The 144,179-nt window shown below is 44.2% G+C and overlaps 3 protein-coding genes and 1 non-coding gene across 54 annotated transcripts; 3 read left to right on the forward strand and 1 right to left on the reverse strand.

The window, feature by feature from the left end:
- The first annotated feature begins 40,077 nt into the window (after positions 1-40,077).
- LOC127312715 (uncharacterized) lies at positions 40,078-41,005 on the forward strand. The gene has a single exon (XM_051343257.2). The coding sequence runs from the start codon at positions 40,138-40,140 to the stop codon at positions 40,753-40,755; it is 618 nt and encodes a 205-aa protein (XP_051199217.1). The 5' UTR covers positions 40,078-40,137; the 3' UTR covers positions 40,756-41,005.
- Positions 41,006-47,863: 6,858 nt separating this feature from the next.
- TRNAL-CAG (transfer RNA leucine (anticodon CAG)) lies at positions 47,864-47,944 on the forward strand. The gene has a single exon. It is a non-coding gene; the product is annotated as a tRNA-Leu (tRNA).
- A 1,052-nt stretch (positions 47,945-48,996) lies between these two features.
- LOC127312718 (ABC transporter G family member 36) lies at positions 48,997-66,828 on the forward strand. 3 transcript variants are annotated; one of them, XM_051343258.2, is made up of 22 exons: positions 48,997-49,283; positions 54,191-54,311; positions 54,416-54,504; positions 54,608-54,692; positions 54,948-55,107; positions 55,195-55,271; positions 55,374-55,427; positions 55,489-55,579; positions 55,693-55,994; positions 56,084-56,365; positions 56,540-56,856; positions 57,326-57,486; positions 57,583-57,843; positions 58,137-58,414; positions 58,505-58,834; positions 58,905-59,195; positions 59,631-59,714; positions 65,179-65,312; positions 65,505-65,732; positions 65,824-65,995; positions 66,118-66,372; positions 66,479-66,828. In XM_051343258.2, the coding sequence occupies exons 1-22, from the start codon at positions 48,997-48,999 to the stop codon at positions 66,743-66,745; spliced, it is 4,326 nt and encodes a 1,441-aa protein (XP_051199218.1). In that variant the 3' UTR covers positions 66,746-66,828. The 3 variants fall into 3 exon arrangements, with proteins under 3 accessions (XP_051199218.1, XP_051199220.1, XP_051199221.1); XM_051343261.2 differs by lacking the exon at positions 48,997-49,283 and adding an exon at positions 53,205-53,412; XM_051343260.2 differs by lacking the exon at positions 48,997-49,283 and having other exon boundaries at positions 53,128-54,311; positions 54,451-54,504.
- Positions 66,829-67,663: 835 nt separating this feature from the next.
- LOC127312719 (stromal processing peptidase, chloroplastic) lies at positions 67,664-88,031 on the reverse strand. 49 transcript variants are annotated; one of them, XR_011749906.1, is made up of 36 exons: positions 87,775-88,031; positions 87,494-87,692; positions 86,557-86,786; positions 85,692-85,890; positions 85,394-85,441; positions 85,047-85,154; positions 84,721-84,909; positions 84,325-84,621; positions 83,683-83,784; positions 83,076-83,210; positions 81,362-81,586; positions 81,036-81,239; positions 80,724-80,894; positions 80,442-80,591; positions 79,841-79,978; positions 79,500-79,727; positions 79,261-79,413; positions 78,918-79,041; positions 78,598-78,715; positions 76,653-76,773; positions 76,484-76,564; positions 76,058-76,159; positions 74,924-75,074; positions 74,621-74,740; positions 74,460-74,515; positions 73,806-73,970; positions 73,139-73,696; positions 72,662-72,738; positions 72,420-72,491; positions 72,111-72,195; positions 71,633-71,735; positions 71,297-71,393; positions 68,718-69,821; positions 68,482-68,532; positions 68,201-68,393; positions 67,664-67,985 (listed from the first exon to the last, which is right to left on the reverse strand). XR_011749906.1 is itself a non-coding variant. In XM_051343264.2 (25 exons), exons 1-24 carry the CDS (start codon positions 87,981-87,983, stop codon positions 74,655-74,657), a joined length of 3,768 nt encoding a protein of 1,255 aa, XP_051199224.1. In that variant the 5' UTR covers positions 87,984-88,031; the 3' UTR covers positions 74,078-74,515; positions 74,621-74,654. The 49 variants fall into 49 exon arrangements, 1 of the variants encoding a protein (XP_051199224.1); XR_011749905.1 differs by having other exon boundaries at positions 68,201-68,410; XR_007858516.2 differs by having other exon boundaries at positions 68,714-69,821.
- Between the last annotated feature and the right edge of the window lie 56,148 nt (positions 88,032-144,179).

Here is a 144,179-nt window from a genome sequence, read left to right on the forward strand (position 1 = left end):
GGAGTGTCCACTAGTGAAAGTATGATCCCTAGGCCTTGTTCCTAAATACTGCTATCGCTGCTTGTTTCTTGTTTTCTTTGCTTGTTTACTTCCTGCAATATTACTACCATCAATCGCACGCCAAGCACTTTTCTGGCGCCGTACTACTGCTCATATTCATTCATACCACTTGTATTTCACTATCTCTTCGCCGAACTAGTGCACCTATTAGGTGTGTTGGGGACACAAGAGACTTCTTGCTTTGTGGTTGCAGGGTTGCTTGAGAGGGATATCTTTGACCTCTTCCTCCCTGAGTTCGATAAACCTTGGGTGATCCACTTAAGGGAAACTTGCTGCTGTTCTACAAACCTCTGCTCTTGGAGGCCCAACACTGTCTACAAGAATAGAAGCACCCGTAGACATCAGTACTCCTGGCATGTCAGCTGGACACCATGCGAAGATTTTCTAGTGCTCACGGAGGAACTCGATGAGCGCGCTTTCCTATGCGAGGTCCATGTTTGTTGCGATGGACGTCGTTTTCTTCGGATCTGTCGGGTGGATCTGCACTTCCTTAGAATCTTTTGCACTGTTGAAGGTTGATTCTTTGTTGGGCCTCCCTACATCTGGCAGCACATCATAATCAGTCATGAGCCTTGACGCCGTGTTGCCTGCATCCCGAAAGTTTCTGATAGTCGATGAAAATCTTTGTCACATTTATCGGCCAGCGCAAAGCTTCCTTTGACTGTGATTGGTCCCTTGGGCCCAGGCAACCTCCAAAGCAGGTATGTGTAATGTGGTACCGCCATAAACCTGGCATATGCTGGTCGTCCCAACAAAGCATGATACTGCGACGATAAATCTACAACTTCGAATTCCAACCTTTCTATCCTGTAATTTTCTCGGGTCCCAAACTGAACGTCGAGATTGATCCTCCCCAGTGGGTAACTTGGCTTCTCTGGTGTGATGCCGTGGAAATGTGTGTCGGTTGGTTTCAAATTTGCTAGGAAGATGTTCATCTTCCTTAGCGTATATGCGTACATAAGGTTTAAACTGCTGCCGCCATCTATAAACACTCGAGATACGTCAAATCCTGCAATTACTGCTGGTAAGATAAGTGTTGATTGCCCTGGTCGAGGAACTTGCTGCGGGTGATCCGCTATTGTGAAGCCAATGTCTTGCCCTGACCAATTTAGGTACTCAACCATTGGTGGAGGCATCTTCTCTGCCATAAACACTTGCCGCGAGATTACCTTCTGAGCCCTATTAGATGGCCTAGCTTTTTGAATCATCGAGACCGCACCATTATTGTTCGGATCGACATATGGAGGTGGTTGGGGTGCTGCCGCTATTCTGAGCTGATGTCGATTTTTGTTCGTGATCGCGGGAGGAGGTGGTAAGTGGATCTCACTCCTGGGCCCCTGGGGTTTCTATTTGCTACTTGAGCATTGGCCATTCCTGCAACTCGCAACATTGCCTGAAAATTGCGACAGTCCTTCTGCAGATGTCCTGACTGCCTTTTCCCGTTGCTATCGAGATAAAAATGCATCTGACACGGCCCGTTCATCATATCTCCGGGAGTTACGAAAGATCTCTGAAATCTTGACCCGCTATTTTGCATGTTATCTCTATTGTCACCTTGTTGTGCATTACTTCTTTGGTAATCATCTCTATTGTTTCCTCCATTGTTTCCCCGAAAACCAGCCGATATTTGGCCAGGTGCATCGTAACTCGAGAATTGTCGAGGAAATCGGCGTCTATTTTGAAAATTTCGACTGCGGTCCTCCTCTGGGGACCTATGTCGTTTGTTATGTACCGCATCTTCACCATCTGCCCATCTGTTTGCTATTTCCATTAATGCTGATACTGTCCTTGGATTTGTCCTTCCTAACTCCTCCACGAAATCTCCTCGCCGAACTCCTACTACGAACGCATCTATCGCTCTCTCGTCAGATATATTTTCTGCCGAGTTTTTGATGATGTTCCACCTTCGGATGTACTTCCTCATTGACTCATCATGCTTTTGTCGACATGACCTCAACTCCTCTAGTGTCGCAGGTTTCTTGCAGGTTGATCGGAAATTTTTGATAAACACATCCTCAAAACTCTCCCAGCTGTCGATGGACCCTGGGGGAAGCTTCTTTATCCACGATCTGGCGGCTCCGCTCAGATGTATTTGAATGCTCTGCATGGCTGTTGCTCTGGTTCCGCCTATCAATTTTACTGTCTCGAGGTAATCGACTAGCCAATCCTCGGGATCCTGCAGGCCATCGAATTTCTTGAAACTACCGGGTAGCTTGAATCCTGATGGAACTCGAGTTTTTCGGACCCGTCGTGTGAAACACGGGAGTCCACACATATCTTCTTCAGCAAGTTCTGGTGAATGCCGACGTTCCCTTCTTTCTTGTCGCGCTCTATCCACTCTGGCCTGAGTTGTTGTGTCTCTGGCTCCACTTGCTCTCGGTGGATCTTGCACTGCTGCTGTAGGTCTCGGACTATTTTGTCTTGCAGTTCCTTCGGGAGGTGTGGCTGCGAACGCTGCTCCCATGGCTCCACATCCTGCCATGGCCATGTTATACAACGCTTCTCTTGGATCTCCGGGAGGTGGTCTGGACGTTAAGATGAAAGCTTGTGTCGCCATGTATCCTGCTTCCGGTGTTTTTGGGATAATATTCCCCCTCGTGTCAATTGACATAAAGGACATGTCGAGGTTTTGGATTAGAGTCTCTCTTTCTGCTTCAGGTATATTTTGCAGCCGGGATCTTGCTCTCCTACGAGCTTCTCTGTGGCTATCTCCCGAAGTGCCTGATTGTCGACTTAAATCTGCTCTTCTCCTGCTTGATACAGAAGCGGCCTCCTTTCTTCTATTCAAAGCAGCTGTCTGTTTTTCCAATTCTCTTCCAGCTCGGGCGAGCCTGTATTGGTAAGCTTGCAATTCTTCGACCGTAGCGGTTGTCTCCATTGGTTCAGAACCATCCATAGTTCTTGCTGCTCTATCCCATGCTGCTTGTGGAAGTTGAATTCTAACACGTGGTGTAGGCCCGACATATTTAGTGCCCAAGCCTCGCCTTAGGTCAGAGGGATCGACATATGGATTTCCCAATTCGTCGAAAGCCTCTGATGTCTCTTCCTGATTGTGACTTGTTTCTCCGATGGCGTAGATCTGATGATATTTTAAGTTCTGAACTTCGCTTGGTTTGGTGACACCATCATAGAGATTGGTGAAGACCTTTCCAATAGAGATGGATTTGTCGATGAAGTCGAAGCTGTCGGTGTCGCTCGAATCATCGCTTATATAGGAGTCCGCAAATGACTCGAAGGACATGTCGCTGAAGATCTTGGCGAGTTTTTCGCTTGCCTTGGTGCCGATGAAGCGTGGCGACGAAATCTCCTCGTCGCCTAACTCAATGGATGATGCTGAGCTTGAGAAGTCAGGATCAACCGCCGATAATCCCGACGAGATCGGAACTTCGAGACGATATGCTCCCTCTTTCTCGACGCGGAAGTGGAACTTTCCAAACGTCATCTCCATGGGCTCCTCCAGATACGCATATGCATCCAAACGGGAGGGCGGGTGAGGTACAAAATCGACTAGACCAGTTTCGATCTGTTTACCTCTGTCCATGATGTTGCTTGCCACCGATGAAGTCGACGATGTTGAACGTGCCATCGAGATCAGCTCCTTGTCGCCTCTAGATCCCACAGACGGCGCTAATTGACAAGGTATTAACTTGTCAATGCCTACAAGTAGTAGACTAGGGTTTCGTTGGATGTAGAGGGCAAGTAGATCTCGAAGGTTTCAGCCGAAAAGTACTCGACGATGTAAAAACTAGGGTTTGTGAGACAATGATTCGATCCCTTCTTTGTCCCTCGACTCCCCCTTATATAGGAGGTGGAGCCGAGGGATTCGTGATACACAAGTTTACAGAGTCCGGGAGAGTTTCTAACCCGTCCCGCAAGATTACAAACGATGACTCCTATTACAACTCTAACCTTCCTTAATAGTATCTTGGGCTTCCGAATCTTCTTATTCTTCGGGTCGTGGGCCTTCAGTAAACCCTGGGTACCATCTTCGGCAGGCCCATTGGGGATGCCTATGTCACCCGTAGTCCATGGAGGAACTACTCACGGAGCATGATGGAGGCGGTGGCGTCGATGGAGATGGCTTCCGGGGGCACTTCCCCGTCCCGGCGGCGTGCCGGAACAGAGATTCTGTCCCCCGAAACGGAGTTTCGCGATGGCGGCGGCGCCCCTGGAGTCTTTCTGGAGTTTCGTCAATTGGTCTCGATGTTTTAGATCAGGATGGCTTAAATAGGCGAAGAGTCGGAGTCGGAGGGGCCACGGGGCCTCCTCACACTAGGGGGGCGCGCCCCCCCTTGGGCCGCGCCGCCACCACGTGTGGGGCCCCCAGGGCTCCCCTCTGGTCCCACTCTGACTTTCTGGAAGGTTCCGGGAAAAATAAGATGTTGGGTCTTCGTTTCGTCGAATTCCGAGAATATTGCCCGAACAGCCTTTCTGGAACCAAAAACAACAGAAAACAGCAACTGGCCCTTCGGCATCTCGTTAATAGGTTAGTTCCGGAAAATGCATAAAAACATTATAAAGTGCAAGCAAAACATGTAAGTATTGTCATAAAACAAGCATGGAACATCAGAAATTATAGGTACGTTGGAGACGTATCAGCATCCCCAAGCTTAGTTCCTACTCGCCCTCGAGTAGGTAAACGATAAAAAAGAATAATTTATGTAGTGACATGCTACTTACAAAACCTTGATCATACTATTATAAAGCATATGAGATGAATGCAGTGACCCAAGGCAATGATCTATAGTTGCTAACAAATAGATAACATATAGCAAAACTTTTCATGAATAGTACTTTCAAGACAAGCATCAAAAGTCTTGCATAAGAGTTAACTCATAAAGCAATACATTCAAAGTAAAGGCATTGAAGCAACACAGAGAAAGATGTAAGTTTCAGCAGTTGCTTTCAACTTTCAACATGCATATCTCATGGATAATTGTCAACACAAAGTAATATGATGAATGCAAATAAGCAAGTATGTAAGAATCAATGCACAGTTGACACAAGTGTTTGCTTCTAAGATGGAAGGAAGTAGGTAAACTGACTCAACATAAAAGTAAAAGATAGGCCCTTCGCAGAGGGAAGCAGGGATTAAATCATGTGCTAGATCTTTTTAAGTTTTGAAATCATATAGAGAGTATAAAAGTAAAGTTTTGAGAGGTGTTTGTTGTTGTCAACGAATGGTAATGGGTACTCTAACTACCTCATCAACCAGACTCTCAAGAGCGGCTCCCATGAAGGACGTTATCTCTACCAGCAAGGTAGATCATCCCTCTTCTCTTTTGTTTACACATGTATTTTAGTTTCATTATTTATGGATGACACTCCTCCCAACATTTTGCTTACACAAGCCATGGCTAACCGAATCCTTGGGTGCCTTCCAACATTCACATACCATGAAGGAGTGTCTATTTGCAAAATTAAGTTGCTTACTGATAGATCAGGGCAAAGCATGTGAAGAGAATTATTAATGCAAGTTAATTAATCGGGGCTGGGAACCCTTTTGCCAGCTCTTTTTGCAAAGTTATTGGATAAGCGGATGAAGCCACTAGTCCATTGGTGAAAGTTTGTCCGAAGTAAATGACAAGATCGAAAGATAAAACACCACATACTTCCTCATGAGCTATAAAACATTGACACAAATAAGAGATAATAGCTTTTGAATTGTTTAAAGGTAGCACATGAAGTATTTACTTGGAATGGCAGAAAATACCACATAGTAGGTAGATATGGTGGACACAAATGGCATAGGTTTTGGCTCAAGGTTTTGGATGCACGAGAAGCATTTCCTCTCAGTACAAGGCTTTGGCTAGCAAGGTTGTTTGAAGCAAACACAAGTATGAACCGGTACAACAAAACTTACATAAGAACATATTGCAAGCATTATAAAACTCTACACTGTCTTCCTTGTTGCTCAAACACTTTTACCAGAAAATATCTAGACCTTAGAGAGACCAATCATGCAAACCAATTTCAACAAGCTCTACGGTAGTTCTCCACTAATAGGTTTAAACTACATGATGCAAGAGCTTAATCATGATTTACTTGAGAGCTCAAAACAATTGCCAATTATCAAATTATCCAAGACAATATGAAGCATTTTCTGTTTCCAACTAAATAACAATAAGTGCAATAGCTTCCAACTTTTGTCATTGAACATTAAAAGTAAGAGCGAAGAACACAAGTGTTCATATGAAAAAGCGAAGCGTGTCTCTCTCCCAAACAAGGATTGCTAAGATCCGAATTTATTCAATCATAAACAAAAATAAAAACAAACAGACGCTCCAAGCAAAGCACATAAGATGTGACCGAATAAAAATATAGTTTCAATAGAAGAAACCTGATAAGTTGATGAAGAAGGGGATGCCTTGGGCATCCCCAAGCTTAGACGCTTGAGTCTTCTTGAAATATGCAGGGATGAACCACGGGGGCATCCCCAAGCTTATACTTTTCACTCTTCTTGATCATATATCATCCTCCTCTCTTGACCCTTGAAAACTTCCTTCACACCAAACTTCTCATAAACTTCATTAGAGGGGTTAGTACTCAAAAAACTTTAATCCACTTTGGTCCTGTAGTGACACATTGCAAGAACTCAATAAAACATTAGCTACAGCTCTCCACGTCTAGAAAGCCTTACTTAAAGTCCACAAGAGACAATGCAAAAAACAGAGACAGAATCTGTCAAAACAGAACAGCCAGTAAACACGAATTTTTACGAGGTACTTCCGTTGCTCAAATCAGAAAACTCAAAACTAATGAAAGTTGCGTACATATCTGTGAAACACGCACGTAAATTGGCAGATTTTTCTGAGTTACCTACAGAGAGCTCTGCCCAAATTCGTGACAGATAGAAATCTGTTTCTGCGCAGAAATCCAAATCTAGCATCAACCTTCTATTAGAGACTTCACTTGGCACAACATTGCAATAAAATAAAGATAAGAAGAGATTACTACAGTAGTAACAACTTCCAAGACACAACAAAACAGTAGCAAAATAAAGACATGGGTTATCTCCCAAGAAGTGCTTTCTTTATAGCCATTAAGATGGGCTCAACAATTTTAATGATGCTCACATAAGGATGAGAGTTGAAGCAAAAGAGAGCATCAAAAAGCAAGTATGAAACAAATTTAAGTCTCACCCACTTCCTATGCATAGGAATCTTGTACACAAATAAATTCATGAAGAACAAAGTGACAAGCATAGCAAGATAAAACAAGAGCAACTTCAAAATTTTCAGCATATAGAGAGGTGTTTTAGTACCATGCAAATTTCTACAACCATATTTTCCTCTCTCATAATAATTTTCAGTAGCTTCATGGATAAACTCAACAATATAACTATCACATAAAGCATGCTTTTCATGATCTACAAACACATAATTTTTATCAAGCTCAAAAATAATAGGATCAGAACTTTCAAACCCACTTTTATCAGTAATATAACAAGATGATTGATCAATCTCAAAAGATATGGGACTCCTAGATAAAGTCAAGACTTCTCCAATCCCATTTTCATTAGTAGTACAATTAATATTATCAAGTAACATAGGACCATCATCTAGAGATTTATCATAAACATTTGCTAAGCAAAACTCTTTAGTACCATGCATCTCAACATCAGGCACAAACAAAGCATTATCATAAAATTTATCAAAGTAGCATGGATTATCATAGATAACAGTAGCATAATTATTCTCACAAGTTTTACTCATAGGGAATATTTCAAGAGAATCCACAGGAACATAACATTCATCCTTCTTTGGTAAGCATGGAGGACAATCAAATAGTGTAAGAGATAAAGAGTTACTCTCATTAGAAGGTTGGCATGGGTAGCTAATCCATTCTTCCTCCTTTTGTTCATCACTCTCCTCTTCTTTTTCATCCAATGAGCTTTCAGGTTCATCAATTTCCTCCTCTTTTTCATCCAATAAGCTTTCAGGTTCATCAATTTCTTCTTCCACAGGTTCCTGCAAATTGTGAGTGCATTCTTGTGCATTAATGAGTCTCTCTTTATAATCAATGATATAAGGATTATCACTATAACTTTCTATGCAAAAATTAAGGATAGAAGAGACATAATCTTTAAGGTCCTTACAAACAACACAAGTTTCATAATTTTTAGACATGAAGGATTCTATCTCAGAGGCTCCCATAAATAAGACAAATTGTTCTACCTCTTCGAACCCAAAATGAATATAGTTATTCCAATTATAGTTCTTAATTAAAACTTCCTCACTAAAGCCACATTGTAATTTAAGATGTTTAGTATCTTGTTTAGAGCAACAGTTTATATCATGGCGTTTAAGCAAGATTTTAGCAATTGCATTCAATTTTTCTATCACAGCACTCATAACTTTTCCCGTTCTTGATTCTCTATAATTATTATATAATTCTATAAGCTCCAAATAGGTTGTAGGTTCTCCCATAATAGTAATTTTTAATTTTTAGGTTTTTCAAATTTTTATGGATTTTCGGGTATATAGGGAAAATAAAACAAGACAAAAAGAAACTAGACAAAAGTAAACTAGGCAAAATAATACTAGACAGAAATAAACTAAGCACAAATAAACTAGAGAAAAGTAAACTAAGCAAAACAAAATAAAGTAAAACAGAGAGAGAGGTAGAGTGTACTCCCCAGGTGAACTTATGAGTAGAGCTATGCCTCCCCGGCAACGGCGCCAGAAAATAGTCTTGATAACCCAAAAGTATAGGGGATCGCAACAGTCTTCGAGGGAAGTAAAACCCAAATTTATTGATTCGACACAAGGGGAGGTAAAGAATACTTATAAGCCTTAACAACTGAGTTGTCAATTCAGCTGCACCTGGAAAAGCACTAGTAACAGGGGTGATGTGAAAGTAGTAGCAATATGGGAGCAATAGTAAGAGTAACACAGCAGCAGTAGCAGTAATATGAGAGCAATGGCACCAGAAAATAGTTGATACTACTTCCAATGACATGTAGGAACGAGTATATGATGATGAAAGATGGACCGGGGTTCCCAGCTATCTACACTAGTGGTAACTCTCCAATAACAAGTGACAAGTGTTGGGTGAACAAATTACAGTTGGGCAATTGATAGGATTGAAAATAGCATTAAGACAGAACATCAAGATTATTAATCATGTAGGCATGTTTTCCATATATAGTCATACGTGCTCGCAATGAGAAACTTGCATAACATCTTTTGTCCTACCAGCCGGTGGCAGCCGGGCCTCTAGGGAATCTACTGGAAATTAAGGTACTCCTTTTAATAGAGCACCGGAGCAAAGCATTAACACTCCGTGAAAACATGTGATCCTCATACCTAAGCCTTCCCCTCCAGTTATCCCAGTTGCTGTCACTCTGGGGCCTCGGGTTCCGGACATAGACATGTGCAAACAACTTGTAGATACAATCTAAGCAATAAGTATAGAGCTTAAATCTAAGATCATGCCACTCGGTGACATAGGCACACCCAATGGGCCTGCCGAAAGTGGTACCCGGGGTTTAATGAAGGCCCACGACCCGAAGAATAAGAAGATTCGGAAGCCCAAGATATTGTTAAGGAAAGTTAGAGTTGTAATAGAAGTTATCATTTGTAATCTTGCGGGACGGGTCAGAAACCCTCCCGGAATATGTAAACTTGTATATTACGAAACCCTCGACTCCACCTCCTATATAAGGGGGGGTCGAGGGACAAAGAAAGGGATCGAATCTACTGTCAACACAACCCTAGTTTTTACATTGTCGAGCACTTTTCGGCTGAAACCTTCGAGATCTACTTGCCCTCTACATCCAACGAAACCCTAGTCTACAATCCGTAGGCATTGATAAGTTAATCCCTTGTCAATTGGCGCCGTCTGTGGGATTTAGAGGTTGCAAGGAGCTGATCTCGATGGCACGTCCAGAATCGTCAACTTCGTCGGTAGCAAGCAATGCGATGGATCGAGGTAAACGGGAACAAACTGATCTAGTCGATTTTATTCCTCACCCGCCCTCCCGTTTGGATGCATGTGCGTATCTGGAGGAGCCCATCGTCATGACGTTCGGAGAATTCTGATTTAGCGTCAACAAGGAAGGATCTTATCCTCTCGAAGTTCCGATCTCGTCGGAATTTCCAGCGATCGATTCTGATTTTTCATCGAGCGATGAAGAATTTTCGTCGCCACGCTTCATCAACACCAAGGCAGGCGGAAAGTTCACCAAGATCTTCAGCGACACATCTTTCGGGTCGTCTGCGGACTCCTTTATAAGCAGCGACTCTGACAGTGTCGACAGCTTCAACTTCATCGACAAATCTCCTGCCATCGGAAAGGTCTTCACCAAACTCTACGATGGTGTCACCAATCCTGACAAAAATCAACACCCAAAATATCATCAAGTCTATGCAATCGAGGAGGCAAGCCGAGCAACACCAGAAACGTCAGAGGCTTTCGACGATTTGGGAAACCCATACGTCGATCCCGCTGATCTTAGAAGAGGCCTAGGCACTAAATATGTCGGGCCTTCGCCTCGCGAAAGAGTCCAACTCCCACAAGCAGCATGGGATAGAGCCGCAAGAGCTATGGACGGTATAGAACCAATGACTACAACCGCTACTGTCGAAGAGTTACAGGCCTATCAATATAGACTTGCTCGTGTGAGTAGGGAACTGGAAAAACAAACAGCTTCCTTGAACAGGAGAAAGGAAGCAGCTTCCGCGTCAATTAGGCGAAGAGCAGAACTAAGCCGACAATCAGGAACTTCGGGAGATAGTTGATACGTCTCTTACGTATCGATAATTTCTTATGTCCATGCCACATTATTGATGATATCTACATGTTTTATGCATACTTTATGTCATTATTATGCGTTTTCCGGAACTAACCTATTGACGAGATGCCGAAGTGCCAGTTCCTGTTTTCTGCTGTTTTTGGTTCCAGAAATCCTAGTAAGGAAATATTCTCGGAATTGGACGAAATCAACGCCCAGGGTCCTATTTTTCCATGAAGCTTCCAGAAGTCCGAAGGGGAAACGAAGTGGGGCCACGAGGTGAGGACACAGTAGGGCGGCGCGGCCCAAGCCCTGGCCACGCCGGCCTAGTGTGTGGCCCCACCAGGACTCCACCGACCTTGCCCTTCCGCCTACTTAAGGTCTTCGTCGCGAAAACTCTACCACGTTCGACGAAACCAGAGAAAACCTTCCAGAGCCGCCGCCATCGCGAAGCCAAGATCTGGGGGACAGGAGTCTCTGTTCCGGCACGCCGCCGGGACGGGGAAGTGCCCCCGGAAGGCTTCTCCATCAACACCACCGCCATCTTCATCAACGCTGCTGTCTCCCATGAGGAGGGAGTAGTTCTCCATCGAGGCTCGGGGCTGTACCGGTAGCTATGTGGTTCATCTCTCTCCTATGTACTTCAATACAATAATCTCATGAGCTGCCTTACATGATTGAGATTCATATGATGATGCTTGTAATCTAGATGTCATTATGCTAGCCAAGTGGATTTTACTTATGTGATCTCCGGAGACTCCTTGTCCCACGTGTGTAAAGGTGACAGTGTGTGCACCGTGTGGGTCTCTTAGGCTATATTTCACAGAATACTTATTCACTGTTATGAATGGCATAGTGAAGTGCTTATTTATATCCCTTTATGATTGCAATGTGTTTTGTATCACAATTTATCTGCGTGCTACTCTAGTAATGTTATTAAAGTAGTTTATTCCTCCTGCACGGTGTAATGGTGACAGTGTGTGCATCGTGTAGTACTTGGCATAGGCTATGATTGTGATCTCTTGTAGATTATGAAGTTAACTATTGCTATAATAGTATTGATGTGATCTATTCCTCCTTTCGTAGTGTGAAGGTGACAGTGTGCATGCTATGTTAGTACTTGGTTTGGTTATGTTGATCTGTTATGCACTCTAAGGTTATTTAAACATGAACATTGAATATTGTGGAGCTTGTTAACTCCGGCATTGAGGGTTCGTGTAATCCTACAGCTTAGTGGTGTTCATCATCCAACAAGAGGGTGTAGAGTCTAGCATCTATCTATTTATTCTGTTATGTGATCAATGTTGAGAGTGTCCACTAGTGAAAGTATGATCCCTAGGCCTTGTTCCTAAATACTGCTATCGCTGTTTGTTTACTGTTTTACTGCATCTTTACTTCCTGCAATATTACTACCATCAACTGCACGCCAGCAGGCACTTTTCTGGCGCCGTTACTACTACTCATATTCATTCATACCACTTGTATTTCACTATCTCTTCGCCGAACTAGTGCACCTATACATCTGACAAGTGTATTAGGTGTGTTGGGGACACAAGAGACTTCTTGCTTTGTGGTTGCAGGGTTGCATGAGAGGGATATCTTTGACCTCTTCCTCCCTGAGTTCGATAAACCTTGGGTGATCCACTTAAGGGAAACTTGCTGCTGTTCTACAAACCTCTGCTCTTGGAGGCCCAACACTGTCTACAAGAATAGAAGCACCCGTAGACATCAAGCACTTTTTAAAGCGCTCGTTCTTCTGAGGAGGAAAGGTAAAAGGCACTCATACTCCGGTCCCAGGTAAAGTACTTTTCTGTTGCCGTTGTGTGTGTGCTCGAAGCTATTTCCTTTAGATCCTGCAATTGCATCTTTTTGTTTCTTGTTTACACTAGTTAGGCATAATGGACAACAATGAGCTTCTTATTCTATTTCCTGATTTAAGACATGGATAGTTTGATGCGAAAATTAAAAAACCTATGGAACATATTAGTATGAACGCTTTGAACACCATTGTTGCTAATGATATGGAAAATTCTAAGCTTGGGGAAGCTGGCTTTGATGAGCATGATATTTTTAGTCCCCCAAGCATTGAGGAGAAAATTTACTTTGATGATACTTTGCCTCCTATTTATGATGATTATAATGATATTGGTCTTTTAGTACACTTTGTTATGGAGGATAAATTTGATTATGATTACAATATGCCTCCTATATTTGATGATGAGAATAATAATGATAGCTACTTTGTTGAATTTGCTCCCACTATTACTAATAAAATTGATTATGCTTATGTTGGGAGTAGTAATAATTTTATGCATGAGACTCATGATAAGAATGTTTTATGTGATAGTTATATTGTTGAGTTTGCTCATGTTGCTACTGAAAGTTATTATGAGAGAGGAAAATATGGTTGTAGAAATTTTCATGTTACTAAAACACCTCTCTATGTGCTGAAATTTTTGAAGCTACACTTGTTCTATCTTCCTATGCTTGTTACTTTTTTCTTCATGAACTTGTTTATTTACAAAACTCCTATGCATAGGAAGCATGTTAGACTTAAATTTGTTTTGAATTTGCTACTTGATGCTCTCTTTTGCTTCAACTACTATTTCTTGGGAGTGCATCATTGAAATTACTGAGCCCATCTTAATGGCTATAATGAAAGCACTTCTTGGGAGATAACCCATGTGTTTATTTTGCTACAGTACTTTTGTTTTATATTTGTGTCTTGGAAGTTGTTACTACTGTAGCAACCTCTCCTTATCTTATTTTATTGCATTGTTGTGCCAAGTAAAGTCTTTGATAGCAAGGTTCATACTAGATTTGGATTCTTTGCTAGCGAACAGATTTACTGTCATCGCAGATAATCTGGGCAGAATTCTCTGTAGGTACCTCAGAAAAATCTGCTAATTTACGTGCGTGATCCTCAGATATGTACGCAACTTTAATTCAATTTGAGAATTTTCATCTGAGCAAGTCCGGTGCCACTTTAAAATTAGTCTTTACGGACTGTTCTGTTTTGACAGATTCTGCCTTTTATTTCGCATTGCCTCTTTTGCTATGTTGGATGGATTTCTTTGTTCCATTAACTTCCAGTAGCTTTGGGCAATGTCCAGAAGTGTTGAGAATGATTGTGTCACCTCTGAACATGTGAATTTTTGATTATGCACTAACCCTCTAATGAGTTTGTTTCGAGTTTGGTGTGGAGGAAGTTTTCAAGGGTCAAGAGAGGAGGATGATATACTATGATCAAGAAGAGTGAAAAGTCTAAGCTTGGGGATGCCCCCGTGGTTCATCCCTGCATATTTTAAGAAGACCCAAGCGTCTAAGCTTGGGGATGCCCAAGGCATCCCCTTCTTCATCGACAACATTATCAGGTTCCTCTAGTGAAACTATATTTTTATTCCGTCACATCTTATGTGCTTTACTTGGAGCGTCTGTTTGTTTTTGTTTTGTGTTTGAATAAGATCTGATCCATCGTGCTTGTGTGGGAGAGAGACACGCTCCGCTGGTTCATATGAACACATGTGTTCTTAGCTTTTAATATTCATGGCAAAGGTTGAATCTTCTTCGTTAAATTGTTATATGGTTGGAATCGGGAAATGCTACATGTAGTAATTGATAAAATGTCTTGGATAATTTGACACTTGGCAATTGTTGTGCTCATGTTTAAGCTCTTGCATCATATACTTTGCACCTATTAATGAAGAAATACATAGAGCTTGCTAAAATTTTGGTTTGCATAATTGGTCTCTCTAAGGTCTAGATAATTTCTAGTATTGAGTTTGAACAACAAGGAAGACGGTGTAGAGTCTTATAATGTTTACAATATGTCTTTTATGTGAGTTTTGCTGCACCGGTTCATCCTTGTGTTTGTTTCAAATAACCTTGCTAGCCTAAGCCTTGTATCGAGAGGGAATACTTCTCATGCATCCAAAATCCTTGAGCCAACCACTATGCCATTTATGTCCACCATAGCTACCTACTACATGGTATTTCTCCGCCATTCCAAAGTAAATTGCTTGAGTGCTACCTTTAAATTTCCATCATTCGCCTTTGCAATATATAGCTCATGGGACAAAATAGCCTTAAAAACTATTGTGGTATTGAATATGTACGTATGCACTTTATCTCTTATTAAGTTGCTTGTTGTGCGATAACCATGCTCCTGGGGACGCCATCAACTCTTAGTTGAATATCATGTGAATTGCTATGCATGTCCGTCTTGTCTGAAGTAAGGGCGGTTTTCACAATCAAATGGTTTGAGTATGCATACTGTTAGAGAAGAACATTGGGCCGCTAACTAAAGCCATGAATCATGGTGGAAGTTTCAGTTTGGACATAAAACCTCAATCTCTTATGAGAATATTATCTGTTGTTGAATGCTTAAGCATTAAAAGAGGAGTCCATTATCTGTTGTCTATGTTGTCCCGGTATGGGTGTCTAAGTTGAAGAATGATCAAAAGCGAGAAATCCAATGCGAACTTTCTCCTTAGATCCTTGTACAGGCGGCATAGAGGTACCCCTTTGTGACACTTGGTTGAAACATATGTTATGCAATGATAATCCGTGTTAATCCGAGCTAATTAGGACAAGGTGCGGGCACTATTAGTATACTATGCATGAGGCTTGCAACTTGTAAGATATAATTTACATGATACATATGCTTTATTACTACCGTTGACAAAATTGTTTCTTGTTTTCAAAACCAAAGCTCTAGCACAAATATAGCAATCAATGCTTCCCTCTGCGAAGGGCCTTTCTTTTACTTTTATGTTGAGTCAGTTCACCTATTTCTCTCCACCTCAAGAAGCAAACACTTGTGTGAACTATGCATTGATTCCTACATACTTGCATATTGCACTTGTTATATTACTTTGCATTGACAACTATCCATGAGATATACATGTTATAAGTTGAAAGCAACCGCTGAAACTTAATCTTCCTTTGTGTTGCTTCAATACCTTTACTTTGATTTATTGCTTTATGAGTTAACTCTTATGCAAGACTTATTGATGCTTGTCTTGAAAGTACTATTCATGAAAAGTCTTTGCTTTATGATTCATTTGTTTACTCATGTCATTACCATTGTTTTGATCGCTGCATTCATTACATATGCTTACAATAGTATGATCAAGATTATGATAGCATGTCACTCCAGAAATTATCTTTGTTATTGTTTACCTGCTCGGGACGAGCAGAAACTAAGCTTGGGGATGCTGATACGTCTCCGACGTATCGATAATTTCTTATGTTCCATGCCACATCATTGATGATATCTACATGTTTTATGCATACTTTATGTCATTATTATGCGTTTTCCAGAACTAACCTATTGACGAGATGCCGAAGTGCCAGTTCCTGTTTTCTGCTGTTTTTGGTTCCAGAAATCCTATTAAGGAAATATTCTCGGAATTGGACGAAATCAACGCCCAGGGTCCTATTTTTCCACGAAGCTTCCAGAAGTCCGAAGGGGAAACGAAGTGGGGCCACGAGGTGGGGACACAGTAGGGCGGCGCGGCCCAAGCCCTGGCCGCGCCGGCCTAGTGTGTGGCCCCACCAGGACTCCACCGACCTTGCCCTTCCGCCTACTTAAGGTCTCCGTCGCGAAAACCCTACCACGTTCGACGAAACCAGAGAAAACCTTCCAGAGCCGCCGCCATCGCGAAGCCAAGATCCGGGGGACAGGAGTCTCTGTTCCGGCACACCGCCGGGACGGGGAAGTGCCCCCGGAAGGCTTCTCCATCGACACCACCGCCATCTTCATCAACGCTGCTGTCTCCCATGAGGAGGGAGTAGTTCTCCATCGAGGCTCGGGGCTGTACCGGTAGCTATGTGGTTCATCTCTCTCCTATGTACTTCAATACAATAATTTCATGAGCTGCCTTACATGATTGAGATTCATATGATGATGCTTGTAATCTAGATGTCATTATGCTAGTCAAGTGGATTTTACTTATGTGATCTCCGGAGACTCCTTGTCCCACGTGTGTAAAGGTGACAGTGTGTGCACCGTGTGGGTCTCTTAGGCTATATTTCACAGAATACTTATTCACTGTTATGAATGGCATAGTGAAGTGCTTATTTATATCCCTTTATGATTGCAATGTGCTTTGTATCACAATTTATCTGCGTGCTACTCTAGTGATGTTATTAAAGTAGTTTATTCCTCCTGCACGGTGTAATGGTGATAGTGTGTGCATCGTGTAGTACTTGGCGTAGGCTATGATTGTGATCTCTTGTAGATTATGAAGTTAACTATTGCTATGATAGTATTGATGTGATCTATTCCTCCTTTCTTAGTGTGAAGGTGACAGTGTGCATGCTATGTTAGTACTTGGTTTGGTTATGTTGATTTGTTATGCACTCTAAGGTTATTTAAACATGAACATTGAATATTGTGGAGCTTGTTAACTCCGGCATTGAGGGTTCGTGTAATCCTACACAGTTAGTGGTGTTCATCATCCAACAAGAGGGTGTAGAGTCTAGCATCTATCTATTTATTCTGTTATGTGATCAATGTTGAGAGTGTCCACTAGTGAAAGTATGATCCCTAGGCATTGTTCCTAAATACTGCTATCGCTGTTTGTTTACTGTTTTACTGCATCTTTACTTCGTGCAATATTACTACCATCAACTCCACGCCAGCAGGCACTTTTCTGGCGCCGTTACTACTACTCATATTCATTCATACCACTTGTATTTCACTATCTCTTCGCCGAACTAGTGCACCTATACATCTGACAAGTGTATTAGGTGTGTTGGGGACACAAGAGACTTCTTGCTTTGTGGTTGCAGGGTTGCATGAGAGGGATATCTTTGGCCTCTTCCTCCCTGAGTTCGATAAACCTTGGGTGATCCACTTAAGGGAAACTTGCTGCTGTTCTACAAACCTCTGCTCTTGGAGGCCCAACACTGTCTACAAGAATAGAAGCACCCGTAGACATCAATAGTCACAAAGAGGCTCGAAGGAGAGCAAGATCTCGATTGCAAAATATACCCGAAGCAGAGAGGGATCATCTGATTCAAAACCTCGACATGTCTTTCATGACGATCGACACCAGGGGAAATATTATCCCTAAAACACCAGAAGCTGGGTACATGGCAACGCAAGCTTATATCCTCGCGTCCAGACCACCCCCTGGGGATCCGAGAGAAGCGTTATTCAACATGGCAATGGCAGGAGTTGGAGTCATGGGAACAGCATTCACAGCTACACCTCCCGAAGGAACCGCAAGGCAAAATAGTCCACGACCCACTGCAGCAGTGCAAGATCCACCGAGAACAAGTGGGGCAAGAGATACAACGGCTCAAGCAAGGGTAGACAGAGCGCGACAAGAAAGAAGAGAACATCGGCATTCACCAGAAGTTGCAGATGAAGATCTGTGCGGGCTCCCGTGCTTTACAAGACGAGTCCGAAAAACTCGAGTCCCGTTAGGGTTCAAGCTACCCGAAAACTTCAAGAAATTCGACGGATTACAGGATCCTGAAGATTGGCTCGTTGACTACCTCGAGATGGTGAAGTTGATAGGAGGAACCAGGGCAACAGCTATGCAAAGCAGCCAGGTACATCTGAGTGGAGCCGCACGATCTTGGATAAAGTAACTTCCCCCAGGTTCTATCGACAACTGGGGTAGTTTCGAAGACATCTTCGTAAAAAAATTTCGGTCCACCTGCAAGAAACCAGCATCATTGGAAGAATTGAGGGCGTGTAGACAGAAACACGACGAATCTATGAGAAAATATATACAGAGGTGGAACATCATCAAAAACTCGGCAGAGGATATATCTAACGAGAGGGCAATAGATGCGTTCGTGGCAGGAATTCGGCGAGGAGATTTTGTCGAGGACCTAGGAAGAACTAACCCAAAAACAATATCAGCATTGATGGAAATAGCAAACAAGTGGGCAGATGGAGAAGATGCTATACATAACAAACGACACAGGTCGCCAGAGGAGGACCGCAGTCGAAATTTTCAAAATAGAAGGCGATTTTCTCGGCAGTTCTACAACAATGATGCTCCTGGCCACATATCGGCTGGGTTCCGAGGAAACCCTGGAGGAAGCAATCAAGGTAATTACCAAAGAGGTAACGGGCAACAAGGCGACAACAGAAGTGACTACCGTGATAATAGGCAAAATAGTGGACCAAGGTTTCAGAGACCATATGTGTCTCCCGAGGAAATGATGAACGGACCATGTCAGATGCATTTTTACCTTGATAATGATGGGAAGAGGCAGTCAGGACATCTGCAAAAGGATTGTCGAAATTTTCAAGCAATGTTGCGAGCCGCAGGGATGGCCAACGCTCAAGCGATGAATAGAAACCCCCAGGGACCAAGGAGCGAGATACATCTCCCACCTCCTCCCACAATTACGAACGAAAATCGACACCAGCTCAGAATAGCGGCAGCACCACAACCACCTCCATACGTCGACCCTAACTCTAATGGTGCAGTCTTGATGATTCAGAAAGCCAGGCCATCTAACAGGGCGCAGAAAGTAATTTCGCGGCAAGTATTCATGGCAGAAAAGATGCCTCCACCAACAGTTGACTATCTAAATTGGTCGGGACAGGACATTGGCTTCACAATTGCGGATCACCCGCAGCAGGTTCCTCGACCAGGGCAATCCGCACTTATCTTACCCGCAGTAATTGCCGGTTTTGATGTGTCGAGAGTCTTTATAGATGGCGGCAGCAGCTTAAACCTTATGTACGCAGATACATTGAGGAAGATGAACATATCCCTGGCAAATCTAGCACCAACTGATACACGTTTCCACGGGATCACGCCAGAGAAACCAAGTTATCCGTTGGGCAAGATCAATCTCGACGTGCAGTTTGGGACCCGAGAAAACTACAGGATAGAGAAATTGGAGTTTGAAGTCGTGGATTTCCCGTCGCAATATCACGCTTTGTTGGGACGACCAGCATATGCCAGATTTATGGCGGTACCTCACTACACGTACTTATTGTGGAGGTTGCCTGGACCCAAAGGACCAATCACAGTCAAGGGAAGCTTTGCGTTAGCTGATAAGTGCGACAGAGATTTTCATCAACTGTCGGAAACATTCGGGATGCAAGCAGAATATATGGTGCCAAGGCTCACTAATTATGATGTGCTGCTAGACACAGGGAGGCCACTCAGGGAACCAACCTTTAACACGACAAAGGATTCAAAAGAGGTGCAGATCCACCCGACGGATCCGAAGAAAACAACGTCCATCGCAACAAATATGGACCTCGCATAGGAAAGCGCGCTCGTCGAGTTCCTCCGTGAGCACTAGAAAATCTTCGCATGGTGTCCAGCTGACATGCCAGGAGTACCCAGGGAACTTGCCGAGCACCACCTAAACTTGGATCCTATTGCGAGACCAATCAAACAACCTTTGCGGCGTTTTTCGGAACCAAACCGCAAAGCTATGCTGTCAGAAATTGATCGACTCAAAGATGCTGGTTTTATTAAAGAGATATCTACAGAAGCCACGTGGGTAGCTAACCCAGTGATGGTGCCGAAGAAAAACACGAAAGTCCTTCGCATGTGTGTCGACTTTACGTGCCTCAATAAACATTGTCCAAAGGATCACTTTCCCCTCCCAAGGATCGATCAAATTATCGACTCCACGGCAGGATGCGAACGTCATTCCTTCTTGGACGCATATTCTGGATATAACCAGATCCGATTAAAGGAAGACGACGAAGCCAAGACAGCGTTCATCACACCGTATGGTGTGTTTTGTTACAAAACAATGCCTTTTGGTTTGAAAAACGCGGGAGCAACATATCAGCGAATGATGCAAAAATGCCTAGCAACACAGATTGGAAAAAACGTACAAGTCTACATCGACGATGTCGTCATAACTTCAAAAAAGGGGGAAACACTGATCGAGGATTTGAAAGAAACTTTTGCCAACCTCGACAAGTTCTGTCTCAAATTGAATCCGACGAAATGTTCTTTCGGCGTTCTCGAGGAGAACTTCTTGGGTTCCTAGTCTCGGCAAGAGGGATCGAAGCAAATCCCGAAAAAATCCAGGCTATCGTAACAATGAGGAAGCCAACAAAGTTGAAAGAAATACAGCAACTAACCGGGCGAGTCGCAGCCTTAAGCAGATTCGTCGCCAGGCTGGGAGAAAAGGCGCTACCGTTTTATGCCTTAATCAAGCAAGGAGAAAAGTTCCACTGGAACAAAGAGGCTGACAGGGCTTTCGAGGATCTTAAACGGACAATCTCGACACCACCAATCTTGGTGGCGCTAAAAGAGAAGGAACCCCTCCTGCTATACATTGCGGCTACACCCCAAGTGGTCAGCACGGCACTAGTTGTCGAAAGAGAAGAAGAAGGAAAACTCCACGGAGTGCAAAGACCGGTATACTTCATCAGTGAAGTCTTATCGCCTTCAAAACAGCGGTACCCGCAGTACCAGAAGCTCGCCTACGGAGTGTTTACAACCGCAAGAAAATTGTGGCACTATTTTTCGGCGCATCCGATAATAGTGGTTAACGAGGCTCCCCTATCCAATATACTAAACAATCCAGAAGCTACAGGCCGTGTCTCCCTTTGGGGAATAGAACTTTCCCCTCGGGACATCACGTATGAAAAAAGAAAGGCAATAAAGTCGCAAATTTTGCCAGATTTCATCGCAGAGTGGATGGAGTTGCAAAATACAGGACCTCCGGATTTATCGAGAACTTGGACCATGAACTTCGATGGATCCAAGAGATTAGAGGGAGCCGGAGCAGGCGTGATTCTCATATCACCTGAAGGCGACAAACTAAAGTACGTCTTACGGATGACGTTCCCAAATGCGTCCAATAATGAGGCAGAGTACGAAGCTCTTATACATGGAATGAAGATGGCGAAAGCTTGCGGTGCAACCCAACTGAAAATCTTTGGTGACTCACAATTGGTGGCACAGCAAGTCATGAATCAATGTGATGCAGTCAACGAGAGTATGATAGCATACAAGGAGATGTATAATGAGCTAGAAAAGCTGTTTGATGGATGCGAGGTAAATCATATCAGCAGATTGAGCAATGATGAAGCCGATGTTCTTGCAAATATCGGGTCGCAATGCCTGGCGATTCCTCCAGGTGTGTTTTGGGAAGAAATAAGCGAGAGATCCACCAAGCCGATAAAATCAAAAAAGAAGGAGAAGGATGCAAAACCTTCGGATGCTGCAAAAGAATCACTAGACGAAGAAGAAGAGGAACAGGAGCTAGTCATGATGGTGCAAATTCCATGGATGCAAGCGTACATATCATATATCCTAAGGAAAACAATACCCGACGATCCAGTTGAAGCAAGGCGGATAATTAGACGTTCTAAAGCTTTTACTGTGGTCAAAGGGGAGTTGTATAAGCGAAGTATTTCGGGTGTGCTACAGAGGTGCGTGACACCCGACGAAGGAAGAGTAATTCTGAAGGAAGTACACGAAGGAGTATGCGGTCATCACGCAAGTAGCCGAGCTATTGCGGCCAAGGTTTTTCGAGCGGGATTTTACTGGTTAACGGCAATTGAGGATGCGAAGGAAATAGTGCAAACCTATGATGCATGCCAGAGATTTGCCGCAAAACCTCACTCTCCGGCAGCGGAGTTAATGCCAATACCCTTATCTTGGCCCTTTGCTCAATGGGGTCTCGACATGATAGGAAAGTTACACAAAGCTTCGCCAGGAGGATACGAGTATATGCTCGTCGCTGTCGATAAATTCACCAAGTGGATAGAAGCGAAACCGATAAATTCACCAGATGCAGCGTCAGCAATAAAATTCGTAAAGAGCATTATTTTTCGGTTTGGGGTACCTCATAGCATCGTCACGGACAATGGCAGTAACTTCACATCCAAGGAATTCAAGGCATATTGCACAGAAGTAGGTATCAAATTGCATTTCACGTCAGTTGCGCATCCTCAAACTAATGGTCAAGTCGAGAAAGCCAACGGTATCATCTGCAATGGCATCAAGAAGCGTCTGTTAGGGCCACTGGAAAAAGCTCGACACACTTGGCCAGAAGAGTTGTCGAGCGTGTTATGGAGCATTCGAACAACGCCAAATACAGCGACACAGGAGACTCCGTTTTTTCTGGGCCATGGGGCAGAGGCAGTACTGCCGATAGAAATAGAGCACGACTCTCCGAGAGTCACGAAATACAATGAAGAAACTTCTAGGAGAGCATTGGAAGACGATGTCGACGCACTTGACGAAGCTCGAGACGAAGTACTATCAAGAGTCACTAAATATCAGCAAGACCTCAAAAATTACCACAGTCGACGTTTGCGACCAAGGTCCTTTCAAGTTGGAGACTTAGTTCTGCGACTCAATCAAGATCGTACTGAAAAACTCGAGTCGCCATGGCTCGGCCCTTACATCGTCACAGAAGTCATCGAAGGAGGAGCATACGGGATCAAGGATAAGAAGACAGGGGTTCCCGAGAAAAACCCCTGGAACGTAGCGCAGCTAAGGCGTTTCTACGCCTAGTATCAAAATATAGCTCTCCTTGTGAAAATACAATGTACTGAAACGCCCGCGAGTTTTCAGACGCACTCTTTTCCTTTTTCGGGGCATCGAGTGGGGCCGGAAAAGGTTTTTAATGAGGCGGGCTCGCGGTGCTGCAATATAATAAAGATAGTGGAAACATATATTTTTTCCGTCAACATGCTGAAGCTACAATATATATACAATATAGATGGGTTCAACTGACAAAGTTATTTCGCCTTGGTACAAAATACCTCGCCAAATAAAGCAAAGATACAAAATAGCAGTCAAAACAAGAGCAAAACACTCGGGGGCTAGTACCCGCAAAAATAGTACAAAAACCCGGTTGCTTTGGTTTAAAACCTCGCACATACAACACAAGGATTTGATATCAAAACACTCGGGGGCTTGAATGAAGAAAAGTATATACAACTTACAATGTACACACAGTGAAGATATAGATCTTATCGACAAATACAAACTCAGTTACGACCCAACAAGTCATCAATATTTACTCTGGCTTCTTCGGGAGCAGCACCCAAAAAGTCGGCATAATGGCCGTCTGAAAAAAAGTCGGCGTCCATCCGAAGAAGATCATCAATTATTTCCTCAGCTACTGGGGCGATCCGTGCATTGATTCTATCAACACCTCTTGGCCGTTGCCTCAGCTTAGTATGCACAGTCTCCACTACCTTCGTCATATCAAGTTTGGGATGGTAGATTTGAAGCATAATAAGGGTAACCTTGGCACCAGCTATCAATTGAGCCCTTACAAAGCTATGGATCTTCTGCATATCCTTAAATTTCTCCATCAGTTCGAGGAGAGATTTTGGTTGAACATTCCGAGGAAACATAGCATTGAAAATCTTGGATAAAGTGCTGGAACAAAACTCAAGAAATCCCCGAACTTGACACGAACGATCTTGGAACCTGACAATCTGTCGGGTACGTTCTGGGGTGGCCCAGAAAATAGAACCATGTTCAAGAGAAACGTTAACAAGGAGGTTTGTCCTTGCATTTACCCTTTCGTCTTCTGCAGCGGCGTCGAGAAAGGAACCTATTCGGCGAGAGCATAAGAATCTCGGAAAAGAAGTAACAAGAAAAACAGAAGGAGTCTGGGTTTGCAAAAGCATACCTGACATGTCCGCACTGGCTTCAATTATCAAATCGAGCATCAAATTTTCTCGAGCGGTTGCTTTCTCAGCTTCCGAAATAGCAGCTTCCTTGGAAGCCATGGCTTCTTCAGCTTGTTGACGGGCAATACTCTCCCTTTCGGATGCTTTGCGAGATTGTTCCATCATCGCAAGAGTCTGCTTTTTCATGGACTGAAGCTGTTGGCGAAGTTCTTGCAAATCTTGCGGGGAGTGTTTCATTGAAGAACCTTCGACAAGGTCATCAGTAACAAGTATTTCCTTCGAAAAGGAGGAAGCAGGAAAAACGTCGGCAGGATGAGGATTTGCGGAGTAGTTATCAAATATCAACTGGAAAAGCAAAATTTCAGTATCAATGATCACACAAAATAGAATTCCATTGATTCTCGAGGTATTCACACAGATATTACAGGAGGAGTCTTCAAAAGAAATACTACGACAGTGGTAGCCAAAGTTACTGTGGCGACAACTTCAGAAGGAACAAGAAAATAAAAAATAGAAAAAAGATAAGGCATTCTACTAGACCTCCAGCTTTGATGAGCTAGGGGCAGGAGTAGGCTTGAATCCAAGATAAGCGAGGATCTTCTTTGTGTTGGGCTCCGCAGCTTTGATCAGTGATCGCCACTTCGTGGTCTCCATCTCCTGTGTGTCGCCAACTTTGGTCCAGTCGACATTTTGCTGACTGTCAGCAACCAGAGCGACAGTGCTTTCAACAGCGACCTTCATATTTTCTTGGCGCAACTTCAGTCCAAGATCTTCTGGTGGATTAAAGCACTTGGCAAGAGCAAGAAAAGTCGCGGGTTCCTCTTTCTTCGGGAAGAAGTAGGGGAAGAGCCGCGACAGTCCTTCCTTGGCTTGGTTAATGCCTTCACGTGTTTCTGTTCCATGAAACTCAAGGAACGCAAGTGTATCAAGAAGAGGATCACTGTCGGGATCTTCAAGTTCAAATTCCTGAGATGTTGAATCTATCGAGACAGAAATTTATTGATCAACAGACAAGTAAAGAAAAGCAAGTCCAAAAGAATACAAAATGGTTCAGGTACTCACTGACAAAGCGACGGTTTTGCGACTTCAGATGTTTAATAATCGCCTCTTCACGAGCAGATTGTGCGGTTATATGCTCGCTCAGTGAGGTCTCGGCATCGTGAAGCCTCTTCCTAAGTTCTTCGACACCAGCAGCATCGGCTTTGGCCTTATCAGCCTCCACCTTAGCCTTACTAGCATCTGATTCGGCCTTCTTACGAGCCTCCTCACTTTGCTTTAATTTTTGAGCAAGTGTGTTGGCACGCTCGTTGGCTTCCGCCAGTTTTTCTGCCTAGTTAAATCTAGTTAAAATCATGACAAGAAAGGAGTAAGAAGGCAAGGGTAAAGAGAATCAGAAAGACATTACCTTCAGCTTTGCTAGCATAATCGCGGTACCCAACAAATTGGGCACCGAAGCGGATGAACTCCTTAATCAAAGGCTATTACAAGAAAGATAGAGAAAGAAAACGTCGGTAAGAAAAAAAGAGTGCGATAGCACAATATCAAAAAGAAGCAACTAATGAAATCATCGACAACGTCAGAAAACAGTTGAGGACTTACATCATCCAAAAGAGGAGTCGAGGAGCTACCCAATTGCAAGGTAGGCTCCATGATTGTTTCAACCCTTGCCCTTTTTGAAGAAGGGACGAGAGGGCTTGCAGGAGGAATAGGTGCGTCGATGTTTTGTTGAGGAGGCGAAGATTCTTCTCCTTCAATAGGCACTTCAGAAACAACTAGAGTATGCGAAGTACTCGTTCGAGTAGGCGCATCAATAGCTGGCACTTCTTCCTCATCACCACTGCAATTACATTGCGGAAGTATAAGAAGGTATACAGACAAAAACTTTCAAGAATTAAAACAGCGAGAGCCACGGAATAACTTACGAACTAATGAGGGCGTCAAGATATGGATCGAAAGCTGCCTTTTGACGTGAAGGAGCAGGTTCTTCGGCTTTGGAAGTGCCGGAATTTTCGACGTCTGTCTTTTCTTCGACATCTGTCTTTTTCCTTTTATTCTTCGGAGAAACAGCAGGAGGAGGAGATTGTGCCGATACGGTAGCTTCAGAGGCAGCCTCTTTTTCAGAGGATCCCGCAGATTTTCGAGAACCTGCGGGTTCATTCTCAAAGGATGGAGCATCTTGGTTGTCATCAGTAACAACGGCTCGTTCTTCGACTTCTCCGCCCTCAGGAAGGGGAGGAAGAGAGACAAGGCTTGGATGATTCTATAAAAAAAATGAGATGTCAATAAGAGAGTTATGAAAAGGATGTCAAACAAATATGAGAAAGTCGGCAAAGGTTACCTTGGGAAGCGCATTGGTGGCGTTGTAAGGTTTTACGCGACAAGAAGAAGGGACAGGATCTTTCTTGCTGAGAGAAGAGATTTTTCGGACAAGTTTTTCTAAATCTTTAACCGATAAATCCACCAACAAACGATCCACATCATCGTCGCCAGTATACTTCCAGAGGGGATTTTTGCGAGCCTGAAGAGGCTGCACTCTGATTCTAAGGAAATACGCTGTGATCTGGATACCCGACAATTCTTTGCCACGGGTGTTTTGCAGATCGTGGATACGGGTCATCAATGCTTCTGTCGCCGTCTTTTCTTCGTCGGTAGCCTCGGCATCCCAGGAGCGGCGACGACAGATTTTTTCGGCACCATCAAAAGGAGGGATGTTGTCTTCAACAGAGCCATGATTCTCCTCGTGGATGTACAGCCATTTTTTGCGCCACCCTTGAACTGAATCAGGGAATTTGACGTCGAAGTATTCAACGTCAGGGCGGACGCATATCACAATGCCGCCTATGTTATAGGCGACGTTGGGAGAGCCATTACGGCGACAAAAAAAGATACGTTTCCATAGGGACCAGTTAGGCTGGATCCCAAGAAAAGCTTCACACAATGTGATAAAGATAGAAATGTGGAGAATGGAGTTGGGAGTAAGATGGTGAAGTTGCAGTCCATACATGAAAAGCAACCCACGAAGGAAATCATGGATGGGGGTGGAAAGACCATGGATAAGGTGGTCGACAAAACTAACCCGATATTGCATTGGCGGAGCTGGGTAGCTTTCTTCCTTGGGGAAGCGTAGCGCGTCTTGTTTCCCGCTGATGCCAAGCTTCTTCAGCATATTGATATCCTGTTGAGAGATTTTGGATCTCTCCCACTCCAAGTTCCCCAGATCTTCTGTAGCCATCTGTGATTCTGGAGTACTATGCCTGATGAGTTTGCGCGGCGGCATCAACAAGCGTGGAGTAGAAGAGCGCAAGGGCGAAAGAGCACAAAGAGATCTGGGCGTAGCGGAGAATTTTCGTAAAGAAAGAACAGAGGTGCGGCGCGAGCGAAAGTGCTGAAGGAGGAAGACGATGGACTTATGTAGTGGTGCGGCGAGTCGAGGCAACCGTTGGATGGAAAAATTATGACGCAGATAGCCAACACGTGGACAAGGGGTAAAAATGGATTTTTACTGAGAAGTGAACGAACAGACGATGCAGTATAAGTGCCAGAAAAAGCGGAGGACGTGTGTCCCCCACTTGCATGACGTGTCAATTGGATAGGAAAATGGGACCCACAAGGCAGAGAGAGAAGCGGTTCTCGCATGTTCCCGATTCAGTAATCATGGCTATCGTAAGCAATGATGTCACCCTGATAAAAGAAAGTTTCGACAAAGACGCTTGACAAGAATTTCGACAGGAAAAGATCATTGATTATTTCGGGAGCCTTTGAACAAAAACAAGTTTTTGCCCAAATGCTCGGGGGCTACTTCGGAAAAAATGAAAAGTTCGAGAAAGACAAAATAGAAATGATATGAGCCTATGATCAAATATAAAATATTTGCTCATAGCCTCGGGGGCTACTATCATCGAGAGCGCTGTTCGCGCACCCGAGAGATTTAAAAGTTTCGGGAGAAAAAGAAAATATAGCGGCATAAAATGTGGAGCCTACACCCAAGCACAAGTTCTTGGCTGTAGCCTCGGGGGCTACTCCCATCGGGAACGCTGTTCGCGTGCCCAATGAAATTATAAAAAGAAAAATAGAAGAACAAGAGGGTATATTTCGAGTTAAAATAACTCTACATATACTCCCACCGGGAAAGCAATATAAGTCATCCGTTGACTCAATAAAATGTGCTATTCCAACAGCCGAATAAGCACTCGATAATATATTCTCAGAGCGCCAAAGTTGCGAATAAATCTCTGAATGCCGCAAAATTTGCGAAGGTAAGACCCCAGATCCGTTCTGTGCGGCGTGGCGCCATCTCTGACGTCGGTTTGCTACTTTTTTCCGTATCAACAGATACGAAGAAAAATCCTAACGGACGCGTTAGGTACCCGATAAATATGACTGGAACTCGACAGAATGGTAAGACCTTAAGCGGCGCCTGTCGAAGTTTACACCAGTATCCCGAGATCATGTCCGGGGACGTGATCTTGAAGTAGGTTTTTGCGGATTGCCACTAGAGCAGTTAACTAGTACCTGATCCGTCAGATGAACTAGCCCCAATTACCATTATCCATGTACAATATAGAAATTTGTATGCAAAGATATGTGCGAAAATTCAAAGTTGTCGAATAAATATAAAAGTGGAGATTTTCCTTGATTCTGTGATTCAAGCAAAATCTCAGGGGCTACTGACATAGGCACACCCAATGGGCCTGCCGAAAGTGGTACCCGGGGTTTAATGAAGGCCCACGACCCGAAGAATAAGAAGATTCGGAAGCCCAAGATATTGTTAAGGAAAGTTAGAGTTGTAATAGAAGTTATCGTTTGTAATCTTGCGGGACGGGTCAGAAACCCTCCCGGAATCTGTAAACTTGTATATTACGAAACCCTCGACTCCACCTCCTATATAGGGGGGGTCGAGGGACAAAGAAAGGGATCGAATCTATTGTCAACACAACCCTAGTTTTTACATTGTCGAGCACTTTTCGGCTGAAACCTTCGAGATCTACTTGCCCTCTACATCCAACGAAACCCTAGTCTACAATCCGTAGGCATTGATAAGTTAATCCCTTGTCACTCGGGCCCTAGTGACAAGCATTAAACACAACAAGATTGCAGCAACAATAACTTCACAAACTTATATAGATAGACTAATCATAATGTAACAATCCATCGGATCCCAACAAACACAACACCGATTACATCAGATGAATCTCAATCATGTAAGGCAGCTCATGAGATCATTGTATTGAAGTACATGGGGGAGAGAATACCAACAAGCTACAGCTAGAACCCGTAGTCCATGGGGGAACTACTCACGGAGCATGATGGAGGCGGTGGCGTCGATGGAGATGGCTTCCGGGGGCACTTCCCCGTCCCGGCGGCGTGCCGGAACAGAGATTCTGTCCCCCGAAACGGAGTTTCGCGATGGCGGTGGCGCCCCTGGAGTCTTTCTGGAGTTTCGTCAATTGGTCTCGATGTTTTAGGTCAGGACGGCTTAAATAGGCGAAGAGTCGGAGTCGGAGAGGCCACGGGGCCTCCTCACACTAGGGGGGCGCCCCCCCTTGGGCCGCGCCGCCACCACGTGTGGGGCCCCCAGGGCTCCCCTCTGGTCCCACTCTGACTTTCTGGAAGGTTCCGGGAAAAATAAGATGTTGGGTCTTCGTTTCGTCGAATTCCGAGAATATTGCCCGAACAGCCTTTCTGGAACCAAAAACAACAGAAAACAGCAACTGGCCCTTCGACATCTCGTTAATAGGTTAGTTCCGGAAAATGCATAAAAACATTATAAAGTGCAAGCAAAACATGTAAGTATTGTCATAAAACAAGCATGGAACATCAGAAATTATAGGTACGTTGGAGACGTATCACGCAACACCAGGGATTCCGGCGCCAACGTGGAACCTGCACAACACAATCAAAGTACTTTGCCCCAACGTAACAGTGAGGTTGTTGATACGTCCAAAACGTATCTACTTTCCCGAACACTTTTGCTATTGTTTTGCCTCTAATTTGTGTATTTTGGATACAACTAACACGGACTAACGCTGTTTTCAGCAGAATTGCTCTGGTGTCTCGTTTTTGTGCAGAAATTCAACTTTCAGGAAAATCCTCGGAATTTATGTCGAAGGGCTTATTTTTCCAGAAGATTCACGGAGCCAGAAGGGCAGGCACAGGGAGGCCCAGGGCCCCCACACACTAGGCCGGCGCGGCCTGGAGGGGGGGCGCGCCGCCCTAGCGTGTGGCCCCCTCGGCCAGCCTCTGACGCCCCCCTCTGGACTACTTAAGGGTTTCGATCTAAAAATGCGAGAGGAGAAGTCGAAGTCGCCAGAAACCATCCAGTACGCCGCCACCGTCGCGAAACTCCGTCTCGGGACCAGAAACTCCGTTCTGGCACTCCGCCGGGACGGGGAATTGGAGGAGATCATCGCCATCATCACCACCGACGCCTCTCCATCGAACAGCCATGTTTCCCCCATCCATGTGTGAGTAATTCCCCCGCTGTAGGCTGAAGGGGATGGTAGGGATTGGATGAGATTGGTCATGTAATAGCATAAGATTGTTAGGGCATAGTGCCTAGTATCTGTAATTGGTACTTTTATGATATTGTTGCAACTTGTTATGCTTAATGTTTGTCACTAGGGCCCGAGTGCCATGATTTCAGATCTGAACGTGTTATTGTTTTATGATGATATTCATTGTTTTATGATCTTACCTGCAAGTTGTATACACGTATTGTTGTCCGGAACCCGAGGCCCCAAAGTGACAGAAATTGGGACAACCGAAGGGGAAGGCGGTGAATGAGGATCACATGTGTTCACGGAGTGTTAATGCTTTGCTCCGGTGCTCTATTAAAAGGAGTACCTTAATTTCCAGTAGATTCCCTAGAGGCCCGGCTGCCACCGGCTGGTAGGACAAAAGATGTTGTGCAAGTTTCTCATTGCGAGCACGTACGACTATATATGGAACACATGCCTATTGATTGATTAGTACTTGGATACCGTTTTATTATTATCTGCAAATGCCCTACCTTGATTGTTACATGAGTTTCTCTCATCCATGCAACGCCCGTTCATCCATCCTTGTGCCTACAGTATTCTAATCATGTTGTTTACTATAATCACTACTGCTGTCTTTGTTACTCTGCTGCTATTATTTCACTACTGCTACTGCTATAAAACTGTTACTACTGATAAACTCTTGCGAGCAAGTCTGTTTCCAAGTGCAGCTGAATTGACAACTCCGCTGTTAAGGATTTCAAGTATTCTTTGCCTCCCCTTGTGTCGAATCAATAAATTAGGTTTTACTTCCCGCGAAGACTGTTGCGATCCCCTATACTTGTGGGTCATCAGTTGTCAATCTCATCGGCTTGCTATAAACAAAGGATTAGATGTATAGTGTGGATGATGATGTTTGTTTGCGAAGAACAGTAAAGAACAATTGCAGTAGATTGTATTTCAGATGTAAAGAATGGACCGGGGTCCACAGTTCACTAGTGGTGTCTCTCCCATAAGATAAATAGCATGTTGGGTGAACAAATTACAGTTGGGCAATTGACAAATAAAGAAGGCATAACAATGCACATACATATATCATGATGAGTACTATGAGATTTAATCAGGGCATTACGACAAAGTACATAGACCGCTATCCAGCATGCATCTATGCCTAAAAAGTCCACTTTCAGGTTATCATCCGAACCCCTTCTGGTATTAAGTTGCAAACAACAGACAATTGAATTAAGTATGGTGCGTAATGTAATCAACACAAATATCCTTAGACAAAGCATTGATGTTTTATCCCTAGTGGCAACAGCACATCCACAACCTTAGAACTTTCTCTCACTGTCCCAGATTCAATGGAGGCATGAACTCACTATCGAGCATAAATACTCCCTCTTGGAGTTACAAGTATCAACTTGGCCAGAGCCTCTACTAGCAACGGAGAGCATGCAAGAACATAAACAACATATATGATAGATTGATAATCAACTTGACATAGTATTCAATATTCATCGGATCCCAACAAACACAACATGTAGCATTACAAATAGATGATCTTGATCATGATAGGCAGCTCACAAGATCTAACATGATAGCGCAATGAGGAGAAGACAACCATCTAGCTACTGCTATGGACCCATAGTCCAGGGGTGAACTACTCACACATCGATCCGGAGGCGATCATGGCGATGAAGAGCCCTCCGGGAGATGATTCCGCTCTCCGGCAGGGTGCCGGAGGCGATCTCCTGAATCCCTCGAGATGGGATTGGCGGCGGCTACGTCTCTGGAAGGTTTTCCGTATCGTGGCTCTCGGTACTGGGGGTTTCGCGGCGAAGGCTTTAAGTAGGCGGAAGGGTAGGTTTAGGGGTGACACGAGGGCCCCACACAACAGGGCGGCGCGGGCCCAGCCCTGGCCGCGCGGCCCTAGTGTGGCGGTACCTTGTCGCCCCACTTCGTGATCCTTTCGGTCTTCTGGAAGCTTCGTGGAAAAATAAGACCCTGGGCGTTGATTTCGTCCAATTCCGAGAATATTTCCTTTGTAGGATTTCTGAAACCAAAAACAGCAGAAAAACAAAGAATGGCTCTTCGGCATCTCGTCAATAGGTTAGTGCCGGAAAATGCATAATAATGACATATAATGTGTATAAAACATGTGAGTATCATCATAAAAGTAGCATGGAACATAAGAAATTATAGATACGTTTGAGACGTATCACTCAACGTGGTAACGACGAGGTCGATGATGTTGCGGATGCGGTGGGACTGGAAGAGGCGGTCGCGCGTGTTGGCGGGGTCGCGGTGGAGCTCGCGCACCACCAGGCGCTTGAGCCACTCCAGGTCCTCGTGCGCCGCACGCGTGGCCTCCAGCACCGACGACACCATCGTCGCCGCTTCGGCTAGCTAGGGCAGCCCGGTCCGCTACTCCGCTGGTGGTACCAGCAGATTCGGTGGGTCACGCAGCGCGGCGAGGTCGTGGCTAGGATTTTTGGGATTCCGCGGTCGGGACTCGAGAGGGCGATGCTTGGGTGAGGTCGCGGCGAGTCTTTTCCGATGGGGAACCGTGAGCAGAGCCTCGCGGAGGGGATGGGAGAGACCAAAGGCGACGAGGGGGCAAGTTTCACGCACACAAACTGTTCTCATATATTTCTCAAACAAAAAACAAGGCGTGACAAACAACTAAACACACACACGTGACAAACACAGGTGCAATCCTAGCCTATTGCTGGCTTAATAAAGTAATAAACACAAATCGATTGTCGTCGATGTAGGATCATATCAACCAGTGTCCTGGTTGGTATGCGGCTCTAGCGCGTCCGCGCGTCCACATCAACAGGTACCTCTGTTATAAACAAAAAAGTGAGGGTCAAGAAACATTATTTGAATTCATCATCATGCGTATAACATAGAAACAAATGGGTTACGATGCACTTACACGCTTCCACTTCCACGATGCCCTCATCGTCCTCTTCTCGCCTTGCGAGCACCGCAGCAGCGTAGATCATCTGCTAAGAACTGCTCTAAGTTCTTCTTCTAAGCCTTGTAAAAATAAAATCTTTCAACAATTCTTCAAAATTGGGGGGGGGGCTTTTGCCCCCCTGAACTGGGAATACCTGTGCCATTGGTTCGTATCAAACATACTAGTTGGGATACATTCACTAACCAACTAACACTAGTATATGTAATAAACACAAATCGATTGCCATCGACGTGAGATCATATCAACCAGAGTCTTGGTTGGTATGCACACTTACCCGTCCACTCCAACAGTTACCTCTGTTATAAACAGAAGAGTGAGGATCAAGAAACATTATTTGAGTTCATCATCATGCGTATAACATAGAAACAAATGGGTTACGATGGAACTTCTCTAAGTTCTTCTTCTAAGCCTTGTACAAATAAAATCTTTCGCCCCTTGTCGGCAGAGGAGGGCGACCCTCCTCGCTATCAAACATACTGGTTGGGATCCGCTGATAATCGCATTCACTAGCCAACTTACACTAGTATATACTAGCACTATGCTTGCGCGTTGCTGCTAAACAACAAAAATATAGACTTAAGTCACTTAACTAATACTTACATCGGCAATATGTTTACATGGATACCAATACGTGTCAGTCACGACATGTCCAAGCTAGGACACCAGGACATGCTAGGGTTTTAAAAACATAACTTCAAAGATTAAACATCAACTAACTGAATTCTTCAAGCCAAGTTTTTTTTCATGTCTTATATGATGAATACTTTCCGAAAAAGAAAGGCTTAAAATGTTTATAGGTATTGCATTAGAATTTTAATGTGGCTAAAGAATTACAAATATGACTACTGAATATGACACTAATTTAACATACTACGTTTTCGAAATATTACCATAATTTCTTATAAGTTCACATGCTCACTTGAAGATGCATGCGAATAGATGATATTTTCAGTGACCATCCGTCTATAGGAACACTCCATCTTAGAACTAGGCGGCATTACAATCATCCTATATAATGGACTTCTTTAATTTTTTGCTATTGCTAGCACCAGAAATTAACTAACTCGTCAACTAAAATTTTATTCTTTTGAGCCCCAAAATTAGCACGCACATGAAACAAGCAGTAAATTTCCTTCTGGGTTTGGTCGACGAGGCCTCAATTGGAGGCAAGCTATAAAAAAGCAAAATATTAAGCCTGCCATGAGGGGCTTAGGGTTGACGGAATCCTGCAGGCTGACACGAGACATCCGATACCAAACAGACAGAGAGAGAGATTTACCTAGGTTCGGGACCCTCGATGAGGTAAAACCCTTACTTCCTGCTTATCTGATCTTGATTATCGAATACATCGGGTTACAATGAAGTAGCCAAAGGCTATGGTTGTGATCTCGTCGAGAGGCTAAGGTTCTAAGGTTCTAGCTCTAGACTTGCGGTGAATCTATCTGTTGTAGTTGTGTCCTCCGACCCTCTCCTGGCCCCCGAGAGTTCTGTCCGGATTCGGCTAGGTTACAAAGAGATCTACTCTAATCTTTCCTTGTTTAACATCTTCTTGTCTTATTCGTAAGAATCCTTCTTCGGGTGAGTCTCCTTTTCTGGAACCGACGTATGGGCCCACCTTGATCATTGGGCAATCTTCATGGATCTCTGATTGGGCCGCAGGAGGTAGCCTAATGTTGGTTACTCGAATGGTAATGCCCACATCAGCGTGACTAGGATGCTCTAAGATTTTTTTCTATGCAAGAATTTAGAAAAGGGAAAAGGTGATGTATTGGACTCACAGATCTCATGGCTAAATTTATTACGACATAGGAGTAAGGAAAAGCTATGTCAATGTCCAAATTTGTCAACACCATCTCGTGGATTTGCAACTTACGGAGTACAACATAGAGGTCAGCGGTCGATCAGCCAGATGGTAGTGCTGATCCTGGCGACCCACGTGGCCACGTCAGATAGAAGAAGGCACTGGTATACTGCTATAGTATGTGTTTGCGTGTTGCAGAAACACGTTTGGCTTTGGGCTTCTGTCGGGATTTGAACTGCGTTTACAAATCGGCGTAGGAAAGACGCGAGATGGAAATATCAAATATGGAATCACGGGAATTGATTAATTTCGAGGGCGGAGGCAGAAAGGAACTTCGGCGCGGTAAGTGCAGGTTCAGAGTATATGGACAGGTCAACGATATGGCAGGACAGAGCGACATGGCTCAACTTTGAGTTGTACTACCTCTGTCCTTTAATTTATCGCGTGCCCAATAAATATAAATTCCAGATAACATTTAAAGTAAATTGGCGACCCCTATTTGGTAGCGGACGCCGAAGAGCTGTTCTTCGTGTGGTCCTCTTGCGCCCGATTGAATCGCACGGTAGTCTTTAGAGGTCCCTGGTGGCCCAACCTAAATGGATGCGAAGTGATTGATTGCGTCCGCGCGGCCCTTAGCCTAGCGGTCTCACGCAAACTGACTGGGTTATTCGCCAAGACGCATTTCTGACACAAATTACCGCGAATGCATTCGTGCGGACACGGCAGAGCCACCTCGCGTGACCTACCTGACCTCACCCGTCAGGGACATCGAAATCCAGCAGATCAAAATCGCGCTCACCTCCCCTTCTTTGCGGCCCTAGGGCGACGCTGCCACCCGCTACCCCCTCGATGTAGTAGGCAAGCTCTGATCGGGCCACGACTCTCCGAAGTCCACGCTCGGTGTCGGGGTAGGGGAGAGCCCTTGCCTGCATCCTTGTTGGCCGCCTATCTAGTCGGAGCCCCAACCGGCCTCGACGTACAGGACTTGTTCGGTCCATTGTGTGGTACGATACCGACGAACTGTTCGGCCATCTGCGCCAACTATGCTGATCATTTATCCATTTTTGCTTCCCGTAGATGGACATAATGCAGTCGCTCGAGATGCTCCGCAAGGAAGTCGTGGACACCTCATCGGCCTACTGGGGATACCCTTGATTGTGGTCGGACAGCTAATATGGTGGTGTGACCTGACCCAAACGAACACAGATGGACACTTTTGATGTCTCTCTTGCGTCGGGCCGTTGAACATGCCCTTGGAAATTGCCAAGTTGGGTACTCGACCTTTGAGGGGCATGCAGTTTACAACACACAGCTACCTGGGACGCGATTGGTATCATGCATTCATTTCACATCTTCCTCTATGCACTACTCAATTTTGGCATTTCCTTTGGTAGGTCATGAAAGACTTTTTTGCCCGACAGATATGTTGGGTCTAATTTATTTGGTTACATATGTGTCTAGCTTTAGTCTCACCACTTGTTCATACTAGTAAAGGTTGGATCTTTTAAGGCCCCCCGGCACATGGAAGGTTCTTTTCTTGTGATGTGCGGAAGAACACGGATACATGAAAATTCAAAGCGGCCGCCAACCCGTCAACCCGCCCGCGCATCGAAAACATAGCACACAGCTTGAATAAAAGGAAGCGTATGTAATATAATACCATTTGTTCATATGGTGACCTTACCTCTCACCTATCATAGTAAGCTTTACGTCATCGTCCACGAAGCTGGGCACCACGCCGACGTGCAGAAAGGTGACCATGCTATCGTCACCGGCAGTGGCTAAGCCGGTTGAACATGACATAGGGAAGCTTCCTGGGTGGCACAACAAATTTGGCGACAACGCTGACTACACATACACGGTGCGCCTTCACGAAACCGGACACAACCACGATGGTGCGCGGAAATACCATCAGGCCGCCGCCCCCAGCGAGGGTAGCTACCATCATGGATTACCACCTCTCACCTACCAACCCCTTATAGACGTCCACAAAGCCGGGCACAAGGCCTACCACAATGGTGCGCGGAAATACCACCACGAATTATCACCTCTAATCTCTCACATACCACAACCTCGCCGCCCTCCACGAGGACGTGCACAAGCATGTCACGAAAGGCTGCGGAAATATCACCATGCCACGGGAGTTACCATCATTGATCACCACTATTATACAACCACCACTACAAATACGACGATAAAACGGTGAACTGGTGAAACTTAGATGAAGAGGGCAAGTGACATGTTGAACAACGCATGAACTTAGATGGTCAAGAGGGTTTTCAGACCTAGCTCAACACTGACTTAAAAACATGTTAATGCGCATGTAGAACGAGCACGGGCAATCGAACGAATCATTTCCGAATTGTCCAATATGAGACAGGTTACATGCAAACATGTACACTTATTGTAAACTTTTACAAGGGACGCGCAAAAGGCTATCGCAGATGCTTCCCAAATGCGGTGCAGGGCGTGCAGCAAAGCACTGAACATGAGAAACGGATGGAGCAAACAGGAAGTCGCGGGAAACGGATGGCGTGCGGCGGAGGGCGAGAGAAAGAGGTCATGACTCATGAGTCACCCACCACGCGGGGAAACGAAGCAGTAATTACGCGGGTAAGGAAAACAAACGTATTCGTACTATACATATCCAAAACAACGTGCTCGGTTCGCCTGATCCCTCCGAGTCAGCGCCCACGCGCCCATCCCAGCCTATGGTATTTTTTTTTATTTTCACCTGCCGTCCTGGTTAAGCTCGCGCTCTAGCATTAGATTAGTGCGTCTACTTCACCACAAAGGTCCCTGTAGAGACCATGTTTTGCAGAAACAGTCAGGTGGGTTTCGCAGCTTTCTTTCTTGGAGGACAGGCCATGCGACCATCTATGTTTTCTTAGCCTGGTTTTGACTTACTAAAATAAATACTAAATCTAAGTTTTCCAGGTTGTTGACTTGGAATTTTAACGAATTTGCAGGTTAAGCTGACCACAAAGTAAAACACTAACTAATTGCAGACCTATATATATATTACGAACAAAACTAATGAGGATTAGGTGTCTTGTACTTTTCTAGCTACTATTTACATGACGGAGATAATTGCGAGGAATTGGGTTCAGTTGGCCCCAGTGTCTACGATAATTAAGTGTTGATCGCCGCATATCCACAAAGATGGATACACTAATAAAAGAGGTAAATATCAGTGAAGTTGCTCTGATGTGCCATCACGCGACGTTCGAGATGCAGCCAAACCCTCGACATGCTTTGCATCTACTGTACTATGTCGACTTAATACATGATTAGAGGCACCACAGAAAACCCTCCCCGCAAATACAGGCATTGTCAAACTCTATCCTCAAACATGACCGGCCATCTACTTTCTGCAAATACCCAATTACAAAATTTCTAACAAGATTTTGTTTTCGTATCTTTTCTCCAGATCAGTAAATTGGAAAACAAAAAACACCACAATTAAGGACATGTTTTTCACTTAACAACCACTTCATGGACATTTTACTAAAAGTCCTCGCGGTTCGAACATGTTGTTGCGACAAATCAAAGTAGACACTTCAAGTGTGGGTTAGCGATTCGAAGAGTTATGGATTAAATATTGATGCGAATTTTAAAAGAATCTCAAAAGAATCAAGAAAATTATAAATGGCACCATGTGAGAACGATTCACGTGTTAAAGCAAATTGACAAATTGTCTAATAGAAATTCAGCCTTGGAGCTTCAAACTTTGTTTGAAAATTAAAAACTTTCTAGTAAAAAACATGAAATAATCAGGATTGGTCTCCTTGGTGGACGGTTAAAAGTTCAGATGGACTAATTAATTATGTGGTCAAAATTAAGGAGTTTTCAAGCTTGACGGAATCACTTATTCACACTTCAAATTGTGTATATAGAAAGGAATGGTGGTGATTTCTAGTTGAATACTTGTGAGAATCTCTAGCTCCAATGGTGATGGTTTTGTAAATAAAAGTTCTACCTTACGGTTTTCACACAACACATTATGATCGCACATGGATCAAATACTACTCCATCCGTCTCACGAAATTTGTCTCAGATTTATCAAAACTTAGATATATCTAGATTCTAAGTAGCATCTAAATACATTCAAATTTTGATAAATATTAGATAAACTTCGTGAGACGGAGGGAGCTAGTACTATACATGTAAAAACTTTCGAAGTACCTACGGGACATTATGTGCAACGATTGTTGACAAGAAACGCTGATTGACTTGAGTGAAAAGAAAGGACCGCGTCCTCCCTCCGACAAAAAAAATGAAAGGATGAGTAACAAGCTTACAATAACACAAAACCAAGGGAGCGAAATGTTAAATGTATAATTCAATTCGTCTCAAAGTTCAACCTTGTCGCTCCTACTGTCCTCCACGTTCGGCGCATCGTCTATAAAGCAGCCTTCTTTCCCTTTCCCTCGTCACCAAACACCAAACCATTCATCTGGAAACACACTACTGTTAATGGGATCAGGCCTTTCACACAACCACCGGAGCAGCGTCTCGCCTCAGGCTCAGCAGCAGCCGTCGGCGGCCCGTGTCGTCGCCGCCGACGGCTCGCTGACCGAGTTCCCTGCCTCCTCCCCTGTCAGCGTCTCCGACGTTCTCGGCGACAATGCAGGACGCCGCTTCTTCGTGTGCAGCTCCGACGCGCTCTACTTCGACGAGGAGGTGCCGGCGCTGGGCGGCGGCGAGCTGCTCCGGCCCGGCCAGATATACTTCGTGCTCCCCGCGGCCATGCTCGGGCGTCCCCTGTCGAGCGCCGACATGGCAGCCATGGCGGTGCGGGCGAGCGAGGCCTTGGCGGCGAGAGCACGGCCGACTGGGCGCGCGCGCGGCGCCGGCGGCGCCGGCGGCGTCAGGAAGTCACGCGTCGCACCGGTGCACCACGCCGAGACGGGGCTCGGCGATGTCGTCAACGGCGCAGTAAACGAGAAGCTGAACGAGAGGACACTCGGGGAGGACTCTTTGACAGGCTCGGGCAGTCCGACGAGAAACGGAAAGAGGTCGGCTGCGGCGGCTTCTCCGCCGGCGAAGAGGGTGCTCACGCCGCTGGGCACCATCGAAGAGGATGCCGAATGAATGACCAAATGGCATAAGATCATGGTGAAGCGATGCTTGGGTGGTACAGTGGACCAGAAGCATGAGATTTGCTGATAGGTTCTCTTTTTGTTGCTGTTTAATTATTTTTTTGATCTAGTGGAGTTTGATGGGTTGAAGATTCGGATGAAATGAAAAAGATAGATAGATAAAGGTGTCGTTCGATCAATCGGCCATGGTGCCGCTGTACATGTATTTGACAATATATAAAGGGGAATGGAATTTGATTAAATGGTCAGAGAAGCCTGCTTTAGATCATGTGACAATATATATGCAGTTGCGCATGAAAGAAGTTTCTTAGCCACAGTTGTGATGACGCCTAAGATTATTCTGTGTACGCGAGACTTTGCGAAAAAGGGAAAAGGTATTGGACATTGATCTCATGGCAAGATTCATTAGGGCCTGGGAGCAGCCGGGAAGAGCAATGTGAATGTCAATACCATCTCGTGGATTTGCAACTTACAAAAAAGGGCGATTTGCACAAAAATAACCTAAAAGTGAAAAAAAAAAGCACAGACTGACCCTCCGGCGAAACTATTTCACCCATCTAACCCTTTTGTGTGGCGCCCCTCTCATGGGCGTCACACATGCCCATGTGGCGCCCCTTCTGCCGACGCCACAAACCCATCCGACGTGGCCCGTCGAGGATGAGCTGGCTAGCCGATCTGACGTGGCAGGCCGTGTGGCGCCGCTCTATCCGGCGCCACACTTTGAAAGTGTGGCGCCCGTGGCAAGGGCGCCACACGTCCACATAAGTTTGGCCGCGCGCGCCCAGCCAGCCCGACCCTTCTTCTTTCTTTCTCCCTCTGTTTTTCTTCTCTCCTCACAGAGGCGGCCGGCTCTTTCTCTCCCCCCCTCTCCCCCCCACCAAATCCACCACCAAATCACCAGATCTGTCCGTGGAGATCGTTCCCCATCCATTTCTCAAGGTAATCCCCTTCGAATCTTCTCCATTCATCCACTAATTTCATAGATCTTACTAGATTTGGACATGAACCCTAGACATGGAATTTTTTTGTGCACTCTATATTGTAGTGTTTGTGTTGGAGATGGTAGCCTCATGTATGCATGTGTTTGAACCATAGATTTGTTGAAACCTAGATATGAAATTTCACATGTATGTGTATGAACCCTATGTATGTATGTGTTGAAATGTGTAATATTTACCTACGAAATGCATTCAAATGTGTTACATATGCCTAGTATTTGTGATGGAGTAACTCGTATTTGTTAGTGGAATGGGTCATAATATGGTTCAAACATGTAAACATGTAGGATGGCCGGTCCCTTTGGTCGGCGAGGCGGTCGAGGCCGCGGCCCTGGGCGCCCCCGGGGCCGGGGAAGGGGCCTCCGCGGTGGAGCAGCAACGGCCCCACGCTCACCGTCACCTGCATCCTCCTCGTCTTCGCATGACGAACGCTGCTTCGAGTTCCTCCTCCGCATCGACGACGACCCACTCGGCATCATGCGGCTGCCGGACAAGTTCGCCGAGTTCGTCGATGGAGTCGAGCCGGCGCAGTTGCAGCTACGGGAGGCTAGCTGCAACTTCTGCCGTTGGCCCGTGGAGGTCCTGTTTGACGGGCAGGGCAAGATGTACCTGCACACGGGGTGGGACAAGTTCGCCCGTGACCTCGCGCTCGAGCCCGGCTGCCAGCTCACCTTCCTCTACGAGGGGGACGGCGAGATGATCGTCAAGGTGTTCAACGACACAGCCTGCCGCGTGCACTACCACACCGGCGAATCCGGCTCGGACACCGATAGTTAAAACTTAGAGTGTTGTGAACTCTATTTCGTTGCTTCGTGTTGTTTGAATTCTATCTTAAATTGTATGAAACTATGTGCTACGATGTTAGGTATGATGATGTTATGTCTATGATGTGTGTACAAAATTGCTGTTGATATGATGTGTGTATGAAATAGCTTTTGACATGATGGCAGTTTTGTTGGAATATGGTAGGATATTTCATGGTTTTAACACAAGTCAATGTGTGGTGCCCTCCCCACTGGCGCCACACTGCACTGTGTGGCGCCTCTCCCATCGGCGCCACACATCCATTTATAATTTCCCAAAACATACTGTAAGACAAATCGTCTGGGACTTCGCCGTTTTGGCGAGGCTCTATGTGTGGCGCCGATGCCACGGGCGCCACACTAGCATATGTGGCGCCGATGCCGCGGGCGACACACAAAGAGGGTCGCCAAAACGGCTAAGGACTTATCGTCCGGAGCCCCTGGATGTTTTCGACCCAATAGTTGATATAAGTTGGCATGTGTGGCGCCGATGCCACGGGCGCCACACTAGCATATGTGGCGCCGATGCCGCGGGCGCCACACAAAGAGGGTCGCCAAAATGGCTAAGTGTGGCGCCAGTGGGAAGGGCGCCACACATTGACTTGTGTTAAAACCATGAAAAATCCTAGTACATTCAAACAGTTTTGACAACAAGAACATTGCACTGAATATGTACCACACATTGACACAGCATAATGGTTGAAATGACAAATAAGGTTCGACGACATCAAGGTTTCAATTACAATAAGGTTCAATGACACGAAGGTTCAAGAAGATCAAGGTTCACACAACATAAAGGTTCGACAACAAGAACATAGCCAAAGGAACATCACTGTGTGGCAAAGGCTCCCTCCCCCCTCGCCTTCTTCTTCTTACATTCTTCAGCCAATTCTTCCTTCTCCCTTAAGTCACGAGCCAACTGAACGACCGAATCGAAGAAGTGGTGGCGCTCCTCCGTCTTTGCAGCTTCCGCTTGAGCTCTCTCCTCCTTGATGCGTTCGGCCTCCCTAGCCACCTCCTCTAGGTGCATCCTATTGGCCCTCTCCCTAGCAATTTGCTCAAGTTGGCAGCTCCTCAGGAATTTTATCCGTGCCTCGCGGTCCCGTTCGGCCTTCAGCTTGGCATTCCTCCTCTTGTGGAACAATAGGTATTCCTCATACCCCCTTTGCATACGCTCATCTTCCTCCTTCTTCTTAGCTATCTCCTCCCGCCTCTTCCTCTCTAGTTCTTCCTTCTCCTTCTTCCGCACCGTCCTTACCGCCTCCTCCCAAATGGACTCCTCCTTCTCATTGCCCTCCCATGCCCCCTTCCCCTTGGTGGGTTGAGTTGCCATAGCTGTAAACCAAATTGAAAAACCAAAGTTAGTCATGGAATATGAAAATAGAAAGTACAATGCAATTAGTAACTTGGAGACACATACGGATAAGGCCCCGCTAGGTATCGTAGCATACTAGTACCGCGACGGCCACCGTGCCGACCTCTACTAAGCCCTACATGAATCCTTGGTTGCCTTGGAGCTTGTCGCCATTGTGGTTGATGCCTTGAGGCTTGTTGCCTTGGAGCTTGTTGCGTAGGAGCTTGTTGCCGTGGGGCTTGTTGCCCTGGAGCTTGTTGACTTGGAGCTTGTTGCCGTTGGGCTTGTGTGCTTGGAGCTTGTTGCCGTTGGGCTTGTGTGCTTGGAGCTTGTTGGCTTCGAGGAGGTTGATGCGTTTGGCTTGGAGGAGTTTGACGCGGTTGGCTTGGAGCTTGTTGGCTTGTGGTTTGTTAGCTTGGGGTTTGTTGGCTTGGGGTTTGTTGGCTTCGAGGTTGATTTGAAGCTTGTTGGCTACTTGATGCTTGACTTGTGCTAGCATCATTGCCCTTTGATTTTTTGCCGGATGTGCACTTCCTTTTATTGTGGCCCTTACTATTGCATGATCCACAATTAGTTGGCTCGCGAGCTTCTTGGAATAACCTGTTTCCCGAATGACCCCATCTATCCATATCTCCGTGATACCTCTTTGTCTTTCTTCTTCCACGTTTCACAACCTTCCATTCCGGATCTGGCCAAACTTGCACTCCATGATACTCCGGCCATTGTGATTGATCCAAGTAAGGAGAAAACCTTGGAGCCCATGTCCTCTTTGTGGCTTCAATTGAGAACTCGGACTCCCGAACGGTGAGCGGGTTATTGTAGTCGACACGTCTAGTGCGTGTCGCTGTTAGCAAATGGGAGCAAGCCAAATGAAGCAAAGAGGGCCTCCTACATGTGCATTCACATGTCTTTAGGGACACACGGAAAGCCCGGCCTCCGTGTTGGACACCACCTTGTGTGGTGCCTCCCGGCTCATTCACTTGGTAAACCCAGTCAACATTGTCATAACATGTAGCCGTTTGGGAGTCCGCCTTCCTCGCCTGAAAATCCATGAACTCTTGAACCTTCGTTGGGAACTCGCAATTCAAAGCAATTTCCTTCTCCGTTTCATCGGTGTAGTTCTGGAAATAGACATTCAACTTCTCGAATGTGTATTGAATGATTGCCGTCACGGGCAATGCACGGACACCCTTCAACACATTGTTGAAGCACTCGGCCATGTTGCTTGTCATTTGGCCATATCTCCTCCCATCCTCATCATAAGCTCTTGCCCACTTTGAGTTAAATATGAGGTGTCTATGAAGAAACTCTTGACCACCCGCGTTGAGGTCTTTGTGCTTCAGCAAGCCGTTGTATAGGTTAGCGAAGCGGCGCTCAGAGTAAGCGAGGCAACAATCTTGAAGAAGGTCAGACAACTCTTTGTTCTTGCATGCCCGATAGAAGTTTGCACAAAAATGCCTCATGCACCATCGGTGATGCAAGGGAGCATGCCCGGGAATTGCAAGCTCCACCGCATTGAGAATTCCTTGATGACGATCGGAGATGACACACACTTCCTTTGAGGGTGGTATGACCCTCGTCCTCAATATATGGAAAAACCATTCCCAGTTATCATTGTTCTCAATCTCTACCAATGCAAAAGCCAATGGTACTAAACGGTTGCTCGCATCACTTGTACTGCCCGGTCAAGAAGGTACCATCCACGGCTATGACGGGCCTACAATGTTCGAATGCCCTCGTGCATTGCTCGAATGACCAAAATGCACGGTGAAATACCCTCACTCTTTTACCATCATGCAATGTCATTTTGGTTGCGGAAGGCTCCACCACATGCACCATGCCCGGGTTAGTTGCGGCCATCGCTAACAACAACCTAGGGACTCGGTTTTATGCTTCCTCCCAATCACCGTACAATATCTTGAATGCGACTTGTTTGGCCTTCCATGCCTTCCCGTACTTGACGTCGTAGGCAAAGCGGGATTTGACCGTATCTTGCACGGACCTAATGCTCATGATAGGAAGTGATGAGATCTCCGCCGAGAGCTTGTATGCAATGAACTCGGATGTGAGTTGACGGTGGTCCGGCTGCGCATCCTTGCCATCAAGCTTCGGCCCCCGGCACATGTGAGTGGCTACACAACTTGTTATGTGCCAAGAGGGCCCATTTTTGAAAGGTCTTGCACGGACAACCCATGGGCACCTTTTATCCACACATTTTAGCGTGTACCTCTTCTTCAAGTCCGAGTGAACAACGAGGTAAGGGCGATGATGCTTAATGGAGAACTCCTTCAACCATATCTTCAATTCCAAGAAGGTATCAAACGTGAGCCCTTTAGAGATCATAGCCGTCCTACCATCCACATCTCTCTTGGATAGTGGCCTAGCTCCAAGAAGTAAACTTTTGCCACCATCAACCACGGCTCCATCCGCGAGACTAACATCACGGAACAATGGTACCCGGATATCCCGTCCGGTTACCTTCTTGAAGATCTCGGCTCTTTCGGCTTCCTTAGCCCTCAAGCCATCCTCGTCAACCTCCTCTTCGGGTCCATCATCATCCGAGTCCGACGCATAGCATCGGGAATAAGGAATGGAGTGGTCCATCTCCTCTTGCGTCCAATATTTATCCAAATCACCGATATTGTTGCCATTCATCTCGAAACCATCATCACCATCGTCATGCTCGTCATACTCATTATCCAACGGAGGTTGTTGGGCAATGGGAGATTGGACAATGGGAGATAGCGTGGCCTCTTCTTGGCTCATGGGTGGAGGAGTCCTCTCTCGAACGGGGGAGGAGGGCCAGTTAAGGTCAAGCTCGATGCGAGCATCAACCGTCTTGGTTGCAAACAACTCCAAAGTCTTATCTTGTGACCCGGCCACCGTCTCCTTGTAAATGGACCAACGTTGCTCGGAGTTGATACGCATTGTCTTCCAACGGGTGTGCATTCCAAACCCCACATTATGCCTTCCCTCTAGCTCAACACCATCATTTGGCTCATTCCAATTCAACTCAACCCTCACTTGTGCTACCACCTCCGCAAAGCTAGTGCTAAGGTCAAACACCAAGTCAACCTCTTCCGGGTCCGGCTCTATGTTTCCCTTCAAGAAAGCATCCTTGTCCACATGATGAACATGAACAATTCTTTCCATCCCCCTAGCATAATGGGAACAACACATACACACATGTGTTCATTAGTTACCATAATCAACATAATCTACCCATACAAACTAGCACACTACCATTTCTCCCACTTCAACAACCCTAACATCCAACCAAATCCATCTCCACCCTCAAATCAACCAAATCCACGTCTAGGGTTTCACATGTACATTCAACCAAATACACAAAATCAACGGATGAAAAGAAGGGGAACGGAGGGGATTACCTCAAGGAACGAGTTGGGAACGATCTCCACGGACAAATCTGGTGATTTGGTAGTGGATTTGGTGGGGGGAGAGGGGGAGAGAGAGAGCCGGCCGCCTCCTGTTCTTGACGCACAGAGGGAGAAAGAAAGAAGAAGGGTCGGGCTGGCTGGACGCGCGCGGCCAAACTTAAGTGGACGTGTAGCGCCCTTGCCACGGGCGCCACACTTTCAAAGTGTGGCGCCGGATAGAGCGGCGCCACACGGCCTGCCACGTCGAATCGGCTAGCCAGCTCATCCTCGAAGGGCCACGTCGGATGGGTTTGTGGCGCCGGCAGAAGGGGCGCCACATGGGCATGTGTGGCGCCCATGAGAGGGGCGCCACACAAAAGGGTTAGATGGGTGAAATAGTTTCGCCGGAGGGTCAGTCTGTGCTTTTCTTTCACTTTTGAGTTATTTCTGTGCAAATCGGTCGATCAGCCAGTTGGTAGTGCTGATCCTCTCGGGAAGAAGATGGATATCCGTTTCACCCTATCTATATTTTGCGTTATATAGGGAAACGCGGGTTTATCATCACCAAGTCAAGATGGCCGAGTTGGTCTAAGGCGCCAGTTTCAGGTACTGGTCCGAAAGGGCGTGGGTTCAAATCCCACTCTTGACAAACCTTTTTTTCGTTGCGGTGAATTTATGATCCTATCATATTTTTTTGATACGGCTCTATATCTATTTGTTTGACTAGATGGATTTTTTGCCGACCAGGCTGAATAGAGCACCGACGGTGTAATACTAAAAGCATCCAGCCGACAGTCTGAGCTGTAATAGAAGGGCTCCGTGATCACAGTGCCAGTGGCAAGAGGCATTGGTCTTCCAACATGCTACATCCGTGATTCTTTCAATACATTTTTTAGGTGCAAATGGATATAAGTTACGTACTAGAAAGAGTTGGCAACAACTAGCTGCAAAATACTACAGTCTTCGTACTGAACTTTTCTTTGGTATCCATTTTCTGTTCACTTGATCGAGCTGGCCGGCGGGAGACTCGGTCGCAGCAACCCCGGCCGCCGCAGGATGCACGGCGCTGTTCTGGAAGAACCTGGCAGATGAGAGCGTTGACCGGCCGGTAGGCGTACGCGGCGGCGCCGGTCAGTGAACACGGGACGGTCCATCCGTACGGTAGGCGTACGAGGCGGCGGTACGGCTTCCGCTCCCGCGTGCACCACGCGCCCGCCGCGCGGACCGTGGACCAAGTCTGGGAGTCGGTCACTCCACCCATCGTCCTAATCTTGTTCGACGAGACGTCGTGATCGTGACTCGCGAGATATCTGGCAAGGGGCCGGCGACGGCGACCAAGCATCCCGAGCGCGGGCTGCCCTCGATGAGCTCGACGTCGACGTCGATACTGGCAAGGCGGCGGCGGCGCGCGCGTGCCTCGACCGAGCCGACGATTTCTTGTCCGCGCAAGAGCCGTAAGCCAACCGTCCCTTCCGCTCTAGCTAGGCGCGCGACGGACGTGGATACGCATGATTGGGGAAACCGCGAAAAACGATGTGCCCGTTCGTTCGATTTTCTCGTACGCACCGCCGCCCGCCAGGAATAAAATGAATCTGGAATCTACTCCAAGTATAGTATACACACTCTCTATTGCACTCCGATCGTCTTGGAAGTTACCGCCTTGGTGTCCCTCTCCAGGCGACACGACCAACGATCGCCGCAATGGCGTCGGCGGAGACGCAAATGGCGCGGCCCAGCTCAGCGCCGTTCGTCGATGCCGACAATGACGAGGAGGAGGAGCTGCTCTGGGCGGCGCTGCGGCGGCTGCCCACGCTCGAGCAGCGCGCCCGGCACGCGATCGTGACGATGGAGGACGGGAGCAGGAAGGTGGCGGACGTCGGCCTCGTCGGGCCGGCGGAGCGCCGTGCGCTGCTCGGCCGCCTCCTGCGCTCCGGCGTCCACGAGGACAACGAGCGCTTCCTGCTCAAGCTCAGGGACCGCATCGACCGGTACGTGCTACGGTTCTTCGTGCATGTCAGCTAGCCTAGCTGTCTTCCTTTAATTTGTTCTACTGCCACTGCTGCCAACTCTTCGCGGTTAGGCCCTTCAGACTCGTATTCATGGTCCGAATGTTACCAAAATAGAGCTTTTGCATATTAAACGTTTAAGAAGAATAACATATTAGAGTGGAAATTTTGCACCTAGGTAGATCACAACATTGTCTGCATCAAGATTTTTTTTTCAGATTCTTTTGAAATCTTCAATATCGTTTCCGAATTTTCGAAAGAAACAAGCTACTCGACCTACAAAAATCCACACTCGTTAAAACACAAGTATTATTTTCAAAAAAATTGTTCCAAACTATGGCCATATGCTAAAGCAATGAATATTAACGTGTTTAAGATGCAATTATTGTTGTAATTATCGTACGTGATATTCCGGCCGATGTCATTCATTTCGGTTTCTAAATCTACCGAAAAACTTTAAGAATGTTGTTTGGATGTCATGTTCCCTCCGTTCCTAAAAAAAGCTTCCCAATTGTATCTAGATATGAAGGTATATAGACATGTTTGAGCTATAGATTCATCCGTATCTAGAAAAGGTTGCGAAGCTTTTTCAGGAACAGAGGGAGTAAAAAAATAGGAAACCCGTTGATACATAAAAGAAATCATGATGTAGGACCTTCTAATTCCTTCATATTCTCATGGCATTGCCAATTCCATAATTTTTGGATGGAATGTAGGGTACTATAGTTCCTTTGTTGCTCGAAAGCGATAACTCAATGGCGCTTCATGAGCTAAAATCAAAGTGCATTGGAAAATCATCTTTTTTTTTTGATAAAGGATGTTTTATTACTTCAAGAAGCAATTACATCCAGCCTCTGAATAACCAGGATGCACACAGCCGTTTGTTGTCTCAAGTGACCAAAGTTACATAAAACAAAAAAAGGCGAAATAAGGCGAAATACATATCGGAACGATGAATCATATAACGCCTAAGAGCTAGGTGGAGCTTCTATCCGTAGACTATGCTGCCACCCATGTAGGGAAAAAGTATCCCTCGCCGTATCCTCCAACCGTGTACAGACCTCCGTAAACAGGTATCGGTTCTCCTCCCGCTGAAGAGGTAACCACGAACGGAGAATACCTGTGCATCTGTAGATAACCTGCAATAAAGAGCAATTTTTGTCATTAAAGATCTTGTCATTTCTACATAGCCAGAGCGCCCAGATAACTGCTAGCGCCCCCATCCTAAGAAGCATTTTAAACCTTGAGTTGATTCCATGAAGCCAATTGCCAAAGACATTAGCGACACTAGTCGGGGGATACAAGGTAGACGCTACTTGGATGACTGACCATATAGATCTCGCAAACTGGCACTGGAAGAATAAATGATTGATGGTTTCGTCATGATGACAAAAGACACATCGTGTACTTCCGTGCCAATTCCTCTTAACAAGATTGTCTTTGGTGAGAATAACCCCTCGACGAAGATACCATCCAAAAAATTTAATTTTTAATGGTATCTTCATCTTCCAAATTTTCTTATTATTATCAACTGGTAAATCAGAAAGCAGCATCGCATTGCATAACGATTTTACAGAAAAGGAACCATCTACGTGGAGGTTCCATCGAAATTCATCTGGCTCTGGCGATAATTGAATATCTCCAAGCCGTAGAATTAGGTTGTTCCATGCCACGAGCCTTTGTCCTAGTAAAACCCGTCTGAACGTCACATTCGGGGGTGAGGTAGCCATTACAGTTGCAATGGTATCACCTTGGCGACGCGCAATTCTATACAAAGCGGGATACTGTTCACATAGGCGTGCATTGTCGAGCCAAGCATCTTCCCAGAACCGTATCTGTGCACCATTCTTAATGGAGAAAGTCCCATGTCGAAAAAAAACATTTTTTGTCGCCATAAGACCAGCCCAGAAGTGTGAATCCCCAGGTTTCCAAACCACTTGAGATAATGTCTTCGAGCCGATGTACTTTCTTTGAAGTATAGTTTGCCAAATCCCATCCTCAGTAAGTAGCTTAAAAAGTCATTTACCCAGTAGCGCTGAGTTCTTGACCTCCAGGTCATGAACTCCAAGCCCTCCTTGATCTTTGGGACTACAAACTATACTCCATTTAACCAGTCGATATTTCTTTTTCTCGTTGTCTCCTTGCCAAAAGAATCTGGATCGATAATAATCGAGTTTGTGCAGAATTCCTTTGGCTAAGATGAAGAATGATAACATATACGGTACCATATTAGTTAGTACTGAATTAATGAGTACCAATCTTCCACCCAGGGACAACAGTTTACCTTTCCAACTACTGAAACATTTTTGTAATCTTTCTTCCACTAATTTCCATTCCGCAATTGTAAGTCTCTGATAATGAATCGGAATACCCAAATAGCGAATCGGAAATTGGCCTTGCCCGCAACCAAATAATTCTGTATACAGAGCTACATCGTCTTGGGCATCACCGAAGCAGAACAATTCACTTTTATGAAAGTTAATTTTCAATCCCGATAAATGCTCAAAAGCTGTTAAAATTAATTTCAGATTTCGAGCTTTTTCAAGATCATGATCCATAAAAAGAATTGTGTCATCGGCGTATTGAAGGATAGATAAGCCACCATCAACTAGATGTGGAATCACCCCTTCAATTTGACCATCAGATTTGGCCCGCTCTATGAGTATCGCCAACATATCCGCTACGATGTTAAACAACATCGGAGATAACGGATCCCCTTGGCGTAACCCTTTTCGCGTTTGGAAATAGTGTCCGGTGTCATCATTGACCCGTATAGCCACACTACCACCATACACAAAATCATTAATTAGAGCTCGCCACTCAGGCGAAAAGTCTTTCATCCTGAGTGTCTGTTGAAGGAAAGACCATGGCCGAGGTGAAGAATCTGGTGTCTTTCGTTACGAAACACAAAGCCCGTAAAATCAACATATCGTCCAATAATGTGGCGCGTGAGATTGCTGGTTTTGCTAGGAGAGAGTGGATAGGAGGTGTGTTAGAGAGTGTGGTTCCTCCCGCTGCGGTTGAATTAGCTCGACATGAGTGTAATGAAATTTGTAACAAATATATTTTTAGCTGAGTAATACAATCTCAATTTCAAAACATAATTCCTTTGGTCAGAGCACCAACAAAGAAAAAAAACGCTAAACATGTTAAATTCAGGATTCATTTTTACTAAGATAGTAGTCGGAGCACGACTAAGAGGCGATCTAGATAATCGACAGGTCTCCACCTCCTCTGCTTGCTGCTCCGCTAGCGGTAAGGATGAAGACCTTGGACCTACACTTCATCTTGTAGTAAGATCCCTAAAATTAGAATATGGAAACCGGCAGAGGCATATGGTGGTTATGGAGGTGTTGTGTGTGACACAAATTAGGTTTTCTCGTCTCCTCGTCCGCTTCATAGGAGATGATCTCGCCAGTAGCGTTGAGAAGAGTGGAGAATCGCCGGGACGTTGCTTCCATGGAGTGGTGAGTCTCGTTTGATCTACATGTGTTGTGCGTTTGATGTCAGAGGATTTGAATCGATTAAAGTGTTTAATGACAACTACTTCGGCTCTTGGATGATGGTCCTCCAGTATGGGGTAGCGATAGGGGCGCGTCGATGGCTCGCTCTTGCGGCGACAGTGGTCGTTAATTGTGTCAGAAATCTCGTTATAATTTATTATGTTCGAGGTATTTTTCTTACTTCTTGTGAACTTTTTAATATACACATCGTCGTCGAAAAAAAGAAACGTTCTTGCAGAAACCATTCAGCAAAATTTCTATACTTTTCCCTCGTTTCAAAGGGGACCTGAAATCAGTGTTGTCCCCTGCGCGTTCTCCGTGCCTTTCCCTGCTCAAAAAATCACCAGACTCAAATCCTGGAGACCTTGAACTGTTGGACAAGGGGCGTGATCCACGCCGCCGCTCCACAGCGTGCCACGCTCCCTCCGATTCCTGGCGGCGGCGGCGCCTATATCGTCGCGGCTCGCCTGGCAGAGGCGCGCGCCGGTGCCCTGGTTGACCCCGTCCGCCGCAACCCCAATCCAGTCTCGGTGTCGTCGATCTTCCACCAGTGCAGGAGCAATCAACTCGAAGCGGCGCCCGCAAGATGCGACGGCGTCATCTGCCTCGTAAGCGCTTTCGGCATTGCAGTTTTGGGCCCAGAATGGCTTAGAGGTCAGAGCAAGGGAAAATGCAGACTCGGGCAAAAGAGCAGTTCATGAAATTTCATGACAGCAAAACATTTCAGTATGCAAGAAGATCTCGACTGGACTGTAGTTCCGATGTAGTATATGTAGGGCTATGAATTAATACTCTAGTATTCTTAAATTATGACAAACGTATCGTTCTGGTTCCTGATTAGAAATATACTGACAATTTTCCGAAGAGCTTGATTAATTTGTAGTCTAGTCTATCCTCCCTTTCAAAGAATTTGGTGGTCGCTCTGCGATAGATGAACAAAATTAATTATACATGGGTAAGCTTCTCATTGGACTGAACCCAAACATCTAAAGGGAGTGTTATATTTTTAAGTACATTTGAGTGCAAAAAGTTACTAGCCAAAAGGAACCTGGGACACAATCTTGTAAACTAGGATTAGACGCAGAAATCGGTTGGGTTCAATCTGATTTATCGAGGGGAGAGGAAATGCAGAGTTTGTTTCCCTGTAAATGGGTTCATATTGAGCGGAGCGCATTTTTAGATAATTGTGTTTTACTTTTATTGTGGTAAGTCTTCAATGTCCAATTGTCCATGCTTCAGAATGTGAGACTTGTTTTCTCATTTGGGTAGTTCTGCTGCTCTACGAGGCTGCCGCTGTCCTTGCGCTGCTGATTTTCCGCACCCAGTACAAATGTTTTTCTTTTGAACTTCATCCAGTCCACATGATATTTTGTATCTTATCTGTAGAGTTGGCATAGTTCTACCAACAGTTGAAGTGCGTTTCGAGCATCTAAATGCAGATGTGGAAGTTTGTGTTGGGAACAGGGGACTGCCCACCGTTCTGAACTCAATTACTAACATCTTTGAGGTATTATTCTTTTTTTTTCATCAACATGGTATTTTAAATAGTACTAGTCCTGAAATTAGTATTGCTAGCTTTATGTGGTACAAGACTTTTGAGTTATTGATCAGGGAGCTGCAAATGCATTACACATACTGCCAAGCAGGAAAAGGAAATTACCAATTCTCCATGGCATTAGTGGCATCATCAAGCCTCGTAGGTACAAGTTCTTCTTGAGTGCAGTGGATGTGTGATTTATGAGTTCAGTATATCTTTTTTATCATTATGTGTTTTGGTTGTTAATTTTCTCTTTTCCTGTACAGAATGACACTGCTGCTAGGTCCGCCAGGATCAGGGAAGACGACATTTCTGCTTGCATTGGCTGGGAGGCTTGGCAGCGATCTTCAGGTATACAACTTCTGCAGTTAATTCTCACACTTTCATGTCTTTTATGGGACTCGTGAGAACTGGGTTTAAAACAGTATAAAAGAGTCCTTACTAACTACTAAGTCAATAAAGGTACGTGTGTGAAACACTATGGTCAACGATCTTTTAGGTATCCGCTTTCCGCTGGCATTCCACTATTCTTCTACCTGAGGGATTTGCTGACTATTGGTCTTGGAGCTATACAACACACCTCAAATCTCCATTTTTCCTTTGCAGGTTTCAGGCAAAGTCACTTATAACGGGCATGAAATGGGTGATTTTGTGCCTGAGAGGACAGCTGCGTATGTAAGCCAGCATGATCTTCACATAGGAGAGATGACTGTGCGTGAGACACTTGTCTTCTCCGCAAGGTGCCAAAGAGTTGGATATTTGCATGGTAAGCACCTATTTATCAGCCAACTTAAAAAATATTTCATCGAACTAAATTCTTTAATGATTCTGATGTCCTTTTATGGTTTCTTAGATTTGCTTCTTGAGTTATTAAGACGAGAGGAAGCATCCAACATCAAGCCTGATGTTGATATTGATGTTTTTATGAAGGTGCCTTGCATAGACCATAGATAAATCAAGAACCATAAAAATATATCTTGCAATTATGATGTTAGCTAATAACAAATTATACATTTAAAATGCTCATATCAGGCAGCTGCATTGGGAGGGCGAGAAGCCAATATCGTCACTGAATACATACTGAAGGTACACGTGGCTTGCATAGCCTGAAACTGACTAGCTCTAAGTTCACTTATCCTTGTTGTAGATATTAGGACTAGACGCGTGCGCAGACACAATGGTAGGAGATGAGATGTTCAGGGGCATATCTGGTGGACAACGGAAGCGTGTTACTACAGGTACAAGCACAAGCAGAAGCATCAACTATTAACACGTATTGAGATTTTTGGCTTTGTGAACTTCTCTTGCATGTACTGCTAATTGGATGATATAACCTTGGTACATCATATAGGTGAGATACTGGTTGGGTCGGCGAGAGCACTATTCATGGATGATATCTCTACAGGGCTCGACAGTTCAACAACATTCCAGATCATAAACTTCCTCAGGCAGGCCATCCACATCCTAAGCAGGACGTCGGTCATCTCCCTGCTACAGCCTTCACCTGAGACTTACAACTTGTTTGATGACATCATACTCCTCTCAGATGGGCAGGTCGTGTACCATGGGCCCCGCAAGAACGTTCTCGAGTTCTTTGAGTCTATGGGGTTCAGATGCCCCGAGAGGAAGGCTGTTGCAGACTTCTTGCAAGAAGTATGCACCTTTGAGTTATAATATTGCTGGTGGTTACGTTTATTTATAACTATTAACTAGTATACATATGTGAAAAAAAATTGCGCCAGATAATGTCAAGGAAAGATCAGAAACAGTACTGGGCACGACATGACCAACCCTACCAGTATGTATCTGTGAAGGAATTTGCTGGGGCTTTCCATTTGTTTCATGTTGGCCAAGACATGGCAAATGAGATTGCAGTGCTGTTTGACAAGGGCGCAAGCCATCCTTTGGCACTCACTACCTCAAAGTATTGTGTAAGCACAAAAGAACTTCTGAAAGCCAATGTCGACCGGGAAATTCTTCTCATGAAGAGGAACTCATTCTTCTATGTATTCAGAATCGTACAGGTAATTGGTCCCTGAAGTTCAGATCCGACTAGACTCATTTTATGAACTTTTGAGAGGAGACTGGTCTGCAGTAATCGTTAAAATGCTACTTTATTCCATGGGTAGAAGTTGATATGTTGCATTCATTGCTTAATAATTTTTCCACAATTTCCTCTTGTTCATCTGGCAGTGCAGCTGATCTTGTTGTCAATCATCGAGATGACATTATTCTTTCGTACAGAGATGCATCGTGATTCTGTGGCGAATGGAGGCATCTACATGGGTGCACTCTTCTTTACTACGATTATGATCATGTTCAATGGTTTGTCTGAGCTGCCCCTCACCATTTTTAAGCTCCCGGTATTTTTCAAGCAAAGGGATCTCCTATTCTATCCTGCATGGACTTATACTGTACCCTCATGGATTCTCAAGATCCCCCTCACATTTATCGAGGTTGGTGGGTTTGTTTTTACAACCTATTATGTCATTGGATTTGATCCTGATGTAATCAGGTGAGATTTGCTAACCATGTCATATTTTTCTTGATATGGTACCTAATTACTGACATAACATTTTTTATCAAGTAGCAAAATATTCCGTGCAATTTGTAGGTTAGCCTCAATATATAACTCAGTATTTTCACTTAAATTGCTCATATCACACCCACAACCACATGAGTCTGGAGTATTAATTGATTGTTCTTACTATAATCAAAAGTAGCTTGCACTATCGTATTTCTGTTGCCTAAATCAGGTGTTGAAGGAATCATCAATAATATAGGATAATTTGACCAAATTAACATCACCTGCTTAAACTTAGTGCATCCTCTGCATTATTGTTCGAGAAAACGCAAGAGATTTTGCGTTTCATTTCATTGAACAGGAAGAAGACATATCAGCAAAAGGACCGACACCGTAATAACAACATTTGTATGGATGTTATGAACTTGTGATTGGCTAAAATTAGTTTTCCTATCTGTAGGCTTTTCAAGCAATATCTGCTTTTCTTAGCGGCTAATCAGATGGCATCTTCCCTCTTCCGGTTCATTGCCGGGGCAGCAAGAAACATGATTATTGCATATGTCTTTGGATCATTTGCATTGCTAGTTTTTATGCTTTTAGGTGGATTCGTCCTGTCAAGAGGTAAGAAACCAAGCCTTTTTTGTTTCTCTTTGGATCAGATTAATCCAAACTGCAGCATTTGCTACTAAATTTTCTTGTTTCGTGTTTGACCTCAAGATAGTGTAACGAAGTGGTGGATTTGGGGATACTGGATCTCTCCACTGATGTATGCGCAGAATGCTGCATCAGTGAATGAGTTCTTGGGGCATAGCTGGCAGAAGGTCTTGCCAGGTTCAGATGAGCCCCTTGGTGTGCTAGTCCTCAAGTCCCGTGGAGTATTTCCGGAGTCTATGTGGTACTGGTTTGGCTTTGGCATGTTGCTTGGATTCACTCTGCTCTTCAACTCTCTCTTCACTTTATGCCTTGCGTATCTTAAGTGTGAGTACAGTTGCTGCTCTGGTTCACTTGTCGCTGTAGTAAATAGTAATATCATTTTTCTCAAAGAATGTGATGGTAACTTTATACCAATTGTTAGTTATTAAGTGACTGAAACTTTGGTCATCGCCAAATTTGCAGTAGATGCAGATACACTATTACACTGGTTGCCAACGGAAAAAGAAACTACTAAACCTTCACAGATAAACACATCCCTTCCACCAACTAGCCCCACACCTGATCTAAAAGAAACCTGCCCCACACCTCTCCTGAGAAGATTTCTCATTTTTTTACAGCAATTGGTCACTCCTATCCGTCAGTATCAGAAGAGGCGCTGAGGGAGAAAAAAGCAAACTTGACTGGCAGTGTTGTAGATGTGCTGTTTATAGGGAAGGGACCCGGCAACACTTGCTTGACATCTGGCAGTGCTCATCAGGCAACTGGCTGCCATAGTGAAACATGGTCATCTATTTTTGATCCCGATTCTATGCCCGCACAAAGGGGAATGATTCTCCCCTTCATTCCACTCTCGCTTGCTTTTGACGATATACACTACTCCGTTGAGATCCCAAGGGTAAGTTGTTAAGTAATGAATTTACAAAGTTGGGACTAGTTGCACTGTCATTATTCATTATAAGCTCGTGATCTTGATGCAAAACTTCAGGAAATGAAAGTACGAGTATTGCAAGAACGGTTGGAGATCCTAAGGGGTGTCAGTGGGTATTTTAGACCAGGAGTACTGACCACACTGATGGGTATTAGTGGTGCTGGAAAGACAACTTTGATGGATGTGTTGGCTGGAAGAAAGACCAGTGGATTCATCAAGGGAAGCATCAGCCTTTCTGGCTATCCTAAGAAGCAGAAGACATTTGCACGCATTTCGGGGTACTGTGAGCAAACTGATATCCACTCTCCACATGTGACAGTGTATGAGTCACTATTGTTTTCGGCGTGGCTCCGACTTCCACGGGATGTGGACTCAAACACAAGAAAGGTCAGTTAAGTAGGTTATGTCAAAACTTCACGTTGTTTGTTTGCTGAAATGTTGTGACTTGTGAGTGCAGATGTTCATTGAGGAGGTGATGGCACTCGTGGAGCTCACGACGATGAGAGATGCTTTGGTTGGACTGCCTGGAGTGAACGGTCTGTCAACCGAGCAGAGGAAAAGGTTGACAATCTCTGTGGAGCTTGTTGCAAACCCTTCAATCATTTTTATGGACGAACCAACATCAGGACTTGATGCACGGGCAGCAGCCATTGTCATGAGGACAATAAGAAACACTGTTGATACTGGTCGAACTGTTGTCTGCACAATTCATCAGCCTAGCATTGACATATTTGAATCTTTTGATGAGGTGAATAAGTTCCTCACAATATTAGAAAATTTCTTTTAGATAGACTCATTCCTTTGTAGACACAATGTGGGCCACATCAACCTTGGTTAATATTAAATATTTTCCTTTTTAAACTAAGAATAGGGGGATGCCTCTGAAAAAAATAGGCGGAGTCCAATTGACCTAGCAGGCAAGCAAGTGGTACAAACTTTTAAAAAGGATTCAGGAGGGACTGTGGGGGTTTATGATATAGAGGAAAAGAGGGGATGAATCGTCAACTTCAAGAGGAAACGAGGGGAACTTTGAAAAGGATTCGGGAGGGACTGGGGGTTTACGATATATAGGAAACGAGGGGATGAATCGTCAACTTCAAGAGATGAATACTATTACTGGCAATTAATTCTGTTTCTGATTGTGATTTTATGAATCCTGAAATTTTTTATTCTATTCACACAGCTTTTTCTGATGAAGCAAGGTGGAGAAGAGATCTATGTAGGTCCATTAGGACACCATTCTTCAAAATTGATTGAGTATTTCGAGGTACTGTGATATATTTTACAAATATGATAATTCAAATGTGTTGTTTAATCAGTTGCTAGTAGAGTAGTAGTAGCAAGTTTGCTTAGCCACAAATAAGGCATGCACCTGTACGTGCATCTACTACTAGTAGTAGTTGGTTGTTAGTGTGAAATTTCTAGGAAGAGCAAGTGGGCAGAAGCAAACAAGAACCTGCAAGGCTGCAGGAGATAGACTGACAAAGATGGAAGGTGATAAGCTGCAGTGATAAGCTGAAGAATGTCAGGATTGGGTAACAGAGAAGTGCGGCTGAAATTCTCAGCTTCCACTAGTCAAGTGTTCACACTAGAGGTGTAGTACGTGAGCTGGTTTGTGTAGCTCACTAGTAGTATAAATAGCCCCCCCATTGTATCAGTTCAACACCAAGCAGTAACCAAGTGAGTGAAGAAAACGCAGCTTCTTTTGCTGCACCAAAACTGCTCGTGTCATTCAGTTCTATTTGAGTCTGTGTGTGTCCACTATATGTGTGAGTAGCAACAACTCTTAAGTAGTAGAGCTGTCAATTGGTATCAGAGCAACCTGGGAGATGTCGGCACCACCACCTCTCCAGCAGCGGCTTGCGTCCGCAACCCCTCCTCCGGCAAACGAGCGACGGCGATCGCCAAGTCGGGGACGGAGCAGGGTGCGACACGGCGGGGGCGAGGTCGTGGTACAGCGGGAGGTGATCCGCGAGATGACTAGCGGCGGAGGCGGCGGTACGAGCCTCGTCTTCCCGATGCTCAAGCGCGGAGACTACACCAACTGGGCCATGGTGATGGAGGTGAACCTGCAGGCGGCATCGCTCTGGGACGCAATCGAGGACACCGCAGTCTCTCGGCGAGAGGACAAGCAGGCCTTGGCGGCACTGCTCCGCTCCACTCCACCCGAGATGCATCCGATGCTGATCGGGAAGGGGAGCGCCAAGGCGGCGTGGGAGGCGATCAAGGTGCAGCACCAGGGCAACGATCGTGTGCGCGATTCACGCGTGCGGCGGCTGCGGACAGAATTCGAGACGATCGCCTTCAAGAACGGCGAGCGCATCGACGAGTTCGGGTTGCGCATCACGAACCTCGCCGCCACCATGCGCTCCCTCGGGGATACCTGCGATGATGAGAAGATAGTAAGGAAATTCCTCTCTGTTGTCCCAAAACAGTTTGTGCAGATCGCTTTCTCGATGGAGACGATGATGAACCCGGCCACACTCACCGTGGAGGAGGTTGTCGGACACCTTCGGGCCGTCGAGGATCGCCTGAACCCTGAGCAGGGCACCACTGCCTCCGGTGGCAACTTGCTGCTGACAGAGAAGCAGTGGGAGGACAGAAGGAGGAAGCAGCGGGGAGGCGACTCTGGCGGGAACGGTGGCGGTGGACAAAAGGGTGGCAAGCCACCGCCCAAGTCCTCGCTATCGCAAGGCTCCAGCAGCAACGCTGACCGCGTAAACTGCCACTATTGTGGCAAGAAGGGGCACTGGAAGCGCGACTGCCGCAAGAAGCAGCGCGACGAAGCTGCTGCGGCGGCGCACCTGATCCAGGACGAGAATGGCGGAAAAGCAGACCCGGAGCTGCACATGGCCACCGTCGTCGAGCCCGCATCTCCTGCACCGCTCGTGCAGGCCTCCTCGACATCGACTGATCCACCTGCACTGCCTACGGGGGAGCAGGTGTATCTCAACGAGGAGCGCGCCCGCGTCGTGTTCAGGCGCACGGCGCACGACACTGACGCAGCGTGGTACCTCGACACGGGAGCGTCGAACCACATGACCGGCGACGACAGCGTCTTCGCCGAGCTGGACAGGACTGTCTCCGGCAAGGTGCGCTTCGGCGACGGATCGGTTGTCGACATTTGTGGCCGCGGAACCGTCCTCTTCGTCATCAACAACGAGCGACATCACGAGCTGGCCAGCGTATACTGGATCCCACGGCTCAAGTCGAACATCGTCAGCATTGGGCAGCTAGACGAGCTCGGGTACCCCACCCACGTCGAGCATGGCCACATGGAGGTCCGCGATCGTGCCAAGGTCCTTATCGCCAAGGTGCCAAGGACGACGAACAGACTCTATGTGGCGCAGCTCCAAATCGTGCAGCCAGTGTGTCTGGCGGCGCACGCCAACGACGACGCGTGGCGCTGGCACTCACGCTTCGTCCATCAGAGCTTCGATAACCTCGAGAAGATGTCGAGGAAGGGAGTGGTGCGCGGTCTCCCCACCATCAGCCACGCCGAGCAGCTTTGCGAAGCCTGCATCGCGGGGAAGCACCGGCGCTCCCCATTTCCCGCAGCAACCAAGTACCGCGCCACGAAGCCTCTTGAGCTCGTGCACGGTGACCTCTGCGGTCCAATCTCGCCAGCTACACCGGGAGGGAAGAAGTACTTCCTCTTGCTCGTCGACGACAATAGCCGGTACATGTGGTTGTACCTGCTCAGGTCAAAGGATGAGGCAGCTGCGGCAATTCGGCGTTTCCAGGCTGAGACAGAGAAGGAGACGCAGCGTCCTCTGCGCGTGCTCCGCACTGATCGGGGCGGCGAGTTCACGGCGAACGAGTTCGCCGATTGGTGCGCAGAGCATGGCGTCCAGCGTCACCTCACTGCCCCCTATTCTCCACAACAAAATGGGGTAGTGGAACGGCGGAACCAGACGATCGTTGGCGCCGTCCGGAGCATGCTCAAGGCGAAATCCGTCCCAGCTAAGTTCTGGGGAGAAGCGGCAGCAACAGCGGTGTTCGTCCTAAACAGATCCTTGACAAGGAGCCTGGAAGGGAAGACACCATTTGAAGCCTGGTATGGCAGAAAACCTAGCGTTCACTTTCTTCGCGTATTCGGCTGCAAGGCATACGCGAAGGAGACGAAACCAGGCTTGAAGAAGCTTGAGGACCGCAGCCGCCCGATGGTGATGCTTGGGTATGAGGAAGGAAGCAAGGCGTATCGCCTATATGACCCGGAGAAGAAGTGCCTCCATGTCTCCCGCGACGTCATCTTCGACGAGGCCGCGAGCTGGGATTGGGGAGAGCACAATGACGGCACCGCCACTCTCGCTGTGGAGAGTTGGACGATGTCGCAACCAACGGCAGCACCGTCGGAGAAACCAGCTGAAGCGGCACCTGCATCAAGCTCTCCTTCGCCGTCACCACAGGCAGCATTGGCTCCGACTGGGCCGCCATTGGTGGGTCGGCCCATCTCTGCGGCATCAGACCAGCCCGTGCGTTTCGTCTCTCCACCAGCAGATGGAGGCATCGAGAATCTGGATGCTGGAGTTGACCCAAGTCTCGCTCGCTACCGCAACATTCGAGACTTCCTCAACCCAGATGAGGAGAATCCAGGGCGGGCGGAGCGCCTCCTCCTCACTCCCACAGGCGAGCCAGCAACACTCGCCGAGGCCGAAGGAGACGAAGATTGGCGGCTCGCCATGGTCGATGAGCTGCAGTCAATCGAGGAGAACCAGACATGGTCACTTGCTGATCTGCCGCCGGGTCACAAGCCCATCGGATTGAAGTGGATCTTCAAGCTCAAGCATGACGCCGATGGTCACGTCCTCAAGCACAAGGCCAGGCTCGTCGCGAAGGGATACGTCCAGCGGCTAGGGATTGACTTCGATGAAGTCTTTGCCCCCGTTGCACGACTGGACTCTGTCAGGCTCCTGATCGCCGTCGCTGCCCAATTCAAGTGGGAGGTCCACCACATGGACGTGAAGACAGCATTCCTCAACGGTGATTTGGGGGAGGAAGTGTATGTGACTCAGCCGCCAGGATTCGTCGACGGCAACAACTCGAGCAAGGTGATGCGCCTCCACAAGGCACTCTACGGTCTCCGTCAGGCCCCGCGCGCATGGAACACCAAGCTCCATGCCGTGTTGGTGTCACTCGGTTTCGTACGGAGTGCTTCGGAGCATGCCGTATACACTCGTGGAGAGGGTGACTCACGGCTCCTGCTCGGCGTCTACGTCGACGATCTCGTCGTCACAGGAGGAAGCACCACTGCAATCTCAAGCTTCAAGCAGCAGATGTGCAGCCAGTTCAAGATGAGCGACCTAGGCTTGCTCACTCTGTACCTGGGCATCGAGGTATGTCAGGCTCCTGGCCACATCACGCTGAAGCAGAGCGCCTTCGCAGCGAAGGTGCTCGAAAAGGCGGGCATGGCTGATTGCAACGCAGCTCATGTGCCGATGGAGCCAAGGCTGAAGCTCTCGAAGAGGAGCACGAATCCTCCGGTCGACGTCACGCTGTACCGCAGCATTGTCGGCAGTCTGCGTTACCTCGTGCACACGAGGCCGGACATTAGCTTCGCCGTTGGCATGGTGAGCCGCTTCATGGAAGCGCCCACCACGGAGCACCTGAGTGCTGTGAAGCACCTGCTCCGCTACATTGCGGGGACGATCGACACCGGCTGTTCGTTCTCCTCCGCGCCAGAAGGTGCACACCTGATCGGCTACAGCGATGCAGATCACGCTGGTGATATCGATGACAGGAAGAGTACCACAGGTACACTCTTCTTCGGAAATTGCCCAGTGTCATGGCAGAGCCAGAAGCAAAGGGTGGTGGCATTGTCATCCTGCGAGTCTGAGTACATCGCAGCTGCGACGACGGCGTGTCAAGGAGTTTGGCTCGGCCGTCTGCTCGGCGACTTGCTAGGATCTGCTCCTCTCGTCGCTGATCTGCTCGTGGACAATAAGTCTGCAATCCAACTGTGCAAGAATCCAGTGTACCATGACCGTAGCAAGCATATCGACACGCGGTACCACTACATCAGGGACTGCATTGAGGATGGAACTGTCACGGTCGAGTACATCGGCACAGAAGAACAACTCGCAGATATTCTGACCAAGGCACTTGGTCGTGTTCAGTTTCAAAATCTGCGAGAAAGAATTGGCGTCATCAACCTCTACCGCAACTAGATTAGGGGGAGAATTGTTGTTTAATCAGTTGCTAGTAGAGTAGTAGTAGCAAGTTTGCTTAGCCACAAATAAGGCATGCACCTGTACGTGCATCTACTACTAGTAGTAGTTGGTTGTTAGTGTGAAATTTCTAGGAAGAGCAAGTGGGCAGAAGCAAACAAGAACCTGCAAGGCTGCAGGAGATAGACTGATAAAGATGGAAGGTGATAAGCTGCAGTGATAAGCTGAAGAATGTCAGGATTGGGTAACAGAGAAGTGCGGCTGAAATTCTCAGCTTCCACTAGTCAAGTGTTCACACTAGAGGTGTAGTACGTGAGCTGGTTTGTGTAGCTCACTAGTAGTATAAATAGCCCCCCCATTGTATCAGTTCAACACCAAGCAGTAACCAAGTGAGTGAAGAAAACGCAGCTTCTTTTGCTGCACCAAAACTGCTCGTGTCATTCAGTTCTATTTGAGTCTGTGTGTGTCCACTATATGTGTGAGTAGCAACAACTCTTAAGTAGTAGAGCTGTCAAAATGTGCTTCACCTTATTTCTGTAGCTCATGCGGTTTGATTCTATTCAGGCAATTGAAGGAGTCACTAAAATAAAAGATGGCTACAATCCAGCAACATGGATGCTGGAAGTGACGACAGTATCACAAGAACAGCTATTGGGCATTGATTTCAGTGACATATACAAGAAATCTAAACTCTACCAGTGAGTAACCTACTTCCTACTAATTAATATGGCCATCCCTTTCTTCTCTCCTGGTTGCTCCTAGTAGTAGATAAATAATCAAAATCACAAGCAAATGAAGCGATCTGATCAACATTGATTAGCCAACTGAAACTATCTGAAAGGCACTACTTGTTGTAATACCAACAGTAACTTTATGTTTACATTGCATAGGAGGAACAAAGCCTTGATAGATGAGCTGAGTACTCCACCATCTGGTTCGGACGCCCTCTACTTTCCTACCAAGCATTCAAGGTCTTTCTTCACACAATGCTTGGCATGCCTCTGGAAGCAGAACCTGTCATACTGGAGGAATCCCCAGTATAATGCTGTCCGTTTTTTCTCGACAACGATTATAGCTCTACTCTTTGGCACCATATTCTGGGATCTTGGCACCAAAAGGTACTTCCTCCGCATTTTTATAAATATCAATGATGACACGATCCTCATGTCACTTTCAAAGTGATTCATTATGTAGTGCCTTTTGATTCAGAGAGAAACCACAAGACTTGTTCAATGCAATGGGCTCAATGTATGCTGCTGTTCTAACCATAGGCGTGCTCAATTCAGCATCAGTTCAACCAGTGGTGGCTGTTGAGCGGACTACCTTTTACCGTGAAAGAGCAGCTGGGATGTACTCAGCTTTCCCATATGCATTTGGACAGGTGCTTCTACGAGCTTTAGACCTTTGATGCATTGACAGGCTAAGCTTTTCTCTACTGCCTGAAATGTACTGTAATTTGGAAGCTACTACTGCTGGACCCATCAGTTGTTTTCTCACTTGTAGGTCGCAATTGAGATCCCGTACACATTGGTTCAGTCTAGCATATATGCGGTAATAGTGTATCCTATGATCGGATTCGAGTGGACAGCACATAAATTCTTCTGGTATCTCTTTTTCATTTACTTTACGTTGCTCTACTTCACATTCTATGGTATGATGGCAGTCGGGTTGACAGAGAACCACACCATAGCATCCGTTGTATCCGCTTCGTGCTACGCCATATGGAATCTCTTTTCCGGGTTTGTGATCCCAAGAACTGTGAGTTAACTCTCCTTTCTCCATGCTTTTCGATGATTAACCTGAAACGTAAGATTTTCAGATTTAAATGTCTGATATGTTGTATTTGCACATTACGTGCATCCAGAAAATTCCTATCTGGTGGAGATGGTACTATTGGATGTGCCCTGTTGCATGGAGTTTGTATGGGATGGTCGTGTCACAGTATGGCGATGTTGATGATCCGTTGTACGATGGTGTCACCACCACCACTGTGGCAAGATTTGTCAGTGACTACTTTGGCTTCGAGCACAACTCGTTGATGGTAGTTGGTGCAGTTGTTGTGGCCTTTGGGCTGCTCTTTGCCTTCTTGTTCGGTTTTGCGATAATGAAGCTCGATTTTCATAGGAAATGATGTAGAGGACACCACCTTGCTGACAATATACAGTTTGATATTTGGTCATGTATTTACCAGGAAGAGTCCAGCTTTTGATGTCATGTAGAATCTTCCTAGCATCATGAACCAACTGTGTCATGTCGGAAATGTGAGGTTCATATGTAAATCAAAAATTGCTTTTGTTGGCAAAGGTGATAGCAAATCAGGCTCAGCACATGATCTTCCCCTGACAATCTGTCTATTTGTTAGACCTTGGGTTCTATTGGTTGGTCTTTCTTCTGCTGTTAATTTACTGCCATTTCTTGAAATGGAATTTGCTTTTCAGGTTTGTGGCAGATGAGATGGGCCACGATGACTAGTTATTGCCATCCTTCAGGAGATCTAAGACTGCCATGCCTAAAACTCCATGCATTTTGGGTATGTTCATGCCTCAGAACTTTATTCATACTAGCGAAAGATGGGTGCAGCGGCCGCCGCGCCAATATAGTGGCTGACTAATGGAGGTTTTGGTAAAAAAAACATGATACACTAATTAAATTTTAATATGCATAATAAATCAAATTAACAAAAATGGATGGGCTACTAAATACCTATGGGTGCCTAAAATAGGGTGGTTACTGTTTTGGCCCATGTAAAAATGGATGGGCTAGTAAATACTATTTTGGCTTCTACGGTAGTTTAAAATACGATCGTTAATTACTGCTTTGGCCCATGCAAAATATGGTGGTTCCGCTCCCATGCCTATACATATTTGGCATATGTGATCAATATTAAGAAATCTATGCATACGACAGACTGTCTGATTGCAGCAGTTTCAAAATCAGAGTCTCTGAACACATGTGACAACAAAAATGACGCATATAATATAAGCAGGCATTGCAGAACATCTACTTGAACTAAGTTGAGACATACATAATATAAGCAGGGATACTTAAGTGGACAACAACATTCACACTGGATTATACGGAGAATATGCCGGTTCACTGGACTGTGCCAGACGACAACATTACATGGTCTGACTTAACTGGTTTAGAGGGGGCCGATACATCTTTCTACTGTCCAGATGGGTCCGATAGAGATTTCTGCAGGTTTGTACATTGCTTGAGCTAAACTATAGAGTGGATAGATCATCGGCCACTCTAATCTGAATGGCTGTTGATGGGCAGAGCCGCCGCTGCTGATGTGCATAGAATATGTTCCATTCATGGGCTCGAAGCAAGACATCCTTAACTTAATTAGTGTAAATTGTCCCTGTAACCTGCGTGCAAGTGAATCCATTAAGTACATACACACATGGAAACAGAAAAGAATGGGGAGGACTGAATTTTAGCAGAAATTCATGAATACTTTAGAGCACTACGTTTAGCCTTGCAAACTGAAAACTTATTGAGCTATTAATTCAGTCTTATTTCTCTAGTACTTTTTGATAAATAACATATGCTGCAGCATGCAAAACAATGATGGTATCATTACCTAGAGCCTGCAACTGAAGAACTCTAAATGCATAATTCTGTTGCAAGCACTTTGCAAGACAATATAATGTGCTCTCATTACTCGCCGAACAACGTGTAAGCTTGGATCTGATTCCCACTTATCACTTGTGGGAAGGTGATTTGTACAAAAGCTAGAGGTCTTTGACACCGCTTAAAATAACCTTGGACCTTGCCTATGGAGACATGGGTTCTAGTCCTTCAAGTCAGTACAACAATGACATGATTTCAAAACTTCTCTGTGGTGGAGATGTTGGCACTTACAAAATAAATCTTATCTTCGGTGACAGGAAAAGCAGAATTGAACAATTGGCCCTGTTTCGGGAATGATACTTAGCTTTGTTTCGGGAATAATAAGGAAAAGAAGGCCACTGTTTTCCTCGGAAATAAATTTGCCAAACAGCAAAAAGAAGTAAAGGAATCTTGGAGGAAAGCTGATGCAGGATTGAATAAGATGCCAACTATTCTATTGAAGAATAATGTGAAGCCTGGGTACCTGCCTTTAGAGATGACAATGGTAGAACAATCTTGTCAGCATGGTGAGTTCTTGATCGTCATCGGGGGAGAATTAAATCTATCATTGCTATTCTTGTTTAAACCAGTACACATGGAATCAGATTGTGATGCTGCGGTACATGAACTGACAGCAAGGGGAGAAGCAAATCTGCAATCTTAGACATTATCTCTGAAACTTTGTATCGTCTACAACAACTTTCTGAATTCGGAATCAGTAAGGCCAATAGACCATCTTGAGGCAGAAGGAGAGACACCTCGACGATAGCCAGCAAAATGTGGATCACTCATAAAAGTAGCAGCCTAGTCCAACAACGTGCACCAGGGGAAAAATCTTTTTAGGCCTCGTTTGGCAGTGGAGTATTGGCGGGGATTGAGGAGTATTATCCCCTACCAACTCCAAATCCCCGACTTTCCCCGGAAGCTCGTTTGGCGCTAGAGTTTGGGCCAGTTTTATCCCCGCCCATCCCTGCATATCCCCGTCCAGGACCTTCTTTTTGCCTTGAACACAATCCACGACCCAGACCTCGTGTTTTATCCCCGTCCCCGACCAAAACGTAGCTACAGGCGGCGCGCAAGGCAACCAGAGAGAGCGGCGGCGAGCGGAGGTGCGGGAGCTGCGGCAGGGGCAGAAGCGACGACAAACATGGATCCAGTCGAGCCACTCCATATCACTGCCACCGCCGCCGTTCTTGCGATCTGACCGCCGACGCCGCCTCCCGCCGGTCCTGTAATCCGGTCTACAACTCTACATCCTCTTCGGCAACCCCTCTTCTCTCTCGTCTCTGTTCCATGGTTCTGTACTAGCTTAGTCTCTCCCGATCTGAGCGCCTCCAGCCCCTTCGTCAACCACTAGTTGTCTTGGAATTTCTTTGTTTAACCAGATTGAATCTTGTGAATGCGCAACTCCTCATCTCAGCACATGCTTTATTTCACTGGTTTCTCATATTCTTTTGTGCTTTTATCTGTTACTAGCTTCCAGACATTCATTCCGTGAAAAGGATAGAGATCTACTGCCTATTAGAGTCAATACTCAATATATGCAGTATCCTTTGGTCAAAAACTGAAGCGGAAGGTTGCCTTGCCTGGTTCTAGGAATTATGCAGAGCAATGGTTAAGAAAGTACTAGTAATATATAAGGTCCCAAGAAGTTTTTGTCTCTGTGCGTGTGTGTAGGCAATAATAATTCAGAGTTGTTGTTTGTTTCAACAAAAAAAATCAGATTATGTAAGACTAGTAAGCTTGAGATAGCCAAGCTGGCACTTTGCAGTATCAGCTCAATTTGGCATCTGCTCTGAAGGAAACATGTATTTTCCTTAAACTTTGCAGCTTGTCCATTTATGTAAGACGTCTAATGTACTGATTTTATTTGCATGTCTATTGAGCCACTGAACTTATGACTGCTTTATTTGTTCTAATTTTTAAACAATCTATTCAATATTGGTGATTGTTTAGAAGGCTCTATTACTCTGTGTGAGCATCCATCATCCCACTGCTACAATTCCTTTTGTCATGCCCTGGTATTGCGAAAGCATTAGGCGATCATATACTGGTGTTCTGGTATGCATTACATGTATTATATATTGTTCTTACCTAAACAGAAAACAAGAAAGAAAGGAATCAATACCATAAACATGGCAAATGCTTCATATGTTAATTTCAGTTTACTAGAGTATCCTCGTGGTGCATAGTCTATGCATTTATGTTACTGACGTTCTACATGCTTATAAACCGAATCATCCCTATTTTGTTGTACTGTTTGTGTCGAGCTGTTTTAGTTAACTCTACATTTTTAGAGTTGCTTAATCTCGTGCAATAGAAGTTCAAGGAAACATAGTAAGATAAGAAATTTTATACGGTGATGGAAATAAAAAAACTGTGCCAGCCCATGTTCTTCGTGTCAGGTTTGAACGCAAAAAGAATATTGGAGCTGCTAGCTAGAGTTAGGATAGGATGATACCCATGCGCATTTCTTCTCCTTTGTTCCAGTTTTTATGACTTGTTTTGGTTGTATATATACCTCATCGAGTTCTGTATTAGTTTGTCCTCAGATCTCCTTTTGCTTTATTCACTATGGTGCAAATAACCTTTCCTTTCTGTATTGAATGAATGCTCAATATATGGCATTGGCAGCTCAATATGTGGCATTGGCAGATGGAAAATTCTTCAGTGGAGGTGACCGGGAGAGCCGCGACGCCTCCCAGGAAGCAAAAGTTATGGCTATGGATACATGTACACATGGGAGGAGCCAGGGCCCGGCATGCCCGGGCAGCTGCCCGGGCTACGCTGGCCAACTTCCTTGTACTATCATGAGGCAGTGAGGATGAAACAAGAAAGTGTGTGGGCAAACCGTAGACCAATGGAGATACACGTAGATTTTGCCCAGGCTGCAATGGAGAGCTGGCTCCACCACTGCATGTACATGTACTGCCGTGTGGTCTATGTTTCATTTCATGACTTGATCGAGCTCATGTACTCCTTCAGGTCGTAGTATTGTCAACCTTAATGTATGATATACCTCATTTATGTACTGTTGTGTGACATATGTTTCAGCTTAGAAACGTACATGTACTGCCGTGTGACCTGTGATCTGAAATTTGAATCATTGCTGAGGTTTGCTAGTTTGCCTTTGTGCACCATCCCTGCAACAATCCCAACAATCCCTGCCAACCAAATCCAAATGGCAGTTTACAGGAGTGGGAATTAGGGAATGTACGGAATGCGGTTTTCTGGGGATTAGTGGGGATTGGGTGAAGATAGGGGTTTCACCCAATTCTCTAGCGGATTATCCCCACTAATCCTCACAAATACTCCACTACCAAACAAGGCCTTACGGGGTCTAAAAGCAACCCTGAAATAATCTGAGCAAATAAGCAAAAAAAGAAGATCGAGGAAAACTAACCGGCAAGACGATAACGCAAATCAAACCCCAGCCAAACAAAACACTGGTCACAACGCAGTGCAGCACCTCACAGAGAAAATCCCGATCGCCCAAATCCGCGACACTGCACACAAGGAACATCAGATCATTATAAAAAAAATAAGCAGAAAAGCCAGAGACAGTCATCATCGTTCCCACTATGGGCCACAAGCAGATAATGTCCAACAAAAACTTCACAATCCTATGTATCAAAAACATCTAATCGCAGAATTAAAGCAATTTTTATTGATAAAGAAAGCCACATCAACAGATTTGGAGAAGCTAACTAAAAGGTGTCGATGCAGTAAGAGTGAGAAAATGAAAGTTTGGAGACAACGTAGGCTGCAACATTTAGTGTCAGCTGAAAAAAATAGTACATGTGTCATTTTGTAGCATTTCTATCATGCATTATATTTTACAATGAAATGATTGTATGGCGAGTTGTGATCATACGTAGTACCTGTTTTTCAAAATAATTTATTTACTTCTGGTTGTAACATCCTACATAGTTTGTCCAATCACTCAATTCAAAATAACTCGTTTATCTGCATATCAGTAAGATTCTGATGAGCCAAGTTAGATTCTACTGCATCCAACTTCCTTCGACAAAGATAAACTCACAAGTCAGAATAGCTGATAATATATTATAATGCGAGAAAAAATAATGGCAGATTGTAAGCAAATCAATTGAATGAACGTGAAGGAAACAAAGACAACTAATTACACCTTCTAATCTGATAGAGCACTATGTGATTCAATCATAGCTCACCTTTCAAGAAAATAACCATCAGCAAGGTTAATTATTTGGTAAACCGAAGGAAAGATAGTGAGACAGCTGCACCTGCAAAAAGAATGCAAGCTTGTAAGCAAAACCTATTGAAGGAGCACATAGGAAAAAGATATATCTTCCCACTTTCTACATAACCAGAACCTAAAAAAGGAAACTGAAAGATCATATTTGGTAAACTTAGACCATACTACAGAGAAAAATCAATTCGCATGAGACTTTACCTTACTTTGGTTGAGCAACTTCTGTGCCGTGGCCTTCATGCTCTACCTCTTAGACCAAAACCAAGTCCTCCAGTTAGCTGAAAGGCCAAAACAACGAAATAAATTCAGGAAAACCAAAAGGCACAAATTAAAGGGAAATTAATCAGTTTCCTAGAGAAACAATTGTGCAATCACTGATGTCTAAAGAAGAGCAAAAATAGTGAATAAAATTAAATTTAACAGGAATTGCGTTTTTTAGGAAGTCTTGTGAACGTTGAACACGTGCAAAAAAATCCAAATAGTGAATACGTTACATACAGAAAGAGAACAATCAATTGACAAAGCCTGCACTAACCATGACTGACCTAGAAGATGTCCATAACCAGTACCAAAGTAAATGAGGAACCTAATCATACATCTAATTTGCAACTACACCTAGAAAGAAATCAGAGATCAGGAAAGCTCAGCTGTGGACACAGACTTGCTCTTCATCCTCACCAGGACAGGCAGTTGCTCAACATGCTAGTAGGGGAAGAAGCTCTCCCGACCTTCTGTGGTGCTCACCCGAACCCGGCCGCTGCTGGTACCGCCCGGAACTGCCAGCAAACCCCGACGCACGCCGGCTGCCAGATGTAGCCATGGAGCGGACGTATGGACGCGCCGGTGCGGGCGTAACCGCTGGTGGCCGCCGGACCATGGTGGGCGCGGGTGTCTCCGTCCTTGCCTCACCCTACTCGCCGCCCCGCCTCCATGCCATGGCGTTACCTCCACCCCAAGCCCTTCTCGAGATAAGACGGCAGGAGAATCGACATGGCTGGAACGTCAGAGGACCCGACCCATGCCACGGTCCATCGGGAGAAGATCTGGAAGATCTGGAGCAGCGCCTTGTGCCCACCTGATGGAGCGGAAGAGGTGAGGCTAGAGCGCCGACCGAACTGGTCCGCTGAATCACGAACAGACAGAGCGGCCTCGGTGATGACCACGGTGTCGGAAAACCTGAAAGCAAGCCCGCCGACCAGGCGACGGAGTACTCGGCCACGGAAGAGGGCATCGAAACTATACACAGAAAAAACCCAGTGGTAATCAAACTATCAAACAAAGACGTGTCATCAGCACATTAATCTGAAAAATAATTCAAAATTTTGAGAAAAAAGAAGTTGGTTACCATTTAGTATAGTACTTATTGGGCCAGGAGTATCCTGAATATGAACCCTCTCCCTCAAAAATTCTCTGGCTGCTCTAAAAGACGCATATGGGCTTTCATTTATAAAGCTCTCTTGTATTCATCAAATCATTGCTTGCAGCTGACAAAGATTGTCTCTCACCAACCCTGAAATTAAGATCGCATGATTTGAATGTAGATAGCTTTGAGCAATAGATAGTACAGGTTGCAACTTCTATAGCATTAGCTGGTCCAGAATGCAATTCAATCCAACATTCTCAGCAAAACTGTATTCATTTCATTATCAAGTTCGAGACAAAAATAACAGAATGTTACAAGCGTATGATATTTATTACTATTGTGTTACAGATGCTCTATGCTACTTTGCCGTTGCTCAGTAACTTATCATCGATCCTATCGCCATTCTATCTTCTGCAATGACCTGAAGAATACTACTAGTTACAACAACGGGAATGTGCAAGAATCAAATCGGTCTTTACTATACATCTGAAGATGGCCTTCCAAGGAAGGCTTTCAAGTTCCTTGGGACCATTCATATCTATTTCTGCGAGAAAATGCAACAACCAAGCTTTCTGTTGCAATGCTCAAGGAATAACAATTGGCCCGACCAAATGCATTGATGGGTATAGGGAGTACTTGCTAGTATACAGTCGGTCACATACAGATCCTCTCTTCAGGAGCTAGGTTGATGCCTGTGGTGTAATATACTGAAATTAGAACAGAAATCTGCACGATTGGAAAAGTAATGTATGTAGAGCACTTAATACAGCACACTTTGTTCAAAAGTTGTAACATACCTTGAGAAAGTTGGGGCGTCAAAAAATGTACTACTCATGTGGTTGGTCTGGTCATGGTTGATAGACCCCGGCCTCCAATGTGAACCATACCAGGAACCCCCATATCAGGCTCATCGTCTGCTAACATAACAAATTACAAATAAATAAACAAAAAGTGGATAAAACTACGAAATTTGATATAAAAATACATCTACACCATATTATGAGTGCTGATCAACACACGCATTAATTTCAAATTAATATATTGAGAAACTTATGTACTCCATAATAATTTTCATTACGAACACTTAATAGGTCCCGTACCATTCATGTCTTCACCAGACTCGGCACCAGCGATCCCGATGCAGGAAAATAAAGATGAATCATCAACCTTCAAGTGCTCATATGCAAGATACAAGTCCTCAATTGTGGCACTTTCATATAGTGTCGTCATTTCCTTAATACAGGATATATCCTGCATTTAATTGGAACAAATGAACTACAGTAAGACAGTGATACAACACAGGAAGAGAAAATAACACAAGTGCACAAAATAATAGTACAAAAATACTAATGAAGGATAAGATATGGGTCGAGTTCCAATAACTAATAATAATATATGGTAAAATACAATTTATAGAGATTTAACATGTGATCATACATTAGAAGGTACACAATACGCTGACTGCTGTTCAAAAAAATGTGTACAGCCCTGGAACCCAAATAGACCGGTCCTAGCCATATCGGTATTATTTCATTTGTATTTACAGTTTCCATTCAATTAAGCCCCTCCAGAAGGGCGCGGGTTCAAAATCAGGAAAGCACAAGGTTTAGATGTACTTAATTCAGTAAAATTACTTGATTAACGAACTGAACGCTACAGCATGGGAAGCTGAGATGGTCCCAGCTCCCAAGTACCAACAGCCATATGTCAAGTGCCAACCAAATCATACACTCCCTCCGTTCCAAATTAGTCACAGCTTTTTTTTCCAAAATGAGCGAACCTATACACTGAAATGTGTCTAGATACATGCATATCTAGACCAAATCTGACCAAAGCTGCGACAACTATTTTAGAACAGGTGAAGTAGTTATAATTGTAGCCTGAGCCTGGTGGAGTATACATAGAATAAAATTTTCATTTATTTTTCATCTGCTCCTCATATGGCAACCCCTAGGATATTTTGATATATAACAAAATTCTCGACCAAGAAATTTTTGAGAATAATTGTCACCAGGATGGTCCCAGGTATGGATGCTTCAAGAAGTTTGTCTACAAAACTTTCATGAAGAAAATCTAGCCTAAGTACATATGCAGAGTTAACGATGTTAAAGTATGACAAGAACAAGGCAACCGAAGTGCCCTGGCAACTAGGGCTACAATGGAGAGTCAGTCCGTTTCTTTTTCCAATTTTCTACAGAATATGCGCACTTATAACCCTCATATACAAAATTTACCTTCCTAGGCACGGAAGAAGACTGCAGATGGGCTAGCAGACCAAGCCAATAGGCATTTGTCTTTGTCTCAGCCTCGTGTTTCATCAGCAATGTCCTCTTTGCCTGAAACACAAGAAAATTACTTACCAAACTAACAAGTAGAAAATGATGATGCTTGCTACATAATGTCCAATAGTCAAGGGTAAACATTAGAACAATAGTATTCAATCGACAAGGACATAAATTTTTTCCAAGATGTGTATTCAGCTTAAGTGCATGAAACTTAAACAAGATGTGTAATGCTTCAAAATGCGCAGTTTTCTTAAACTAATCTAACTATTACGAAACATAGTGATTAAAAAGGATGGCAGTATTATTTGCATAGTGGTCGGTACAATAGTAATATTAAAGCACATTAATGCAAAATATCAAGAAAAATTGACTAACCCGGTCCAACTCTCTTTCAACAATTTTGTTACAATGTAAACCTCTGAGAACACCTTTGCATGCATCCACAGCTTTATGGACCTGTCATCAAGGATCACAAAATGATAGTATTAGCAGCAGAAGCCAGAAGAGCACAGAACAACCAAGCTCAAGGTCACAACTTAAATACCTTGCTCGGGGTTGAAGTTACCGCGATCACATACCAACCCAGATCCAGTTTGTCAAAAAGATTTAGTTCAAAAGAAACATCATAGGTTAATCCCATGGAATCTCGAACTGTTGTAAATAGCCTGAGACAAAAAGGTGCAGCTCATCACGTTAGTCCTATTAGGTAAAGACCAACAAAAATATGCAGCGTTGTGAAAAGCATGAAGTATCGAGAGCGAATAGAGTGAACTGGGCGACATATGCTCCGGGCGCAAGTCGAGATCCTATAGGTCCAACATGCGGCATGGTCTGGCAAACTGGCTCGTATTTTGTCCGGGATGAACTGAAAGAAAGGCAGTATAAACACCCAGTGGCCCGTCACCCACGTGGTCCTTCCTCTGATGCATGGCCATGAGGCAGACTCTCTTGCTGAAATTATACGTCGACGGCAGAGCCTGAAACAAGGCAGCGACGGCAGACACAACAGACTGCGCCTGCGCATGGTCAGGGGCAGGGGCTCGGAGTCGCTGAGCGAGAGAAAAAGCAGCGTCGCGATGTAGGGAAGAAAATGAAAATGGCGTGAGCAGCGATGTCGGCGGTGGCGTTCTGGTTCCCGAGCTATTCCACCGCTGGAGCGGCCCGGATCAAGACGAGTATGAACATGCCGTGCTCCGCCCCTACTGCTGCTCAAAACTGCAACCTCGTTTGCGGCGCTTCTGTTCGCATGCTCCGGCAAGGAGCAGCCATCGTCTTTCGCAGCGAGTACTACCATATGAATGGTTGCATACACGGTCCTCACACTTTTGGAGAGAGAGAGGCCGACGCAGAGGTAATTACGGTCCACGGACTGGCCTTAATCGGCGAGGCATCGTGGAGCTCAACGCTCATGTCCAGAGCGGCTCGTCGGTCCAGCCGACCGTCTCGGCCTACATGATTCATGTGCCGCCGTCGATAAGGCACAGCCACATCGCGTCCACGGGCACCGCCTTCGTCGCTGGACCAGCAAGCACCATGCGACGCAGATTCGCGGACAGTGGATGCTGCAAGAACGGCGCGGCGATACCTTCTACGGCGGCCATGGCAGCCACGGGCACCACAGAACGGAAACACCACAGCTCCAATCCTCCCACTGTTTGTGTTGTGTCAGGGCACCGGTCCTTCTGCCGCCGCCATGTGTCAGGCGCCGCTCCTGCCGCCGAGGCTGCTCAGTGTGAGTTGTCAACGCATCAGCTCGCCTCCCATCGCATCAGGTCAAGCCGCCAGCCACACGGCATGCGCCGTCGCATCAACTACCGATGCCTGCACCGCCATCCCGCTCACCTTGCACCGTATCTCCTGCTTGCACTGTTGAAACTTCACCGCCGCTTGGAGCTGGGGGATCCAACACTAACTCCCGCACCTATCGCCGTAGGTAGACCATCGCTGGGAAAAATCTTCGGGGAGAGCCCGTTCTGCTACCGAGCAGCAGATGCTCAGAATGAGTCTCTGGGATGGTGATGGGGAAATAAATTTGCTCCAGTGGCGGGTCCCATCTTTATGTATTTGTAGCTGTATTGGTGATTGCAATAAAAAAGAATTGCCACCACTATAGAAGGGACCACCTATCCCCTGGCCAATGGCATAGCGAGTTCCACCCGGAGCAAATGCCGCCCGGTTCATCCGAGTGTTTTCCATGAAGTATCTCATTTATAATAGTGTAAAGTAAAAACCAAGGTTTTTTAGTCAAGAATAACGACGCGTGGACATATATAAGATGTGTAACCCAGTACGTTGCTTTAATACTGTAAAATGAATAAATAGGGGCATCATCAAGATTTTTGCAGAAGCAAACCACTGGTAACCCAGTTATCCAAATGTACCACAGCACAGTAAATACACCATTCACTCTATAGCACACTAGAATGTATTGTATGAAACAGCTTTACAATGATGTATAGTAAAAAAAAAAATGTACAGAAAATCTTTACCTGGAATTAATAATTTCAGCCAGTAAACTCAAAGTGATCCCAAAGAAAAGAGGATGGTTGCGAACATTAATATGTGTCTTCTCCATTAGACCAGAGTTTGCTGGTTCAGAGATTTCTGCTGCGATAGTAGGACGAATATCAGTCCACATGTTCATACACTACTACAGAAGGTCATTGATAGATGATGTGTAGGAATTCCTCAAACAGAAGGAAAAATCATGTACAACTCAAGATATGTTAATATAAACTACGATTGAGTCGGACATGGGACTCATGTGAGAGAGTACAGCACACAGCACAGACTATCAAGTCAGAATTACCATTTGCGCTAGAACTTCGAATTACATTAAAGAGGTCCTTTCCTTCAGTAGCAAACCCCCATCGATTAGGTGCCGGGCCAGCAATGTACGCACAAGCTCTCTCATCTGTATCCTTTATGTATACCTGGTAAAGAAGAATCCATAGCCAAATTATGTCTAGATTATGGACGACAGAACAATTTGAGCTTTCAGACTGAAACACATGTTTTCAGAAATGTATCAAAATGCCCATGTGTCTTTTTCCCCAGAATGCTTCAGCATGAGGATTGTAATGTAACTACCCCTTTTGTTTCTTTGTTTTACACAAGCCATGAATATTCAAGAGATGGTAATGAAGGCATACTTGCTGGGAATGCAGATCCGATGGAAACGGCAAGAAGGAGATCTTCTCAATATGCTCCGCCGTGTTTGAAGAATTTGCAGCCCTCACAGTCCCAAGATAATCAAGAACACAAGATTCTACCTCTTCTTCTGTGAAATCACCAACTACGCTGACCTGTAAAAAAATCAACATTAAACTTGAACATGGTTAAGAGAGGTTTAGAGAATGGAAACTCAGAAATGACAAACTATTCAACAAACCTCCATGTTGCTACCCACGAACTGGTTCATGACGGCTTCTTTAACTGACTGAAGAGTCAGCTTTTGCAATGAATGTGGAGATGGCTCTACAAACCTTTCATCATGGTTCAACATGGCTACCATAAGCTTGTGAGCCGTGGCACGCTCCAAACTTTTGGGGATAGAGCGGTAGTAAGATAAATATAACTGAGCTGCTCTATCGAACGCGTCTTCTAGCCACACATTATGCTGTAACACAAATAAGTAAATTGTGTAAATGCAACCTCATGTTTCAGAGAAAACTTAGCTTTTCCTATGGTGAGACAGGTGAGTATGTTATGTAGTAAGCTGAAAACCCACACCTCAAGGACCATATGCAGGAGCTGGAAAGCAGCACGCATGCCATTATCTCTTAAGGCAAACCTAAATTCCATAAAGATGAACTCCTCATTGGATTCCAGCGAGCAATTTATGAGGTTGTTCACACAGAAAAGCTCAACCTGAAATAAAAATCATATGCAGGTCGTATGGAATGTTAAAATTATCAGCATTAATAATACAATATGCAAAACAATCTGTGAACATCACTGGTGGATTACATATGCTAATACATAGGCCAGTGCAAATGAATTTGGAAGGATAAAGTAAAATAGTGTATGCAATAGGTAAAAACAACAGTAGCATCAAATATATTACTCCCTCTGGCCCCAATTACTTGATGTCGACTGCAGTTCAACTGCATGCTTGATTGTATATGGGATGCCACAAGTAACTGGGGCCAGAGGGAGTAGTAAATTTTTTAATGAACAAAAGAATTTGGGGCTAGAACTACATTAGCAGAATAGACGGGGTAATCTTGCAAGAAGTGTCTGCTTTAAATGTTTATCATAGAAAGTAGTAAGTTCGGAATTGTGGAAAGCTTGGCTGGCACAAATATAAAACTGAATAGTTTGTGGAAGATACCTGTTCCCTTGAGAAGTTACCAACACAGCCACCTTCACTCAAAGTACGAACACCAACAATAACAGATCCCTTCGACTCAGAATCTTCGGTGGCTCTCCCACCACCTACTATCAGGCGCATAACACCAACCCGTGCCTCATTTTGTGTGATCTGTCATCAATAATCATTATATTTTTAGTATGAAACGTGAAACAAAAGCTAAACTATCCAGAATGGCTACTGAAGTGAATATGATTATTTTGTCTCTAGAAAAATAGCCTGAGCCTCCAGTTGACTAAGTACCTTGTAGTTGACAGAAATTCCATTAGAAAGGCGGCGCTGTGTTATACCAGTTTCACTGTCAAATACTTTCACCACGCCCTGCTCTTTACCGAAAGGGGCAAATGATGGTTGGTGTTGCAATTTCAAGTCTTCAAGTTCTGATTGAGTAATCAATTCCTTTGGCACCTCAAGCTGCAACCAGCACAACAACAATCAATAAAATGCCGCTTTACGGTTTTCAGTGGCATGAAAACAAATTCAAGCATGAACTTTGCTAAGCCAAGTTAGTATAGTTCTATAACACGAAAAAGACATCACAAATAACCAACATACCTCAGGCTCCGGGTAAATGGGTTCTTCAAGACCTGCCTTCATGGACTCGGTTATCTCTTCTGGGTGTATCTCAAAATCACTTTCGCCTACTCCATCAATATGGACCTTTCTTGGTACACAGGCCACAATAGCAGCAGGAAGTGGTGCATTGGGTTTTCCAAAGTCAGAAATAAATTCAAGTACTTCTGCGCCAACAGTGTTAACCTACATATGGTAAGATGTATTTATTACAATGTCATTAAAAACTAGCAGAAGGTAAAATGCAATGATGTCATTTATTTTAGTGTGGCCTTTGTAAGAGAAATGATAATGACATAATGCAGCACCTCTTCAAGCGTGACAGTTTCTGCAACTGCAAGCAAACTTTCATGTCCCTGCAACTGATCCATGACAGTATGGCCAAGTGCATCACTCTCCATAATGAAGTCCAAGTTGTCAACCGAGGGAACACTGTCAATCATCATAGCGAGCTGCTCACTATCTTTTATTAGTGCATCCATATAACGGGTCATTTCTCCCATTGTGACACCAAACTCTTTGAGTCTTCGAACCTAAAACAAAATAAGAAGAAGTTGGTAAACAGGAATTGAACACTTGTAATGAAGCGACTAGTTGGCTAGAGTTCAAGCTTGGCCTGGATTTGACCTAGGTTAATGTCAAACCTGAATCAGCTAGGGTTGGTTCCAGCTCACACTAGGGCTGGATTGGCCTAGATTCGAGCTTGGATGCCATATTAGACTGGAATAGTAAGACCCTAGACAGTTCAGACCAGGCTAGGCTTGACTTAGGAAGGGCTCATGCTAGGACAATCTTGCTGTAATATCTTAACCTCTGGATTTGAAATCACTGCTTATATACCTGGTATTGGCCATAATTTACAAGAACATTCTGTAGTATTAGTAAGAGGAGGAAGGGTTAAGGATTTACCCGGTGTGAGATATCGCATTATTCGAGGAACCCTAGATGCTGTCGCAGTAAAGAATCGTCAACAAGGGCGTTCTAGTGCGTTGTAGATTCTTATCCAAGACTTGTATCATTTGATGATGCCATGTGAATCGCTAGAAACATGTGAAGTGTATGGCTAACCCAATAACGAAAGTTTCGTAAGGGGACTGGAGCAGGCTACCATGAGACAAAAGATCCTCTTTCTAAAGAGATTCGATTCGGAACTCTTATATGTCCAAGGTCAATATGGAAATTCTTTCAGAGGTTTTCCCTTACTTTGTCCGTGTCAACAAACAATTCGAAATACCTCGACTTTTTCAGAACAGGTCCGAGTCAAATAGCAATGATTCGAAGCACTTCTTTTTCCATTACACTATTTCGGAAACCTAAGGACTCGATCGTATGGATATGGAAAATACAGGATTTCCGATCCTAGCGGGAAAAGGAGGGAAACGGATACTCAATTTAAAGTGAGTAAACAGAATTCCATACTCGATCTCATAGATCCCTATAGAATTCTGTGGAAAGCCGTATTCGATTAAAGTCGTATGTACGGCTTGGAGGGAGATCTTTCCTATCTTTCGAGATCCACCCTACAATATGGGGTCAAAAAGCCAAAAAAATAAGTGATTTTAGCCCTTATAAAAAGAAAACGGATTCTTGAACCTCTTTCACGCTCATGTCACGTCGAGGTACTGCAGAAAAAAGAACTGCAAAATCCGATCCTATTTTTCGTAATCGATTAGTTAACATGGTGGTTAACCGTATTATGAAAGACGGAAAAAAATCATTGGCTTATCAAATTCTCTATCGAGCCGTGAAAAAGATTCAACAAAAGACAGAAACAAATCCACTATTGGTTTTACGTCAAGCAATACGTAGAGTAACTCCCAATATAGGAGTAAAAACAAGACGTAATAAAAAAGGATCGACGCGGAAAGTTCCGATTGAAATAGGATCTAAACAAGGAAGTACTGAACTGGTTTGAGGATCAAGTTATCTAGATAATTGGTCCATATTTCGAATGACACTATACAGCCAGCTAAAACGATATATGTAATACATACAGGATAACTGAGCCATGAAAGCACAAACCTCATGAACAGCAACTTTGATAGCACTCCTCCAATTTTGGGGTTCAGCTGTTACTGTTAGAGTGGTCACCGTGCACCCTTCCCTTCCAGAGTCGCTGTGATCCAGCTCAACTGACGTAAAGGGAGGATTTGAGCTCTGCATCAAAGAAGGAAAAGGAAGACTTCGCTCAGTCGGAGAAACCATGTAACTATCAGTTCCCTTGTAAAATATGTAGTACTGTGCAAACATGTGCAAATTCCTCACTGGGAGAACCTGGCTATTCTGACTCGCATTCAAGTCCAATATCAAGTCTAATTGATCCTAAGTAGCTAATAGTTGAGCTAAGAGACCAAAACAAATATGAATCCTCTTCACAAATAGAAATGTCATTTTATGTGTACCATGGCAGACTGGTAGCCACAAAGCTCCTAACAATAAGAAAATAACATGTGCAATTATGCATAAATATGAAAATGTGAAGCGCTCTAATTATATAAGGATATAATGTTACAAACCAAAAAAAAAAAACTAGATTCTCATATAACAAAAATGGAAAAAAAACACATATAACATTTGAAAATAGTGTCCATAGGATATCAGATCATGAATGTTTCTCAAAATCACAAACCTTGTATCTTGTATTGATTCGAAAATGCAGAGCAGATAAAAATATCCGTTTCATCAGGACACTGCGCAGGTCTTTGTATGTCTGAACTTGGTTGACGGGTATCTGTCAAACAATGGGAAGCAACAGTTAGCCATGGGCAGCGTGATTAAGGAACTGCACTTATAGAAGCAAGTAAATTAGTTGCAGAAATCGTTATACTAAAATATCTTTATAGAAGACCATATTAAGGGCACCATGTTAACATGAGACTTTTCAATATTACCCAAAAATAGATGGACTATGAAACTCTACGTGGAGGATGCATTACAGCAATACTGATATGGCTTCTTTTATCTACCAACATTATAAGATGAAGTTATGAACTAAAGCAGTAAATTAGTTGCAGAAATCAGTATATTAAAATATATACTTAAAAAGGACCAAATTAAGGGCACCATTGTTAACATGAGTCTTTTCGATTCTACCCAAAAATAGATGGACTATAAAACTCCACATGGTGGGTGCATTACAGCAATGCTAAATGGCTTCTTTATCTACCAAATATTATAATATGAACTAATATTAGAATTAACATGTTAGTGGTAAACTAGTCACAAAGGTGCAAAACATAAATTAAGTGTTAAGACTAGCAGCAAACCATACCTTACAAAACATGTTGACAGAGAAACTCTGAATTAACTCATGTTTAAAAATCACTGGAGGCTTGGCATCTTGATAAACATCAGGAAGAGACCATTTATGCTCTACGGGAGGTCTAACTGCCTGTCTTTCCCTTTTTACAGGTTTTATTTTATCTGTGGCAGGTGATCTGTCACCACTTAGGCTTGCAGCCAAGCTACCTGGCAGCTTTGGGGCAAACAGGCTTGATATGGCCCCAAACGGACCTGCAGTCGACATAGGGGCTGCTTCGTTTCCAGTAAGTGTATGTTCAAACACAGCCTGCATTGTGATGGGTCAGCAACAAGCCTGCTACTTAATCATACTGGAATCAGCTAATCTATCAACAACAATGTTTAGTAGGATGTAATTTCTAATTACCTCTATCTCCCGCACTGCTCTGGGAATATCATCAATTTCTCCTACCAGGTATAAAGTGGCATTCGCAGGATAATACCATCTCTCATGGAACTTGCGGATCTTATCAGGATCCCATTTAAGTATTTGCTCCTCAAGTCCAATAGGAAATCTGTTGCTCAATTTGTTTTCCGAGTGTAAATGTTGCAACAACTGCAGCATATGAGCTATAATTAGTTCAGAAAGATAGTGCCCTGAAATATTAAATGATTTAGCACTGTTCCAGGAATATTAAAAGATATCCCTTCCTGGAATTTTTCTCAAGCGGTAGCACTGAGAAAAAGACTTGCCTGACAATCAACACGGTACTCAATTGTGTTCATCATCTGGAGCTCTGACAGAATTGCTCTTCTCTCTTTCTCGACACGAGATGAAGAAAACTTTGGATGAAAAGCTATCTGAAGGGAATAAAGTGAAGAACTTGTTTATGCATCTACGTAATAACGTCAAGAGATGTGTCAAACAGACTAATAGCATGCATCTATATTTTAGCTAGCAGTTTGGATGTGTTGCTGTAACATTAACAAAAAATCATAGTGGGTAGTTGAAGAGTTTGTAATTGCTATGGGCCTCCAACCAAGTGAATATGCTTTTAAAAAGTGGCCTAAATAAGAATGCAATTGAGTAAATATCTTACCTCATTCAAAGCATCCAGCACAGAAGGGAGTAAGGCTTCACCGTATTCCTGCCACATGGAAGACAAACTAATATGTCAGATCATAGATAAACAAGAGAAGAAATCTAAGATGAAACATCACTTCTTTTAGAAAATATTATGTATATGGCAGCCAACCAATACATATTCAGATTTATTTTCATGTAAGTCCTTGTCAAATAAATATGCAAACAGGAAACAAAAGATGGCCCCGAATAAATCACCAGGAGTTAATGTCCAATTCCAAAATTGATATTGAGAAAATAAGCAAAATAAGGACCTTTGTTTTAGTTGGAGAATGGATATGGAAGACTGTATGGTGGAAGTCTGTATATGCATTAGACCTTGCACCTGTCCCCAAGAGTCTCTCGCGCTTTTTACTCCCAAGGAATGCAACATGCTCGATCATATGTGCGATTCCCTGCTCATCCTCTTCCTCGTCAATTGATCCAACATGAACTTCCATGTGAGCCTCGAACCTGCAAACTCAAATAGTTAGAAGCCCATAGTGCACATATTTCATATGTATATCAAAGTAATTTTTCTTGGTCCAACTTGGCCAAAGTTTGTGTGTGACATGAATTAACCGTGGTTCCATATTTACTGAGGATCCATGTGCTGGGGTACACTTTTCATGTTCAAGAACTTAAATTAACACCTTGTCCCAGAGGATTGATCCATATACTTCTTCAAATGCCACCAAAATTGAATACAAGAAAATAAAAGAGCACGGAAAGCCACAATATTTGCTGATGTATCCATGTACAAGCACGCATATTTTATGCTAGCTAATCAAGACAAGTCAAAACAATGTACTAGTTCAACCATTCAAGTGTTTCACCAATAATTCTGCCACATATCTTTGAACATTAAATTAATCAAAAAAGACCACACAAATTGATAGGTCACTAGAAAATTGTAGTTGTGATTGTGCAAAGAGTTCAATATCAATTAAGTTGCAAGGAAATGACCATGGCAGTACGGCCTATGTCATCATACTCCTAACCAGAAGTCCCCACTATGCTGGGAAATCAAGCTAGTAGCAGAAAATCAAATAGATAATTTCGTTTCAGCAAAAGAAAATTATGGAAGTACTATCGCCAAAAGTGTAATATATGGATGGAGGTGAAAAGAAGTTCCGTCACCTATCAGCCGGAACTTTGTTTGGCAAAATAAGATATCTGAGGCCATTCTTCAACTGGCCCCGGATAAGCTTTGGATGGGAAGGAAGAGGTGTGTCCAGGACAGCTTCAAGCTCCTCGTTTTCAATCCCTTGATCAAGATAGGGTTTATCGAGAGCTGCCTCAGACCATGTTGGGCTTGCAACATGTGGCTCGTCAGGTCCAGCAGCGCGCAATATGTGACTATGCCTGGTCTGAAAAGCAAATAGTCAAGTCAGAAGATGATACTTCATTGGTTTTCAATATGAATATGTGGAGGAGTGGATTATGTGATCACAATATACCCTGCCAATCTGCAATATGTACTATGTACAACTTATTTAAGAAAAATATTTTTTCTTAGAACAAAACTGTGTCATTGATTTGCAACTACAAGACCCTCTCACTAACTTGAGAATTTGGTGTTCCTTCAACATTTAGGTTGCTACATACTGAAAACACCCACAGGCAACTGCCCACTTGTTTGTAGAATGCTACTTGGTGGTAGAATGATTTGCAGCACAAAAACCTTCCACTAGCTTCAAAAGACAAAGACGCGACTTGTACGGTATTAAGCTTCTATGGACAGGAACCAGGGGGGTCCTTTGATTATTAGTTAGAACTAAAAAAAAAAAAACATGCAAGCAGCACTTATTGTTTTAGACTTGAACTGATGGTCAATTCAGAATTATTGTGCTAACCATAAGAACCTAGCAAAATCAGACCACCGACGTAAGAAAGAAGACAGTTTTTGCCAACAGTCGCCACGAACTGATGGTCAATTCACAATTATTGTGCTAATCATAAGAACGTAGCAAAATCATGCCGCGGAAGTAAGAAAGAAGACAACTTTTGTCCATTGACAAGAAAACAGGCAGGGGCTTCCTTAATTTATGAGGGGAGATGAGATGGAAGAACGAACCTTGGGCCTGCCCCAGCGGCCGTGAAGCGATAAGCCCGAGGCGTGCGGGAGCGCGCAGGGCGCGAAGCTGGCGAGGCCCGGCCGGCCCCGCCTCCGGGTCCTGGGGAAGCACGATAGGCACCCGCCGTCCCGCTCCTCGCCGAGAACCCCGGCCGCCGACGCCGACGCGGACCCGAGCCCTTGCGCCCGCTTCCTCAACCTGCAGGCACGCGCAAACCGACGCGAATCAGCCACGAAGAACCCTAGAAGGCGGCACGGTAAGAGTGTGTTAGGGTGCTGACCGGGGCGAGACGGCGCGGCGGTAGGAGCAGCGGAGGGGGTTGGCGGGCGCGGCGATGGCGGAGGGGGGGAGGGCGAGGGACGGGCGGCGCGCCGCGGCGGCGCGTGGGCGTGGGCGGAAGTGGGAGGAGTGGTGGACGGCGGCGGCGGATAGGGAGAGGCCCGGGGCGAGGCGCGGGGCGGCGACGGAGGGCGAGGGGAAGGAGGCCATGGTGGGGATGGCCCGAGGATAGGAGAGCCAGAGAACGCTCTGCTCTCTCTATGTTTTTTAATGCTTTTGTTTGTGAAGGGTAAAATAGGGTCGGAGAGTTTGGGGCCGGCACGGCGGCTTTCGCGGCCACCATAGCCGCTGACGCAAATATCCCCCCCGTCGCTCGAGTCGTTGCTGCCAGAACTCGTGTTTCCATCGGGATTCCGGATTTGGCCCCACCCGGCGGCGAAGCTCTTCAGACCTTGATATTTTATTATTTTACACTTTAATCCAACTCTATCTATTAAAGCCTTCTTTTCTTTTTTTTGAAATGTAAACTACACTATATTAAGCAAAGCAAGTCCACCTCATTAAAAAAGTGTGTCTTAACTTGCCCGCAAACAGCACGGAGTATGGTTACAAATTACAATCATGTGCAGCAGCAGCTGATGCGCAGATCGGAGTTGCACCACATAAAACCAGCTTCACCCGATTTACCTAATTGGGCTAGACTATGGGCAGCGGAATTGCTAACCATGTCTATCTTGCTAACCTTGACCAAAGCGTATATTTTCAACAGCTCCCTAGCTCCCTCATAAAGACACCAAAAACCTGATGTGTCAACAATTGAGGTAGCGATAGTCTGAACCCCATGGGAGCAATCAGATTCAAGCGTGGCCGGCCACCTACGAAGAGTAATAAAACGCTTTAGTCCAGCAAGGGCCTCATCTTCTTCAGCCTGATAGGATAACATGGCCACTATGGTTCCTAATGATGACGCCAATTCCTGCCTTCTTGGAGAGAGCATCCCAGCCTGCATCAACATTGGCTTTACCCTCTTCGATCCGAGGAGCTACCCAGGCGCTGGATGCATCTGGGTCTGCAGGAGATGAATCATTACCAAGGGGGAGACACTACTAGGAATTTGCTTACCGCCGGCACGCAGAATTTGCTACCGTCAGCGCGTTTCTATTAGCCGGCGATCACATCGTCGGTGGTAATGTCTTACCGCGGACACCTTCGTTTTCGCCGGTGGTAACGTGATGTTATCCCCGGCGCCTTCGCATATTCGACGAGGCTATCTATTACCCCCGGCGTATAAGTCGTACTTGTATGCGCCGGCAGTTCATATTTAAAGAAACAAAAAAAATTAAAATCAGTTACCCCAAGAATCCTAACAGGTGATAACGCGTGAAGCACACGTTCGTTGGGAACCCCAAGTGGAAGGTGTGATGCGTACAGCAGCAAGTTTCCCTTAGTAAGAAACCAAGGTTATCGAACCAGTAGGAGATGAAGGCCACGTGAAGGTTGTTGGTGAAGGAGTGTAGTGCGGCGCAACACCAGGGATTTTGGCACCAACGTGGAACCTGCACAACACAATCAAAACACTTTGCCCCAACTTAACAGTGAGGTTGTCAATCTCATCGGCTTGCTGTAAGCAAATGATTAAACGTATGGTGTGGAAAATGATGTTTGTTTGCAAAGAACAGCAGAGAACAATGATTACAGTAGATTGTATTCAGATGTAAAAGAATAGACCGGGGTCCACAGTTCACTAGTGGTGTCTCTCCAATAAGAAATAGCATGTTGGGTGAACAAATTACAGTTGGGCAATTGACAAATAGAGAGGGCATAACAATGCACATACATATCCTATCTGTAATTCTCACTAAGAATACACCCGTGGAAAAGGGGATTTGGAGGACACTACAGATCTAGTAAGCGTTGATTTTGGAGTTCGGAAGCTGAATAAGATTGGTGCCCGGACATTGATGTTTTATCCCTAGTGGCAACAGCACATCCACAACCTTAGAACTTTCTGTCACTGTCCCAGATTCAATGGAGGCATGAACCCACTATCGAGCATAAATACTCCCTCTTGGAGTCACAAGTATCAACTTGGCCAGAGCCTCTACTAGCAACGGAGAGCATGCAAGATCATAAACAACACATATATGATAGATCAATAATCAACTTGACATAGTATTCCATATTCATCGGATCCCAACAAACACAACATGTAGCATTACAAATAGATGATCTTGATCATGATAGGCAGCTCACAAGATCTAACATGATAGCACAATGAGGAGAAGACAACCATCTAGCTACTGCTATGGACCCATAGTCTAAGGATGAACTACTCACACATCAGTCCGGAGGCAATCATGGTGATGTAGAGTCCTCCGGGTGATGATTCCCCTCTCCGGCAGGGTGCCGGAGGCGATCTCCTGAATTCCCCGAGATGGGATTGGCGGCGGCGGCGTCTCAGTATGTTTTCTCGTATCGTGGCTCTCGGTAATAGGGTTTTCGCGACGGAGAGTATAAGTAGGCGGAAGGGCAGAGTCGGGGGAGGCGCGAGGGCCCCACCCCATAGGCCGGCGCGGGCCCCTCCTTGGCCGCGCCGCCCTATGGTGTGGGCGCCTCGTGGCCCCACTTCGTATCTCCTTTGGTCTTCTGGAAAGCTCCGTGGAAAATAAGACCCTGGGATTTTGTTTCGTCCAATTCCGAGAATATTTCCTGTGTAGGATTCCTGAAACAAAAAACAGCAGAAAACAGGAACTGGCGCTTCGGCATCTTGTTAATAGGTTAGTGCCGGAAAATGCGTATAAATGATATAAAGTGTATATAAAACATGTGAGTATTGTCATGAAACTAGCATGGAACATAAGAAATTATAGATACGTTTGAGACGTATCAACAGGCATGTCGAATAAAGCACCATGGGTCTATAAGAAAGTATGAAGCCCATGGACTCGGAGATTTAGAGGCCCAGAAGGTTAAAGATCTTCGGGTTAGGAAAGTAAAGTTGTAATAGAAAACTTGTATCAATATAGGAAAGGCCCAGCACGGCTCAAACAATTTGTAACTTGTACGACACGGAAAGCCTCGGCTTCGCCTCCTACATAAAGTGGGGGCCGAGGGAGGAAGAAGGGATCGAAACCATTATAACCCTGGCCACCATAATCTTGAGTTGAGCACCTTTGTTCGGCTGAACCTTCGAGCTCTACTTGCCCTCCACTTCTTACGAAACCATAAGTTTACAATATGTAGGCATTGGCGAGTTAATCCCTCGTCAATTGGCGCCGTCTGTGGGAATTGGAGGCTGCAAGGTCCTGATCTCGATGGCATCCTCAACATCATCATCAACAACAATCAATGCGATGGATGGAGGTAAACGAGTCCAACCTGATCTCGCCGATTTTGTTTCTCACCCTCCCACTTGTTTGCATGCATATGCCGATCTGGAGGAGTCAACGAAGATGACTTTCGGGAGCTTCCGCTTCCTCATCGGGAAAGAAGGATCGCATCGTCAGCCAAGGAATCGAACCCTTCACCCGCCAACCCGACGCCGCCCTCAAGGACGACCGTGGGGAAGTTTCCGGTGTCGAAGGTTATTCCTCCCGGCAGCACCCCCGTTCCTTCGGCTGCCCGTGATCATGTAAATGAACCATTTAAATTGACTTTCTTCTTTTGCGGTGAATTTCCATATTTGGCTGAAATTCCTTGACCTTTTCCCTTGCAGCCAATTTATGCCACAGTTGACGATGTGGCAGATTTTGCTGATCAATTTACTCGCCTGGAATCTGAGAATGTTCAGCTTCGGAAGACCATCAAAATTTCGGCTGACCAAGTGCTGGAGGCTAACAAGATCACAGCCGAAGCCCAAAATGAAAACATCTTGCTGAAAGATGAACTAAATAAGCTGAAACAAAAGATGAAGGATGAGCATGATGCCAGACGCGAGGCTGATGTCGCTGCCGATAAAAAGGAAGGCGCCCTCCGCGAGTCTATCACGAACTTGCTTAGTAAGTTCCTCCGTATTTAAGTGCAAGATATTTCCGCGATACTGTCCTCCAGATTGCTTATTCGCCATTTTTCAGGTGCTGCCGACGTGCCTATCAATCGAGCACGCAAGCTTCGAGAGGACTCGATGTCTGATGCGCTCTCGCTTGCCACTGATGCCAATATCCAAGTTCTTGAGCTGCTGCAAAAGACCAAGGGAGCACTGTCGAGGTTGTTCTCGATGATATTTCCGAAGATAAAGCAAGACAAGACTCTTTGCGAGATGGTAGACGCTTTCTTCACCGACCCTTCTGAGCCTATAGAGGTACTAAAGCGGCGCTCCTGTTTGTTTGGAGCAGTCCTTACTTTTCAACTACTGATGGGTCATGGGCTAGGCTCTGAACTAGAGAAGTTATCCAAGGCATTGCCTGTAGATGACAACAATTGCCTAGTCAATCTTGATCCCTTCAAACAATCGGCAGTGAAATGCGCCAATCAGCTTCTCAAGTTGGTTGATGAAGCGAAGACCAAAGCCGCGCCTGAAGCTACTCCTGGCTCATCATCAGCTCTCCCGTGATTAAACTCTTGCTCTGTTGCTGTAATTAAACCTTGATATAATCTAGGCCTGTTTTTTACTGGCTCTGTTGCCAGTGTCAATACTCTTTCGAATATACGTGCAGCACTCCCGATGGGAGTTTCTACCAATGCTTTTCTGAGTTCAGAGTTGTGCTGCAGATTCTTCCAACTTCTTCTCGTGCTGATTCTTCTTTGAATTCTTCGACTAACGATGAGTCTGATCTTGTTCGCCGTTTGCATGATCAAATAACCCGGCTGAACAAAGACATAGTCACCCTCCACGCGATGGCGGCATTGATAAAGAAAAAAAGCGAGATTGTTACTGCAATCGAACAACATGCTCTTGACCGTCTTCATATTGCTACTGAAAGCTTGAGCTGCAAGTGTCCGTCCATCTTTCGATTTTTATCGAAGCTTGAATACTCCCTGATTTTCGCTTTTCAACAGTCGTGGCTTCTGATGAATCGGAAGAAAACAAAAGGATCCACGAAAAGATTGAGGCGATGACCAATATTGCTCACCCGAAGCATGAATTGTGGTCCCATCGACCGAAGGCTGTTGTCGTGGCCAAATTTGAGCATCGAGCAGAGAAGGTGCATTATTACTTTGACAAGTACCATGCTCATCTCTCGATGGTATGGAGAACCTTGTTTCCTTTAGACCAAGCACCCGAGACTTTATCTGCTTTGTTTACTCGATTCAAGACTCCAGAAAGGATTCGCCTGTTGGTGCGGAAGGAGCTCCTGGCCGGCGCCAAACTTGCTCTTGCTTCAGTTTTAGCATGTCACCCGACCTTAGATTTGGAGGCCATAGCAAATACCATTAGAAGATTAGATCAATATTATGACATTGCTAGAAATCACGCATATGTTATCATCTCTCGGATGGAAACAGGCATTGAGAGAGATCTGAAGGCCCGAGAAGACCAAGGAAACCTGTCATAAAGTTATGCACACGTATATATGTAATGACCTTGTACTTATGATACGTCCATTTTGCATCACTATTTTATATCATAATTTACTGTTATTCATTGATATATTTCATATTTAGAGATGATACTTATGTTATTTCATCTATTTTGCATGTTTCATGATTATTGGAGAATCGCGCACCGGAGTCAGGATTCTGCTGGAAAAAGCACCGTCAGAATGCAATATTTCGGAAGATCAGCAATTGACGGAAATTATACGAAAAATCTTATTTTTTCCAGAAGACGGAGATAGCCAAAAGGAGGATCCGAGGAGGGCCGCCATGGCCCCCCCCCATAGGCCGGCGCGGGCCCAGGCCTGGCCGCGCCGCCTTGTGGGGAGGGGGCCCACAACCCCATCTGGCCTCCTCTCCTTCGCGTATTTCTTCGTCCCGAAAACCTAAGCTCCAGAGGATAGTCGCGAAGAGTCACAGCCACCTCTGCGGGGCGGAAAACACCAGAGAGAAAAGTGCTCTCCGGCAGGCTGAAATCTGCCGGGGAAATTCCCTTCCGGAGGGGGAAATCGACGCCATCGTCACCGTCATCGAGCTGGACATCATTGGGATCATCATCACCATCATCTCCATCATCATCACCGCCATCTCCACCGCTGCACCTCGTCACCGCTGTAACAATTAGGGTTGGATCTTGATTGTTTGATAGGGGAAACTCTCCCGGTATTGATTTCTACTTGTTATTGATGCTATTGAGTGAAACCATTGAACCAAGATTTATGTTCAGATTGTTATTCATCATCATATCACCTCTGATCATGTTCCATATGATGTCTCATGAGTAGTTCGTTTAGTTCTTGAGGACATGGGTGAAGTCTAAATGTTAGTAGTGAATTATGTTGGGTAATATTCAATGGTTTGATATTTAAGTTGTGGTGTTATTCTTCTAGTGGTGTCATGTGAACGTCGACTACATGATACTTCACCTTTATGGGCCTAGGGGAATACATCTTGTACTCGTTTGCCAATTGCGGGGTTGCCGGAGTGACAGAAACCTAAACCCCCGTTGGTATATCGATGCAGGAGGGATAGCAGGATCTCAGAGTTTAAGGCTGTGGTTAGATTTATCTTAATTACTTTCTTGTAGTTGCGGATGCTTGCAAGAGGTATAATCACAAGTATGTATTAGTCCTAGGAAGGGCGGTGCATTAGCATAGGTTCACCCACACAACACTTATCAAAACAATGAAGATTAATCAGCTATATGAAGCGAAAGCACTAGACTAAATTCCCGTTTGTCCTCAAGAACGTTTGGTCATTATAAGTAAACAAACCGGCTTGTCCTTTGTGCTAAAAAGGATTGGGCCACTCGCTGCAATTATTTCTCTCGAATTTTACTTACTCGTACTTTATTTATCTGCTATATCAAAACCCCCTGAATACTTGTCTGTGAGCATTTACAGTGAATCCTTCATCGAAACTGCTTGTCAACACCTTCTGCTCCTCGTTGGGTTCGACACTCTTATTTATCGAAAATACTACGATACACCCCCTATACTTGTGGGTCATCAAGACTATTTTTCGGCGCCGTTGCCGGGAGTGAAGCATTATTGGTAAGTGGAATTGGTAAGGGAAACTTTTACCGTTTGTGCTGATTTTATTTCTCGTCGCTATAATTCATTATGGAGAGATCTTCTCTTGAATTTTTATTTGGAAAATATACTACTACTGCAAAGGTAGTGGATGAGGCGTCAGGTGAGAAAGAGGTTCCATACAAAATACCTATGAAAATTATTGAACGTGTTGTGGATAACCGCTATGAAGAGGATGGAACTGTCCATCCTGGAGATCATTTATCGTTCTTACATGAATTATGCGGTTTATTCAAGTGTGTAGGTATTGCTATGGATGAAGTTAGGAAGAAACTATTCTCTATATCGCTGTCTGGTAAAGCGGCGCATTGGTATAAATTATTGAAGAATGGGGATTCTCTTGATTGGAATGATATTGTGCCTCTATTCTATTCTAAATTCTATCCTCCAAGTGAAATTCACAAAGACCGGAACCGCATATATAATTTTTGGCCTCATGATGGAGAGAGTATTGCCCAAGCATGGGGGAGATTGAAGTCTTTAATGCTCAAATGCCCCATTCATGAGCTTCCTGGTAATATTATCATTGATAATTTCTATGCAAGACTTTCTTTTCAAGATAAGACCTTGCTGGATACTTCTTGTTCTGGATCATTTACACGCAACAAAGAGGAGTTTAAAAGGGACCTTATTGATCGGATTCAGGAGAATACTGAAGGATGGGAGAACGACAAAGGTAGAGAGTCAGGTATAAGCTATGATTATAAATGCATTGAAGTTTTTATGGATACTGATAAATTTCGTAATATGAGTGCTACTTATGGTCTTGATTCTCAAGTCGTTGCAAATCTTTATAAAGCTTTTGCCTCTCATTTTGAATTGCCTAGGAAGAATTTTGATAAGTATCATGAACCGTATAAAGATAAAATTGATTCATCTATAAATAAATGTGTTGTAATTGAAACTGTTGATCATGTTCTTCCTGAAGCTTATATTGAAAAAACTCCTTTCCCTGCTAAAATGAAGGAGTATTCTATTATAAATAGTGCGGTTAATAAAAGTGCAAAGAAACCTATAGAACCTGAAGAGCAAATAAATGTTGAACCTGCTATTGCAATAGTTAAAGATCTTGTGATTGAAAATGTGGAAGATGGTCATATTATTTTCTGTGAAGATGCTTCTAATATTGTTTCGCATCCTAATAAGTCTAGGAAAACTAGTGTTCCCATGCTCTCTGTAAGAATTGGTGATCATTGTTATTATGGTTTATGCGATATTGGTGCAAGTATTAGTGCTATTCCTTATGAGCTTTACACGGAGATCATGCATGAAATTGGTTCTTGTGAACTTGAAGATATTGATGTGGTTATTCGGCTAGCTAATAGCGAAACTATCTCTCCAATTGGTATTGTTTGAGATGTGGAAGTTCTATGTGGTAAGATTAAATATCATGCTAACTTTTTGGTACTTGGTTCTGCTGCTAGTAAATCTTGTCCTATTATTTTTGGTAGACCTTTTCTAAATACTTGTGGAGCTGTTATAGATTGCAAGAAAGAGAAAATTGTGACTAAATTTGCTGGTGAATCTTATGAGTTTAATTTCTCCAAATTTGCCAAAACTCCTTATAAAGCTGATTTGCCTAATAATGATTTTAGAGTTGAACAGTGTGCATCTATTGCTCTTGCTCCTAATAATCCTTTGCAGCAACATTTGGAGAATAGTGAGAGTGAAGTTTTTAGGGAAGAAAGGAATGAGCTTGATGAAATTTTCCTTCGTCAACCTATTCTTAAGCATGATTTGCCGGTTGAATATCTAGGTACAACACCACCACCAAAGGAAGATCCTGTTTTTGATTTAAAACCATTGCCTGATAATCTTAAATATTCTCATATTGATGATAATAAAATATATCATGTTATTATTAGTTCTAAGCTTTCAGAGTTCGAGGAAGAAAGGTTATTGGAAATATTGAAGAAACACCGAGGAGCTATTGGCTACACTCTTGATGACTTGAAGGGGATTTCTCCCTCTATTTGCCAACATGCCATTAATATGGAAGATGATGCAAAGCCTGTTGTTGAACATCAGCGTCGTCTAATTCCTAAGATGAAGGATGTGGTAAGAAATGAGGTATTAAAACTTCTTGAAGCTGGTATTATATATCCTATTGCTGATAGTAGATGGGTTAGTCCTGTGCATTGTGTTCCTAAGAAAGGAGGAATGACTGTTGTGCCTAATGATAATGATGAGCTCATACCTCAAAGAGTAGTTGTAGGGTATAGAATGTGCATTGATTATTGAAAAGTTAATAAAGTTACTGAGAAGGATCATTACCCTTTGCCTTTTATTGATCAAATGTTAGAAAGATTATCTAAAAATACTCATTTTTGCTTTCTTGATGGTTATTCTGGGTTTTCACAAATTGCTGTTAAAACTAAGGATCAAGAGAAAACCACTTTCACTTGTCCCTATGGAACTTATGCTTATAGACGCATGCCTTTTGGTTTATGTAATGCTCCTGCTACTTTTCAAAGATGCATGTCTGCTATTTTTCATGGCTTTTGACCACGGCAGATGCTACGGGGTAGCACATGAGAGGTGTAGAGCAAGGCGGCGTTGGAGATTCCGGGAACGAGATTGGCACACGATGTACCCAGGTTCACGTCCCCTCGGTGGAGGATCGCTACGTCCTGCTAGAAATCTACTATGATCATAGTGTCGCCAGCGTTAGGCGACTTGCTTGGTGGTAGCCGCCGGAGGCGGAGGGGGAGATTGTATCTAAGGAGAGATTACATGTATGATGAGATGCCCCTCTGTGGGGTGCCCCTGGTGGCTTTATATAGGCAGCCACCTAGGGTTTACAGGTATAAGGCCTCTTGGGCTTGCTACGCTTCCTTCATGGGCCTGCATGGTCCAGTCGCTCCTAGGCTTCTGTCGCCAGGGCGCTTCGTCCAGTCGCCCGCCGACTGGAGCTGTCCTGGGCTGTCTTCAACTGGCGAGTGAGCTGGGTGATGGGCCCCCTAGGGCGTATCCCCATCAGTAGTCCCCGAGCGCGTCGTGGATTCGGCGCGGGCTTGAGGCAGGGCGCAAAGAGGCTTGGCGATGGGTCGAGGTGAATCGGCGACGGGCTCCTGAAACAGAGGAAACAATCGTGAAACAGGAGGCAGTCGAAACGAGCCAGTCGGCGTAGGGCCAATCGGCGTGAACCAGTCGACGTGAACCAGTCGGCGAGAGCCAGTCGGTGTAAGAGCCAGTCGGCGTGGGCTAGTCGGTGAGAGCCGGTCGGCGAGTGGCGTTGTCGGAGGAGCACCGAGTCCCCGAGCGTGGCGGATGGCGAGCTCGGGTGATCGGCGAGCAGCGCTGCCTGGAGCGCGCCGTGTCCCCGAGCGTGGACAGTGGCGAGGACGGTCGACCGGCGAGGGGCGATGTCGAAGGCGCGCCGAGTCCCCGAGCGTGGCGAGTGGCGAGGTCGGGCGACCGGCGAGGGGCGCTGTCAAGAGAGCGCCAAGTCCCCGAGCGATGCCGGAGCGATGTTGTTGTCGAAGTTGCCGAATGGCAGCGGGGGAGGCCAAGTCGAAGTAGAGCCCTCCCGAGTTGCTGATGACGAACTTGGTGAAGTTTTTATAGAGGTGCTATATGCTTTTAGGTAGCGGATATGAGCACCGTGAAGGCGCCGCCCAGTTTTTATAGAGGTGCTATATGCTTTTTGGTCACCGCTGTTATTGTTTGATGTAGACGTGATGGATATAATAGGCTGCGGCCAAGGGCAAGCGTCGATGTCGAACCCTCGGACGCAGCAGTCACAACTTGTTGGCGAGATATCATTGCGCTGGATATGCACTCAGTATATCTAGTGGATGCAGTCCCCGAGGCTCGAGGCGGCTTCGATGAAGGCGGCTTGAGTCTTCTTTTCCTTGATATCTCGGTGTGTCATCCAAGCGAAGTGAGTCCGCGAGTGCGGCGAGAGCGAATCTCGGAGAGCAGCGACTGGTGAATCCCCGAGCGTGGCGAGGGCGAGCTGCGGAGGCCGATGATGACGAGCCCGGGAGACTGGCGACCGGCGATGATGAGCCCGGGAGACTGGCGTCCGGCGAGTCTCCGAGCGTGGCAATGACGAGCCCGGGAGACCGGTGATGACGAGGTCGGGCGATCGGCGAGTAGCGCTGTCTGTAGCGCGCCGAGTCCCCGAGCATGGCGAGTGGCGAGCCGCGGAGGCTAGCGAGTGGCGAGCCGTGGAGGCTGGCGACTGGCGAGTCCTGGAGACAATCGTCCGGCCAGTCCCCGAGCGTGGCGAAGGTGCAGGCGATGCTGATGGCAAGGATGGCGAGTAGGTCGCCACTGCTGGTGTTGTTCCTGCGGAAAGAAAATAAAACAATTGTTTTGTATGGGCCAATGCTAGGGCCTTGAATTTGTAAAAATTTAATGAGCAGTGTTGCTGTGGCGACTAAATAATTTTATGCATGTCGCTGTGTTTCCCAGTCGCTTGGGCGATCCCGATGAAGGCTACCGCTTGACTGTTTTCCTTGCTGAGCTGGGCGTCCCCAGTCGTAGTACGTAGTCATTTAGCGCGAGTAGCAGCCTCATGGGTGGCGTTTATTTGACGCTGTTTTTTATAGCGTGCCTCTCGTCGTGGCCCGTGGGGCCAGTCGCGTGGCGACTCCAAAGGGGTTCTTGATTTGGCGTGTTTTCCTTGGCGAGCCGCGGGTCCGTTTTGCGGGGTCCCTAGTCGAAGTACTTAGCCGTTCAAGTCACCTTCCTAAGGTAGAGGAGGGCGATTTGTTTGCCTAATGATTGCGGAGGCGAGTCGCATCTCGTGGCCCGGGAGGCCAGTCGCTTAGCGACCCCAAGGAGGGCTCCGTACTCGGCGTTTTTCCTGGACGCGTTGGGCCGCTGTGGCGACCTCGCTAGCGCAGTACTTAGCTTTTCAGGTCGCTCTGTCCAAGGTAGAGAGGGACATGGGTGCCGGAGGCGAGCCGTGCCTGTCATCTTGGCCCGTAAGGCCTGTCGAGCGTGCGACTCCAATGGAGGTCCTTCCCCTGGCGTCGCAGTGGTCGAGCCGGAGCTCGCACTACTTAGCCAGTTCGGGCTTCTCTGCCAAAGGTTGATGACGGCAATTGAAATTTCATCCCGAAGGAAGAGGACACCCAGTGGTGAGGTGCGCGGCATGGCGCAGAGCTCTCTTTGGCGACTCGGAGTTGGCGAAGTTGGCGCGGCGGACATGGTCTACGCGGCGGACTGGGGCGCGCCGTGGCGCAGTGGACGCAGCGGACACGGGGTCGACGCTGTGGAAGCGGTCGCTCTGGGCGAAGTCGGCGCGGCGGAGTCATGCTCAACGCGGCGGACTGAGGCGCGCTGTGGCGCAGTCGACGCAGCGGACACAGGGTCGACGCTGTGGACAAAGTTGTGTTGTGGCGAGCGGCGAGGTCGGGCGGCGGCGAGTAGCGCTGTCCGTAGCGCGCCGAGTCCCCGAGCGTGGCGAGCGGCGAGGTCGGGCGACCGGCGCTATCCGTAGCGCGCCGAGTCCCCGAGCGTGGCGGATGGCGAGCTCGGCGACCGGCGAGCGGCGCTGTTCGGAGCGCGCCGAGTCCTCGAGCGTGGCAAGTGGCGAGCTCGGGCGATCGGCGAGTGGCGCTGTCCGGAGCGCGCCGAGTCCCCGAGCGTGGCGGATGGCGAGCTCGGGCGACCGGCGAGCGGCGTTGTCTGGAGCACGCCGAGTCCCCGAGCGTGGTGGATGGCGAGCTCGGGCGACCGGCGAGCGGCGCTGTCTGGACCGCGCCGAGTCCCCGAGCGTGGTGGATGGCGAGCTCGGGCGATCGGCGAGTGGCGCTGTCTGGAGCGCGCCGAGTCCCCGAGCGTGGAGAGTGGCGAGGAAGACACCAGACCGTTTAGCTGAGAAGGAGAAACAAGTACAACTGCAATAAGGTGTATTTATGAAATATAATAAACACTTGTAAAGATATGCGACTTGCAGATAAATTGTGCATTGTTAAATGGATCAGTTAGCAGTATGAAAGATTTATGCGTATCTTTTCATGAGTAGGCAGACCTCCAGCATCAAACGCTTGCCGGGTAACAGGGACGCGATGCCAGCCGTTGAACCCGGAGACAAGGTCGGCCTTTTGGTACCCAGCCTCACTACTTCGACGGACGCGAATAAACAGCAGACAAAACCGAAACCGATCCTAATTATTGTTGTAGTCTTGGAGAAGGTTGTATGCGACTGCGTGGTCGGCTTTAAAGATCGAACCAACAGGCGAATATGTCTTGTACTTATATAACATGTACAAATATAAATATACTTAGCTGTTAAATGTTGGCAGAGGTGGCGTGGCGGGCGAGTTGCCGAACGTGGCGAGCTGCTGGCGGGCGAGTCGGTGAAGCCGAGTCCGCGGGTGGAGTCCCCGAGTACGATGACTTGGCGACAGGAGGATCGGCGGCGGACGGAGTCCCCGAGTATGGCGAGTCGGCGCGAAAGGCGAGCCGGCGGCGGGCGGAGTCCCCAATCATGGCTGACTCGGTGATGATGAGTCCGTGACGGGTAGGTTCCCAAGCACGGCGAATACGCAGCAGGCGAGTCGCCGTGCGCGGCGATTCCACGCGGCGGTGGCGGGTCTCGCGCTGATCGAGTACGGCGACAGCGGGTCCGCGCTGGTCGAGTCCGCCACGGGCGAATCCACAACAGCGTGCGCGGGCGCCAGGGTCGATGTGTCGGCGTGGCTTTCTTTCCTGGTAGCATGGCGTGCTGCGACGCTGCTCGACGGAACTGCCCTTGATTGACTGATCAAACAGAACATCTGAACTGGTGCATCAGGCTCGTGTAGGCAATTGATCGTTTTCTTCTCCTTGAAACTTGGATAGCAGCTGCCCGCTACTTGTTCTGGTTGATTCCTCGATCGTGTGTCGGGCGCTTTTGGTTGACCAGCCGGCATGTTGTGGCCTGGCGACTGGATTTGGGCGACTCGGCCAATCGTGGACAGGCCGCCCCCAACAGGCGATCTCCTTGATCACATGCAGATGTTGATGAAGAATTGATACGCTGCACCACAGAGCGCGCGTCGATGTCCCCGGGCCTGGCGAGTAGGCGGCGGACGAGTGCACGACGGTGGTTCCGCGCTGACGAGTCCGCGGCAAGCGCGTCCCCGGGTGAGGCGAATATCCGGCGGCCGAGTCGCCGAGTGCGGCCGGGGGGCGATTCTGGCGGCATGTATCAGCTGGCGGCCCCCCGTATCAGCTGGCGCGCCGCGAGACGACCCGGCTCCCCTTAATTTGTTTTTTCTCCCATATATCCTCCAAAACATGCGTACATATCATGTCAACAGCAGTCATGCAATGGATTAGATGTCAGCCAAATAACTAACTAAAAATATAATTGAGGGGAGAGAGGCTGATTGGTTATCAAATCAAGGTATACTGTGCACGAACGATCTATGCATGGTGCGCATGATCGATCTATGCATGCAGAAAATAAAACGCGTGCATGCATCTTCCCTGTTTGAAGAAGACATGTGCTGGTTGATTCCTTGATCTTGTCAGACACTTTGGTTGAACAGCAGCAGGCATGCCGTGGCGTTACGGGCTCCAAGATTGGATCTCTCGTCCATGAAACATGCATACGGAAAAATACGCAGACATTAGAAGATTAGATCTGAATAAAATATTTGATAGTTCCACTTAACACAAATCTGTAAGTCAGAAAGATCGCGAACGTTCGCGTGGAGCAAATTCTTTCTTTGAAGACCCGGCGACTGGATTTGGGCGGTAGCGACTCGGCCAAGCCTGGATTGGCCGCCGTTGAAAGGCGATCTCCAGATCGATCTTGAAGATGCGTTGGAACTTTTCCTTGATCATCCGCGGATGTTGACGAAGAATTGAGGGATCCCGCCCGGATCACCACTCCAAGCGCCGCATGCCCCACGGTGGGCGCCACTGTCGAGGTTTTGACCACGGCAGATGCTACGGGGTAGCACATGAGAGGTGTAGAGCAAGGCGGCGTTGGAGATTCCGGGAACGAGATTGGCACACGATGTACCCAGGTTCACGTCCCCTCGGTGGAGGATCGCTACGTCCTGCTAGAAATCTACTATGATCATAGTGTCGCCAGCGTTAGGCGACTTGCTTGGTGGTAGCCGCCGGAGGCGGAGGGGGAGATTGTATCTAAGGAGAGATTACATGTATGATGAGATGCCCCTCTGTGGGGTGCCCCTGGTGGCTTTATATAGGCAGCCACCTAGGGTTTACAGGTATAAGGCCTCTTGGGCTTGCTACGCTTCCTTCATGGGCCTGCATGGTCCAGTCGCTCCTAGGCTTCTGTCGCCAGGGCGCTTCGTCCAGTCGCCCGCCGACTGGAGCTGTCCTGGGCTGTCTTCAACTGGCGAGTGAGCTGGGTGATGGGCCCCCTAGGGCGTATCCCCATCACTTTTGGTTTATGTAATGCTCCTGCTACTTTTCAAAGATGCATGTCTGCTATTTTTCATGGCTTTTGCGAGAATATTGTAGAGGTATTCATGGATGATTTTTCTGTCTATGGGAATTCTTTTGATAATTGCTTGCGAAACCTTGATAAAGTTTTGCAGAGATGTGAAGAAACTAACCTTGTTCTTAATTGGTTGAAATGCCACTTTATGGTTAATGAAGGAATTGTATTGGGACATAAAATTTCTGAGAGAGGTATTGAAGTTGATAGAGCTAAAGTTGAAGCAATTGAGAAGATGCCATATCCTAGGGATGTTAAAGGTATTCGTAGTGTTCTTGGTCATGATGGGTTTTATAGGAGATTTATTAAAGATTTCTCCAAGATTTCAAAACCTCTTACTAATCTTCTTCGAAAAGATGTACCTTTTGTTTTTTATGATGATTGTAAGGAAGCTTTTGAAACTCTAAAGAAAGCCTTAACAACTGCTCCTATAGTTGAACCTCCTGATTGGAACTTACCTTTTGAAATTATGTGTGATGCTAGTGATTTTGCTATAGGCGTTGTTCTTGGATAGAGAGTAGATAAAAAATTGAATGTTATTCATTATGCTAGTAAAACTCTTGATGCTGCTCAAAGAAATTATGCTACAACTGAAAAAGAATTGTTAGCTATAGTCTTTGCTTGTGACAAGTTTAGATCATGTATTGTTGATTCAAAAGTTACAATCCATACTGATCATGCTGCAATTAGGTACCTAATGCAAAAGAAAGATGCTAAGCCAAGGCTTATTAGATGGGTGCTTTTGTTGCAAGAATTTGATTTGCATATTATAGATAGGAAAGGTGCTGATAATTCTGTTGCTGATAATTTGTCTAGATTGGAAAATATTGCTTATGATCCTGTTCCTGTTAATGATAGTTTTCCAAATGAACAATTGGCTGTAATAAAGGTGAGCTCGCGAGACAGTCCTTGGTATGCTGATTATGCTAACTTTATTGTTTCCAAGTACTTGCCTCCAACCTTTTCAGCTCAGCAAAGGAGGAAATTCTTTTATGACTTGAGGCATTATTTTTGGGATGACTCACATTTATATAAAGAAGGAGTGGATGGTATTCTGCGAAGATGTGTTCCCGAATATGAACAACAAGAGATATTGAGTAAGTGTCATGGTAGTGCTTATGGAGGACATCACGCCGGAGATAGAACCGCACAAAAGGTTCTACAATCAGGTTTTTATTGGCCAACTCTCTTCAAAGATGCAAGAAGGTTTATTTTATCTTGCGATGAATGTCAAAGGGTTGGTAATATCTCCAGACGCAATGAAATGCCTATGAATTATACTCTTGTTGTTGAACCATTCGATTGTTGGGGATTTGACTTCATGGGTCCTTTCCCTTCTTCAGAAGGTAACACTCATATACTTGTCGTTGTTGATTATGTTACTAAATGGGTGGAAGCCATACCCACAAAAAGTGCTGATGGTGAGACCTCTTTAAGAATGCTTTTAGATATTATTTTTCCTAGATTTGGAGTTCCTAGATATCTTATGACTGATGGAGGTTCTGATTTTATTCATGGTGGTTTTAGAAAAACCCTTGCTAAATATGGTATTAATCATAGAATTGCTTCTGCTTATCATCCTCAAACTAGTGGGCAAGTAGAATTATCAAATAGAGATATTAAATCTATCTTGCAAAAGACTGTTAATAAATCTAGAAAGAATTGGGCTAGTAAATTGAAGGAAGCACTATGGGCTTATAGAACTGCTTATAAAAATCCCATGGGTATGTCACCGTATAAAATGGTTTATGGAAAAGCTTGTTATTTACCTTTAGAACTAGAGCACAAAGCTTATTGGGCTGTAAGAGAATTAAATAAAGATCCTAAACTTGCCGGTAAGAAGAGATTGCTACAATTGAGTTCTCTAGATGAATGGAGAAGTGAAGCTTATGAAAATGCTAAACTCTTTAAAGAGAAAGTTAAGAAATGGCATGATAGAAGAATCATTAAAAGAGAATTTAACGTTGGGGATAAAGTCCTATTGTATCAGTCTCGTCTCAGATTTTTTGCAGGGAAATTACTCTCAAAATGGGAAGGACCATATGTCATTGTGGAGGTGTATCGTTCAGGGGCAATTAAAATTAGTTCTGTGCAAGGCGATGCCACACAAGTGGTGAATGGACAAAGACTCAAGCATTATATCTCTGGAGATTCTTATAATGAAGATGTTGATGTCATTCGAGTGGTGACTCCGGAAGCTTTCATCAAAGGTCAAATTGACAGTTCTGCAGAGTTCGACTTTGAATAGGTAACAGTACTGGTAATAAAAAGTCCGCGTTTAACTTTCCGAACAATGTTTTTGCTGTTTTTGGAAAATATGAAAAATTACGAGATCGAAACGGAGTGGAGGAGACGCACGAGGGCGTGCCCCCATAGGCCGGCGCGGGCCCCAGCCTGGCCGCGCCGCCCTATGAGGAGGGCCCCTCGTTTCCCCTCTCCGACTCTGGTTCGACCTGGTACTTTCCTTCTGTCGTAAAAATTTCTTCTATATAATCCCCCGGACCCCTAGAGGTCCGTATATCGTTTTCTCGACATGTTTTGTTTCGAGCTGTTTTCTGCCAGGATCTATCTTTGGTCTAGAAGCACCATGATCTCCAACAACTAGGGCAAGGAGCTTTCGGATGAAGATATTCAAGATCCCGTGGAAATAGGTGGATGAGAGTGTCAAGGAAGAAGATGAAGAAGAAGTGGAGGAAGACTCGCGTGCATACCCGAGTGCCACCGTCGCAAGCATCGAGGTGGTGGAAAACCCTTTCGGTACCAAGAAGAGCGCAAGAATTCACACCGGAGGGAAGGTTTCACGTCACTACCTAGCTCCAAAGACATCTCCTCCGGGCACCTACAACCCTTTCCGCAATCTTATTTACAATAGTCAAATTGAAAGGATTCCCAAGGCAGTATTGCCTAGCAATTGGGATATAGATCGTTCTAACACTGCAGGAAGGATGAAGCCTGAAGCTAAAGAGTGGGGAAACAACTCTAAGAGTTGGGACTCACCATCGGATATACTTCTTAACCGCGTCGAGCACAATTCGGAGATGATCCGCAACCTCACGTACGAGATTGATGAGCTAAAGGAGCTTGTTAAGAAGCTTATCAAGAATTCATCACCACCACCGCCAAAGGAGTAATTCATCATCGGTATTGGCACCCCCTTGGTTTGTTCCAAGCTTGGGGGAGTGCCGTGATACGTCTCCGACGTATCGATAATTTCTTGTGTTCCATGCCACATTATTGATGATATCTACATGTTTTATGCACACTTTATGTCATATTCGTGCATTTTCTGGAACTAACCTATTAACAAGATGCCGAAGAGCCGATTCTTGTTTTCTGCTGTTTTTGGTTTCAGAAATCCTAGTAACGAAATATTCTCGGAATTGGACGAAATCAACGCCCAGGGTCCTATTTTGCCACGAAGCTTCCAGAAGACCGAAGAGGAGACGAAGTGGGGCCACGAGGCGGCCAAACCCTAGGGCGGCGCGGCCCTGCCCGGCTGCGCGGCCCTATGGTGTGGGCCCTCGTGCCGCCTCCGACCTGCCCTTCCGCCTACTTAAAGCCTCCGTCGCGAAACCCCCGATCGAGAGCCACGATACGGAAAACCTTCCAGAGACGCCGCCGCCAATCCCATCTCGGGGGATTCAGGAGATCGCCTCCGGCACCCTGCCGGAGAGGGGAATCATCTCCCGGAGGACTCTACGCCGCCATGGTCACCTCCGGAGTGATGTGTGAGTAGTCTACCCCTGGACTATGGGTCCATAGCAGTAGCTAGATGGTTGTCTTCTCCCCATTGTGCTTAATTGTCGGATCTTGTGAGCTGCCTAACGTGATCAAGATCATCTATCTGTAATTCTATATGTTGCGTTTGTTGGGATCCGATGAATAGAGAATACTTGTTATGTTGATTATCAAAGTTATGTCTATGTGTTGTTTATGATCTTGCATGCTCTCTGTTACTAGTAGATGCTCTGGCCAAGTAGATGCTTGTAACTCCAAGAGGGAGTATTTATGCTCGATAGTGGGTTCATGTCTCCGTGAACTGGGAAGTGACAGAAATCTCTAAGATTATGGATGTGCTTTGTTGCCACTAGGGATAAAACATTGGTGCTATGTTCAAGGATGTAGTTACCGATTACATTACGCGCAATACTTAATGCAATTGTCTCGTTGTTAGCAACTTAATACTGGAGGGGTTCGGATGATAACCTCGAAGGTGGACTTTTTAGGCATAGATGCATGTCGGATAGCGGTCTATGTACTTTGTCGTAATGCCCAATTAAATCTCACAATACTCATCATAATATGTATGTGCATGGTCATGCCCTCTTTATTTGTCAATTGCCCAACTGTAATTTGTTCACCCAACATGCTGTTTATCTTATGGGAGAGACACCTCTAGTGAACTGTGGACCCCGGTCCAATTCTCTATACTGAAATACAATCTCTTGCACATCGTTTCTACTGTTTTCTGCAAACAATCATCATCCACACTATACATCTAATCCTTTGTTACAGCAAGCCGGTGAGATTGACAACCTCGCTGTTTCGTTGGGGCAAAGTACTTTGGTTGTGTTGTGCAGGTTCCACGTTGGCGCCGGAATCTCTGGTGTTGCGCCGCACTACATCCCGCCGCCATCAACCTTCAACGTGCTTCTTGGCTCCTACTGGTTCGATAAACCTTGGTTTCATACTGAGGGAAAACTTGCCGCTGTACGCATCACACCTTCCTCTTGGGGTTCCCAACGGACGCGTGTTGTACGCGTATCAAGCTCTTTTTCTGGCGCCGTTACCGGGGAGATCAAGACACGCTGCAAGGGGAGTCTCCACATCCCAATCTCTTTACTTTGTTTTTGTCTTGCTTAGTTTTATTTACTACTTTGTTTGCTGCACTAAATCAAAATACAAAAAAAAAAATTAATTGCTAGTTTTACTTTATTTGCTATCTTGTTTGCTATATCAAAAACACAAAAAAATTAGTTACTTGCATTTACTTTATCTAGTTTGCTTTATTTACTGTTGCTAAAATGGCCACCCCTGAAAATACTAAGTTGTGTGACTTCACAACCACAAATAATAATGATTTCTTATGCACACCTATTGCTCCACCTGCTACTACAGCAAAATTCTTTGAAATTAAACCTGCTTTACTAAATCTTGTTATGCGAGAGCAATTTTCTGGTGTTAGTTCTGATGATGCTGCTGCTCATCTTAATAATTTTGTTGAACTATGTGAAATGCAAAAATATAAAGATGTAGATGGTGACATTATAAAATTAAAATTGTTCCCTTTCTCATTAAGAGGAAGAGCTAAAGATTGGTTGCTATCTCTGCCTAAGAATAGTATTGATTCATGGACTAAATGCAAGGATGCTTTTATTGGTAGATATTATCCCCCTGCTAAAATTATATCTTTGAGGAGTAGCATAATGAATTTCAAACAATTATATACTGAGCATGTTGCACAAGCATGGGAAAGAATGAAATCTCTGGTTAAAAATTGCCCAACCCATGGACTGACTACTTGGATGATCATCCAAACCTTCTATGCAGGACTAAATTTTTCTTCGCGGAATTTATTGGATTCAGCTGCTGGAGGTACCTTTATGTCCATCACTCTTGGTGAAGCAACAAAGCTTCTTGATAATATGATGATCAATTACTCTGAATGGCACACGGAAAGAGCTCCACAAGGTAAGAAGGTAAATTCTGTCGAAGAAACCTCTTCCTTGAGTGATAAGATTGATGCTATTATGTCTATGCTTGTGAATGATAGGACTAATGTTGATCCTAATAATGTTCCGTTAGCTTCATTGGTTGCCCAAGAAGAACATGTTGATGTAAACTTCATTAAAAATAATAATTTCAACAACAATGCTTACCGGAACAATTCTAGTAACAACTATAGGCCATATCCTTATAATAATGGCAACGGCTATGGTAATTCTTATGGGAATTCTTACAACAATAATAGGAACACACCCCCTGGACTTGAAGCCATGCTTAAAGAATTTATTAGTACACAAACTGCTTTTAACAAATCTGTTGAAGAAAAGCTTGGAAAAATTGATATACTTGCTTCTAAAGTTGATAGTCTTGCCTCTGATGTTGATCTTTTGAAATCGAAAGTTATGCCTAATAGGGATATTGAAAATAAAATTGTTACTACAGCAAATGCCATCCAAGTTAGAATTAATGAAAATATAAGATTGATGGCCGAACTGCGTGCTAGGTGGGATAGAGAAGAAAATGGAAAACTAGCTAAAGAGAAGAATGTAGCTAAAGTTTGGACTATTACCACTACTAGTAATGCTAATGCTACACATGTTGCTGCACCTCCTACTATTAATAATAAAAGAATTGGTGTTAGCAATGTTTCCACTTCTAATGCAAAGCGCGAGAAACTGCCTGAAATTGCTAAAACCTACGAAATCACTGTGATAAAACTGCTGAAATTTTTTCCAACATTGGGGATGATGATCCCATTGCTTTAGATTATAATGGTTTGAATTTTGATGATTGCCACATCTCTGAAGTTATAAAGTTCTTGCAAAAACTTGCTAAAAGTCCTAACGCTAGTGCTATAAATTTGGCTTTCACAAAACATATTACAAATGCTCTCATAAAAGCTAGAGAAGAGAAACTAGAGCGCGAAGCCTCTATTCCTAGAAAGCTAGAGGATGGTTGGGAGACCATCATTAAGATGAAGGTTAAAGATTTTGATTGTAATGCTTTATGTGATCTTGGTGCAAGTATTTCTGTTATGCCTAAGAAAATTTATAATATGCTTGACTTGCCACCGCTGAAAAATTGTTATTTGGATGTTAATCTTGCTGATCATTCTACAAAGAAACCTTTGGGGAAAGTTGATGATGTTCGCATTACCGTTAACAATAACCTTGTCCCCGTTGATTTTGTTGTCTTGGATATTGAATGCAATGCATCTTGTCCCATTATATTGGGAAGACCTTTTCTTCGAACCGTTGGTGCTATCATTGATATGAAGGAAGGTAATATTAAATATCAATTTCCTCTCAAGAAAGGTATGGAACACTTCCCTAGAAATATAATGAAGTTACCTTTTGATTCTATTATTAGAACAAATTATGATGTTGACACTTCGTCTCTTGATAATACTTGATACACACTTTCTGCGCCTAGCTGAAAGGCGTTAAAGAAAAGCGCTTATGGGAGATAACCCATGGTTTTTACTACAGTACTTTGTTTTTATTTTGTGTCTTGGAAGTTGTTTACTACTGTAGCAACCTCTCCTTATCTTAGTTTAGTGTTTTGTTGTGCCAAATAAAGTCGTTGATAGTAAAGTTCATACTAGATTTGGATTACTGCGCAGAAACAGATTTCTTTGCTGTCACGAATCTGGGCTGTTTTCTCTGTAGGTAGCTCAGAAAATTATGCCAATTTACGTGAGTGATCCTCGGATATGTACGCAACTTTCATTCAATTTGAGCATTTTCATTTGAGTAAGTCTGGTGCCTCGATAAAATTCGTCAATACGAACTGTTCTGTTTTGACAGATTCTGCCTTTTATTTCGCATTGCCTCTTTTGCTATGTTGGATGAATTTCTTTGATCCATTAATGTCCAGTAGCTTTATGCAATGTCCAGAAGTGTTAAGAATGATTATGTCACCTCTGAACATGTTAATTTTTATTGTCCACTAACCCTCTAATGAGTTGTTCTAAGTTTGGTGTGGAGGAAGTTTTCAAGGATCAAGAGAGGAGTATGATGCAACATGATCAAGGAGAGTGAAAGCTCTAACCTTGGGGATGCCCCGGTGGTTCACCCCTGCATATTCTAAGAAGACTCAAGCGTCTAAGCTTGGGGATGCCCAAGGCATCCCCTTCTTCATCGACAACATTATCAGGTTCCTCCCCTGAAACTATATTTTTATTCCATCACATCTTATGTGCTTTTCTTGGAGCGTCGGTTTGTTTTTGTTTTTTGTTTTGTTTGAATAAAATGGATCCTAGCATTCATTGTATGGGAGAGAGACACGCTCCGCTGTAGCATATGGACAAGTATGTCCTTAGGTTTTACTCATAATATTCATGGCGAAGTTTCTTCTTCGTTAAATTGTTATATGGTTGGAATTGGAAAATGATACATGTAGTAATTTGCTAAAATGTCTTGGATAATGTGATACTTGGCAATTGTTGTGCTCATGTTTAAGCTCTTGCATCATATACTTTGCACCCATTAATGAAGAAATACATAGAGCATGCTAAAATTTGGTTTGCATATTTGGTCTCTCTAAGGTCTAGATAATTTATAGTATTGAGTTTGAACAACAAGGAAGACGGTGTAGATTCTTATAATGTTTACAATATGTCTTTTATGTGAGTTTTGCTGCACCGGTTCATCCTTGTGTTTGTTTCAAATAGCCTTGCTAGCCTAAACCTTGTATCGAGAGGGATTACTTCTCATGCATCCAAAATCCTTGAGCCAACCACTATGCCATTTGTGTCCACCATACCTACCTACTACATGGTATTTCTCCGCCATTCCAAAGTAAATTTCTTGAGTGCTACCTTTAAAATTCCATCATTCACCTTTGCAATATATAGCTCATGGGACAAATAGCTTAAAAACTATTGTGGTATTGAATATGTACTTATGCACTTTATCTCTTATTAAGTTGCTTGTTGTGCGATAACCATGTTCACTGGGGACGCCATCAACTATTCTTTGTTGAATTTCATGTGAGTTGCTATGCATGTTCGTCTTGTCTGAAGTAAGGGAGATCTACCACCTTATGGTTAAGCATGCATATTGTTAGAGAAGAACATTGGACCGCTAACTAAAGCCATGATCCATGGTGGAAGTTTCAGTTTTGGACATATATCCTCAATCTCATATGAGAAAATTATTAGTTGTTGCCACATGCTTATGCATAAAAGAGGAGTCCATTATCTGTTGTCTATGTTGTCCCGGTATGGATGTCTAAGTTGAGAATAATCAATAGCGAGAAATCCAATGCGAGTTTTCTCCTTAGACTTTTGTACAGGCGGCATAGAGGTACCCCATTGTGACACTTGGTTAAAACATGTGCATTGCGATGATCCGGTAGTCCAAGCTAATTAGGACAAGGTGCGGGCACTATTAGTATACTATGCATGAGGCTTGCAACTTGTAAGATACAATTTACATGATACATATGCTTTATTACTACCGTTGACAAAATTGTTTCATGTTTTCAAAATCAAAGCTCTAGCACAAATATAGCAATCGATGTTTTTCCTCTATGGAGGACCATTCTTTTACTTTCATTGTTGAGTCAGTTCACCTATTTCTCTCCACCTCAAGAAGCAAACACTTGTGTGAACTGTGCATTGATTCCTACATACTTGCATATTGCACTTATTATATTACTCTATGTTGACAATATCCATGAGATATACATGTTACAAGTTGAAAGCAACCGCTGAAACTTAATCTTCCTTTGTGTTGCTTCAATACCTTTACTTTGATTTATTGCTTTATGAGTTAACTCTTATGCAAGACTTATTGATGCTTGTCTTGAAGTACTATTCATGAAAAGTCTTTGCTATATGATTCACTTGTTTACTCATGTCATATACATTGTTTTGATCGCTGCATTCACTACATATGCTTTACAAATAGTATGATCAAGGTTATGATGGCATGTCACTCCAGAAATTATCTTTGTTATCGTTTTACCTGCTCGGGACGAGCAGAACTAAGCTTGGGGATGCTGATACGTCTCCGGCGTATCGATAATTTCTTGTGTTCCATGCCACATTATTGATGATATCTACATGTTTTATGCACACTTTATGTCATATTCGTGCATTTTCTGGAACTAACATATTAACAAGATGCCGAAGAGCCAGTTGCTGTTTTCTGCTGTTTTTGGTTTCAGAAATCCTAGTAACGAAATATTCTCGGAATTGGACGAAATCAACGCCCAGGGTCCTATTTTGCCATGAAGCTTCCAGAAGACCGAAGAGGAGATGAAGTGGGGCCACGAGGCGGCCAAACCCTAGGGCGGTGCGGCCCCTGCCCTGGCCGCGCGGCCCTATGGTCTGGGCCCCTCGTGCCGCCTCCTGACCTGCCCTTCCGCCTACTTAAAGCCTCCGTCGCGAAACCCCCAGTACCGAGAGCCACGATACGGAAAACCTTCCAGAGACGCCGCCGCCAATCCCATCTCGGGGGATTCAGGAGATCGCCTCCGGCACCCTGCCGGAGAGGGGAATCATCTCCCGGAGGACTCTACGCCGCCATGGTCGCCTCCGGAGTGATGTGTGAGTAGTCTACCCCTGGACTATGGGTCCATAGCAGTAGCTAGATGGTTGTCTTCTCCCCATTGTGCTTAATTGTCGGATCTTGTGAGCTGCCTAACATGATCAAGATCATCTATCTGTAATTCTATATGTTGCGTTTGTTGGGATCCGATGAATAGAGAATACTTGTTATGTTGATTATCAAAGTTATGTCTATGTGTTGTTTATGATCTTGCATGCTCTCCGTTACTAGTAGGTGCTCTGGCCAAGTAGATGCTTGTAACTCCAAGAGGGAGTATTTATGCTCGATAGTGGGTTCATGTCTCCGTGAATCTGGGGAAGTGACAGAAATCTCTAAGATTATGGATGTGTTGTTGCCACTAGGGATAAAACATTGGTGCTATGTTCAAGGATGTAGTTACTGATTACATTACGCGCAATACTTAATGCAATTGTCTGTTGTTAGCAACTTAATACTGGAGGGGGTTCGGATGATAACCTGAAGGTGGACTTTTTAGGCATAGATGCATGTTGGATAGCGGTCTATGTACTTTGTCGTAATGCCCAATTAAATCTCACAATACTCATCATAATATGTATGTGCATGGTCATGCCCTCTTTATTTGTCAATTGCCCAACTGTAATTTGTTCACCCAACATGCTGTTTATCTTATGGGAGAGACACCTCTAGTGAACTGTGGACCCCGGTCCAATTCTCTATCTTGAAATACAATCTCATTGCAATACTGTTCTCTTGTTTTACGCAAACAATCATCATCCACACTATACATCTAATCCTTTGTTACAGCAAGCCGGTGAGATTGACAACCTCGCTGTTTCGTTGGGGCAAAGTACTTTGGTTGTGTTGTGCAGTTCCACGTTGGCACCGAATCTGCGGTGTTGCGCCGCACTACATCCCGCCGCCATCAACCTTCAACGTGCTTCTTGGCTCCTACTGGTTCGATAAACCTTGGTTTCATACTGAGGGAAAACTTGCCGCTGTACGCATCACACCTTCCTCTTGGGGTTCCCAACGGACGCGTGTTGTACGCGTATCATGCCGCGGTATCACATCATCACTATCTTTTACTTTTTACTATCAAGCAGTGTCATATCATGAGTAGGGAAGTTATCATATAAGATGGGTTGCAGTGTGGAAGTATCTCTCTTTAGTTGGTTGTCTATGTATCCCTTGGTGTGAGTTATCGTTATGGAATATCAATGAGAAGTCTTATCATTTACATATTGCACATCTTATTTTAGTTTGCAATCTTCATTATATGATTGATCTTGTTGTTAGTATTGGTATCACTTTGGGAGCATTAAGTAAATCTATTTGGTTTTAGCAAACTTAGCATTGGTGAATAGCATCAACACTTTGAGTCTAAATAGAAAAGAGGAAATACATGTAGATAAGTTGTTTCGTTATCTTTCTTTCTTGTTAGCTCTTAGCTTATTATTCTGAAGATTAAAATTGTTTGTGCTTACAAGGAAGATGCTTGATTGTTTCTATCACATGTATATTTGTTTGTTTCCCTCAACTCTTATGCTTGCTAATCAACCTTGCTAGCCAAAGACCTGTACTGAGAGGGAATGCTTCTCGTGCATCCAAACTTTAATCCAAACCTATGCCATCAGTGTCCACCATAACTACCTACTATGTGGTATTTCCTGCCATTCCAAGTAAATACTTCATGTGCTACCTTTAAAGAATTCAAAATTTATCATCCCTTATTTGTATTAATGTTTTATAGCTCATGAGGAAGTATGTGGTGTTTTATCTTTCAATCTTGTTAGGCAACTTTCACCAATGGACTAGTGGCTTCATCCACTTATCCAATAATTTTGCAAAAAGAGCTGGCAACGGGGTTCCCATCCCCGATTAATTAACCTTCATAATTTTACAAATAGACACTCCTCAATGGTATGAGATTATTGGGAGGCACCCGAGGATTCGGTTAGCCATGGTTTGAGAAAGCAAAGGTTGGGAGGAGTGTCATCTTGATGACCCACAAGTATAGGGGGTGTATCGTAGTATTTTCGATAAGTAAGAATGTCGATCCCAACGAGGAGCAGAAGGTGTTGACAAGCAGTTTCGATGAAGGATTCCCTGTAAATGCTCACAGACAAGTATTCAGGAGGTTTTGATGTAACAGTTGAATAAAGTACGAGAGTAACAATTGCAGCGAGTGGCCCAATCCTTTTTAGCACAAAGGACAAGCTGGTTTGTTTACTTATAATGACCAAACGTTCTCGAGGACACACGGGATTTTAGTTTAGTGCTTTCACTACATACGGCTAAATAATCTTCATTGTTATGATAAGTGTTGTGTGGGTGAACCTATGCTAATGTATCGCCCTTCCTAGGACTAATACATACTTGTGATTATACCCCTTGCAAGCATCCGCAACTACAAGAAAGTAATTAAGAATAAATCTAACCACAGCCTTAAACTCTGAGATCCTACTATCCCTCCTGCATCGATATACCAACGGGGGTTTAGGTTTCTGTCACTCCGGCAACCCCGCAATTGGCAAACGAGTACAAGATGCATTCCCCTAGGCCCATAAAGGTGAAGTGTCATGTAGTCGACGTTCACATGACACCACTAGAAGAATAACACCACAACTTAAATATCATACCATTGAATATTACTCAACCATAGTTCACTACTAACATTTAGACTTCACCCATGTCCTCAAGAACTAAACGAACTACTCACGAGACATCATATGGAACATGATCAGAGGTGATATGATGATGAATAACAATCTGAACATAAACTTGGTTCAATGGTTTCACTCAATAGCATCAACAACAAGTAGAAATCGATACCGGGAGAGTTTCCCCTATCAAACAATCAAGATCAAACCCAAATTGCTACGGCGGTGACGGTGTCCAGCGGTGGAGACGGCGGTGATGATGGTGGAGATGATGATGATGATGATGGAGATGATGTCCAGCTCGATGACGGTGACGATGGCGTCGATTTCCCCCTCCGGGAGGGAATTTCCCCGGCGGATTCCTGCCCGCCGGAGAGCTCTTTTCTCTCTAGTGTTATCCACCCCGCAGAGGCGGCTGTAACTCTTCGTGAGGTACCCTCTGTGGCTTAGGTCTTCGGGACGAAGGGTTTCGCGAAGAAAAGGAGGCGAAAGGGGCTGTGGGGCCCCCACACCACAAGGTGGCGCGGCCAGGCCATGGGCCGCGCCGGCCTGTGGTCTGGCCCCACCTTGGGCCTTCTTAGCTCCTCCTTCTGGCTTCCTTCGTCATCTTGAAAAATAGGATTTTTGGTATAATTTCCTTCCACAGTTGATCTTCCGAAATATTGCGTTCTGACGGTGCTTTTTCCAGCAGAATCCTGGCTCCGGTGCTTGATCCTCCAATAATGATGAAACATGCAAAATAGATGAAATAACATAAGTATTGTATCCAAATATGAAATATATCAATGAATAACAGCAAATTATGATATAAAATAGTGATGCAAATTGGACGTATCAACTCCCCCCAAGCTTAGACTTCGCTTGTCCCCAAGCGGCCGAACTCGATAGAACGGGACCACATGTTTATGGAGTGAAGAGTCGATAAATAAAATACGGACAAGAAGCATCATATTCATTCACACAAGACATTATAGTAAACAACTTCCTCATATAACTCAACTTGAAACAAGTATAAGGTAATTGATACGTCTCCAACGTATCTATAATTTCCGATGTTCCATGCTTGTTTTATGACAATACCAACATGTTTTGTTCACACTTTATATCATTTTCATGCATTTTCCGGAACTAACCTATTAACAAGATGCCACAGTGCCAGTTCCTGTTTTCTGCTGTTTTTGGTTCCAGAAAGGCTGTTCGGGCAATATTCTCGGAATTGGACGAAATCAACGCCAAACCTCCTATTTTTCCCGAAAGCGTCCAGAACACCGAAGAAGAGTCGGAGAGGGGCCAGGGGGCCACCACACCACATGGCGGCGCGGGCCAGGCCTAGGCCGCGCCGGCCTAGGGTGTGGCGCCCCAGTGCCCCCTGCGCCGCCTCTTCGCCTATAAAAGCCCTTTTCGACCTAAAAACGCGATGCGATTGACGAAAACCACGAAACCTTCCGTAGCCGCCGCCATCGCGAGGCCAAGATCCGGGGGACAGGAGTCTCTGTTCCGGCACGCCGCCGGAGCGGGAAGTGCCCCGGAAGGCTTCTCCATCGACACCGCTGCCATCTCCACCGCCATCTTCATCACCGCCGCTCCCATGAGGAGGGAGTAGTTCTCCATCGAGGCTCGGGGCTGTACCGGTAGCTATGTGGTTAATCTCTCTTCTATGTACTTCAATACAATGATCTCATGAGCTGCTTTACATGATTGAGATTCATATGAGTTTTGTATCACTACTATCTATGTGCTACTCTAGCAAAGTTATTAAAGTAGTTCTATTCCTCCTGCACGTGTGTAAAGGTGACAGTGTGTGCACCGTGTTAGTACTTGGTTTATGCTATGATCATGATCTCTTGTAGATTGCGAAGTTAACTATTGCTATGATAATATTGATGTGATCTATTCCTCCTACATATGCATGAAGGTGACAGTGTGCATGCTATGTTAGTACTTGGTTTAGTCTGTTGATCTATCTTACACTATAAGGTTACTTAAATATGAGCATTATTGTGGAGCTTGTTAACTCCGGCATTGAGGGTTCGTGTAATCCTACGCAATGTGTTCATCATCCAACAAAAGTGTAGAGTATGCATTTATCTATTCTGTTATGTGATCAATGTTGAGAGTGTCCACTAGTGAAAGTGTAATCCCTAGGCCTTGTTCCTAAATCCTGCTGCGTTACTACGCTTGTTTCTTGTTTCTTTGCGTTACTACTGCTGCAATACTACCACCATCAACTACACGCCACAAGCTATTTTACGCACCGTTGCTCTTTGCTCATATATATTCATACCACCTGTATTTCACTATCTCTTCGCCGAACTAGTGCACCTATTAGGTGTGTTGGGGACACAAGAGACTTCTTGCTTTGTGGTTGCAGGGTTGCATGAGAGGGATATCTTTGACCTCTTCCTCCCTGAGTTCGATAAACCTTGGGTGATCCACTTAAGGGAAAACTTGCTGCTGTTCTACAAACCTCTGCTCTTGGAGGCCCAACACTGTCTACAGGAAAGGAGGGGGAACGTAGACATCAAGCACTTTTCTGGCGCCGTTGCCGGGGAGGAAAGGTAAAAGGTACTCACACTCCGGACCTCGGCTACCAAGCTATTTTCCGCCATTGTAAGTACTCGAAGCTATTTCCTTTAGATCCTGCAATTGCAACTTTTTGTTTCTTGTTTACACTAGTTAGGCATAATGGAAAACAACAAAAAAATTGGTGAGCTTTTTAGTCTTTTTCCTGATTTAGAATTGTTTGATGCAAAAATTAAAAAAACCTATGGAACCTTATTTGCATGCTAGTAGTGATGTTATTAGTATGAATGCAATTACTGCTAATGCTATGGAGAAGTCTAAGCTTGGGGAAGCTAGTTTTTGTGATCTTTTTAGCTTCCCATCTTTAGGGGAGAAAATTTGTTCTGATAATGCTTTATCTCCCATATGCGATAACTCTAATGATGCTTCTGATATTTTGAATCCACCTGCAGAAAGTATTCAGTATAAAATACCTATGAAAATTATTGAACGTGTTATGGACAACCACTATAAAGGGGATGGAACTGTCCATCCTAGAGATCATTTACTGTTTTTGCACGAATTATGCGGGTTATTCAAGTGTGCAGGTATCTCTATGGATGAAGTGAAGAAGAAGCTATTCTCCGTTTATTTGTACGGTAAAGCGGCACATTGGTATAAATTGTTGGAGAATAGACATTCTCTTGGTTGGGAGGAAATTGCATCTCTCTTTTATTCTAAATTTTATCCTCCTCATGAAGTGCATATTGATAGGAATTATATTTATAACTTTTATCCTCGTGATGGAGAGAGTATTTCTCAAGCGTGGGGGAGATTGAAGTCACTAATGCTCAAATGTCCCATTCATGAGCTTCCCCATAATGTTATTGTTAATAATTTTTATGCGAGGCTTTCAGGACAACACAAGGACTATCTGGACGCGTGTTCGGAGGGATCTTTCACAAGCAAGGAGGTTGAAGCTAGGTGGGATCTTCTTGATCGGATTGAGGACAACGCTGAAGGATGGGAGAACGACAAAGGTAAAGAGTCAGGTATAAATTATGATTATGAATGCATTGAAGCTTTTATGGATACCGATAAATTTCGAAATATGAGTGCTACTTATGGTCTTGACTCTCAAGTTGCTGCAAATCTTTATAAAGCCTTTGCTTCTCATTTTGAATTGCCTAAAAATAATTTTGATAAGTATCATGAACCTTTTAAAGAGGCTTGCATGAAGAATGAAATTGTTGTTAATTATTGCAATAAGCATGCTCAAACTCCTAAAAATGCTATTTCTTATAAGCATGTTAATTTTTGTGGAATGCATAGGCCTTGCGGAATTAATCAAGTCAAAGATGAATATTGCATCCATCATATTAATGAAAAAACTAGAAAGTGGTTTAGGGCTCTAGATGATCTTGGTAAAAAAGTTTGTGCCCTCTATCCTTTTATTTGTGAAGTTTGCCATGAAGTGGGTCATTTTAATTTTCAATGCTCCTCCAATGATAATTTGAACCCAATGAGTGCTGCAAATTTGTATTGTGATGATGAAATTACTCCTAATCAGCATGATGAACTTACTTTATTTTTGGGGTGTGAAGAAGCTGTGAGAAAAATCTCTTTGTTACATATGAGTGATCTTGATATTGATGATGTCCTGCATGGGTGTTTTTCTTATTGCATTGATAATAGCCATACAAATACTTACATACAAAATATTTTAGAAGATGACACCTTGCCAAAATATGATAGGACCGCTGTGTGTTTTCAACTAATTAATGAAAAGGAGGGATCCTCCCAAGTTTCTTCTATTGTTTCTGAAAGTAAATCAGGTTATGCGGACGAGCCACCCTTCAAGCCTCTTCCTCCTAAAGAAGGGAACGAGGAGAAGGAAGAGAAGAAGAAGAAGAAGGGAACGAAGAAGAAGAAGAAGAAGAAGAAGAAGGAGAATAAAAAGAAAGAGGTAACGGCGTATCCCCGCGTGAATGAGATAACGCTAGGTAACCGTAAGTATGTTGCTCCTAATGATTATTGTGATAATGAATCTGAATACGATGATCTTCCTATGCCCTTTACATACATTAGCAATCATGATTTGAATGAACACACTACTTTTGATATTGCAAATCTCTGGGAAACTAATTCTGAAAATGATGATAATAATTGCCATAGTGTCAGTGCTATCCATGCTTCCTCCCATAATAATATAGAAAGCTGTAAGCTTGGGGAAGAGGTGTTTGAAAATCCTTTTGCTACTGATCATTATGTGTTTGATACATCTCCTTCTAATAACAATGATGGTATGGTCATAGATAAACCGACTGTGAAAGATAACTATTCTATTTCTTATGATGACACTTGTGCCTCCGATCTTTGATGATTATTATAAAGAATGCTATGATATAGGTTATAATTATCCTTATGAAACTTGTCATAGTCATGATTGGATTACCAAAAACAATTCTTTTAATATGCAACTTGTTTACCATGTTCAAATTCTTGATAATAATCTTGCTCCAATTACTATTAATGAGAATAACTCTTCTTATGCCAAAATTAATGATACTTCTATGCATATGAACCATGATAAGAATGTTTTAAGTGATGGGTATATTGTGGATTTCATCAATGATGCTACTGAAAGTTATTATGAGAGAGGAAAATATGGTTGCAAAATTTTTCATGTTACTAAAACACCTCTCTATGTGCTGAAATTTTTCAAGCTACACTTGTTTTATCTTCCTATGCTTGTTACTTTGCTCTTCATGAACTTGTTTATTTACAAGATTCCTATTCATAGGAAGCATGTTAGACTTAAATTTGTTTTGAATTTGCCTCTTGAAGCTCTCTTTTGCTTCAAATACTATTTCCCGCGAATGGATTATTAAAACTACTGAGCCCATCTTAATGGCTATAAAGAAAGAACTTCTTGGGAGATAACCCATGTGTTATTTTGCTACAGTACTTTGTTTTATATTTGTGTCTTGGAAGTTGTTTACTACTGTAGCAACCTCTCCTTATCTTAGTTTTGTGTTTTGTTGTGCCAAGTAAAGCCGTTGATAGAAAAGTAAGTACTAGATTTGGATTACTGCACAGTTCCAGATTTCTTTGCTGTCACGAATCTGGGTCCACCTCCCTGTAGGTAGCTCAGAAAATTAAGCCAATTTACGTGCATGATCCTCAGATATGTACGCAACTTTCATTCAATTTGAGCATTTTCATTTGAGCAAGTCTGGTGCCATTTTAAAATTCGTCAATACGAACTGTTCTGTTTTGACAGATTCTGCCTTTTAATTCGCATTGCCTCTTTTGCTATGTTGGATGAATTTCTTTGATCCACTAATGTCCAGTAGCATTATGCAATGTCCAGAAGTGTTAAGAATGATTGTGTCACCTCTGAATATGTTAATTTTTATTGTGCACTAACCCTCTAATGAGTTGTTTCGAGTTTGGTGTGGAGGAAGTTTTCAAGGATCAAGAGAGGAGTATGATGCAACATGATCAAGGAGAGTGAAAGCTCTAAGCTTGGGGATGCCCCGGTGGTTCATCCCTGCATATTTCAAGAAGACTCAAGCATCTAAGCTTGGGGATGCCCAAGGCATCCCCTTCTTCATCGACAAATTATCAGGTTCCTCCCCTGAAACTATATTTTTATTCCATCACATCTTATGTGCTTTACTTGGAGCGTCTGTATGCTTTTGTTTTTGTTTGTGTTTGAATAAATGCTTGTGTGGGAGAGAGACACGCTCCGCTGGTTCGTATGAACACACGTGTTCTTAGCTCATAATATTCATGGCGAAGGTTGAAACTGCTTCGTTAAATTATTATATGGTTGGAATTGGAAAAGGCTACATGTAGAAATTGGTGTGATGTCTTGAATAATGTGATACTTGGCAATTGTTGTGCTCTTGTTTAAGCTCTTGCATCATATACCTTGCACCCATTAGTGAGGAAATACATAGAGCTTGTTAAAATTTGGGTTTGCATGAGTGGTTTCTCTAGAGTCTAGATATTTTCTAGTAAGATGTTTGAACAACAAGGAAGACGATGTATAGTTTTATAATGCTTGTAATATGTCTTTTATGTGAGTTTTGCTGTACTAGTTCGTGCTTGTGTTTGCTTCAAACAACCTTGCTAGCCTAAACCTTGTATCGAGAGGGAATACTTCTCATGCATCCAAATCCTTGAGCCAAACAACACTATGCCATTTGTGTCCACCATACCTACCTACTACATGGTATTTTCCGCCATTCCAAAGTAAATTGCTTGAGTGCTACCTTTAAAATTCCATCATTCACCTTTGCAATATATAGCTCATGGGAAAAATAGCTTAAAAACTATTGTGGTATTGAATATGTAATTATGCACTTTATCTCTTATTAAGTTGTTTGTTGTGCGATAACCATGTTCACTGGGGACGCCATCAACTATTCATTGTTGAATTTCATGTGAGTTGCTATGCATGTCCGTCTTGTCTGAAGTAAGAGAGATCTACCACCCTATGGTTAAGCATGCATATTGTTAGAGAAGAACATTGGGCCGCTAACTAAAGCCATGATCCATGGTGGAAGTTTCAGTTTTGGACATATATCCTCAATCTCATATGAGAAAATTATTAATTGTTGTTACATGCTTATGCATAAAAGAGGAGTCCATTATCTGTTGTCTATGTTGTCCCGGTATGGATGTCTAAGTTGAGAATAATCAATAGCGAGAAATCCAATGCGAGCTTTCTCCTTAGACCTTTGTACAAAGCGGCATAGAGGTACCCCTTTGTGACACTTGGTTAAAACATGTGCATTGTGATGATCCGGTAGTCCAAGCTAATTAGGACAAGGTGCGGGCACTATTAGTATACTATGCATGAGGCTTGCAACTTGTAAGATATAATTTACATGATACATATGCTTTATTACTACCGTTGACAAAATTGTTTCATGTTTTCAAAATCAAAGCTCTAGCACAAATATAGCAATCGATGCTTTCCTCTTTGAAGGACCATTCTTTTACTTTTATTGTTGAGTCAGTTCACCTATCTTTCTCCACCTCAAGAAGCAAACATTTGTGTGAACTGTGCATTGATTCTTATATACTTGCTTATTGCATTTGTTATATTGCTTTGCATTGACAACTATCCATGAGATATACATGTTACAAGTTGAAAGCAACCGCTGAAACTTAATCTTCCATTGTGTTGCTTCAATGTCTCTACTATGAATTTATTGCTTTATGAGTAACTCTTATGCAAGACTTATTGATGCTTGTCTCGAAAGTACTATTCATGAAAAGTCTTTGCTATATGATTCACTTGTTTACTCATTGCATTTACATTGTTTCGAATCGCTGCATTCATCTCATATGCTTTACAATGGTATGATTAAGATTATGTTGGTAGCATGTCACCTCAGAATTTATCTTTTATCGTTTACCTACTCGAGGACGAGTAGGAACTAAGCTTGGGGATGCTGATACGTCTCCAACGTATCTATAATTTCCGATGTTCCATGCTTGTTTTATGACAATACCAACATGTTTTGTTCACACTTTATATCATTTTCATGCATTTTCCGGAACTAACCTATTAACAAGATGCCACGGTGCCAGTTCTGTTTTCTGCTGTTTTTGGTTCCGTAAAGGCTGTTCGGGCAATATTCTCGGAATTGGACGAAATCAACGCCAAACCTCCTATTTTTCCCGGAAGCGTCCAGAACACCGAAGAAGAGTCGGAGAGGGGCCAGGGGGCCACCACACCACATGGCGGCGCGGGCCAGGCCTAGGCCGCGCCGGCCTAGGGTGTGGCGCCCCCAGGTGCCCCCCTGCGCCGCCTCTTTGCCTATAAAAGCCCTTTCGACCTAAAAACGCAGTACGATTGACGAAAACCACAGAAACCTTCCAGAGCCGCCGCCATCGCGAGGCCAAGATGCGGGGACAGAGTCTCTGTTCGGCACGCCGCCGGAGCGGGAAGTGCCCCGGAAGGCTTCTCCATCGACAACGCTGCCATCTCCACCGCCATCTTCATCACCCGCTTTGCTCCCATGAGGAGGGAGTAGTTCTCCATCGAGGCTCGGGGCTGTACCGGTAGCTATGTGGTTAATCTCTCTTCTATGTACTTCAATACAATGATCTCATGAGCTGCTTTACATGATTGAGATTCATATGAGTTTTGTATCACTACTATCTATGTGCTACTCTAGCAAAGTTATTAAAGTAGTTCTATTCCTCCTGCACGTGTGTAAAGGTGACAGTGTGTGCACCGTGTTAGTACTTGGTTTATGCTATGATCATGATCTCTTGTAGATTGCGAAGTTAACTATTGCTATGATAATATTGATGTGATCTATTCCTCCTACATATGCATGAAGGTGACAGTGTGCATGCTATGTTAGTACTTGGTTTAGTCTGTTGATCTATCTTACACTATAAGGTTACTTAAATATGAGCATTATTGTGGAGCTTGTTAACTCCGGCATTGAGGGTTCGTGTAATCCTACGCAATGTGTTCATCATCCAACAAAAGTGTAGAGTATGCATTTATCTATTCTGTTATGTGATCAATGTTGAGAGTGTCCACTAGTGAAAGTGTAATCCCTAGGCCTTGTTCCTAAATCCTGCTGCGTTACTACTGCTTGTTTACTGTTTTACTGCGTTACTACTGCTGCAATACTACCACCATCAACTACACGCCAGCAAGCTATTTTCTGGCACCGTTGCTCTTTGCTCATATATATTCATACCACCTGTATTTCACTATCTCTTCGCCGAACTAGTGCACCTATTAGGTGTGTTGGGGACACAAGAGACTTCTTGCTTTGTGGTTGCAGGGTTGCATGAGAGGGATATCTTTGACCTCTTCCTCCCTGAGTTCGATAAACCTTGGGTGATCCACTTAAGGGAAAACTTGCTGCTGTTCTACAAACCTCTGCTCTTGGAGGCCCAACACTGTCTACAGGAAAGGAGGGGGAACGTAGACATCAGTAATCACAAATAAAGGTGCATAAGAAATCATAGTTGGTGATGGCAAACTTTGTTCTTGGTCAGAGAATAATTAACAGATTATATTTATCTCATTGAGCAGCGCTCTCATGTTAAAGTTTATATGGCACAACTTGCATACTCAATCATAATAGTCTCCTTGTAATCATTGATAACTTGCAAAGCTATATTCATTCAGATAAAACTTGAACTAAACAAAGAAGAATAAAAGACATGATGAAGCAAATCACAATATAATGGTTTGATCACAACTACACAAATGCTTGCTTGAGATGGAGGGAAATAGGTTTACTGACTCAACATAATAGTAAAAGACAGGCCCTTCGCAGAGGGAAGCAGGGATTAAATCATGCGCTAGAGCTTTTTCAGTTTTGAAATCATATAAAGAGAATAAAAGTAACATTTTGAGAGGTGTTTGTTGTTGTCAACGACTGGTAGTGGGTACTCTAACCCCCTTGCCAGACAACCTTCAAAGAGCGGCTCCCATATTATTTTCATTTTATGTGGCACTCCTTCCAACCTTTCTTTCACAAACCATGGCTAACCGAATCCTCGGGTGCCTGCCAACAATCTCATACCGTGAAGGAGTGCCTTTTTATTTTAGTTTTATTATGATGATGACACTCCCCCCAACCTTTGCTTACACAAGCCATGGCTAACCGAATCCTTCGGGTGCCGTCCATCAATCACATACCATGGAGGAGTGTCTATTTAGTTTAATTAATTTGGGACTGGGAATCCCATTGCCAACTCTTTTTGCAAAATTATTGGATAAACGGATGAAGCCGCTAGTCCATTGGTGAAAGTTGCCCAACAAGATTGAAAGATAAAACACCACATACTTCCTCATGAGCTATAAAACATTGACACAAATAAGAGATACTAAGTTTTGAATTGCTTAAAGGTAGCACATGAAGTATTTACTTGGAATGGCAGAAAATACCATGTAGTAGGTAGGTATGGTGGACACAAATGACATAGGTTTGGGCTAAGGTTTGGACGCACGAGAAGTATTCCCTCTCAGTACAGGTTTTTGGCTAGCACGGTTAATTAGCAAGCATAAGAGTTGAGGGAAACAAACAAATATACATGTGATAGAAACAATCATGCATCTTCCTTGTAAGCACAAACAATTTTAACTTCAGAATAATAAGCTATGAGCTAACAAGAAAGAAAGACAATGAAACAACTACATGTATTTCTCTTTTCTACTTAAACCTCAAAGTGTTGTTGCTATTGACCAATGCTAAGTTTGCCAAAACCAAATAGATTTATTCAATGCTCCCAAAGTGATACCAATACTAATGACAAGATAAATCATATAATAGAGATTGCAAACTAAAATAAGATGTGCAAAATGTAAATGATAAGACTTCTCATTAATATTCCATAACGATAACTCACACCAAGGGATACATAGACAACCAACTAAAGGAGAGATACTTCCAAACTGCAACCCATCTTATATGATAACTTCCCTACTCATGATATGACACTACTTGACAGTAAAAAGTAAAAGATAGTGATGATGTGATACCGCGGCACTCCCCCAAACTTGGAACAAACCAAGGGGATGCCAATACCGATGATGAGTTACTCCTTCGGCGATGGTGGTGATGAACTCCTGACAAGCTTCTCAATAAGCTCCTGAAGCTCATCAATCTTGTATGTGAGATTGCGAATCATCTCCGAATTGTGCTCGACGCGGTTAAGAAGTCTGTCCGACGGCGAGTCCCAACTCTTGGAGTTATTTCCCCACTCTTCACCCTCAGGCTTCCTCCCTCCTGCAGTGTTAGAGCGATCTATATCCCAATGGCTAGGCAATGCTGCCTTTGGAGTCCCTTCAATTTGATTATTGAAAATTAGATTGTGGAAGGGATGGTGAATGCCTGATAGAGATGTTTTCAGAGCTAGGTAATGACGTGGAACCGCTCCTCCAGTGCGAATTCTTGCGCTCTTGTTTGCACTAAAAGGGTTGTCCACCACCTTGATGCTTGCGATGGTAGCACGCGGGTGTGCGCGCGAATCTTCCTCCACCTCTTCTTCATCCTCTTCCTTGACATCCTTGTCCTCCTCTTTCCACCCAAGATCTCGATTATCTTCATCCGGAAACTCCTTGCCCTTGTTCTTGGAGACCATGGTGCTTCTAAACTGAAAACAGATCCTGGCAGAAACAGCTCGAAACAAAACACGTCGAGAAAACGATATACGGACCTCCAGGGGTCCGGGGGATTATATAGCAAAAAATTTCACGACAAAAGGAAAGTACCAGATCGAACCAGAGTCGGAAAGGGGCGACGAGGCGGCCAGACCATAGGTCGGCGCGGGCCCAGGCCAGGCCGCGCCGGCCTATGGTGGCACACCCTCGTGCGTCTTTTCCACTCCGTTTCGATCTCGTAATTTTTCATATTTTCCAAAAACAACAAAAATATTGTTCGGAAAGTAAATTGCGTACTTTTCATTACCAGTACTGTTACCTATTCAAAGTCGAGTTCTGGCGGCCTGTCAATTTGCCCTTTTATGAAAGCCTCCGGTGTTTCCACTCGAATAATATCAACATCAACATTATAGGAATCACCTGAGATATAATGCTTGAGTCTTTGTCCATTCACCACTTGCGTGGCATTGCCTTGGAGAGAGCTAATTTTAATTGCTCCTGAACGATACACCTCCTCAACAACATACGGTCCTTCCCATTTCGAGAGTAATTTCCCTGCAAAGAATCTGAGACGAGACCGATACAATAGGACTTTATCCCCAATATTAAATTCTCTTTTGATAATCCTTCTATCATGCCATTTTTTAACTTTCTCTTTAAAGAGTTTAGCATTTTCATAAGCTTCACTTCTCCATTCATCTAAAGAACTCAATTGCAACAACCTCTTATTACCGGCAAGTTTAGGATCTTTATTTAATTCTCTAACAACCCAATAAGCTTTGTGTTCTAGTTCTAAAGGTAAATGACAAGCTTTTCCGTAAACCATTTTATAAGGTGACATTCCCATGGGATTTTTATAAGCAGTTCTATAAGCCCATAGTGCATCCTTCAATTTACTAGTCCAATTCTTTCTAGTTTTATTAACAGTCTTTTGCAAGATAGATTTAATCTCTCTATTTGATAATTCTACTTGCCCACTAGTTTGAGGATGATAAGCGGAAGCAATTCTATGATTAATACCATACCTAGCAAGAGTTTTTCTAAAACCACCATGAATAAAATGAGAACCTCCATCAGTCATAATATATCTAGGCACTCCAAATCTAGGAAAAATAATGTCTAAAAGCATTCTTAAAGAGGTCTCACCATCAGCACTTTTTGTAGGTATGGCTTCCACCCATTTAGTAACATAATCAACAGCAACAAGTATATGAGTGTTACCTTCTGAAGACGGAAAAGGTCCCATGAAGTCAAATCCCCAACAATCAAATGGTTCAATAACAAGAGTATAATTCATAGGCATTTCATTACGTCTGGAGATATTACCAACCCTTTGGCATTCATCACAAGATAAAATAAACTTTCTCGCATCCCTGAAGAGAGTTGGCCAATAAAAACCTGATTGTAGAACCTTTTGCGCGGTTCTTTCTCCGGCGTGATGTCCTCCATAAGCACTACCATGACATTTACTCAATATCTCTTGTTGTTCATATTCGGGAACACATCTTCGCATAATACCATCCACTCCTTCTTTATATAAGTGTGGGTCATCCCAGAAATAATGCCTCAAGTCATAAAAGAATTTCCTTCTTTCTTTGAAATTTGAAAAGGTTGGAGGCAAGTACTTGGAAACAATAAAGTTAGCATAATCAGCATACCAAGGACCTGTCTCGCGAGCTCACCTTTATTACAGCCAATTGTTCATTTGGAGAACTATCATTAACGAGAGCAGGATCATAAGCAATATTTTCCAATCTAGACAAATTATCGGCAACGGGATTATCGGCACCTTTCCTATCTACAATATGTAAATCAAATTCTTGCAAAAGAAGTACCCATCTAATAAGCCTCGGCTTAGCATCTTTCTTTGTCATAAGGTATCTAATTGCAGCATGATCAGTATGAATCGTAACTTTTGAATCAACAATATAAGATCTAAATTTATCACAAGCAAAGACTACAGCTAATAATTCTTTTTCAGTTGTAGCATAATTTCTTTGAGCAGCATCAAGAGTTTTACTAGCATAATGAATAACATTCAGTTTTTTATCTACTCGCTGTCCAAGAACAGTGCCTACAACAAAATCACTAGCATCACACATAATTTCAAAAGGCAAATTCCAATCAGGAGGTTCAACTACAGGAGCAGTTGTTAAGGCTTTCTTTAGAGTTTCAAAAGCTTCCTTACAATCATCATAAAAAACAAAAGGTACATCTTTTTGAAGAAGATTAGTAAGAGGCTTTGAAATCTTGGAGAAATCTTTAATAAATCTCCTATAAAACCCAACATGACCAAGAACACTACGAATACCTTTAACATCCCTCGGATAGGGCATCTTCTCAATTGCTTCAACTTTAGCTCTATCAACTTCAATACCTCTCTCAGAAATTTTATGTCCCAATACAATTCCTTCATTAACCATAAAGTGGCATTTCTCCCAATTGAGAACAAGGTTAGTTTCTTCACATCTCTGCAAAACTTTATCAAGGTTTCGCAAGCAACTATCAAAAGAATTCCCATAGACGGAAAAATCATCCATGAATACCTCTACAATACTCTCGCAAAAACCATGAAAAATAGCAGACATGCATCTTTGAAAAGTAGCAGGAGCATTACATAAACCAAAAGGCATACGTCTATAAGCATAAGTTCCATAAGGACAAGTAAAAGTGGTTTTCTCTTGATCTTTAGTTTTAACAGCAATTTGTGAAAACCCAGAATAACCATCAAGAAAGCAAAAATGAGTATTTTTAGACAATCTTTCTAGCATTTGATCAATAAATGGTAAAGGGTAATGATCTTTCTTAGTAACTTTATTAACTTTTCGAAAATCAATGCACATTCTATACCCTACGACTACTCTTTGAGGGATGAGCTCATCATTATCATTAGGCACAACAGTCATTCCTCCTTTCTTGGGAACGCAATGCACAGGACTAACCCATCTACTATCAGCAATAGGATATATAATACCAGCTTCAAGAAGTCTTAATACCTCATTCCTTACCACTTCCTTCATCTTCGGAATTAGACGACGCTGAGGTTCAACAACAGGCTTCGCATCATCTTCCATATTAATGGCGTGTTGGCAAATAGAAGGAGAAATCCCCTTCAAATCATCAAGAGTGTAGCCAATAGCTCCTCGGTGTTTCTTCAATATTTCCAATAACCTTTCTTCTTCAAACTCTGTAAGCTTAGAACTAATAATAAATGGATATATTTTCTTATCATCTATATGAGCATATTTAAGATTATCAGGCAAAGGCTTTAAATCAAAGACAGGATCTTCCTTTGGTGGCGGTGTTGTACCCAGATCTTCCACCGGTAAATCATGCTTAAGAATAGGTTAGCGAAGAAAAATTTCTTCAAGCTCATCTCTTTCTTTCCTAAAAACTTCACTCTCGCTATCCTCCAAATGTTGCTGCAAAGGATTGTTAGGAACAAGAACAATAGATGCACATTGCTCCATTTTAAAATCATCACTAGGCAAATCAGCTTTATAAGGAGTTTTGGTAAATTTAGAGAAGTTAAACTCATAAGATTCACCAGCAAATTTAGTCAAAATTTTCTCTTTCTTGCAATCTATAATAGCTCCACAAGTATTTAGAAAAGGTCTACCAAAAATGATAGGACAATAATCACTAGCAGCAGAACCAAGTACCAAAAAGTCAGCAGGATATTTAATCTTACCACATAAAACTTCCACATCTCGAACAATACCAATTGGAGAAATAGTTTCTCTATTAGCCAGCTGAATAACCACATCAATATCTTCAAGTTCACAAGAATCAATTTCGTGCATAATCTCCGTGTAAAGCTCATAAGGAATAGCACTAACACTTGCACCAATATCACATAAACCATAATAGCAATGATCACCAATTCTAACAGATAGCATAGGAACACTACCTTGTTTGGGTTTATTAGGATGTGAAACAATATTAGAAGCATCTTCACAGAAAATAATATGACCATCCTCCACATTTTCAGTCACAAGATCTTTAACTATTGCAACAGCAGGTTCAACTTTTATTTGTTCTTCAGGTTCTACAGGTTTCTTTTCACTTTTATGAACCGCACTATTTATAACAGAGTACTCATTCATTTTAGCAGGGAAAGGAGTTTTTTCAATATAAGCTTCAGGAATAACATGATCAGCAGTTTCAACTACAACGCATTTATTAATAGATGAATCAATTTTATCTTTATACGGTTCATGATACTTATCAAAATTCTTCTTTGGCAATTCATAATGAGAGGCAAAAGCTTTATAAAGATTTGCAGCAACTTGAGAATCAAGACCATATGTAGCACTCATATTACGAAATTTATCAGTATCCATAAAAGCTTCAATGCATTTATAATCATAAATTATACCTGATTCTCTATCCTTGTCGTTCTCCCATCCTTCAGTATTTTCTTGGATCCGATCAAGAAGGTCCCTTTTAAACTCTTCTTTGTTGCGTGTAAATGATCCAGAACAAGAAGTATTGTAATGTCCCAGGTTTAGAGACGATCGAGGGGTAGATTTTAGAAGGGGATGTGCATTGCATGGCAAGTTTTGGGGAAATTTCGCGCTTTTAAACAAAATCTGCATCGAAGGGGAACAAGTTTCTCTCTCGACACCTTACAGGATTAGGGTTTCGAGAGTGCGATAAACTTGTATCTCACTTAACTAGTTTAGGGTTTTGAGAAGAGAGGGGAGAGTTTGCATGATTGAATTCTAAATAAAGTGGCATGGTTGAATTCAAACCAATGTTGAATTTGAATTTCAAATTCAAACATTAAATAATTACCCTAAATAATTCAATTGTGAGGAAATTCATTAAGTAAATAATAAATAATAAACAATATGAACAATTATAATAAAGTAAAGCTCATTAGGGAAAACTTTGAGCTTTATTGATCATCACACAATTTACATTGTCATTACAATATTCATAAGAGAAAATAAATGAATTACAACACATTACAAGAATTGTATAAATAGAAAAAGAAAAAGGAAAATTACAAGATATCTAAATGACCTAAACTACATTATGATCTTCATGAATTCTTTGATCTTGATGATCTTGAGTTCATCCTGATCAGTACTTGATATATGCACACAAACACAATAAACAGATCATTAAGCCAAGTGGCAAAGCCACTTGGCAGGTTAGCAAATAAATGAAATGGAGGGGATATGATCAAGCTGCCGAGCTGATCTCTCCACAGCACAAGTCCCAAGCTGGACTTGCACACACATACAACCAGGCAGCACACAAGGCTGTGGGCATGTGTAACAACACACACACACACCAGAGTGAGTCACCACAATGCTGCAGGTGGTGCTGTCGACCAACAAGGGCAAGCCAGAAACATATAAAGTTTGCCACAGTAAACCCTAGATCATTGGATCGACAGCAGCTTCACAGAGTAAGTCACAAGGTCAGCCAAGAACATAAGAACAGCTCGAACAACCACTGCTGTTCAACACATTTCCACCACCACATCACATAACCAAGAGGCATCAAGCTCACCAGGAGGAGCAGGGCAAGTAAATCAACCACAAGAACAACACAGAAGCAATCCTCTACACCAACAAACCATCTAAGAGCTGGAGTGAGGTATAAACAAGATCAACCTGAGCAAAACTCTGTTTTGCTCATAAATAAGCATACACTTGCATCACAGAAGCAAAGTGGGTATGAAACCCTGTTTGCATCATCATCTGGCTACTAAGCCATTTGGTGCAGGCAAACTGAAGATTAGCCAGAAGGAATTCACCAAGGGAACATTGGTGTGTCAGAATGGTGACACTACCAGAGAAATCCAACATGGATTTAATCCCTAACTAGCCATCCAAACTCACCAAGCACCTAACAGTCTAGCTACACCATCAGAATGGTAGAAATACAAGTTTCTACTAGTATTGTTAACATCAAAAGGCTTCTGGCAGTCAAACATGATCAGCCAGAGAGCATTTGTCCATGCATAACAAGCCATAGAAAGGGGGAGCTACCCTTGACAGCATCATAGTGCTGCCAGGGCTACCTCAACCCACAGCCAACACTTAGAACCACCACATCATCACCAGAAAGGTTCAGTAGTGGGCTAGGGTACCCAACCAGTGGTTGGCATCCAGCTAGCCCTAACAAATTCATTGAAATGATCATCACTGAATCACAGTTCACATCATTCATCCATCTATTAAAGCCAGATAAACAGATAAATGAAATAGACAAGCAATTGATGCACCAGGGTCTTGCAAATGATCAAATGGATCATGGCAGGCATCCATTGATGCTTAAGCAAGCAACAGCACACATCAGGCCAAGCCTGTGTGATGCATACACAGCACAGAGTGAGCCCCAGAGAGCCCCAGAAAGAAACACAGCAGAGAACTATCAAGCAAATGATGATCAGATGATCATCAGAGCTTGCTAGCTCTTGCTACAGATTGCCATAGCCAAGTACAACAACAGGAATTAACCAGCTACTGAAGAAATCCAACCAAGTCATAACTGAATAAATAGATAACTGAATTAATGACTTTATGATTGTATCCAGAAGCACATCAAATGCTTGATGAACCACTGGATCATAATACACAAGCAAAGCACATATCAATTCATCACTGAATAACACTGAAAAGCCAACAGTAATGCTCAATTGAGCATAATCATGAATTTGAGCACAAGAAATAGCACACAATGGCTCTAGCACTTGCAAAATTGCAAGAATGATACACTGTCATCAGGCCAGGGCAATATAAATGAACACACTTGAGTGTCTGGCAAGCATAATAACATGAACAGAGGCACAGAGCTAGAATCAAGCAAGAAAGGCAAGCATAGGCAGGCACTGAGTATAATAAATCTTGCACAGAGGCATGGCAGCTGGCATGGCCATGGCAACAATGGCCAAGGCCAGTGGAGCCCAGCAGCATGAATACCAATACAAAGAAGAAAGATAGCAACCCAGAAGCAAAGACAACAACTAGCACAACAACAGCACAGCAGCATACGCTTGCACATCGAGCATGGCACGGCAGCAGAGCATAGGCACGGCAAGCCTCTCCACGGGGTGGAGCAACCGTGGCTAGAACTAGAGGAAGAAGAAGAGCAGGCCAGAGTGAGAGAAAGGAGGTGAACGGAAGAGGCGTACCTGGAGCGAGCAGATGGCTGCCGCAGCCATGGCGGCCACGGCGGCGCGCGTCGAAAGCTCGACGGCACCTAGCCAGGCCAGGCCAGGCTCCGCCTAGCGCCGCAACACTCCACACCACGGTGGGAAGGACCGACGGCGCCATCACGCCTGAGGCGCCGGTGAGCACCGCACCACCGTGCGGACAAACGAGAGGGGGATCGGCGAAGGGGCGGCTAGAACCAGATCGATGCCGTGGATCTGGTGCGCCGTCGCGTGGCGGTGCAGATGCGCCCCATGGCGAGGGCCATGGCGGCCGGGGATCGCCGGAATCGGCCGGCGACAGTGCGGGCGACGCAGATCGCCAGAGAGAGGAGAGGGGATTAGGGTTAGGTCGAGCGGCACGAGGAGGTGGGCGAGTGAGCGACCGCTCGGGTCGGTTGGACCCGAGCTGGTTTAGCCCAACCCACTGGGCCACCTTGACAGGTGGGCCCAGGGGCAAAAAGGACTTTTCACAATTCAATAAAAACATGAAACTTTGAAATTCAGTAGAAAATTATTAAAAGCTCTTAAAAATAAATTAAAAATATGAAAAAGGATCAGCATAAAATTCTCTATTTAAATAAAATATCAAAGAGAATTTTTGAAGACAATTAAGAATAAGTCCTATTTTAAGGATTTAAATAATGATTTAAATCACACATATTATTTTCAGTAATGAAAATAAGTCCATCAATGCAATTGGACTTTAAAAACACCTTGACAACATTTCAAGGTTGTATTTTACTTTAAATCAAGTATCCCCAAATTATTCTTAGTATCAACCTCTTACATGAAATAATAACAACATCGGAAGGGGGGAACAAACCCTAAAACTGGAATCATGCATAATTGCTTCTTTAACCATTGCCCTTATCGGACAATGATGCTATTTTTCAGAACCAGAGGACAAGGGTCAGTCCACACCTTCCAACTGCAAAACTTTGCAGTATTCAGGCAAGTTCATCACTTGCTCATGTCATTTGAGTATTTCTATCAAATTACTTGCAAAGTATTATGGTTATCACTATTGCATAAAAATCAAAACCACTACTTTCATAACTATGAATATGACTATGTGGTGGGCAATGGAACCATGGATTGTGTTGATATGGTGGAGGTTCCATTGCACGGGTTTATATCCATCTAGGATTAAACAACAAATGTCGCCAGTGATTCTTGTGCCGTAATACCCGTGTTAACCATAAGATCTGGAGTGGGACGGAGTAGTCAAAAGTGTTTCCACCTCTCGTTCATCAACGGATGCTCATTACCGGGTGCTCATGATCTTGCGAGACTTGATGCAGGGGTGGGAACCCGTAGAAGTCCCAACGGTAATGAGGTCTATGATGGGTTGCATCTGCCGGCGTAGGAATGTATGGTAGAGCCCTGCATTGACGTCGTGGTCGGAGTCCACCCTGAAATATATGGGAATAATGGGGCCGGCGTGGACCCAGGGTCGGAGTATGCAACAAAGGGTGGGTGTTCGAGGTAGCGGAGGAACATGATTGACTAGACCTTATACCGGGCCTCACACCTAAGGAAGTGTGGATGGGAAAGCTGCCCGGTTGGCACCAAGGTTAAGATCTCTTATGGGTAAAGCAACACACCTCTGCAGAGTGTAAAGAACTGTGACCTGTCACTCCCTGTTCCGGGATTGAGGAACTGCGAACGCGGCGGAAAGGAGCTCCATGAAGTTCTAGTAAACCGGTGAAGGCTGACGGACATAGCTCTTTGAAATAAAAGCAATCTCTTGAAGAAATGTTTATCAAAACTTGCATTGGTATTAGACTTTCTGGTCTAATATCGTAGCTAGTGCATTAAACACCTCTTATCTATAATGAACTTGTTGAGTACGCTCGTACTCGTACCACTCTTAAATCCCATGCTTAGATTGTCTGAATCGTCAGGAGGAGGACTACGACAACAATGAAGGAGCCGAGATCATCGGCTACGAGGAACCAGACCTCTCAGGAGGTGTTGAAGGCGTAGACTACCTCATCGTCTACGGATCCGGGGAGGCTTCCGGAGGAGAACAAGCCTAGAGATATCCGATAGTAGTAGTAACCGAGCAGCCCGAACTCTTAGTATTTAGCTGCTCGATGAAATAAATGTTTAGTTTAATGAGACTCTTGTATTGTAAGTTAAGTTGGGTTCGCCTCGAACCCAGGAGTATTCCTCTTAGGACCCAAGAGGAGCTCCAAGATGACATGTGTATGATAGTTGTAATAATAAGTGAATGAGTTATGGACCCTGCTATGTTCTGTTGTACTACTCTGAGGGATGTAATATTTGCGGAATGGTACTTCGTGAATGTTATATCAACGACTGGCATACTACAACATGCAGTGGTATGCAGGGTCACCACAGTTAGTATCAGAGCAAAATCTTTGACCTTAGGTTGGAACCTAGTAAATAGGACCAAACGTTAGGAGTCAAATAGGACTAGTAAAGAATTCTCTAAAAATATGGTGTATATTCAATTGAGAATACCACAATCATATCTTTTAGTGCGATAATTCTTTATTATCTCTATTATGATGCATTATTACTAATCTTATAATCTTTCTATTTCTACAGCCAACATGGCAAGTTCACGACCGGGAAGAAACGTGAAAGTAATGGATTCCACACTAAGTGAATACCAAGGAGGACTTGCAGACATCTTACGAGCCATGTTACTTGAATTTGGGTGCGATCCCCAGATTCCAGTAAAGAAGTACATGTTCTATGATGGTACTGTATTGGCCAAGTGCAGGGTAGGACTGCGACTTCCCGAATCTTTGGGAATGAGCGTAGTCATGCCAGCAGGGGAAGCTAGGACAACCAACACAGCCTACCATATAGCTGTTATGAGAGCCATAATCGACATACGGGAACATAAGACGAAAGAGCTTATGGATTCCGAGTTCTCCCATATTCCTCATAATCAGGAGGAAGAAGATCCCATGCTCAACCACTACAAATATGCCAAACGCAAACCTATAGCAGCGGCAAAATATATGGATAATAGTCGCAACTTCATATCATTACTCTTTCAGTTGAACCATCATCTGATAGGAGCAATTGATACGATGCTTGAGGAATTTACTGAACCCAAGGAGGAGAGTAGGGGGAAAGAACCTATGGAGAATGTGGTGCACACACCAGTTTACTCAGCTGGTGACTACATCAGTATTGATCCACTTGAGCGTGAACCTACACCTATTACACCTGGGAACTATCTGGGTAGTTCCTATGGGGGATACGAGGGCGGAGAGGAATCCGGAAACAACCAGCGTTCCGAGACTCCTATCGAGAATTCCACGGGTTGGCGTTGGGGATCTGATACTGGAACCCATAGTACTTCTGTGTATTATGATGGGGATATGAATGATGATGCCATAACCCAGAACCAGAGTTATCCTAGTAATGAAGGAGTTGATGGTGGGTATCCGACACAGGTTGAGTCGGGTATGGGTGTTGGTAACACATATGGTGGGGCTACAGGGGAGTACACCCGATGGGTGGACTATGATGCACTCAACGATCAGTTTGTGAACACTGATTTCTCCCTAGGATCATCATCTGATTCGGATTACAAGCCAACGGGGAGACCTTATGTTCCAGGGTCTATCAGGAGGACGACACGTTCAACCGGATGGAAGCCTGGGATGTACCGGGAGTGAAGATCGACTAGAGTCCACCAAGGGAGGCGAGGCTATAATACACAAGTACCACGTGTATTATAGTATGTAATATTTGTATAAATTTGTACATATACTTTAATAAGTGAGTTTGCATACTCACATCGACTTGAGTATTGTAATAAGACCACTTAAGTATGTATATACAGGATATATGTTTTGTATGATTTGGATTTGCTTCTTGATTTCCATTGCGTGACTAGTTCTGTGCACAATGTTGAGCTCAGAAAACTTGCGCATGCAGTAATTATGAGTATCATCTTGTGTTGCAGAACTAGGGGGTTATGTCGGGAACGCTAGGAGATGAGACCGAAGCGCAGCGCATGGAGCGCGAAGCAAAACAAAAGGAAGAGGCTGAGGGTGCAGCCAGAGATCAGTTTCCACCACCACCACCACCCATGACGCAGCAAAATTTCATCCAGTACATGCAGCTGGTAGAAGAGAGACAGCATGTAACACTGGAGCAGCAGAACAAATTCTTTCAAGAATTGCTGCAGCAGAACAGGGTGGAGAGACCTGAGAACCCGGGAGTCACATTAGCAGACTTCCAAAACACCAAGCCTATATCTTTCGCATACGCGCCCGAGCCAATGGACGCGGAAGATTGGCTTATGGATACTGAGCGAAAGCTCAATACTGTTGGATGTAACAATCAAGAGAAGGTCCGTTACGCTACCCATCTGCTGTGTGGACCTGCCGCATCATGGTGGGACAATATTGTAGCCGTTTATCCGGCTGGAAAGGTATTTACCTGGGAGGAATTCACGAGGAAGTTCAGGGAATCCAATGTCCCTGAAAGTATTGTGGAACTGAAGCGTCGAGAATTTGAAAGTCTCGAGCAGAAGGACAAGGCAATCCTGACTTATGTCAGGGAATTTTCTAAACTGTCCCGGTATGCCGTTGAAGAAGTCAACACCGAGGACAAGAAGAAGAAGAGATTTCTGAGGGGGTTAAGTCCCCAGTTCAAGGTACAGCTCCGTATGATGAGAGCGACGGAGTTTCAAGAGTTGGTGGATGCAGCCATCACTCTGGAAGATGATTTCAAGCAATTGCAGGAGGAGAAGAGGAAAAAGGCCAAGTTTGAGCCTAAGAGGTTTGTTAGTAACAAGCCTAATACCAGCTTGAGTTTCAAGCCCAGATACAACAACAACAACAACAACAACAACAACAACAGCAACTACTACGGTAGTAGGAAGAACCAAGCATTCCAAACTGCAAATCAAATAGTTTGCAGAAGCTGTGGAGGTATGGGGCATTTCTCCAAGGACTGTAAGAAACCCAGGATCATATGCTTCGGGTGCCGTGAGGAAGGACACATGCTTAGGGATTGCCCTAAGAATAGGAATAAAGGAGGACAGTCTGGAGGAGGTGGAGGTCGAGGAGGAAACACCGGAGGCAACTGGAAGAATAAGAAGCCCTTCGGCAAGCTGAACTGTACCAGTCTGGAGGAGGTGGTCAACTCTGACCAGGCGGTGATAGGTACGCTCCAGATACTCACTCATCCTGGCAAAGTACTTTCTGATACTGGTGCAACTACATCATTCATTTCTCAACAATTCATCACCAAACATGGGATTAGTTGCACTAAGTTAGATACACCCATAACCATACTTTCTGCGGGGGGGACGATAGTAGTAACCCATGCCAAACAAAAACAAGTCATCATGATCAATAAGTGCGCGTTTGACGCGGACCTGTTCATTTTACCGATGAAGGACATTGATGTCATTCTTGGTATGAACTGGTTGGAAGCTAATGGAGCATTGATCGACTGTGTAAATAAGACGGTGTCTTTGAAAAGCCCCGATGGAAGTAGAATGATCTACCAAGGCGACAAACACACACAAATTGAAGCTGAGCTACAGCTGAACAGCATGAAGGAGGTGAAGTTAGAAGATATACCTGTAGTAAATGAATTCCAGGATGTATTTCCTGCAGAATTACCTGGTATGCCACCAGATAGGGAGATAGAATTCACTATCGACCTAATCCCAGGAACAGCTCCGATTGCTAAAGCACCATATAAGATGGGGCCCAAGGAGTTGAAAGAACTTAAGGAGCAATTGGATGACTTGGAACAAAAGGGATTCATTCAAGAGAGTGTTTCACCATGGGGATCACCTGTGATCTTCGTGGATAAAAGAGATGGAGGAAGAAGGATGTGCGGAGACTACAGGAATTTGAACAATGTGACCATCAAGAACAAGTATCCACTTCCAAGAATACAAGATCTATTTGATCAAGTGAGAGGTGCGGGAGTCTTCTCCAAAATTGATCTAAGATCCGGTTATCACCAGATAAAGATCAAGAAGGAAGACGTTCCGAAAACTGCCTTTGTCTCAAGGTATGGACACCATGAATACCTTGTAGTACCTTTTGGATTAACCAATGCCCCAGCAATATTCATGAATCTCATGAATAAGATTTTCATGCCCTATCTAGACAAGTTTGTCATCGTATTTATCGATGATATTCTGATATATTCCAAGAACAAGGCCGAACATGCAGAACATTTGAGGTTAGTGTTGCAAACACTAAGGGAACATCAACTCTATGCCAAACTTAGTAAGTGTGAATTTTGGCTAGATCAAGTGGAATTTCTTGGTCATGTCATTAGTAAAGATGGAATAGCTGTTAACCCGAGTAAGGTAGCAGCAGTTCTAGAATGGGAAGCACCCAAGACTGTCAAGGAAATCCGAGGATTCCTAGGAATGGCAGGATATTATCGGAGATTCATTGAAGGATTCTCTAAGATAGCAGGACCTATGACAAAGCTGTTAAGGAAAAACACACCATTCGTGTGGTCAGAGGAGTGTGAGAAGAGTTTCCAAACCCTGAAGGAGAAACTCACCACGGCACCGGTGTTAGCAGTTCCGGAAGTTGGCAAGGATTACACCGTGTACTGTGACGCATCCAAACATGGATTGGGTTGCGTACTCATGCAAGATCGGAAAGTGATATCCTATGGATCGAGGCAACTCAGACCTCATGAAGTGAATTATCCAACACATGACTTGGAATTGGCAGCTGTCGTATTTGCACTTAAAACATGGAGACATTTTCTCTATGGAGCTAAGTGTGAGCTCTATACAGACCATAAAAGCCTCAAATATTTCTTCACTCAGAAGGAACTCAACATGAGGCAGAAAAGATGGCTAGAATTGATCAAGGATTATGATCTGACAATCAATTACACTCCAGGGAAGGCTAATGTTGTAGCAGATGCCCTGAGTAGGAAGAGCACCGGACGAGTGGAACCAGAAATATCACCGGAGTTGAGGAAGGAAATAAGCCAAGCCCAAATACAACTTTGGGAGAAAGAAGCCCATGAAGGATTATCGGCGTTGCAAGTAGCCGATGAGTTGAATGTCAACCTGAAGAATGAGATAATGATGGGTCAATTGGACGATCCATTCATCGTTGAGGAGATGAGAAGAATAGATGAAGGAAGACCATCAGAATTCCATCGCGGAGAATCTGGATCATTATGGTTCCAGAAGAGAATTTGCGTTCCGGATATTGCTGAAATTAAGGAAGTAATACTCCAGGAAGCTCATCAAACACCATATTCCATACATCCGGGAAGTACAAAGATGTACATGGACCTAAAGGAACTATTCTGGTGGAATAACATGAAGAGGGAGATCGCACAATATGTGGCGGAATGCCATACCTGCCAGAGAGTGAAGGCTGAACACCAGAGTCCGGCAGGAAAGTTACAACCTTTACCTATTCCAGAGTGGAAATGGGAGGAAATAGGGATGGATTTCATCACCGGACTACCCATGACTAATAAAAAGAAGGACATGATATGGGTAATCGTGGACCGGTTGACGAAAAGTGCACACTTTTTAGCGGTAAACCAGCAGGATAAAGGAGAGAAACTTATCGATCTTTACATCAAAGAGATCGTGAGTAAGCATGGAGTGCCTAAGAAGATCGTGTCGGATCGAGGGTCCGTGTTCACATCAGCATTCTGGAAGCAATTACACGAAGCTTTAGGATCCAAGTTAGACTATAGTACCGCCTATCATCCCCAGACCGGTGGACAAACCGAGAGAACTAACCAGATCCTAGAAGATATGCTTAGGGCTTGCGCCTTAGACTTCGGAGGATCATGGGAGGAGCACTTACCACTAGCAGAGTTCTCATACAACAATAGCTATCAAAGTAGTATCAAAATGGCACCATTTGAAGCTCTGTATGGAAGGAAGTGTAGATCACCGATATGTTGGTATGAAGCCGGAGCAAGCAAAGAGTTCAACCCTGATTATGTCAAGGAAAAACAACAAATCATTGACATCATCAGAGACAGGCTCAAGATAGCCCAAAGTAGGCAAAAGAGTTATGCCGATCAGAAGAGGAGAACATGGGAGCCACGAGTTGGAGACATGGTTTATCTTAAGGTAAGCCCGATGAAAGGACTCCAGAGGTTTGGAGTAAAAGGAAAACTCAGCCCTAGATACATAGGACCTTTCAAGATACTGAGTCAGAACCGAGGTTTAGCCTTTGAATTGGATCTACCGGGAAGGTTAGCTCAAGTTCACAATGTATTCCATGTGTCACAACTCCGGAAATGCTTAAAGACTCCAGAGGAACCAGTATCACATGAAGAGCTCGAGTTACAACCAGACTTGACTTACATCGAGAAGCCAGCCAAGATTCTCGAGGAGAGCTGGAAACAACTCAGAAATAAAGCTATCAAGTATTGTAAGATACAATGGAAGCATCACCCCGAGAGGGAAGCCACCTGGGAAAAGGAGGAGGACCTGAGGAAAACATACCCCGAACTCTTCAGGTATTACAACCACAACTTCGGGACGAAGTTTTCTTTAAGGGGGAAAGTCTGTAATGTCCCAGGTTTAGAGACGATCGAGGGGTAGATTTTAGAAGGGGATGTGCATTGCATGGCAAGTTCTGGGGAAATTTCGCGCTTTTAAACAAAATCTGCATCGAAGGGGAACAAGTTTCTCTCTCGACACCTTACAGGATTAGGGTTTCGAGAGTGCGATAAACTTGTATCTCACTTAACTAGTTTAGGGTTTTGAGAAGAGAGGGGAGAGTTTGCATGATTGAATTCTAAATAAAGTGGCATGGTTGAATTCAAACCAATGTTGAATTTGAATTTCAAATTCAAACATTAAATAATTACCCTAAATAATTCAATTGTGAGGAAATTCATTAAGTAAATAATAAATAATAAACAATATGAACAATTATAATAAAGTAAAGCTCATTAGGGAAAACTTTGAGCTTTATTGATCATCACACAATTTACATTGTCATTACAATATTCATAAGAGAAAATAGTAAATTTGCCCGTGCGTTGCAACGGGTTGTTTGAAATTAAATATTTCAATTTTAAGTCTAAATGTTCCAGTCACGGCCCGGAATTTAGATTATCAAATAATATTCAGAAATAAATGCATAAATTTTG

The sequence above is a fragment of the Lolium perenne genome, chromosome 7 (genome assembly GCF_019359855.2).
Source record: "Lolium perenne isolate Kyuss_39 chromosome 7, Kyuss_2.0, whole genome shotgun sequence".
NCBI lineage: Eukaryota > Viridiplantae > Streptophyta > Magnoliopsida > Poales > Poaceae > Lolium > Lolium perenne.

Bases quoted from the DNA above. Each gene is read 5' to 3' on its own strand.
- LOC127312719 (XM_051343264.2), bottom strand. From the start codon at position 87,983: ATGGCCTCCTTCCCCTCGCCCTCCGTCGCCGCCCCGCGCCTCGCCCCG. The intron at 87,693-87,774 runs GTCAGCACCCTA...GCGTGCCTGCAG, and splicing joins CGCCGCGCCGTCTCGCCCCG to GTTGAGGAAGCGGGCGCAAG. The intron at 78,716-78,917 runs GTAATTCTGACT...CTACTATCGCAG, and splicing joins TCGAAGTTCTAGCGCAAATG to CAGAAATCTCTGAACCAGCA.
- LOC127312718 (XM_051343258.2), top strand. From the start codon at position 48,997: ATGGCGTCGGCGGAGACGCAAATGGCGCGGCCCAGCTCAGCGCCGTTC. The intron at 55,995-56,083 runs GTATGCACCTTT...AAATTGCGCCAG, and splicing joins TTGCAGACTTCTTGCAAGAA to ATAATGTCAAGGAAAGATCA. The intron at 65,996-66,117 runs GTGCTTCTACGA...TCTCACTTGTAG, and splicing joins TCCCATATGCATTTGGACAG to GTCGCAATTGAGATCCCGTA.
- LOC127312715 (XM_051343257.2), top strand. From the start codon at position 40,138: ATGGGATCAGGCCTTTCACACAACCACCGGAGCAGCGTCTCGCCTCAG.